This window comes from Patella vulgata, chromosome 9 (assembly GCF_932274485.2).
Source record: "Patella vulgata chromosome 9, xgPatVulg1.2, whole genome shotgun sequence".
NCBI lineage: Eukaryota > Metazoa > Mollusca > Gastropoda > Patellidae > Patella > Patella vulgata.
In genome coordinates this window covers 27,343,805-27,454,516 of record NC_065887.2, presented here as the reverse complement: position 1 = coordinate 27,454,516, position 110,712 = coordinate 27,343,805, and the positions used below count along the sequence as shown (strand labels likewise).

The 110,712-nt window shown below is 35.9% G+C and overlaps 6 protein-coding genes and 4 long non-coding RNA genes across 18 annotated transcripts; 5 read left to right on the top strand and 5 right to left on the bottom strand.

Moving 5' to 3' along the window:
- The first annotated feature begins 14,911 nt into the window (after nucleotides 1-14,911).
- Nucleotides 14,912-16,679, top strand: LOC126832431 (uncharacterized). 2 transcript variants are annotated; one of them, XR_007684711.2, is made up of 2 exons: nucleotides 14,912-15,105; nucleotides 16,406-16,679. It is a non-coding gene; the product is annotated as an uncharacterized LOC126832431 (long non-coding RNA). The 2 variants fall into 2 exon arrangements; XR_007684712.2 differs by having other exon boundaries at nucleotides 14,912-15,109.
- A 5,500-nt stretch (nucleotides 16,680-22,179) lies between these two features.
- On the top strand, nucleotides 22,180-23,999 carry LOC126832428 (uncharacterized). The gene is made up of 3 exons (XR_007684709.2): nucleotides 22,180-22,348; nucleotides 23,135-23,233; nucleotides 23,864-23,999. It is a non-coding gene; the product is annotated as an uncharacterized LOC126832428 (long non-coding RNA).
- A 3,941-nt stretch (nucleotides 24,000-27,940) lies between these two features.
- Nucleotides 27,941-34,530, bottom strand: LOC130010310 (zinc finger protein OZF-like). 3 transcript variants are annotated; one of them, XM_050563172.2, is made up of 6 exons: nucleotides 34,147-34,515; nucleotides 33,173-33,299; nucleotides 32,796-32,908; nucleotides 30,542-30,677; nucleotides 30,115-30,238; nucleotides 27,941-29,562 (listed from the first exon to the last, which is right to left on the bottom strand). In XM_050563172.2, exons 1-6 carry the CDS (start codon nucleotides 34,205-34,207, stop codon nucleotides 27,991-27,993), a joined length of 2,133 nt encoding a protein of 710 aa, XP_050419129.1. In that variant the 5' UTR covers nucleotides 34,208-34,515; the 3' UTR covers nucleotides 27,941-27,990. The 3 variants fall into 3 exon arrangements, with proteins under 3 accessions (XP_050419129.1, XP_055959090.1, XP_055959091.1); XM_056103115.1 differs by having other exon boundaries at nucleotides 33,173-34,528; XM_056103116.1 differs by lacking the exon at nucleotides 30,115-30,238 and having other exon boundaries at nucleotides 33,173-34,530.
- Nucleotides 34,531-35,241: 711 nt separating this feature from the next.
- LOC126832419 (zinc finger protein 415) lies at nucleotides 35,242-46,772 on the bottom strand. 6 transcript variants are annotated; one of them, XM_050563177.1, is made up of 7 exons: nucleotides 46,531-46,772; nucleotides 45,748-45,806; nucleotides 44,444-44,612; nucleotides 42,076-42,188; nucleotides 41,436-41,571; nucleotides 40,807-40,930; nucleotides 35,242-37,129 (listed from the first exon to the last, which is right to left on the bottom strand). In XM_050563177.1, exons 3-7 carry the CDS (start codon nucleotides 44,524-44,526, stop codon nucleotides 35,459-35,461), a joined length of 2,127 nt encoding a protein of 708 aa, XP_050419134.1. In that variant the 5' UTR covers nucleotides 44,527-44,612; nucleotides 45,748-45,806; nucleotides 46,531-46,772; the 3' UTR covers nucleotides 35,242-35,458. The 6 variants fall into 6 exon arrangements, with proteins under 6 accessions (XP_050419134.1, XP_050419135.1, XP_050419130.1 ...); XM_050563178.1 differs by having other exon boundaries at nucleotides 45,748-45,803; XM_050563173.1 differs by having other exon boundaries at nucleotides 44,765-46,772.
- A 284-nt stretch (nucleotides 46,773-47,056) lies between these two features.
- On the top strand, nucleotides 47,057-54,550 carry LOC126832427 (uncharacterized). Its single transcript, XR_007684708.2, has 5 exons — nucleotides 47,057-47,259; nucleotides 48,411-48,598; nucleotides 49,356-50,581; nucleotides 51,376-51,505; nucleotides 53,868-54,550. It is a non-coding gene; the product is annotated as an uncharacterized LOC126832427 (long non-coding RNA).
- An 885-nt stretch (nucleotides 54,551-55,435) lies between these two features.
- LOC130014227 (uncharacterized) lies at nucleotides 55,436-58,402 on the bottom strand. The gene is made up of 3 exons (XR_008789183.1): nucleotides 58,117-58,402; nucleotides 55,940-55,979; nucleotides 55,436-55,758 (listed from the first exon to the last, which is right to left on the bottom strand). It is a non-coding gene; the product is annotated as an uncharacterized LOC130014227 (long non-coding RNA).
- On the top strand, nucleotides 58,401-63,243 carry LOC126832422 (transcription factor IIIB 50 kDa subunit). Its single transcript, XM_050563184.2, has 3 exons — nucleotides 58,401-58,516; nucleotides 60,406-60,504; nucleotides 62,027-63,243. The coding sequence occupies exon 3, from the start codon at nucleotides 62,081-62,083 to the stop codon at nucleotides 63,191-63,193; it is 1,113 nt and encodes a 370-aa protein (XP_050419141.1). The 5' UTR covers nucleotides 58,401-58,516; nucleotides 60,406-60,504; nucleotides 62,027-62,080; the 3' UTR covers nucleotides 63,194-63,243.
- A 284-nt stretch (nucleotides 63,244-63,527) lies between these two features.
- On the bottom strand, nucleotides 63,528-70,245 carry LOC126832426 (dnaJ homolog subfamily C member 27). Its single transcript, XM_050563187.2, has 6 exons — nucleotides 70,023-70,245; nucleotides 68,559-68,624; nucleotides 67,902-67,974; nucleotides 66,914-67,110; nucleotides 65,792-65,862; nucleotides 63,528-65,201 (listed from the first exon to the last, which is right to left on the bottom strand). The coding sequence occupies exons 1-6, from the start codon at nucleotides 70,089-70,091 to the stop codon at nucleotides 65,021-65,023; spliced, it is 657 nt and encodes a 218-aa protein (XP_050419144.1). The 5' UTR covers nucleotides 70,092-70,245; the 3' UTR covers nucleotides 63,528-65,020.
- Nucleotides 70,246-70,446: 201 nt separating this feature from the next.
- LOC126832423 (dnaJ homolog subfamily C member 22) lies at nucleotides 70,447-83,772 on the top strand. The gene is made up of 4 exons (XM_050563185.2): nucleotides 70,447-70,978; nucleotides 76,031-76,326; nucleotides 76,830-76,997; nucleotides 78,985-83,772. Exons 1-4 carry the CDS (start codon nucleotides 70,594-70,596, stop codon nucleotides 79,210-79,212), a joined length of 1,077 nt encoding a protein of 358 aa, XP_050419142.1. The 5' UTR covers nucleotides 70,447-70,593; the 3' UTR covers nucleotides 79,213-83,772.
- Nucleotides 83,773-91,315: 7,543 nt separating this feature from the next.
- On the bottom strand, nucleotides 91,316-102,346 carry LOC126832425 (E3 ubiquitin-protein ligase NRDP1). The gene is made up of 8 exons (XM_050563186.2): nucleotides 102,213-102,346; nucleotides 99,558-99,652; nucleotides 98,407-98,706; nucleotides 98,132-98,263; nucleotides 97,731-97,810; nucleotides 95,246-95,487; nucleotides 92,934-93,082; nucleotides 91,316-92,283 (listed from the first exon to the last, which is right to left on the bottom strand). The coding sequence occupies exons 2-7, from the start codon at nucleotides 99,645-99,647 to the stop codon at nucleotides 92,979-92,981; spliced, it is 948 nt and encodes a 315-aa protein (XP_050419143.1). The 5' UTR covers nucleotides 99,648-99,652; nucleotides 102,213-102,346; the 3' UTR covers nucleotides 91,316-92,283; nucleotides 92,934-92,978.
- Between the last annotated feature and the right edge of the window lie 8,366 nt (nucleotides 102,347-110,712).

Below are 110,712 nucleotides of genomic sequence, written 5' to 3'. Positions count from 1 at the left end.
TACAGTGTTGGTCATATGGGTAGATCTCATTTCTGAGAGAGAGAGAGAGAGAGAGAGAGAGAGAGAGAGAGAGAGAGGGATGGGGTTTAATGTCCACTCAACATAAACTAGGTCATTTCGGGAACTAACTATATGGTTAAATTTTATTTCAAGAATTCTCTTGCGCGTAGGGGTCTTTACACTGTAACCCAGGTATCGTTTAATCTTGTGTATCTAGCACTAATTTCTTTCACATTCGTTTAATATCCAATCTTTGTTCAAAAATTTGTAAAAACTTTTTAAAATCACCATAAATCGTTTAATTTGTACTTCTGTCCAGTTTAAAGCTGACCATTCAATTTGATAATGAGTGTCCAATTTACAAGTGTTTAATTTCTCAATCATTGTTAAAAAATAATCAACCCAATTGATTAATGATGTATAATGATTAATTTTTGAACAGTGATCAGGAAATTAAATACTTGTAAATTGGACACTCATTATCAAAATTAATCAGTCAGCTTTAAACTGGACACATGTACAAATTAGATGATTTTTGGTGATTTTAAACAATTTTTTTAAACAAAGATTTGATATTAAACGAATGTGAAAGAAATTATTGCTAGATTAAACGATACCTGGGTTACAGTGTTAGCAGTGGGAGGAAACCGGAAGACCCAGAGAGAACCCACAAGGTTGAACAGCTGACCCTACTCCTTGTCACGTACAACTGGCGATTCGAAACCATGCCAGTTGACTCAATGACAAACCTTATGATGCAATGCGGACATGCTAACCATTCGCCCTCCCCTCCCTCCCATTTCTGAACAGCATAATATAGTATTAGAAATAATAGACATAGTTGCACAACATTAAAATGTATCAGCATATTTGCAGCACTGATATGAAAGATAGGTTGCCATGCAATGAAACATATGTCCAAAGCAGCTAAATCGTCAGGGCAGTCAACAATAGTTGTCGCATATTTTTACTTTTGTCAGTAATTTTATAATACACTAAATTTGTTTGGTCCATGAAAACGTTTAGTATACAAAACATTTAATATCCTGGATTTAGCTGTTCAAGTTATCAAAAATCATTGAAAATCAATATACTTGTTCGTTTCAAAACCTTTAACTCTGTGTATCAATCTAAAGTTAATCGTTTCAATTATGTATATATAGGCATAAACACGGTGTATAAATATAAAATCAATCAGATGTTAACTATATGTAGTCATTCAGATCAAATCCTGAACATGTCATACAGTGGTTGAATCTGACTGAATAAACAATCTTATCTAAATTCATTATTCATAAATTGATTTTTCATCTTTATAAACAATGTCTTTGATTGATGAAAATGCCTACTGCCTACCAAAAATTGATTTAGTTTTATTTGTATCCTATTTATATCATCTTTGACCATTAAATGTATATAATTAATGTATTTTATTGCTATGCTGGTTGTATAAGAGACCTGACCTTGCCAATATAACTCACACAATCTGAGAAATTCCATCATGTTGAGATATCTAACAATAAGGAATGCAAAACATGCAGGCAAAAAAGTGTTTCTTATATTGGGAGCAGTAGTGGCTCAGTGAGTAAGGCTCTAGCTCACTAATCAGGAGGTCCAGGGTTCGATTCATTTCTTGTCATGTGTTTATTATTAGGCACATCATCTGGAAATGCAACTCTGAACATATTCTATGATATTCCAAGATTGTTGCATGTAGTCTATAGATGTGCAAGATCGTATCTCTGGAAGATACTAATAAAACAAACTAACATTACTAACCCAGATAATAAAAGCAGATAATCATTGTAAATTATATCTGGTATATAGAATGTAGATGAGGCATCTGTTTTATTCATGACTGTTTCTCCATTGTACTGTAGCTTTCTATTCTGATAAAATGGTATTTTGACTTTTAGGTTATAATGGAAGCACAGGTAGGCTGCACACATTTAGATCTGCAAAAAGGCCATGTTTTACGTCATTACCGCATGTCTACATGTTCTTACTTTTGTACTAAAGAGTAACTCGGCATTGTCCTTGAAGCCATGTTCAACAGATTAAGAAGATGGATACTTTATTAGAAAAGGTTTACCCCAAAAATATAAAGCATCTTTTAACATTTTATTGTGTATTTTTTTTACAAAAGTATGGTTGTCCCTCATGTTTGTATATAATGAAATATCTCATTGCCCCTCCAGAACCCATGTACATATGAACATCCTCAATTTTTCAAACACTTGGGTTTTTTATTTTTAGCAAAAGCATAACTACATTTTTCAAGTTCCGGCAAAAAAATTGTAGACCTTCTAACAGTTTAAATTCAAAACTCCTACTGGTCTAGTATTAATGGCTTGAAGAAAGTTAACAAATTTTATTATCTCAATACCTCTGGTTTTCTTTTAAAATCAGATCAAATAAAATCCAATAAATTTGCTTTGAAAATAAATTACTTAATTTGATCACTTTGATTTGTTTATTATTTGACTAGATTATAACTAATCAAAGTCATCTTAACGGATGAACAATTTTAAACTGAAATCAGTAAATCTAAAATAATCTATACCTCATCATATCACAGCAAACTTATTTGCTTCATGAAATACAAGATATGTATTTTTTATTTTTTTTAAACAGAGGCCATTACACCTGCCAGCCAGACAATTCATTTGTACTTTTGTAACCTACCAATAACCATAATTTAAAACTCTGACTTCTGCAGTTATAATTTGTATTTTTTTTTTCTTCAGACACTATTTATTCAATAAATATTTACATAATGTAAAGATATAACATATACTGATATGCAATTCTGACACTGCACTTTTCTAAATGGATGATTGTGAATCTTGTTTGAGAGCTACAGTTTAATCTTGCAATCCAGATCACAACAATAGGAGGTGAAAATAATATGGGTCGACAGTAGTCTGCACAACACGTAATTTTGTGGGAATGTTACTGACATAAATTTGAATACCGCACAAGAATTAAATAATATGAAAGATAACGAGGTGCACATATTTTTTTATTACGGACGAATTTGAATATCTTGTTGACGCATGATTTTTGTGTGTCATCTAACACTGCCTGCTTAAATAATAAGAGTTATGTCCCTATATTTACGGTAAAAATGTCTGACAAGAAAAATTTCGAAATCCCAACACTGCTATACATCCTCATTTTTGCCACATTTTGTTCTATGTGACTTACAGATATAAAGAAACGCGGAAGCTATTTCAGAAAAGTTATGACTTAATTCGAAACATGTCCCCGGAAAAGTTAAAAAGATTCCTCACTTGAATGCAGTGGAAATCATTCATAGATTTATTTATTTTATTCTGAATGCTTTTGGTTTTATAGGACTCATTTAAATAGAAAAGAAATGGTAGGCACTGTGCATTGATAGTGTAAGCTATATTTGTCAATTTTTAAACACCTGATACCATTTTTCAAAAGGGGATTTTTTCCCCCATTAGATACACATCGAAGCTCTACTTTAACTTACTATTGCCTTCAAACAACCAATTAGCAAGTGTCAACTCATGTATATAGACAGTCACTGTTCTGTGAAGAGGTCCAGTTGTGTTTCAATGTTATTAAAACTTGTAATAAATACAGAATGTTCAAGATTTTAACACAATTGATTAGGCATTTTTATCTAGTTTGGTTAAACATTATTTTCAAGCAATAAATCCATAGCATCAGTAAATGGAAAATCATCTTCAACAAAGAATGGACAGCCGACCCATACACAAGTTTGTCTTTCTCAACATTGTAAACTTACCTGTTGTTTAAAGTTTAATTATAATTTATTTTGGCACACAAACTGACCATCAACGGCAGTTCTCAGCCAGACAGCTGATAATATTTTGTAATTGTATATCTGCTTTAATAAAACATAAATATACATGTACATGATTTGACTGAACACTTTATAAAATATAACTTTTAAACCTAAAGGATTCAAGCAGTATAGGAAAACCAGCTTGTATACAACACCTTTTGTTTTTTTTAAAAGGTTAAATACAATTGTTATGTTATACAAAATAAAGGTTAATCTAGAAGTTAATTAGTGATTAAAATACTTCAACTTAAAATACAGCACACCTTTAATGTTACATCCCTTATCAAGTTTTTACTGTAGGTTTATTAGGTACAAACAAATACTCGACAATCTTATTTTCTTCACACATAGATCTACTTTGCTTTCTACATGTATATATTTAGCCGCAAAAAAGTATGGATAATGATTTTCAAAAAGAGAGAGATACAAATGGATTGGTTAACTTCCACTCTACAAGAGCCATTCATGAATAAAATACAGCATTATATGTATATGGAACTTAAAGTAGCTAAGTCTTAATTAATTCAATATCATCCACAGTCTTCAAAATTGAAAACACAAATAATTTGTCAATTAAAATCAACATTGATGTTGTAATCTTACCAGGACAAGATGGGCTTCTGATATCCAATATTTAAGACAAAATAAACATTTTACCATTGGTAATCGTGTACCAGAAAGCGTTTCTGCGCCATTTGTAACAAGGGACTCGAAGAGCGAGGCTAGACATATTACACAAGCCATGTCGAACAGTGACACCATATTCTTATCTGGAAAGCATGCGCAATAAATACTGCAGATATAGACTTGAATAACCAGACGCTAGAGATTGCCATTCGACTGACCCTTTCATGTATTTCGCTGAACATAATTGATTTGAAATTAGAGAAAAAACAGGAACGATTGAATGTAAATCAGTTTATATACATTCATTTGTGTCAATTTCTAGGTCCCAAATATTAGTGATTTAGCTCCCTTTAAGGTACCGTATTGGAAGTCAGCCAGCCCTAGTTTGGTGGTGGAGGATAGCTTTCAAAGTAAAAGAAGCCATTCGAATATACGGAGAGTGAACTTAAGTGAATTCACAAGTTAATTTTGACATAATCCAATTAAGCTAAGGGCAATAACTCTAAATAAATGATGAATCTGATTAAAATCTGCATTATAATATTGCGTGTTTGGCCCAAGATTAAGCACCACAGATTGTAAGCCAGTAGACCACAGACAAATGAGAAAATCCTCGACCAATCATCCTTACAAAAGTTACATTTATTAGTGAGAGGCAGAAACCTAATGGAAATTCAACAATTTCCATTAAAATACTCCTAGAGCTACTATGGCCTTTTCTAACTTGGTTGAATCTTGTGAGCATTCTGGAAATATATGCATAGAAAAGGATCTATCATGAACTTAATCCTATATCATATTAACTAGCTTAAAATATCAAAATTTTCCTGAATAGATAAATCTGCAAAATGCATTTACCAGCATATCATAGATCTCATACTATACTTAACAAATCATAAAACATGCTTTCTATCTAACTTACAGTATTGAAATATCTGGTCCGTAGTTTGAATATTTTAAAAGTAAATGGAGTAAATGAGGTTTGTCTTCATAATAAAACTTCAATCATTCTGAGATTAACACATTGTATCTCTAGGATTTGTGTGCAATGATGTGGCCTTAGAAAAGAATGTTGTTACGTCAGCAACTCACATCAACCATGCACCATCGCTGTGTACAAATATAACAGATTAAACAAGTCATTATTTCTACCTGTGAAAAAAAGCTCTACTGCATTAAAAAAATGGTTTTGGCACAGTGAACTTGTTTGGTTGTACATTAGGCAGGATCAAATCTAAAGACCGGTTGCCAGCTAATAAAACATAAGCCCACCAGTGAATTTTTCAGTTTTACAGTTCTAAATCTAAAGGGATATTGCCACAAATGCCAATTACTAGAAATGTGAATACATACAAATTGTGACAGTCAAAATTTCAAAAATAAATTGTACACAATGATATTGATAATGCATACATTTGGCGTGGATTTTAAATTTGAAAATAAAGGGTCGAAGTCTAAAGCTGAATATATGATCAATATAACTTGATCATAAATCCTGAAAAGGTTTATTTCTGTACTAGAATGAGTGACCTAATAAACATGATTATATGGTGCTGACCACATACCAAGTTAACATGCATGTACATATGTTGTGAGATGGTTTCCAACTGCATTTGCAAACTTATTATTTGTATTTCTCAAATAAATGTATGAAAGAGGAATAGACACTAGTAAATGTCAGGCATCTACAGATAACACAGGCCTAATAACCAGATTTATTCACTAAAAATATCTGGGATGTTTCCTTTAAAGCAAAAAAAACAAAAAAAAACAAACAAAACCAATAAAGTTTGCCTTCTTGTAACTCCTTGTAGAATATGTTGAGCTTAACACTTAAATTCATTGGAACATTTCAAAGAGAAGCTAAACTCTTTTTTGCAAGGGTTTAAATTTTGACCATGTTAACCTGTAGGTACATGGTAAGCTTATACCAAGTATTCATGTTTTAGGGATAAACCAATTTAAAAACATAACATGGGCAAGATTATCTTAACATGTACATTACATGTACATTGCAAGGGTGTAAATTTTGACCATGTTAACCTGTAGATACATGGTAAGCTTATATCAGGTATTCATGTTTTAGTGATAAACCAACTTAAAAACATAACATGGGCAAGATTATCTTAACAGGTACATTACATAAAAAAAAGAATTATCAAAAGAGTATCCCAGTTTTTTGGTCATCTCAACTGGTAATTGATGATAATGACTATAGTAAAGTTAAAACATACAGCCTACATTTACCCATCTTCAATAGAAGGCTTGATCTCAGCCCTTCACATAATACCCTGCATATTTGAGATTTCAGCACTAATTTTGATCGGCTACTAATCCAGCTGGGCAGAGAGAGAGAGAGAGAGAAAGAGAGAAAAGATACATACCAATATCGAAAGGAACCGAGATCTTTGTGAGTTAGACCTGTATTTTAAGTTTCGTTAAAATCGGATTAAACTTGTGACCTGTAGAGTGTCCACAAACAAATTGTGGACCGACGGATGTCCAGACATGTGGGCGTATAAAAATGGATAATCAAGACTTTGTTTATTATGTAACAACGGTATGTGACAATCAAGACTATATTGTGAAAGCTTCAACTGATAACTTCAGTCATAATAAGGTAATTTGATCGAAATTTTCAATATATTCATTTCTCATTATCTATTATTATCTAAATAGTACATAATGCATTTTAAAGAAGGTAATCTAATGCACCACCAAAAAACTCTTCATCTATAAATGTCATTCATGAATTCTTACTTTAAGAGCTACCAGCAAGGAATATGTGGAATTGGGTTGATTACCCGATTTTTCTAATAAAAGAGAAGATAAAAATGTGGACATAGATATCTTATCATTTTCTGGCCATAGTTATTGATTTATATATCATCTTATCATACTGACCAGTTATCTTTGAAGACCCACACCTTAATAACACATCATGTGAGATAATTTACGATAGGACCAATTCATTTGTCAAAGTCAAACTCAAAGACATATTTTATACCTTCTTGCTTTCATTTCATATCTACTTGCTTTTCTCACTTTTTCAATTAAAAACTTTATAAATTATGGTCCTCAATGTTTGTGTCTGTAGTTTAAAGTCTAAAATCAAAAACAAACAGAAATGATTTTCTGATTTACTCTTCTCGTCATAGAACAATTTTTTTTTTTACCCTAATAATATCATTTGCAAGTTTAAGGAGAAGTCCCAGTTGACATTGGGTGTCTGTAAATTATTTCATTTCTTTATCTAAGTAATCAAATTTTAAAATGTGAAGAAAATTTTATATTTACCTTTTCTGATATTTTCAGCTCAAAACATTAACTGAAAATTATTCTTTTATGTAATGTTTGATAAGTGATAATTAAAATGTAGCAATTAGTTCCAATGTATCTTCAGTTGTAAATGAATAGAATGAAATGGGGTTTAACGCTGTTCTGTTAAAAAAAAAACAGCTTGTGCCCCCACTTTTTAGGGCCAGCCCACCTGACTCGTGACGAACGCAAAAGGAAAACACGAGTTATCCTTCTATATAATTGACTAAAGTGAGGAGTGATAACAAATACACAGGCGAATTTCTTCAAATAATCACTAATAATTTCTTCAAAGACCAAAAGTTGTTGTGTCAGACTGAGAAAATATCTGACAATTCAAATAAGAAATTGACTGTCACTAGATAAGAGAAAACGAAAAAAAATAGAAAAAGTCTGTGCATTACCATGTTTTTATTAATGAATAGAATGAATAAAAAAATAAAAAAATGTATGGACTATTTCTATTTTTCTCATGTTCCCTTACCTAGTGACATTCAATTACTTTTTGAATGTCAAAAATCCTCTCACAGTCTCACATAACAATTTTTGGTCTTCGAAGAAATTATTAGTGAGCAGAAATTTGCCTGTGTATCTATTATCACGTGTCACAGTCAGTTATATAGAAGGATAACTTAGCAATGATCTAGCTCCGTGTTAAAATTATATTTGGAACGTGTTTAACCAGTTCTATCACATGTGATAATGACTGAGACCAATATTGTCCTTTAATTGTGATCACACGTCTACATCATTATTCCTTGACCCCAGAAATCTATACATTTAGGCACCAAAATTATACTAAATACTATGGATGGGAGTTATAGGGGATTACTGGAAATGGAAGTCATCTTAGACACCATCTTTAATTTCTCAAAAGCTCAAGGGTGACCGTGGTTCACCTGCAGATTCTGAAAGAGGATACCCTAGGCTACTAAAAACAATCACACAAAAAAAAACTTTGTATACACTTTCCGGAATACAAAGCATTAATTGTGATTCAAATATGTTTAAATCATTATTTCAAGCTTTGAGTGCTCATCCAGTCGATGATAAAAGACAAGGCACACGACCATGACACTCTTCTCGTAAAAAATGTTGTTTTACAATTTTTTTTATCCGCACCTGTGTAGACTATTGAATAGGGTACGAATCTATAGTAGGTAGAAGTCAGGTTTTTGGATGATCCAAGATGGTTACATGATGCATGTATGAAAAATATCAAAAGAAAACAACACCAATGAAAGAACAAAACAGTTAAAATTACAAGTATCATTAAAATGGCATCCGATGATCACGTTTTATTGGGAAATATTTGAAAAATGTTTTATCTGGGCTGAAAGTCAAAAGGCTATTAAACAACCATGACAGCTTTTGATCAGTATGTAACAGTGTGTTTGCATTTGTACTAACAGATAATATTAACTGCTTGATTGAACAGATTATAACATATACTAGTCTACTTAATGTTGACTTATCAGTTAACAGTTCTTTGTACATAGCTACTATCCTGTCATTGTATCGTTTACTTAAAACGACTCTTCGTTAGGTCTTTAAATACAATTTTGTTGATTTTTCACTTTACTTGTAGCTGTAAATCTCTTCAAACATTTGTTAACAAACAGATTGAGACTTTGTAAAAGCTGATAAATATCCTCCTTAGAGAGAGAGAGAGAGAGAGAGATGGGGTTTAATGTCCACTCGACACAAACTAGGTCATTTTGAGACTAACACATTTTTCAATTTTATTTCAATAATTTGCCTGCGCATAGCGGTGGGAGGAAACCGGAGATTGGACAAGTGACCCCACTCCTTGTCACGTACAACCACGGAATCGAAACCACGCTAGTTGACTCGATGACAGACCTTATGATACAGTGCGCACGTGCTAACCATTCGACCATCCAACCCCCCCATGCTCCTTAGAAGTATGTTTATAATATTACATGCTATACTATTCAAAAAAAGTAGGGGATATTTGATTTTTAAGTGTTATTAAAGTCACCTAATGAAACTGACGAAGAAACAAATGACAAAATGAAATGAAGTTCACATTCATCGATTTATTCCAAATGATCGTTAGACTAAGTAAGGCACAGACTGACCATTATAAGGGTAAAATGATACCCGGGGTCAAACAGCAAAGTTACCACAGCATCACAACCAAGTCAGTAACGGGTAAATCCTCCTCTGTTTGCCAAACAAGCATTGATCCGACGTGGCATACTCCTAATGAGACGTCTAAGGTTATTTTGGTCCAGATTGTCCCATTCCTGTTGCAACGCAGCAGCAAGTTCTTGGACATTGGCAGGACGTTGTTGACGTTGACGTAACCTCTGTCCAAGAATGTCCCAGACATGCTCGATGGGGGAGAGGTCGGGACTCAGTGCTGGCTAAGGTAATGTGGTGATGTTCTGTTGTTGGAGGTAACCTGTAATGATCCTGGCCCTGTGACATCTTGTGTTGTCATCCTGGAAGATGAAACGGCGGCCATGACGTCGTGCGAACGGCACAACATGGACTGCCAAGATGTTGTCCCGGTAGTACTGGCCTGTAACACGCCCTGCAACAACATGTAAAGCCGTTCTTCCAGCAACAGTGATGCCTCCCCACACCATAACAGAACCACCCCCAAATCGATCATGTCTGATGACGTTAACGTCTTGGAAGCGCTCGTTTCGACGACGCCACACCCTCCTACGTCTGTCCAAAAAATCAACAGTGAACCTCGACTCATCTGAAAACATCACATTGCTCCAGCGTCGATTATCCCAGTGTTGACGATCCCTACACCAACGACGTCTTGCCTGAATGTGATGATCTCTCAAACAAGGGATCACGCGAGGACGTCGGGCGCGAAGGTGACCCCTATGCAGTTGATTCCGAATCGTCTGGCCACTCACTCTCACACCAGTGTCTGTTTGAAGACGAGCGCTGATCTGATTTGCTGTGATGACACGATTTCTCAAGGCCAAGGTACGGATAAATCGATCCTGGGCTTGAGTTGTCGCCCTTGGTCGACCTGAGCGTGGTCTGTCCTGTACAGATTGTGTATCACGGTATCTGGACCATAGCCTGCTTATGACAGACTGAGAAACATTCATCGTCCACGCCACAACTGCCTGTGTTGTGCCGATCTGTAGCATGTCAAGGGCAGGTAACCTTTCATTTTGGGTAAGCCGACGCATATCAAAATTTGTTTTCTGGTCACTAAAACAATTAAACTGATGTTTCCACCCTGGAATTCAATGCCACAATGACTGTAACATTCAAAGTCAGAGTTGTGCAAATCTTGGGTTGGACCCCCATGCGGTAGCTATTGGTGCGTTTGGGCGTCACATGTAACTGGAAATGTTTCTTCTGTTAGGTTCTATAGTGACTTTTTTCGTAGTCATTTGCATATTTTAGTATTATGCCCCCAAAATCAAATATCCCCTACTTTTTTTGAATAGTATAAACATGAGAGGTTTTTCTTTTGGTATAATACCATTAAAATTTTCTTGAATGAATAATCACAGCTTTTCCTTTTTATGTCATGTAAAACTTTAGTATGAATGTGCAACAATTGTGGGTTGTTCAGCATAAGTTTTAAGAGACAATTGTAAAATAGGGAAGAGAACATGTCTGAGGAGTGTAAAATGTAAAACTTGTGAATGATTGTAATTTATTTTGAAAATGGTTGTTGTTAAAGAATATTATTTTTACTTGAAACTTATTCACTTTTGTTCAGTGGCGTACAGGAGTAAAACAGCGCCCCTGTCTAAACATTTGACACTATTTGAGAAATGAAATGAAAAGGGGTTTTAATGTCCTACTGTTCTGCTCCGACTGGGTTAATAAAGACGGGCATACGCCATACAGCAACGCTACGGCCTACTCTTATATTGAATTCCAAATGCCAAGGGATCTTTTACATGCATTCTAATGTGTACACAGGACCTTGGTTTTTCATTCCATCCAAAAGACTAGACAGCTGTCCTTGTCAGGACCTCCGTCCTGCATCACTGACAAAGGGAAACTACACAGGAAAATCTCGATTACTTGCTCAGCCAAGAGCGGGAGCGAACCAGCGACCTGCAGGCTAGCGAGCCTGCGTCTTACCCACTTAGCCATCGTGGCTCCCACCATTTTAGAGAACTTTACCATAAGATCAGCTTAAAAATACAAGTCCATTTCGTTATTCTTTTAACTAAAAAATTGTGGCACAACACAAAAATTACAATTGCACCTTTCTTGGCTTGCTTTGACTGATGCAAATTGGTCTGTAATGTCAGACTTTGCACAAAATTCTAGACTTTTTAATTACCTAACTGACACAGGAGAAGAGTCTTACTGCCAGTACATCTCAGTGGCACCCTGTTAAGGTGATGCCTTGGAGATGTGTCCTACTTGCCATGCCATATATACGCCACAGCATGTATTTTTACAGTTTTATTGAAGAAGTATTGTGTTTGATTTTTAAAAAGATCTGACCAGTCTTGATGTAATATATATGTAGTTCAACAAGCCAAGAGTGAGGCTGATGTCCCCCGCCGAAATCCCGAAATAAATAGATGACACATATTAATTGCACGTTTATAATTTTCAAAAGTATCAGCAAACAAACTGATTATCAACTATACACTAAGTTTCATCACTCTCTATCAGACAGAATCAAAGTCAAAGAAATTGCTTAGCTCTGCTTAGCTTTAGCGGAAAATGTTAATCATTGAACTCAGTCAAGACATTCACCTAATGAACATCAACATCAAGTTTAAACATTCTACCTCGATTAAAAGCAGAGTTGATATGTTCCAAAACCAATCAAATTGCTTATCGCTCTTTAGCCTATGCAGAAAATTTTCATTAAACTTAGTCAAGGTAATGATATAATGAATCTATACTCAGAGTTTCACAGCTCTCACTTAATTATAACCAAAGTTATCTCTTTCCAAAGTCTCAACCAATCAAATTATTATTATCTGTGCTAAGCCTTAGTGGAAAATTTTAAACACAATGTAGTCAATATTGTTTTATCTAAAAATTAACAGAGAGAGAGAGAGAAATGGGGTTTAACGTCCACTCGACACAAACTAGGTCATTTCGGGACTAACACATGGTTCAATTTTATTTCAATAATTCGCATGGGCGTAGGGGTCTTTAGCAGTGGGAGGAAACCGGAGGACCCGGAGAAAACCCACGAGGTTGGACAGGCAACCCTACTCCTTGTCACGTACAACCGGGGAATCGAAACCCCGCCAGTTAACTCAATGACAGACCGTATGATACAGCGCGCGCGTGCTAACCATTCGGTCACCCACCCCCCCTCTAAAAATTAACAGACACAACTCAACTCATACACAAATTGTCTTAAAATTGTCTTGTGGGTTTTTTTTGCGTTTTGTGGACGTTTAATTTCTTTGCCTTGCATGGTAGTATTGGTACTGAATAATCAATCCCACAGTGTAACTTTAGTGGTATCATCAGCATTACTTTTTGTATGTCAATTAGGGCCAGTAAGAAAATTTTGAAAATAAACGCTACCCTTTTTTTTAGTTTTTTCTCGGAATATCGACAAGCGATTGCCATGCAAGATACGCCCATATTATGCAACAGATGGACAAAGACCAAACTCAAAAAAAGGAAGCAATGGTCCAATATGCATGAATATCTACAGGAACCGAGACCTTTGGGATATAAACATATATTTGGAGTTTCATAAAATCAGATAAAGATAGCTTGCCAGTTAACAAAACATACGCCCACAGCAGCTAAGTCGTCCAGGCCGTCAACACATTTTATCTTTTGTCAGTAATGAAAACATTTGATTGTAAATGTGTAATAACCCATTAAGTAGTTATCAGAAATCAATAGAATTGTTTCGATTGTTTGTATAATGACCTTAAAAAATCTATATTAACTTTAGCCTCTAGAGTATCCACAAGATTTTTCAAAGTGATCAAGGGTCATAACTCTGGCAGTAATTATATGTAATCGATGAAAATGAATAGGATTCGTGGTCTCATGACCTTAACCACTGTGTGTGCATAAATCTAAAATCAATCGGATATTAACTTTAGCCTCTAGAGGTTTCAAAGATTTTTCAAAGAAGTCAAGGGCCATAACTCTGACAGTAGTAATCGGAAATAAAAGAAAATAGGCTTCTTCGTCTCATGACCTTAAACAGTGTGTATAAATTTAAGGTCAATCTGATATTAACTTTAGCCTCTAGAGTGTCCACAATATATTTCAAAGTCATCAAGGGCCATAACTTCCTCTCATGACCTTGTGTATAAATTTAAAGTCAATCTGATATTAACTTTAGCCTCTGAGTGCCAACAAGATATTTCAAAGTCATCAAGGGCTATTTATCCAGCAGTAATTATCGGAAATTATTGAAAACGACTAGATTCCTTCGTCTCATGAGCTTGATCACTGTATATAATTTTAAGTCAATCAGATATTAAACTTTAGCCACGAGAGCGTCCACAAGATGTTTTAACGAAGTCAAGGGCCATAACTCTGGCAGTAATTATTGGAAATTGCTGTAAAATGCCTAGGATCCTCCATCTCATGACCTTAAACACACATCCACAAGATATTTCAAAATGATCAAGAGACATCTAGGGGATATGTTTATTCAAAATACCGGTACCTGTTGTTTTGGATAATTAATGTTGTTTTGGGTACATCTATGAACCATCAATTTCAATTTACTTTATTCTGAGTGAAGTTATGAATTGGAAATAGATACTTTTATCTGGTTTCAGACAGGGGATGCATTTAAATTTATGATGAACTTTACACATCACCTATGTATGACAACAGTGTTGTTGGTGCTGTATTTGTTGATTTATGAATTTGATCAATTGGACAATTGAAAACAGTTGTATGATTTGTAATTTTAGAGTACAAAAACGAAATTTTGTTGTGTCACTAATCGTGTGTTCGGCATGGCCTAAGAGACCCATGAGAAGTTCGATCTCTCACCAGTCCCCCCTCTCTACTTTCCCTTTCTCTTTTTATTGACTTATTGAAAATGGATCATTTCACCTTCCACGACTTTGCTTTTCACGTGTTCAGTGCCTGAGAATTTCTTATGATAAAAATCCACCTCTGTCTTATTTTTAACCAATGATAAAACAGGTCGATAGTGTACACGACTGATATTATTATTCTCGTGCCAAATATACGGCCTTGACTTTGGGATAATCATCACGTCTTCGCCAATGCCATGAACATGAAGAGCAAGCAGGATGAGCTTAAATGCCGTAGTAAAATTTGTGACAGGAGAAATATCTCAACAATCTTAGAAATAATTTGTTCAATATATCATATCCTCAGTCAGTAATGAAACTATCCATTCATTTATTCTTTTAGAAAAGACGCGTTGTAAAATAAATCGACCATAACAACAGGTCAAAGCAAAGCAACTTACCTCACATTTTATGCCACACACGCTTGATAGTGAGTATGCGCGTGCGCAAGTGGCCAATTCGTGTTATCGGATAATGGAAAAATTAATGGATTAGGCCCAACGGACATTGCTAATTCGAAAAAATGATGTTGTTCCTTAATCTCTTATTTTCTGGCATATGTTCCACATTATTGAACGCGTAAGGAAAGTGACAGGTGGCCAAACGGGTAATTGTGCTACTTTCGGTTTGTTTGAATAATGACGTAACAAACAGTACTACTAGTACTATCACTGTGAAGGAAAGCCGAAGGTAGCACGATTAACCCAAATCTAGCCAAATTCACTCAAATCCACCATTATGTCAACTCATATAATAGAGAGAGAGAAATGGGGTTTAACGTCCACTCTACACAATTCTAGGTCATTTCGGGGCTAACACATGGTTTAATTTTATTTCAATAATTCGCTTGCGCGTAGGGGTCTATAGCAGTGGGAGGAAACCGCGAGGACCCGGAGAAAACCCACGAAGTTGGACAGGCGACCCTACTCCAACTCATAGTCATATAATAATAATTTATATCTATCTTTAATAATATACTGTTTATGCGAAATTGTCATTTTTGATTTAAAATTTGAACAAAATCTCTTAATTTATTGAAACCTGTAGAGAATTTTTATAGACAAAAAAATAACAAAAAAGTGGGTGTGGTACCACACCCCTGGGGGCCGTGACATGCCCCAATATAAATAGTTATTATCCTTACAATTGAGTGGACATCAGACTCTTTCTCTCTATTGCCCCCTTTCTTCCAACTCTCTCAGACCAATTCCTTGATTGTAGGCTATGCCAACAAGACTAAAGTATAGGACATAGTACTGATCAGTTTTGAAATGTGAGAAAGGGAGATATTTTAAATGTCCAAAACAAATATAATTTCAAATTTCGAACACACATTTAAAATTAAAATGTAATTTCAGTATTTGATTGAACCATCATGTCAGTTCCGAAATTACCTCCTCTCTCTCTCTCTCTCTCTCTCTCATCTATCTTCTCTTTTCTGTTTCCTCTCTATCCTCATTCATCTCCCTTTCTCTTCTCTATTACCCCGCCCCCAGCTGCTCCCCCACTTTCAACTCCAGGCTCAATTGTCATGGTTAAATAAATTATTTGAAGTAATCAAGCCTAAGTATCCTAGTGTCAATAGCCACTATTATTATTATTTCAGTGAATATGAAAACATGGTCGGGAGCAGCAAGAGCACGGCAAGAAATATTGAATGTGAAATGTGCATCTGAAATTATACTGTTTTAAATTGATGGAATTGGACCCCATGTGAACAGAGGAATGAACATATACATGTATTTCAACCAATAATCGAATTTTTAAAAAATGATTCAAAAATATTTTATTTACCCCAAGTTGTCACAAATGTTGTTAGACTCCAGTGAAATTGCTTTCATGTTAAAATCATAAAGAATAAAAAACGTGATTTACAAACATTTTGTTTTACCCAAAACCAGTTTTTACTGCATTTTGAAATTGGGGGCCCCCGACTGTGAAACACCCAATATTACATATAGACTAGTGTGCTACTGTTTCACGAATTTAAACGAGAGGTCAAACAAATCCCAATCCATAACACAACTGTAAACCACTTGTCAGTCTGTCACACAGTCAACAGTGACTTTTACCTTATATCAAGGTACATTTACCAGTTAGACTGATCAGCTATGTTTCCATATTGAGAGAAAGTGAAATGGGGTTTAACGTCCACTCGACACAAACTAGGTCATTTCGGGACTAACATATGGTTTTTAATTTTATTTCAATAATTAGCTTGCGCGTAAGGGTCTTTAGCAGTGGGAGGAAACCGGAGGACCCGGAGAAAACCCACGAGATTAGACAGGCGACCCTACTCCTTGTCACGTACAACCGGGGATTCGAAACAGCACGCACGTGCTAACCATTCTGCCATCCAATCCCCCGTTTCCATATTGATTTACATGGTTAATTATTAGTAATATTTACTGCTGATAATTATCTGTCTTTGTCCGGATGGGGGGGGGGGGGGCCGAATGGTTAGCACGTGCGTGCTGTATCATAAGACATGTCATTGAGTCAACTGGCGTGGTTTCGAATCCCCGGTTGTACGTGACAAGGAGTAGGGTCGCCTGTCCAGCCTCGTGGGTTTTCTCCGGGTCCTCCAGTTTCCTCCCACTGCTAAAGACCCCTACGCGCTAGCGAATTATTGAAATAAAATTTTAAAAAACATGTTAGACCCGAAATGACCTAGTTTTTGTCGAGTGAACGTTAAACCTCTCTCTCTTGTCCGGATACGGTGGAGGTCTAGTTGTTTAATGTGTAACGCTTCGAGTTCTTGCAGGTCCGTCACCTCTTGCTTGGGGGCAACGAGTTGATCCCAGGTAAGGGTGTATGAGGCTTTGCGATAGGCACCCCTTCGCAACATCGTGGGTTTCCTCCTGGTTTCCACTACAGCAAAGACCCTTGCCCAGAATTTAATAAAAAAAAAAGGTACCATATAGAATTGTCCCAAAATGACACGGTTGGTGCTAAGTGGACATAAAACCCATTTGATTTTATTTCGGTTGTAGTCCTACTTACTGAAATGTATATACTATAGGATCAGGTTCTGTCGCTCGGTGTCTTGTGTTTTATTCTCTTTTTCACCATGAGCCCCCTGCATGGTCCGTCATAATTTGAACATTATGAAAGTTAACTGTACTGTTATTAACTGGCTTCTGTTCCTTCACACTTTCGTCGAATTGGACCGAGTAGTGATACAATGACTGAGGCTGTGTCCAGATTTTTTAGTCAAATTAAATTTATATTTGTCTTAAAGGGAAACAAATTTTAGCGTACTGTAATGTAGGCTAATTGCAGCCCTGTCACACTTCAAACTTAATTTAGCTTGAACTAGAAATGGTTCCACTACTGATGTCTTCCGCCTTACTCCAGCCACAGTAGTAGCTCGTCCTACGGAGTTCCTTTGCGCAAGTTTTTTAGTCAAATGACTACAAAAAGTTTACTAGCCTATAGCCCCCTTAATTTACACATAAACTGACCCCAAACTGTTCTGCATATAGCTTAACATATAATAAACCAATTCCCATTGAAATAAAGGTGAAGTCTTACCGCATAATTATATGATTTGATGAAACCCAACTGTTACGCGAAATTTGGAAAGATTTCATTTGGCTGGCGGCTTACATTAAAATAAATGTCGCTTTGAAAATGTAGAACGCATATTACAATTATCACAAAGAAAAACTGTTCAATAACTATTTTAGTGGTTCAGTCTTCACTATTTGTGATAGAATTACTTATTTCAATACAAACTGTAATGATATGTGTTGACAATCGTGCGTTTGAATCTATTTGTACTTGCGTAAGGAGTGTTAGACTGTATCAATTGTAGCGTTAAACACAGTTTAATGGTACGACATTGTAGCTAAGCTTGAACGTGCTCAGGGGGGGGGGGGGCTAGTGGTCTAGAGTGCCGCGCTTCGACCTCTGGCTGGCCGGCCACCTCTGGCTTGCGGCTGTGGTTTCGAGCCCTGGTGTGAGCGTATGTGGCATGGAGATAGGGAGGCTTCTCAACCACGTGGGTTTCCTCCGGGCACTCCGGTTTCCTCCCACTGCTAAAAACCTCTACGCGCAAGCGAATTATTGAAATAAAATTAAACCATATGTTAGTCCCGAAATGACCTAGTTGTGTCGAGTGGACGTTAAACCCCATTTCTCTCTCTCTCTGAACGTGCTCAGTTCCAACAGTGTGTGTGAATTAGTTATGTACTTCGTTATGAGGAAACCTTCGGTGCCAACAGTTTATTAAATTCTGTGGTGTGTGAACTGAATATACGTCTTTATCGGGACCGTCCTGACAACCATATGTACGTCGTTATACGCACGCCCCAATAGTCCATAAAACATAGGTGTGTAAAGTGTGTAAAATTAAATAAAAGTAATTATCAGGACGCCCCAGAAGTTCATTAACTCCTGGGTGTGTAATGAGTTTATAATAATTGTAACAATGCGTCTTTGCCGGTACGTCTGTTTAAGAGCCAATAAACAAGATTTATTACACAGGGTCCCAATCTCAATTGCTACTGTTTAATATTAAAGGGGGGGGGGGGGCGAATGGTTAGCACGTGCGCGCTGTATCAGAAAGTCTGTCATTGAGTCAACTGGCGTGGTTTCGAATCCCCGGTTGTACGTGACAAGGAGTATGGTCGCCTGTCCAACCTCGTGGGTTTTCTGTGGGTCCTCCACATTCCTCCTACTGCTAAGGACCCTTACGCGCAAGCGAATTATTGAAATGAAATTGAACCATGTGTTAGTCCCGAAATGAGCTAGTTTGTGTCGAGTGGGCGTTTAACCCCATTTCACAGATCATATCCTGTAATTACGAAATGACAAGATATCTCTCTTTACATTGAGAGTTCCTCCAACACCATTCCCGGCTTCCTTCCACCGCTAAAGACACCTGCGTGCAAGTGAATTATTGATATAAAATTGAACCATCATGTCAGTTCCGAAATGACCTCTTAATGCCCCCCCCCTCTCTCTCTACGTCAGGTTGGTATGTTACTCTGAATAGACGCATTGCATGAAACTTGCCAAATGTTTTATTGTATATTTGTGACCACATCTCCAACTTTACTCGAGCAATAAGGCTCCTTTCCAAACACAGAATTGAACCCAGGAAATGTTCTCAAAAACGCAACCTGACTTCTGAGATGGTAATGTGTTCTCCATGTAACTCATGCTGCACGTGCTGTTCACCGGGACCAGCCCTATAAAATGCACCCCCATACCTGGTTGAATCATTCACACTACAACGTCAGCAGTATGCCACAACTCACGACAGCTCAGAGGCACCAGGAGCCTGGAAGACTCGACGCTGGCCACACTGCCCATGCCGTTGCCAATCACTTCCAGGTCAATGTTCGGGCCATCAACAGGCTTCGGCAACGCTTTCGGGCCACCAACACCACGGATGATCGCCGCCGAACTGGTAGACCAAGAGTTACAGCAAGGCGACAAGACCGCCATGTTGTGCGACAGCACGTGCAGAATCCCTTCACACAGGCATCTGAGACAGCACGTCATACAGTGGGAACTCACGGAAGACCCATCAGTACCGATACAGTGCGCCGACGTCTCACCAGAGAGAACATCCATTGTCATAGACCTTACCGTGGACTTATCCTCACCCCTCGCCATCGACGTGAACGTCTACAGTTTGCCCAACAACACCAGAACTGGCGACACAGGCGATGGAACACTGTTCCGTTCACAGATGAGAGTCGGTATTGCGTATCAACTGCAGATGGCAGGACCAGAATATGGCGGCGACGTGGCCAGCGTTATTCTGACCAATGTGTCATGGAACGATACTCATGGGGAGGTCCAAGCATAATGGTTTGGGGTGGAATCGGCCTGAACCAGAGAGTGGGACCTGCGGTGTTCCAAAATCTTGATCCAGGGAGAGGAGGCGGCATCACAGCAGTGCTCTACATCGATCAAGCTCTCAGATCTCACGTCATACCACATTTCGCACGTCGTCGAAACAACGTTTTCCAGCATGACAACGCCCGTACCCATACCGCCAGAGTTACTCGGGACTTTCTACAGCAGAACGGTGTCAACGTTATGCACGGGCCAGCCCTTAGTCCGGATTTAAACCCGATTGAACATCTTTGGGGTGAAATTCAGACGAGACTTAACGTCGTACCGAGACCAAACACAGCCGATGGATTGTGCCAGGCTTTTCTGAGAGTGTGGTTCCAGGTGCCAATGGCGATCATCAATCGTTTGGTTCACTCCATGTACAGACGCTGCGCTGCTGTTATTGACACTCGCGTTGGACACACCAGATACTGATGTATAGACTGTGCACAGACTCTAAACCTTCTCGTAATGTCTTAGAATTGTGATGACTTAATATCTAATGTGTCAACATACTGTTCACAAAAAATTGCTTTGATCCATTTAGTAAGACGTTTTCTAGAATGATTTGATTAAAGTGCCCCTCTGATTTTGAAATCGTGCTGATGTGGTTTTTTTTTTGGGGGGGGGGGGGCTGGTTAGTATATATAATACTGCCAGGCAGAATACGTCCGCATTTTGCAAGAGATGGATAGAGAACAAGCTAGAAACAAAAACGATTTTTTGAACAATCAGGGGCAATAGTCCAGAAAGTTATGGTCTGAAATGAGCAAATATCAAAAGGGACTCAGATTTTAGGAATATAAAGATATGTTTTAAGTTTTATCAAAATCGGATAAAAATTGTGACCTCTAGAGGATCCATAACCTTTCTATTACATACTTATACACAATTTGCGTACAAAGCGTACTCTAAATCCAGTGGACGCCAGACGCGTCCGAGCGCGTTAGATTGTAAACACATGAAGTTTTCATCTGCCCACATAATGATTTTTATTTAACACAGCCATTAAAAAGGGAATAAAGAGCGTCCTTTATATGATTTGGAATTATGACGCCGAGTGTTCATTGTGATTTAGTAAACACAGACTGTTCGATTGTGAACACATTTAGGTTTAAACATTAATAACAGAACACATGACGTTGTTTGAGATGTTTTTAAGAATGGACACCTTGCGTCAACCATTCAACGTCAAATTTTCTCTATGAACAAGCTATTCATAGAAAATTCTTAAAACTGCCAACTTGCACTTAAAAGTACAAGTAGGCAGTTTTAATATTTGATTAAGAAAACCAGATATAGTTTTATTTGTTTTTTAAATAAAAGATTATTTTTTTTAATTTTTTTTTACAAAAGGTAGCCCAAATGACGTTAATATACGTCCATTGGGGTAGCCTATCAACAGAATCTCCGTCGAAGCAATACCATTAAAACCTTTCGAATGTGCGTTGCGAACACACTGCTAAAGGTCATGTTTGTGTGAACGTTGTATTTGTTCGCCCCAACGCCTGGCGTTCAGACAAACACACACACCGTTCACACAAACATGCCCTTATGAGCATGCGTTAAGAGTCACGTGAACACTTTCAAAGACGACCTAGGATGCCATTGTACGTATTTTGATGTAAGAAATTAAATACAGCTCTGAATCACTAATCAGTGTACATTGATGAATTTCAGCATAGACACTTTGTTAACGGTAAGTTTTGGAATAGAAAATAAAGTTTTATTTTCCTCCTTGAGTATTTTGATTTACTGTTAATCATTTCAACCGTTACCGCTCTCTTGGACCTTGGCGTCTCAAAGACAAAGAGTAATACGTCTGTAACTGAAGGCAAATTTCTTTAGTTATGTATTTTATTGTTATGAATACAGGAAAGCGGACATTTTTAAGAGTGTTAGAACAAGTGGGTCTTATTTCAAAATATCCTTAAAGAAACGGAGAAGCTGTAGGCTATAACTTATAAGGCTGGACATAGTTGTCTCCCTTCTAGTTATACGTCACGCGAGTTCTGTTTCGAACACCACGTGTTCAGAATTAGAACACCTCGCGTTCAGAAGAAGACCACAAACTGTTGTTTCAGCTTTTTATTTTTACCCCCCTTCTTCCCCTCAACAAACACACACACACGTTATTTACAGTTATCAGTAACGAGTATTTAGTATTGATGCATTTGGTCATTTTTATAGCGGTAGGGGCCTACTATAACAGTATTAGGTCTAGCCTGTTCCATCACCGCCCATGAAGAAAATTAACATCGAAGAATTTTATAAGGAGTGGATGAAAAGAAACAACTCAATTTCCGAATACGGTGCACTTTAAGCTTCTGCTAAATAAAACTGGTAAAGTATTTCTGTACATCAGTGATACTATGCCTGCAGAAAATTTCGTTTACAGCTTTTAGTTCAATGTACTGATTCAATGAAACTTTGTTTTCAATTTTTAAAAAGTATTTACATTTAAATTTACAATCACGTTTTTCAGATGTAAGGTGAATGACGGGCCTTTTTGTCATCAACTTTATTGAGAGCGAAACTCAAAACGGTGCGATGAAAAAAAGAATCTATTGTACAAGTAATTGATGTAAGTTTAATTCTTGATGTACTGACAAAATTTATTTTCCGTACAATATTTTCAAATTACTGTTTGGCCAGCAATTCGGAACGGATATTGTCATTGTGTTGCGGTACAAACTATGAAATGCAGGGCCTTGAGAGTCCAAGGAACTTCTGGCTTAGACAGCATTAAAATACTCGGACAAAAGAAGGTAAAAGAAAAAAAAAATAGAACATTTGAAAAAAAAGAGACCCGTTTGTTTAAGAATACTTATCCAAGAACTTAATAATAACAAATAAATTTGTGATCGTGGTTAATGGCTCCCTTTGCCCCCCCCCCCCCTCTAAATAGAAGTAGTATTGGAGCCACATTGATATTCATCTAAGTTGCGTTTCATCAATAATTAATCTGATCTAAACCACGCGAAAATCATTGTTGCAACGTACCTCATACAAAATATCACCAATGGTCAGTGTTCGCTGTGTGGGACAACTACACAGAGCTGGGCACTCTATTGGTTATGACATGCCGTTCTAACGTGCACAGCTTCATTTGGTTGTTGCTGTTGCTATGAGTGGATACCTACCATAACTGTCAGCCACAGTGAAGTGTATTTTTGTTTTTTTATTTAGACTTTCCTTTTTCCTATAATTTCAGGAATATGACAGTTCAGAAATTGAGAGGTCACTCATAAGGGGGAACAGCTACATTTATAAGTACCAAGAACAGAAAATACCGTCCGTTGGATTTTTATTTAAAATCATGATAAAATATAAACTGTTTTGGAACTAAATAAAACCTTTAAATTCATATCTTTATTTTTCTCTTTTTGCCCAGAACATTTTGTAAATGTGGAAATCGACTAATTTTCTTGTGTTCATTGCAGTTTATATAACAGTTAATCCAGTACAATGAAACTGAACACTTAGTGTTAGCAAACAGCAAATGAACGCGTTCTAGTGTTCAAAATCTGTTTCATTTTTGTGTTCATTACGGAACGCGTCCGGTGTTCGGATCTGAACGCTTAGTATTACTTTGTTAGGAACATTATGTTTTCTGTGCTGAACGGCAGACGTATACATCAGTTCGAATTTGAACGTTTAGTATTACTTTGTTAAGAACATTGTGTTCTGTGCTGAATGCCAGACGTATAAATCTGAATACTCATCCTAGCTGTTGGACGCGTTCAAAATCTGTTTCATTTTAGCGTTCTGTAAAGGCGTCCGTGGGTTTAGAGTGGCGGCCATTTTGTCAGTTAGTTTCATTTCGATTTTCCCGAAATTCAAATTCAACCTTCATTATGATGGAACGGGGATATATCTAAACGGTTTTTAAAATCAGAAAAAAAATTGTGACCTCTAGAAAATCCACAAGCTAAAAATGCGATTTTCGACCAATCAGGGGCCATAATCCAGGAAGTTGCGTTCGGATATGTGTGATTATCAAAAGGAACCAAGATCTTTATGATAAAAACATATATTTAAAGTTTCATCCAAACCGGATAAAAACTGTGGCCTCTAGAGGGCCCACAACCTTGATATACCATATTTTTTTTACACTATTTGCGTACAAAAGGCGGCCATTAAGTCCGTCAGTTTTTTCTGATTTTCAAGAAATTCAAACTCAGTCATCATTAGTGTATAACCGTGATATATTCACACGTTTTTTTTTTAAATTGGATAAAAATTGTGACCTCTATAGGTGTATTAATATTGTAGCAATTTTGCTCATTAATTAATATCTTTAGTAGATTCACATATGTAGTATGTACTTAAAGGAGCTAAATTGCTAACATTTGGGACCTACAAATTGACACAAGTGGGTCGGAACTCATATAATACTGTAATATGAATGTATATAAACTGATATACATTCAATGGTTTCCGTTTTTACTCTAATTTCAAATCAGTTATGTTCCGCGAAATAAGCCAACAGTCTCAATCGAATGCAAATTTCTAGCGCCTGGTTATTCCAGTCTACATACGCCGTTTGGTTTGGTGCAATATGTCTAACCTCGTTCCTGGAGTCTCTTGCTAGAACTGGGGCTGAAACGCATTATGGTACACGATTCGTGTACCAATGGTAAAATGTTTATTTTGTCTTAAATATTGGGTATCAGAGGCCCATCTTTTTCCGGTAAGATCACAGCATCAATGTTGATTTAAATTGACAAATAATTAATTTGTGTTTTCAATGTTGAAGATTTTTGATGATATTGAGTTAGAGACTTAGCTACTTTAAATCAACTTAGTGAATGAATGACAGGTTGACACATAAAAAGAGTTATAGAACCAAAACATAGCTGGTTCCATGTGTCAATAAAATACCACGAGATTACACGTGCTTGGCAATGTACTAATTGCATCATTTGGCTAAAGTAAACAATCATAATCAGTAATTGCACAGTTTTAGGGTCACGAGTAGCTTATTCTGCGCGTGATATCCATGGGTCCTATAAAAGAAATCGTGGTAAACTTTTAAGACAGATTTTCTTTAGATTCCGGAGAGATTACGTTCTGAGTTCCTGGACAACAGCTTGATTCCAGAAGGGGAAAGATTTAACAGTTTCTACCAGCAGACTCGCCCAGTCTGCCTGGCTATTGTTTGAAAATGACTTTATTATTGTAATCTATACTATGCTTGTATCCATATGTAAGCAGCTATGATATATAAAACGTAAAAATGAACTGAGAAGGCAAACGTCTTAAGGAAAACAGTAAGAAGTAAATACACAACATGAAGCAGAAGCAATGACAGCTATGGGTCATACGTAGGATGTGGCGACCGGTTTATTCAACGTCCGACCTCCCCGTCTGACAGAAGGCTCATGGTACTACATAGGGACTACAAGCTCAAAACGCGATTTTTTTACATCCGATACGCGCAAATATCGTAAGGAACCAAGATCTTCGGGTTATAAACATGCATTTCAAAATTGTGACCTCTAGAGTGTCCACAAGCTAAAAACGTGATTTTCCGTACAATCAGAGGCCATAATCCATGAAGTTATGGTCCGATACATGCCAATATCGAAAGGAACCGGGATCTTTAGGAGACCTATTTCAAGCTTCGTCAAAATCGGATAAAAATTGTGGCCTGTAGACTGTCCACAAACAAATTGTGTCCGGACGGACCGACGGCAATATACATATAAATAACAGGAAAGAAAGTGGTTCCTACAAGTGTGGTTCCTATCAAGGACACGACAAACACTTATATACTATGGAAGGGTATCGCTGCCAATATTAAATGCTCTGCTAAAATGTCTTTCCATTGATTATATGTAAAAAGTACACTGTACAATGTCCTAAAACCGGTAATGATGAAGTCAAAATACTACTAAGGCCAAAGTTAAATGTAAAACGTCAAATGTAATGTGTCAAATGACAAATGTTTGATTGGAAAACGCTGTTTTTGGCGTGTCTACATTTTACATTTCCCAGATTACATTTTACATTTGCGTTCTGCCGCATTTCATTTGATCTTCACGCTTTCTACATAGCATCTTACGCAGAGCACTAACTATGATATGCAAATGTAGGATATCACGTCAATTATTAACATATACGGAAACGGGGCCGAGATCAACCCGACACACTATAAGCCAGCACACGATAAGGGGAAATCAACCTGGCACACTATAAGAAATTTACTTACCTTGAAAAAAACGACCAAATTTGGATGGTACTAAACTATATTACCATGATTACCGATGGGGTGGGTGGGTATGCAATGTCAAAATACGGGTCTTAATACGATATTCACGATATCATGTTACATATCAGTGAAAAGCACGTTAATGTACACTCTTTCCTCTCCTTAAGTAGCCTACATGTATATTCATTATTTGTTAGGCACAATGATTATACTTTTTTTTCTTTTTTTTTTTTTTTAAAAAATGGATTAAAGTTAATTAGCTGGTACTAAAATTTCGAAAGAGGATGTGGGGGCGGTGGCGATGGTTTAAAATGTCAAAAATACGGGTCTTAATACGAAATTCCAGTTATCGTGTTATACGGCACTGGAAAGTATTTTTCTATGGCTCTTTGAATCTATCAGTTATTTCCTGGCACATTCATAATTAGGTACTTTAGAGAAAGAAAAGTCCTCCTTGTTTTGTAGAAAGAAATGTGTCGCTTTCCGACAGTAACCTAATTGCTAAATATAGACTATATTTTCAATTTATGTTATTTGTCAATGGCTCGGATTAACCATACCAATCACATGATTGTATTGCAGGCACGGTCGTCCCGTGAATTTCTTATAGGTTGCCATGTTGATTGCCTCAATATCGTGGGGTAAATATCTTGTGCGTGTGAAATAGCTTTATTTAACGTCCGATTCCACCGATATGATACCGCAGACATGTAAATATCTTATAGTGTGCCAGGTTGATCTCGGCCTCGTTTCCGTATATGTTAAGTCACGTGGTATCCTACATTTGCATATCAAACTTGGTGCTCTGCGTAAGATGTTATGTAGAAAGCGCGAAAGCCAAGAAATGCGGCCTCGGTTTTTCTTTTTCTCAGGTTATTTTCTTCAGTCTTTCTTTCCCCAGCATAACCTGTCTCGTGCTCTATCCTACACAGATGGGACACATTGGTCACTCTCTTAACACACATCCCACACTCCTGCCCCTTAAAACCATTCTATATTTAGTTTCATTGATCACTATTATATATATAGGGATCATCCTTGAGACCCGCTTCAAACAGTATTCTAATTTATTCTAAGGATATTTAACATAAATTTATTCCATATTGAAATTCCTGTGACAGTGAACATTATAGCGGATTTGTGCTAAATGTTTGTTGCATATACACTCCTCTATCAGCCAATTTATCACCAAGAACACGGATAACAGCAGTACCGGGGTCAAACTCATCAATAATTGTATCGTTATCTGTAAGATGTATTTCATACGATTCACTCTCCTTTTTTACCACATCACTTTTCTTATTGAAGTTCCTAGATCTCATCTTGCCACATGCAAACTCATAATGTCTCTTAAGATATTTCTCAACTCTAAAACCTTTATTACAGACTTCACATTTATATGGTCTGCCTTCTGTATGAATTCTACAATGTTCCAGAAGATTAGTGTTATATTTAAAAGAACGTCCACATTTATCACATATGTAGGGTCTTTCGTCAGAATGACTTCGGATGTGCTTTGATAAGATGTGTTTGGTTAAAAATGACTTATCACACTGGTCACACTGGAAAGATCTAATGTTTTCGTGACACTGAATATGATAATTTAAGCCTGAATATGTTCTGTATGTTTTCCCACATATATGGCAAGACCAGTTTTTCTCCTCACAGTGAACTTTCATATGGTTTCTTAAGTCGCATGCAAATAAGAAACATTTTTCACAAACTGTACATTTATGCTTGCGTTCACCTATGTGATATTTAACATGCTTATTTAAGAACTTAAGGGTAGTGTACTTTTTGTCGCATAGGTGACAAGAGTACATTTTCTCTGGAATGTGTATTCTAAGATGACGAATCAGACTGGACTTGTCTCGAAAGCTTTTACCACAATGTTCACATATATTCGGTCGCTCTCCAGTGTGAATATTTTCATGTTCCTTTCTTGTACGATCAAAGCGGAAGCAATCTTCACAAAAAGAACATTTATACGGTTTTCTTGAATTAGTTATACCCTTTTCTAAATTCTTGAGAAGAACCTCTTGTCTCCTTCTTAATTTCCTACGCTCATCTTTCAAAAGTTTCTTTTGTAATAAATCAAAGGTCTTTTTAGATGTCACATCATTTCTCTTCTTTTCCAAACTTATAGCTGCCTTCTCAACAATAACATTTTTAGCTTTTTTCTTAAATGCATTGTCTGTAGTAGTCAGAACAATTTTTAACAGACTTTTTTTCTCTTCATCTGCTGTTTGATCTTTGGCAGCTTTGCTTTTCATTTCTACATGTATATTGTCTTGATACGAATCGTCTGCATCTTCACTTTGCAAATCTTCGTTAGATGTAATTAGAAAGTCTTCTATTTCTTCAGAAGTGCCATGAACAGTATCCATGATATCAGCAACGTCATTTTCTAGGGTTTCATTAGTTTCTTGTCTTTTCCAAACGGCATCATGGACAGATTTCTGTTTAAGTTTTTCTTTAATTTCATCTGTAGTTGGTTTTGATTCTTCACTTGAATCTACTGTTATAGAATCATTCTGTGGTAGGTGGGTGGATCTTTTAGACTTTCTAGTTCCTGTTAGTGTTATAATATGTGCAGCATCATTAGTGTCTGTTTTTGAATGTGTTTTGCACAGTTTAACTTCATCTGGTTTATCAGTCTTCTCAGTCATGTCACAACTTGATATATCACTATTCTGAAACTAACATAATTATGATATTATGCAAAACATTAAAATCTTGTTCTCATTAAATGAAATCAGGTTAAATGAAATCAGGTTAAAAAGTCTACTTTTCTGCACCTGTCAGGCTAATATACATGTACACATGCATACGCCATGCAGTCTGCTGTGAGAGAAAGTTTAATCAATTATGATCCATTTGCTTGCTGATTCTAAAACATAAATTGCGAAATAAACATACCAAAATGATCTCACTAATGGTGTAGCCTATTATTTAGCATAGCTGCACACTATTACAGGCCAACTCATTCATACTACATAGTTATAAGTATTGCATTTAATGCTAATTAAAATTAGATTGTGAGGAATCTATAAACAATTATTGTCCTGTAAGTCTTAAGGGGGATATTGATGCCAGACAGAATTATATCATAATATGACATTATATAGAATCATATGACTTTACATTATCATTTTCAACAATGATTCTGAACATTCTGTGGCCAATTTCATCAACTGCAGTATTAAAGTAATGAATATATTACAGAGAATTCTATGACTTGGAATGCTTACTAATATATCAGCATTGAATTTCTGACAAATATCTGTAAGTGTCTGATCATCTATTTCTTTAGAAATTTTCTGTATTTTTCTTACATTGTCAGCCTTTATTGATGTTACGAGAGCATCTCGACATCTACAAAATGAATTAGTTATTACAGACAGATAAATCTAAAGTCATTTCATAATTTCAAGAATAGAATGAACAAATTTAGTTCTATGTGATGAAATGAATTAACAGAACTAAAAAGGCAAGGCTCTTTCAGTTAAACTCTGCTTATTTTGCACTGAAATTAGTCAAAATTTTATCAATCTATGCACATCATTCTACAACTTAAAGTATCACAAACTTCTTATGTCAAAATCTGAGCATCCACAGAAGAATTGCCTGAGAACCAGAATATATTTTTAATTGCCTAAAGTTTCTACTTTTGTTTACCTTTTATGTAGATATTCTAATTTAAATCTAACCGCAACCTTCAAGAGATCAAGAAAGAAATTGACATCCATCTTAACTTTAATTTCATCAGTATAAATCCACCTTATCATAGTATAGGCCACTTGAAATTTTATATCTGCAAAAACAAAATGTACACTGTACAACTATACTAGATCTTTGTTGCTAATGAAATCAAACAAGATCCTATGCCATGATTTAATGGAACACTTTATAACAAAGAAAGCTTACGTTGCTTGAAATTGAAAATGCAATGGGGTCCTGCTGCCCTGCTTGTAATATCAACAGTTGCCAGGCAAGATACTCCCATATTTTGCAAGAGATGGACAGAGAACAGGCTAAAAAAACAATGTGATTTTTTGTACAATCAGGGCCATAATCCTGGAAGTTACGGTCCGATATGCATGTACATCGAAAGGAAGCGAGATCTTTTGGATATAAAATTATATTTTAAGTTTCAACATGATCGAATAAGAATAACAAGCGGTTGCCAACCAAGATACGCCCACATTTTACAAGAGATGGACAGAGAGCAAGCTAAAAAAAGTAGTGATTTTTCGTACAATCAGGGACTATAATCCAGGAAGTTACAGTCTGATAGCGAAATGAATCAAGATCTTTGAGACACAAACATACATTTCAAGTTTCATCAAAATCAGATAAAAATTGTTACTTCTAGAGTGTCTACAACATTGGTGTTACATACTTTTACAATATTTGGGTACAAGATGCATCCATTTTGTCTGGCAGTTTTGGTCAGATTTTATGAAATTTTAACTCAACCTTCACTGATGTGTTTGTAACAGTGATATATTTAAACATTTTTTTTAAAACTGAATACAAATTGTGACTTCTAGCGGCTCCACAAGCTAAAAATGTGATTTTTCGAACAAACAGGGACCATAATCCAGGAAGTTACATTTGGATATGAGTAATTATCGAAAGGAACCAAGATAAATTTAAAGTTTCATCAAAATCGGATCAAAATTGTGGCATCTAGAGGGTCTACAACCTTGATATCCCATTTTAACCAGCAGTTTTGGTCCGATTTTCATGAAATTCGATCTCAAACCATCATTAGGGTGTATTTGTGCTATATTCAAACATTCTTTCAAATTGGATAAAAATTGTGACCTCTAGAGGAACCACAAGCTAAAAATTCAGGAAGTTACAATCCGATATGTGCGAATATCGAAAGGAACCAAGATCTTTGGGTTATAAACATGTATTTCAAGTTTCATCAAAATCGGATCAAAATTGTGACCTCTAGAGGGTCCACAACCTTGATATACTGTACCATATTTAACACTATTAGCGTACGAGCGGAGGCCATTTTGTCCGGCAGTTTTGGTACAATTTTCACAAAATTTTAACTTAACCATCATTAGGGTTGGACAGGGACTGATGATAATATACGTCCACATGAAAATGTGGGCGTATAAAAACTATATGCTTAAATGTTTTTTTGAAATAAAAATGAATTTTGAAATTAATTTTTTTTGTCTCAAACAAAGCATATGCTATCGTATCAGACTATATACTGTATACATTTTTATGTATTCTATGTTGTAATATTTTCTTAACTTAAAATAAACACAACAGTTCTATGGAAAGCAATTACTGTATTTTAATTGGATCCACTTTTCCACAATGATTCTTGTATCGTTTTCAAGCACAATACTGATACACGATACAGTCTAAAAGAACGAAATATATACTATGTACAATCATAACATCAGGGAAACCACTAATAAGAAATGTTCACACTTGCATATATTTACATTTTAACCCATCTCATTGAAATTTTCTTAACTGTTCAATGTATACTATTTTATTCTGTTCTTGGAAACACTGACGTTGTTGACTATGTGTAAAGAGAAAGACTGTCATACATAATTTTGTCTAATATTCATCAGACATTTTGAAATAAAAATGGTTCACTGACACATGGAATTTTTTTTTCGAATATTACTTGAGTGAGCTCTACATGCAGCAACTATTTATTATACATTTTTTTTAACGTACATGTACATCAGCGTAGTTTTAAACTATGATAACATTCCTGTCAATCAAGACAGGATTGTGATTGAGTTGGACATATTGTCTTATATTATTATACTTACTATACACCACTTGTCACTTATCTATGAATGGAAAAAAATCGGACAATATGATGATTTGACTTTATACTTCAATTTTAATATATCCCATAAAATAAATATAGTACATTGTTTACCTGTTAAATCTAGAACTTTTAACTGACTGAGGTTCTTCCATTCATCACTTTGAGCGGCAAGGATTATCTTATGACAAGGCATTTTACGCCCTTGTAACAATATTACTACATCACTGAAACAAAAATCAAAAGACACTTATAATTACGCTTAATATCAGTGACACAATGAATAAAAATTAGTATTAAAAATTACAATTTTATAAACAGAGCAAATTTCCAAATAAATTAAAACAGCATGTGATTTATCAAACTGAACATCAGTAAATATTTGCTTGATCGCTACTATCACTGAGAGGTTACTACATCTGATGTCAACTCAACACTGCAACACGCCTTCAGTCGTCAGTGTGGAAGAATTCAAAGTTTAAGAAACAAACCTGTATTTAACATTATTAAAGAGATCAGCTGTAAAACTTTTTAGTCTTTCAGTATGCATGTCATCTTCTACCTTCCTTATGTCTGCTAATTCTTTATTCAGCTGTTTATAATTATGTTTTAAATCTTCTTTACATGTAACAAAATAGAGTATAATAAATAACCGTATCTTCAAAGTTTAAAGATACATTATGGAAGATTAGATAAAGACCTGGCAGTTCTCAATATAGTAAAAGCTCAATAATGTAAAGGGAATATGTAAAGTCGGTACGATAACAATCATAGTCTTCATTATCCATTTTTGGATTAAATCATAAATAAGCGTTGAGCAGCAAATCAGATTCAAATCCGACACATAAATGGCACAGAGAGTTGATTAAGGTCTTTTCAGGTAAATAAATGTATAATTATTAGTTTATATAACATTTCAAGCCCAAAGAAAGACCTACAATAGGTAGATTTAGCCACATGCCCATGCACATGGTTGTTTAATAAAATGCTCTGAACCGGGCTAATGAAGACGAGCATAAGCGCCATACATACAGTGTGCTATGAGGGAAATTTTGCACTACGAAAGTACGGCCTACTCTTATAATATATATCGAATTCCAACGGTCAAGGGATCTTTTATGTGCACGCCTACACAGGACCTTGGTTTTTCGTACCATCCGAACGACTAGACAGCTGTCCTGCATCACTAACAAGGGGGAACCACGCTGGAAAATCTGGATGAACTTTCCTGATCAGGCAAGCGAGCCAGCGTCTTATCCACTTAGCAACGTGACCCCCCAATGTCCTGCTTATGGTTGTTTGTTTTCTTTTTAAGGTCCCATGTCTTGACTCCACTCTGACTATCAGATCCCAAATTAGCTATATCATAAAGCATAGTAATACTACGAATAAACCAGAAATTTAATCCTCAAAATCATGACAGCAGAGAATATCTATGACACTGACAGTAAAAAATAATCCCGACCTTCCGCCATCTTGTTTTTTTTTTGCCAGGAACTACTCGACTGGACTCGTCGAAAGCACATTGACAGGAACACTCTTGATGTTATTCAAATGAAAAATTTGTAAATGTTTAAAGATTTAAAATAATGTCTGCATGTTGCAAAAATGCGGTGTATTTATTTGCCTTGATTTATTTTTATATGTGGACTGTTCAAGTCCAAAAATGAAAAAAATAATTGTACAAACAAGATTTGTCTCCCTTGCACCCACCAAAATCAAATTCGACCCTACACCTATTCATTGAGTGACAGCGGTTCCATCAAGGTTTAAACCTTAGAATGTCTGAGCTACAAAAAGCTGGAAGTCGCATTCTAATTATATGTTGACTCTCTTATCTCTGATTTCTAAGGGGAGTCAGCAATCTGACATTTTCATTAAATTGATAAAACTTGAAAAGTCCAGGGGTAATTATGTATATAATTTAAAAATAAGGTCCATGATTAAACTATATATTTAAAATACTGATGTGACGTCATCCTTTAATGTTAGCGTACCATTAGCAACTTGCCAATCGTACATTATCTATACTAGATGAAATATTGGACTCGCATGACATATTTCATTGAAAAGCACATGCGAGATAGTGTCTGTGTTTTAAGTTGTTTAATGGTCTCGAGCTAAAGACATTGCGTATATTGAAACAACACTTGGCTAACGCCCCGTGCAGTATCAATATTTTACTTAATGTCTAGCTCTCAACCATTAAACCATAAATAATGCACTGCAGTCAGTGGGCTGAACGACACTTGAGTTCAATTCATGACATGACAAATTGACATCTACTAATTATAATACGATTGAACATATTGACAGAAAACTAACAGACCCTCTAAAATATTGTCCCATTTATCATAAAGCTGCACAGGTGTTGTTTCCTGGGCTGTAACTAGCTCAGAGCAATGAGGGGTGCTGTAAAATTGACGGACAATGTATATCTTTTTTATGGTCCATAATTTTTTCACAGCTCCCCCCCCCCTCCAGTTATGGGCCTGGTTGTTTCTGGTTTCGCAAAGGCTTTATATAACATTCCGGTTTGATTGAACTAATAAACTGGTAGTTTGTTTATAATGTTTACTTTAATTTCTAATCATTTAAATTGATCAAATCTATAATAAATTATTAAAGAACACTAGTTTTATTACTACTTCTATGTTCTTGTGGAACGCCAAATTAACACGATATATTCCAAAATTCATTACGAGTATACATGTTGCAAAACAAGAAAACTCACAAGCAAATTTGGTTTCAGTTTATTATGTACAAAATTGTGGAGATCATAGAGGATTTGTGGTGAAAGTTTGTTCCGTATACATTGCTTCATCAGCCAATTTACCATCAATAACATGAATAATAGTACCAGGATCTAACACACCCATATCTGTATCATTGTCTGCTATATGTATTTCATATGATTCATTTTCTGTTTCCAGCTTTTGACTTTCCTTATTTCCATTCCCTGACCTTAACTTACCACATGCGAACTCATAATGTCTCTTAAGATATTTCTTTACATTGAAACCTTTATTACAGACTTCACATTTATATGGTCTGCCTTCTGTATGAGTTCTACAATGTTCAAAAAGATTAGTTTGATATTTAAAAGAACTTCCACATTTGTCACATATGTAAGGTCTTTCATCAGAATGACTTTGTAGGTGCAATGCCAAACCACGTTTAGTTAAAAATGATTTATCACACTGATCGCAATGGAAAGGTCTAATATTTGCATGACTTTGCAGATGGTAATTTAAGCCTGAGACTCTTCTGTAAGATTTTCCACATATATGGCAAGACCAGTTTCTATCCCCGGTATGAATTGCCATATGAGTTTCCAATCCTCTTGGATACAAGAAACCTTTATCACAAACTGTACATTTATGTTTGCGTTCACCTATATGATATTTTATATGTTTATTTAAGAAACTTTCCCTAGAGTATTTTTTATCACACATGTGACAAGAATACTTTTTATCGGTATTGTGTATTCTACAATGACGAACCAGACTGGCCTTCTCTCGAAAGCTTTTACCACAATGTTCACATACATTCGGTCGCTCTCCAGTGTGAATATTTTCATGTTCCTTCCGTGTGTGATCAAAGCGGAAGCATACGTCACAAAATGAACATTTATACGGTTTTCTTGCATTAGTTATACCCTTTTCTAAATTCTTGATAAGAACCTCTTTTCTTCTCTTTAATTTTCTACGTTCTTCTTTTAATTTTCTCTTTGTTAATGGATCAAGGTTCTTTTTATTTATGATGGTTGATTGTTCTGCTATAACAATTTGCTTTTCATTAAATTTTGTACTTGCATCGATGATTTTTTGGATGGCAACAGAATCTTTTTTAGCTCTTTTGTTTAACACAAGAAGAATTGGTTTGCCTTTAAGCTTTGTACTTGTACGCAGAGATTTACGTGCCACATTGTCATTTCCCTCCCCATCCAATTTTTTCAAAAGAGTAGCCTTCTCTTCATTTGCTGTTTTATCTTTAGCAGTCTCACTTCTCATTTCTACATTTTTATGACATGGACCTTCTACATCTTCACTTTCTATAGCTTTGTTTGGTGTGATTAGAACCCCTTCTATTTCTTCACACGAGTCATGAACAGCATTATTGACATTGGCTGGACCCGAAACTTCAGCAACTACATTTTCTACAGATTCATTAGATGTAACCAAAGTCACTTCTCTTTCCAGAGGAGCATCATTTACAGTATTTAAGGGCATTAGGTTTACTTTAATTGCATTTGTAGTTACTTCTGTTTCATTGTTTGAACCAACGGCTTTGGGATTATTAGGACTATGTGTGAAGGTACTAGATCTTTTAGATGATCTCAATGGTCGTGTAATATGGTCAGCCATATTGTCTGTTTTAGATTTAGATTTTACTCCATATGGTATAACGTTCTTCTTATTACTCTTATTACTTGAAATAGAACTAGTCTGAAAGATATAAAATAATGTACATAAATAAAGTTATTTAGGGCTTATATTGTGAGTCTATATAATTTGATTAAATTTCATGACCATTAGAAAGACTATACTTTCAAATAATTTTTCACTTAGATGACCCAATCTAATTATGCGATAATGCTTACTAAACAAGTATGAGAGAGAGAGAGAGAAATGGGGTTTAACGTCCACTCGACACAAACTAGGTCATTTCGGGACTAACATACGGTTTAATTTTTTTATTTCAATAATTCGCTTGCGCATAGGGGTCTTTAGCAGTGGGAGGAAACCGGAGGACCCGGTGAAAACCCACAAGGTTGGACAGGCACCCTACTCCTTGTCATGTACAACAGGGGAATCGAAACCCTGCCAGTTGACTCAATGACAGACTGTATGATACAGCGCGCGTGTGCCAACCATTCGGCCATCCACCCCGCCTAACAAGTATGAGTACTTGATGTTGAGTACAGCGTCTTGAAGATTGATAATCGATACAGTTTTAAAATATTGATTATCGCACAATTATAGGTACTTCATTTGTACATTGTAAGAAGAAGTCCATAAAAAATAATCCTTATCACTATATTCTTTGCAATGCGTGCTTGGGCTTAGAAATTTAACTATTACAGAATAGTCATAATTAAACACACACGTTTTTTTTATTTTACACAAAACACCACCGCTGAGAAATGTCGGCCACTTGTGTTGAGAGCCTGGCATGCCATGTTGTTGCGCAACGTATTGTGAAATATTGAAATTATATGGATCTCACAGTGACCAAGAGTCAAAAACATGAATTAAGCCACTGTATAAGGAAATAAACTGTTATGCCTATTGGATGTAGAATCTGTTTCATGTGATCAAAGGTATGCATTTTACTCATTATTATTCAGGTCATAAGAAACAAAACTATGGCAAGCCTTGGCAGTTCTGATTTCCATACGCAATGGATTGAGTTTTTACACCTTGGTTTTGCTATGGAATGATTATTACTTTATTGTCAAATCAATGAAACAAATTCTACATGTATGCAGAATGACATCACAACATATAATTCGTTATTCATGTACAAATTATGATTGTTTTCAAAACAATTGTAAGTCAAAATATTATAGGCCGCATTCTCGGGGTGAAAATCTTGTCACCTTCGCTCCCGCTAAACCGGTCTACAAATCGTACTATCAATAATCGTGCAATCAATATGTCAACAAAGTTCTCCAATAAAATTTGCCAATTTAATAGTTCAAGCTCGAGAGAGGCTAGAAATCGATGACTTATTTCTTTATAGTGCGGAGCCATATTTGCGTAGATGTGAGTTGGATCCTGCGCAGCTATTTAAAATTTGGCCAATCAGCGGTCGCGCTTGCGGGGTTGCGGTCAAAAATTCTGGGGTCAAGTGCCAGGTCATAGCATTTGTAAACAAAGCCATGTTCACGATTTACCTTGCAAATTGCTCGCGGTCGGGACGAACAGAGATCAAATGAACCCCAAAAACATCCCACCCGTGTAGAGAAGTTGTGTATGAGAGCCACAAAAGGTATTTTGATCACACTGACATAAAATGTGGCAGTCAGTCAGGTTTTTTCGACACTGATTAAGGATATTGGACCGTTGATTTCACTAGAAAAATGCCTTAATATCAAGGGAGATTACAAGGTCACTGCTTCTATAAGTGTAATTCTAATGAAATCATTCATTTTACATAACAACACACTTAAAACCTGTCTAGCCTGCTGTCTTAATAACGATCATGGATAGGATAGTGTATAGCTAAGATTAAGAATGAAAAAAACATATTTTGAAATAAAGGTTGAGAACTTAAAAACTTGCAGAAATATTAAGAATAATGCTAAAAAATAATTTGAACTAGCTCAGAATTGTCAGGGAAAAGCCCATATGGACGAAATAAAATTTTGCATCTACAATGTATAAGCTTACAATAGATATATGAATTCAAATAACACTTGACTGTAATTAAAAGCTGTCAAAATTTCATTCTCATAGAAAAATGGGTTTTGTCTGCAACTGCCAATGAACCAGATGGCACCCCCCCCCCCCCCATCAATATGGGGCTCACCTACGACAGTGTACATGTAATCATCGATAAAAGTGCCACACACACTTTCAATGTTCAAATCTTGCTTCTAATTAATAAATATTCTGATTTCTTTAAACAATTATAACAGATACTGTACATGTAGTCGATCAAATCCAATACTAATTACATTTGATTTACCCGTCTTCATTAGCCCAGTTTAGGAGCAGAACAGTAGTACGTCAAACCCCATTTCATTTCTTGATTCGAAAAATATTTTTGATCACCTAAGATAAATAAAATACAATTTAATGGAGGATTTACACTAAGAGTAAGACACTAACTCATTTAGTAGTTAGAATAAGGCTACCGGTATTTGTTTCACTGGACTTATCAAAACAGCAAAAGTGTTATTGGGGCTTTAAATAAAATAATAAAAATGCTATTTTTATTTCGCATGGGACTAAATTGTCCCTCTTTTGTGTGGCCCCTGCTCAAACATACTTGGATTTTTTCTTGCAAATTATACAGATCTCTGATAAAACTGACTTCTTTAACTCTGATGAAGTAGTAACAGCATGCAATGTTCTGGGTTGACTTGGATGGTTATATTCAAAATTCTTTCATTCACAAATTTTTCTGGACTTATGGTCTGTAGCCTATATATGATGCACCTTTATTTCGTTTATTTATTACTTCTACTAGTTGGAATAGAAGTGGTCATATCTTGTTGAAGGTTTGGTGAAACCGTTTTTAAAAATATTATGTTATGAGTGAATTGTTATTTTTGTCGAATGATTAATATACTAATAGTAATAGTCAGTTGTTAAATAATGTTTGGTAAAATTCTGAATGTTGTGACAGTTTTAGTCGATTGGACTGAACGTAGACGCTGCCTTCTCACTCTCTTTCTTTCTCGCATCCTTTAACTGTTTTGTTCTTAAAACATCTATAAAACGTTGGGTGAAATCCAAAACCACTGCTGACTGTATCTTCAATATAATATCCTTCGTAATAAATCCATTTGTATTGAAAAATGCTGCAATAGATTGGTCATTTCCATCCAATTGAAACCAGTCTATAGCCACCTCACGACATTTGTCTCACCTTGCGTTTGTAAAGGGTTCTGAAACCTCCCTTATTAACACTGTCTAAGTGAACAATACAAGTTAATTGAGCCTTTGTCACCATTTCGTGTAGCTTCTACATGTATAACTGCAATGTGTTCCTCGTGAAGCACGCCATTTTGTGTTTACCAACAACACACGTGAATGGTCGATTGTGGAAAATACGATCACGTGACGCGGCGAACAACGCTGAATTCTGTCCAGTGACCTCGCGCACTATGAATTTTACTATCAATAAATAGTCCGGATTTCAAAGAAGAATATCACCGAAGAACTATGAAATTTTTTGGAGAACATTACAACAAACTAATATCTCTATATGAACTATACACTGACAAAATTTCTTCTAGACCGGATTTGTAGGAACGAAAATATTTTTGCAACGACAATTTGTGCCCATGGAATGCGGCCTATTATCAATTATTGATTGGTGGATGGTCGGCGATAATCGATACTTGAAACCAGTATCAATTGTCAGCCCTAATTACATAGGCTTGAATACTTACCAATATATCAGCATTGAATTTCTTACAAATATCTGCAAGTGTCTGGTCACCTATCTCTTCAGAGATTTTCTGGATTTTTGTAATGTTATCAACTTTTATCATGGTAACTATAGCATCTCGGCATCTACAAATACGATAAAAATAATACATTGATTAAAATAGAGAAAATACTTTTACAGTAGATATATACTTTATTGCATACACAAACCTCTGTCAAAACCTAGGTATATAAATTAACACACCAGGAGGTAAAGATGCATTATATTGGAGCTGAATCTGCCCATTTAGACATTTATTCACATTATAACCTTAATCAACACTCTAGACCATTGAATGGTTAAGATATTTAGTGGATTAGACAATGTCTGCCATATCTTTGTCAAATGCTACTTTTGTAAATCAAGACCATGTTTATTATCGGAGCAGAGGTACTTCACAATTGAGAATATTTTTTTGCCTGGAGTATATCATTTATATGTTGCTAAATGTATATGTATTATATGGTAATGTTCAAGATGTGCGAGGTAGGGTAATGCTCATTCTTTCTGGGACAATTTAAAAAGCTTTTCTTTTGGTGAGTTTACATAGCCATTTCTGTTTTTTTGTACATAAGTTTCCCTTTAATTTACCTTTTATGTAGAGATTCTAATTTAAACCTAACTGCAACCTTCAAGAGATCAAGAAAGAAATCGACATCCATCTTAACTTTAATTTCATCAGTATAAATCCACCTTATCATAGTATAGGCCACTTGAAATTTTATATCTGCAAGAAAAAATTTACACTGTACAACTATACTAAATCTATGTTGTTAATGAAATCAAATTAAATTTCCTTTCTTTATAACAAAATCATTAGCCATGTTTTTAACTATAATGGTTAGACGAAGATGAAACATCATATAATTATCCATTGAGAAAAACAATCAGTGGAAACCGTATAAATAACAAAGGAAATTTAAAACCGGCTTGTGAGTGAAATTCAAAGGAATTTCAAATTACATTTCCTAACAAAATTCTATGCTATCATTCAAACTGTAGTTGTTGAAATCAAAAGGTATTTCCATTTTAATTCATTATTCTCAAATCTCTAAATAACCGGCCAAGCTTTTAAAATCAAGAAGGTTATGTGGTCTGCCTTATAATATCAAATGGGTTTGCCTCAAGTAACATTTAACTTTCAAATTCTGTGTTCCAGCCCTTTGGAGCTCCTGGATAAAAAGATGGTTGATAAAGATTAAATGAGCCAATCAATTCACATGCTACTTACCTGTTAAATCTAGAACACTTAATTGACTGATATTCTTCCATTCATCACTTTGAGCAGCAAGGATTATTTTATGACAGGGCATTTTACGCCCTTGTAATAAAATTACTACATCACTGAAATAAAAAGTAAAGCACTGTTTGAAATTATAAACCATAGACCAGAGGAAGTTCCATTTGTTAAATTTTATTACCGATCATTAAATGTTTTAATAAGCGAGCACAGTTTTAAAGGCTCAATACCACTCTTGTTGTCCCAATCTTTATTCTGGTCAACAAATTGTACTATTATACAATATTCCAATTAATTGATGATACAAATTTCATCTTAACACACCTAATTTAAAAAAATTGGAAAAATTCAACTAAATGATCTTAAAAGCCTGACGTAAAGCTTTTCAAATGTGACTTGGATTTAAAAATATTTTTGAACCCTCTGGACAAGTAAAATAGGATTTAATGGATAATTTACACAACAGGTAGGACACTAACACATCTAGTACTTAGAATAAGGCTATTTTTTATTTTCTGGAGCTGTCAAGCCAGCAAGAGTGTTATTGTCCCTTTAAGGGACAGCAAGCCATTATAAACACTAACATAAGAGTTTGATGACATCTTGTACATACAAGTGTATACATGTACAAAGCAATAATAATTCTGCTATCTTTTCCATACAAGTCATGGGAAATGCTGGAAGTTTTACAGTAAAGTAGTACATACATATTTTACTTCTGAGATATTTATGAACTTTCTGGTTATTTCCAATGTGCTGAACAAATTATGTTTAGGACAATATTGTAGCAGTCAAGTCCTCCCAGAGTGACTTGTTATTCAAGACTGTCTTTGCGAGTCTACCTCATAAATTATTCCCCCACAACCTTTTTATATTCTAATATTCGATATTTAAAATTGTATAATTGTAATTGAATATTATATCATATTTTGTTATGAAAGTTATTTACAATTTTTGATATGATATTAAACAGACGAAACATTACATTACAACCATTCAACTGATGTCGTTCTCTCATTTAAGATTAATTTAATGTATCCAGACAGTGAGGTATAAACAACCTTCACAATATTAGTAGTCCCAGATTTGATACTCTTAATAACTCTGATCTAAAAAAAATTGAAGATAGGTTGCCAGGCAACGAAACATACGCCCACAGCAGTCAGCAGCTAAATCATTCGGGCAGTCAACAAGATTTTTACTTTTGTCGGGAATGAAACATTTATAATACACTCAAATCTGATTAAGAGTAAGAACTCATTAAGTAATTATCAGAAAATCATTAGAATTTCTTTGGCCTGTGCTAATGTTTAGTATACAAAACATTTAATATCATGGATTTAGCTGTTCAAATTATCAAAAATCAATGAAAATCAATATATTTGTTCGTCTCAAGACCTTAAACTCTGTGTATCAATCTAAAGTCAATCGAAACAATTATATATAGGTGTAAACACAGTGTATAAATTTAAAATCAATCAGATGATAACTCTGGTCGCTAAGCGTCCACAAGATTTTTCAAAGTGATCACGGGCCAAAACTCTGGCAGTAATTATTAGAAGTCGTTAGAAATCAATAGGATTCTTCGTCTGATGACCTTAAACACTGTGTATAAAGTCAATCGGATATTAACAGTGGTTCTCAACCTTTTTTTGCCAACTACACACCTTGGAACACATAAAAAAAAATAATAGCGGAACACCTGGCTAAATAAATAAAAAAAATATTTGAATTTTGCAAAATAAAAACATGGTAAGTCCGACGGAATACAACCGTAGACAGAGACTAGTCATAAACACATAGAATGTCTCAAACTAAATAAAGAGAAACACAGCTATAAACTTATCAGTAGACACCAGTGAATGCTTAATTGGGATCACATGGTTTTTCACATTTTCTTAGTGTGCTGTTCAAAATATCGCCGCACTCAGGTTGAGAATCACTGCTCTAGAGCGTCGTCTACAAGATTTTTCAAAGTGATCAAGGGCCATAACAATTGCAGTAATTATCGGAAATCGTTGAAAATCAATAGGCTTCTTCATCTGATGAAGGATATTAACTTTAGCCTCTAGAGCGTCCATAAGCAATTGTGGATGCCGGATGGGGGTAAACGACAATATACAACCACATTTCAATGTGGGCGTACAAAAATGCAATTTGGTGACTATTGCGCATAACCAATTGATATTCAACAAAGCCTTCTGTCACTGTATCATCTACAATAATCACAGTACTACCATATATGTGACATTTTCACAAAATTCATGTGCAGACTGATTACTGGAGAACACTCTGGTAATAATACAAGTCACAGTTTTAGAAAAGATTTGTATCACTGTACAGTGATGATGGTACAAACCTGTATTTAACATTATTAAAGAGACCTGCTGCAAAAGTTTTAAGTCTTTTAGTGTAAATATCATGTCCTATTTTTTGATCCATTGGTAATACATCTAATGAAACACATGTATTCTGTTGTTTGTTCAGTTTATTCGACTTTTTACAACCTTGTCTACCATCTCCTTTACCTGTACAAAGATATGAACATTTGAATTTCAAACAGAACTGGGATAACAATTATAGCATGTTTTCAATGCTCCCTCTGGGAATACATTCATCAAAATATAGATGTTCAAGCAAGTGTATTTCACATTTACAAAAAAAACATGTGTCTCAATACTTATCCTGGTAGTAGCCTTCTTGGTAAGTTGTAGACATGCAATCTCTTGACTTACAAATGAAAGGAATTATGCAAAATTAATGTCTAAATGGAGGAATTTTCTCATCTTGAACATGCCTTCTAGAGAACAGTGTGAAGCCATGTGTCTTGACAAACAAGAGCATCGCTATCGCTGCAATTATACGTCCACATTATACGTTCATTAGGGTATAATGAATTTAAAGTATACCAAGTTCCAAGATAATCCTTTCAGAATTTTGACCTTCGGGCGCTAAACACAAAAAATAGGGTGGGTGTGCCCCTGGGTTTGGGACATTCACCAAAATTAATAGTGCCTCCGTTAGGCTATAACGAATACATATGCCAATTTTGAAGATGATCCATTCAAAATTGTGGCCAGTATACTAAAACAGAAAAATTTGGCGTGACTCTGCCCCTAGGAGTCGGAACATGCATCAAAATCAATAGTTGCTGTCTTTAGGCTATAAGAAATACTTAATATCAAGTTCCATTAAAAATTGTGGCTTGTTGGCTACACACAAGAAAAAATGGGTGTGGCTCAGCCCCTGGGGGTCAGGCATTCACCAAAAATGAAATGAAATGGGGTTTAACGTCCTACTGTTCTGCTCCAACTGGGCTAATGAAGACAGGCATACGCCATACAGTGTGGTTTGAGGGAAATTTTGCCCGGACAGTGGCACTATGACCTACTCTTATATCGAATTCAAACTACTAAGGGATCTTTTAAGTGCATGCCAATGTATACATGGGGCCTCGGTTTTTCATTCAAATCGAACGACCAGCCAGCTATCCTTGTCAGGCCCTCTGTCCTGTACCACTGTCAAGTTTAAATCACGTCGGAAAATGCTTAATTGGGATCACATGGTTTTGATATTATTAGAGTTTTGAGTACTTTAAAAGTTAAAGGCTACAAAAATGTATACCGTACATATTTTGTGTAAATAATTTTATTTTTGTCTCACCAGTTTATGCATTAATTATATATAACCTTGGTCTACATTTACAATACTCAATAGGTCTACTTAAAGAGAAAAAAAAAAACAGTTTAAAAAGATTGTTCATAATCATAGGAACCGGAATCACATTTTTCTCTTCGATGAAAAATAGGGCTGCACATATCATCTCAAGACTTCAAAAGGTGTTGGAGGGGTCATCGTATTCCGCTGGCAATTTTATTCTACCACAGACACGGGAGTCGCGGTTTAATTTAGGACACAATTTCATGGAATATCAATAGCCTCAATAGACCTAATAATACAGACAGGTACGTGACCGGAAGTGAAATGAAATGAAATGGGGTTTAACGTCCTACTGTTCTGCGCCTAACCTTGGCTAATGAAGACGGGCATACGCCATACAGTGTGCTATGAGGGAAATTTTGCCCGGGCAGCGGCACTATCGCCTACTCTTATATCGAATTCCAACTGCCAAGGGATCTTTTACGTGCATTCCAATGTATAAACGGGACCTCGGTTTTTCGTCTCATCTGAAGGACTAGACAGCTGTCCTTGTCAGGCCCTCCGTCCTGCATCACTGACAAGGGGGAACCACGCCGGAAAACGTGACCGGAAGACAGTGAAAATTGTTGAATTAGAAACGTGCTTAGGCTTCGAATCCTATCTAATAGACATATCCATAAATAATATCGCCTTCGTTTCAAATGAACGAATATAACTTGTAATTGTATTTGTATGAACTAGCCTATGAATTCCAGCACAATGTCAAATGGGAAAAAATATTAGAACCTGATAGCGCCATTTTGTTTGACACGGTGTGTCAAATCAAATTTTTTTCGAGAGAATCTTTTGCTGTTGATCTAATTTCAAAATGGTGACACGGAAACCAATTTCAATTTAAACCGAAGAGTGGTGTTTTGTGTATCTAAATTGGCAATAATTCCTTTCCGTTTTAAAAATATGTCGACTGTCTAAGTTCAAAAATTAGATTATGTTGGTTGAAAACAGAGTTCCCTCCCTTACACCCCAATGTTACCCTAACACACAAAACATTTTATTATGCCTTATGAGCTATCTATAGCTATCATATTTCTCTATAATACTTCCTCACTGTTCATATTTTGGAGTCAGGTTTCATAACCTTGGTTTGTCGTTTTCAATCTTAGAAAAAAAAAGTGAAAAAAAAAACCCCAAAAACAAACCACATAAATATTTTTGATCAATGGGAGATAACTCTACCCCACCCCTCCCTCTTTTCCGCTTCGCTTCCTGAACGTTGGTAACTTCCGTCCTTGACTTACAGGAGAGTGCACAATACTGGATCTTCAATGAGTTACTTTCTATTTTTCACTCGGCAACCGGCTGCAGATTTCACTCGGCCAACTTCGGTTACTCCTCTACACCAAACCATGTTTCCAAACAGAGTTATCTTTCCGTGACCCGCAAATTATATTTTTAACAATGAGTTGAATTCTATAGGAGGTGTTGGAACTCCCGCAAACAGTGCCGGTGGTGCAAGTAAGTTATAAAAATAAATACAACTGACAAAAGGTTAAGGACCACCTTAAAGTAAAACAAGACAGGAATATTTGGTCATTTAAGTAATAGATATTTTTTAATTGAGGATTTCGAAAAATATAGGAGTCCATTAGATGATCTGGTCAGGAAAAGGATGAGGATTACAGACAAGAGTAGTGATAACCATCGTCATGTGTATCCCTCTCTCACTTGGAGAGAGAGAGAGAAATGGGGTTTAACGTCCACTCGACTAACATATGGTTCAATTTTATTTCCATAATTCGCTTGCGCGTAGGGATCTTTAGCTGTGGGAGGAAACCGGAGGACCCGGAGGAAACCCACGAGGTTGGACAGTCGACCCTACTCCTTGTCACGTACAACCGGGGATTCGAAACCACGCCAGTTGACTCAATGACAGACTTTATGATACAGCGCGCGCACGCTAACCATTCAGCCATCCAACCCCCCCCCCTCTCTCACTTGGATCACGTCCTCAACACCTCTTGTTTGATTAGTACCATGGTACCAAAGGAACCTGACACTATTCTTCTTGGAGTGGCAAGACTTATGCTGGAAGTATTTTGTGATGGATATTACATGGTTCCAAATAAAAACCATCTGAGTTTATTGTTGATGGTTAAATATCAAACAGACCTCATTTTAAACGGTGGTGCTTATCTTTTTGACACACATAATTTTTACCGTACTACTGCTCAAAAGCTTTTAATTTTGTTTTAAAATTCTGTTAATTCGTTGATAAATCACGTTATTCTATTCTCTAGTCATGGTAGTCAGTTAAACTTGAAACCTGTATGTTTAAGTTGTAACCACTGTAAAAAGGATGGCTGTAGAAGAATCATGTTCGTTCTGAATCTAAATGTAAAACCTATTCCCCCCCCCCTCCCCAGCCGCTGATCAACAGAAATGAGCAAAGTGAACCTGGGCACTAAACAATATTCAGAATACAAGTTATTTAGAAGTTTATTTTGTTTGTGGCTTGATAAATACAAGAGAACACTTTTCAAGACGTCGTCAGAAATGAACTGTGAAAAAACTTGTATTTAATACACCGGTATATTAGTCATGGTTTATTCAATACAGTTACTAAATGCAGCTTTAACAAACTACATTTTTTAATGGTTTATTTACAGAGAAGAAATGGGAAACATTACCAGACTGCCAGACACGCCCCATTGATAACAAAGGTCTGCCTGCTGCCGCTGTACACAAAACACCCAACCCAGAACCAATCGATGCCACAAAATTGCCGCTAGCAGAAAAAATTCGACGACTTTCAATGTTTTTACGAAGTGAAAAAAAAGTAATCAATGAAATTATGGTGAGGTTTTATTTATTAAAGATACATTATGGGAGATGGAGATAAGATAACGAGTTAGCAGTTCTCACTATAATAGTTAAAAACTACATAATGTAAAGGGAATTTGCTAAAAATGTCAGTCAAATTGGTCCACTATGAACCGAAAACTAAGTGGATGAAAGTTTCGCCTAGCCTCGAAACTAATAGTCTCGATTGTCTATTGTTGTGATTTAAGTATCAATGAGCGATAGCATCATATAGAATTGTAATCCAGTCGACATCGAAGGCTAGCCTTGACATCGGGAGTTTATTATGGTCTGGATAAGTTAATTAATGTCTAATTAATAATTTAGATAAGATTTCAGGCCTAAAGAAAGACCTGAAATTGACAGGTTTAGCTCTTGCATAATGCATGTTTAATATTTTTCACAATAATCTCATTAAAAACACAGATTCTGCTTTATTTTTATTTTTATTTTTATTCAAGCATGTATTACGTATAAAATTCTTTTATTTGCCCATCTACATAAGACCAGTTGGGCGAGTTTGGGTGGTCGAAGCGTTAATGCGTCATTACCCGCTTGTACGTGACAAGGAGTAGGGTCGTCTGTTCAACCTCGTGCGTTTTCTCCATGTCCTCAGGGTTTCCTTCCACTGCTAAAGACCCCTAATGAAATAAAATGAACTATATGTTAGTCCCGAAATGACCTAGTGTCGAGTGAACAATAAAGCCCATTTTCCTCTCTTTCCCATTAAATCCTATTTTATTTCATTTTAGTTGTTTGAGAATTCTCTGATGAGTTGTAAAGTTGGAATTAGACCAGATTTTTTGATGTGGTGTGTTCCTAGCCAGAGCTATCGGCATCAACAAGAAAGAAATCAAACTGTCATGTTTCAAGAAGGCGGTGGAACTTTATCGTACCCTTCCTGTCACTGAAATTTTGAACCAGAATGATATGACCCCAAAAGTTATCAAGGAGAAACTGGAGAATTTTAACTCGACCGTTGCTAAGATGGAGAAAGAAACAATTGCAGAGTTACCCCCACCATCTATTTTGAAACAGATCCAAGATATTCTAACCAATCCTAAATATGCTTCAACCAATTCAGTCAGCAAAATGGAGTTGGCGGCCTCTGTGGCTAAATGTCGAGTCCGTTGTCGATATGATGTAGAGAGTTGTAAAGCTGAATCAGGGAAAGTTTATCATAAGGGAATGTACTTTATTGACAACATACTACAAGGTGCAGGTGTTTCAGTTTCCAAAAAAACTGCTAAGTCATTGTGTTATAATATGGTGGTTGAACGACTGACCACCATGAATGTTGAACATGGCAACATCTTAGATGGTGTCGAACAGTCTGTCATAACAGAAGCAGAAGCACAGGTTCAGAGCACTTTGGTAAAGGCAGCACCAAATCCTAGGGCATTTGATCTCCGTGAACAGTTTGTCAAAATGAACGAACTTAGCAGTGCCACGCATCCTGCATCCATCATTACTGTCTTGGATGGAATTTTCAACGATGTAAAATTGACGCCCATTTGTCTGTACCGTCGTAGCATGAACACAGAAATAGAAAAGGAGAAAATTTTCTGTAACCTCTATCTAGCTGGTCATCTCATCATGATTGGTGAAGCAGAGAACCGAACAGATGCCCAAGCAGACGCTTACTCTAAAGCCCGATAAGTTTCACGAACTGTGACCCCGAGTTCATCCTCCCCCAACACAGTAAACTTCAACCACACGACCAAGCAGCAACAGATGTTATCGACTTTCGTGTCAAGGGCAACTGCATTTTGGAAGATAACTGTTCGAATCTTCATCGCTTACAATGGACCCGAAAACCTATATCAACACTACCAGCCAAGGATATCGTTGTCTTTGAGGACGTCAGTTGGATAGTAGATCGTAAAGTTCAAGGTTTCTATATTTTACAACATTCATGTTTTGTCAACAATATGTTGTTGGAATGGGAGTTTTTTGACAATGATGATCGTGTATTCAGGTAAGTTGCCTTAAGGCCTAGTCTGGTCTCCCGGCCATAATCTTAAGGCCTAGTCTTGTGTCTTCCGGTCTCAACTGTAAGGCTTAGTCTTGTATCTTCTGGCCTCAACTGTAAGGCCTAGTCTTGTGTCTCTTAAGACCTAGTCTTGAATCTCTTAAGACCTACTGTAGTCTTGCGTCTTCCGGCCTTAACTGTAAGACCTAGGCTCTGTTTCCTGGCCTTAGCCTTCAAGCCAGAATTTCATATTTTCTATGAAAGTCAAAACATAATTATTTCTATGTCTTTTGCTCAATAGGTTATCAACTCACTATTATACGACTATGGTCATTATTTCCCACCCTTAAAAATCATTGACACAGGAAATAATAACACAATTACCTCCCTTGTTTTCCTATTGCCTCCATGCATTAGCTATCTTCAAATGTTGGAATTCGAAAATGATAATTTTGCCAATTTCGCAGCTGGCAATAGTGAATTATAGGATTAATAGGATTATTCTTTAACAAGGTAGGACTGTGTATGGATACCATCTATTTTAAGGCTTTATTTTAATAAATTTTAAAAATATAACTTAACAAATATGAAATTGTAGCTTTAAGATCTAGTCTTGTCCCATTGATCAAAATTTTGAAATGTTCAGTTTGCTTGTTACTCTTCTTTTGTTTTTAGGGGTGGTTGAGTGGTCCAAGCTCATAAGATCTTTCATTGAGTCAAACCTCCTGGGTGTCAGTCCAAAAATGTTGGTTTGTTTTGTGTGAGTGTTAATCCCCATTTCTCTCTTTTTTTACTTTAAGATGTCAGATGAAGATACAGAAGGAAGATGTTGGAACCGAACCTGCAGTGTCTCTTAGTAAGACAGGCTCTAGAAATTTTGCAGCAGCTGATATCTTGTTTAAGCTCTACGAAACACAACCAGTCATAGAGGTAAGTTATTCTATTGAATACTTGAATTAGCTTTAGGGCTATGGATTCCTGAGCTAAATAGGGCCTACATTATATAAAGATAGGTTGCCAGGCAACTAAACATACGCCCACAGCAGCTAAATCGTCCGAGCGGTCGACAAGAGTTGTCGTATATTTGTTCTTTTGTAGGTAATTAGGGGGCATTTAATAGACAACTTCATACAGATGACATTATAATTTTCGTCGTTTGAGGGTTCACAAGGTTCTAAAAACTAAAACAAGGGCTGTAACTCAGGAAGTAATCTACAGAAATTATTGAAATTCGACAGACTTTTTCGTTTTACTAATTCAAATAATACATATCAATTTCATACAGATCGGATGATAACTTTTGTCGTTCGAACGTTCACAAGATTCAACAAAGTAGAACAAGGGCCATAACTCTAGAAGTAATTGACAGAAATTGCTGACATTCAATAGGCTTCTTCATTTCACTAATTTAAATGATGCATATGAATTTCATACAGATTGGGTGATAACTTTTGTCGTTCAAGCGTTCACAAGATTCAACAATGTGAAACAAGGGCCATAACTCTAGATGTAATTAACGGAAATTTGCTGAAACTCAATAGGCTTGTTTGTTTTACTAATTTAAACGATACCTTTAAATTTCATACAGATAGTATAATAACTTTTGTCGTTAAAGCAACCACAAGGTACAACAAAGTGAAACAAGGGCCATAACTCATGGCGTAATTAAAGGAAATTGCTGAACTTCAATAGGATTCTTCGTTTCACTAATTTAAATCATGCATATCAATTTCAAACAGATCGGATGATAACTGTTGTCATTAGAGCATTCACAAGATTCAACAAAGTGAAACAAGGGCCATAACTCTAGATGATTAACGGAAATTGCTGAAATTCAATAGGCTTCTTTGTTTTACTAATTTAAATGATGCATATAAATTTCATACAGATCGGTTGATAACTTTTGTCGTTTGAGCGTTCACAAGGTTCAATAACATGAAACAAGGGCCATAACTCTAGACGTAATAAACGGAAATTGCTGAAATTCAATAGGCTTCTTCGTTTCACTAATTTAAATAATGCATGTAAATTTCAGAAAGATCGGATGATAACTGTTGGAGTTAGAGCGTTCACAAGGTTCAATAAAGTGAAACAAGAGCCATAACTCTAGACGTAAAAAAACGGAAATCGCTGAAATTCAATAGGCTTCTTCGTTTCACTAATTTAAATAATGCATGTAAATTTCAGAAAGATCGGATGATAACTTTTGGAGTTAGAGCGTTCACAAGGTTCAATAAAGTGAAACAAGGGCCATAACTCTAGACATAATAAACAGAAATTGTTGAAATTCAATAGGCTTCTTCGTTTCACTAACATAAATATTGCATATAAATTTCACAAAGATCGTATGTTAACTTTTGGCATTAGAGCGTTCACAAGGTTCAACAAAGTGAAACAAGGGCCATAACTCTAGACGTAATAAACAGAAGTTATTGAAATTAAATAGGCTTCTTCATCTCACTAATGAAAACAACATATATCAATTTTAAAACAATTGGATGATAACTTTTGGCGTTAGAGCGTTCACAAGAAATTGTGGACGATGGACCGACGGACGTACCGACAGACGGACGGACGGGGGCGACGGCAATATACGTCCACATTTCAGTGTGGGCGTATAAAAACCAATTTAGCCAAGCATTGCATTTCTACACCCTTTCACTGAAGCAACGTTCCTGTCCCTTGAGCAGGGTTATCCTGTGACAACACCAGAAGATTGATATATGGGTGGGCTGGTCTAGTGGTCTAATGCATGTCCTTTAGATCATAAGATATGTCCTTGAATCAATTTGAGCCAAGCTTGTATGTGACAAGGAGTAGAATCTCATGTCCAGTATCGTGCATTTTTTTCCCGTTCCGTCAACATGCTGCCAATGGCTATACAAGGGACCTTTTTTCTTGTCCAGTCCATCTTGCCCTTGCAACAAGACGAAAAAAGGCTGGAAAAACCTGAGGAACTTCATTGGCCAGATTAAAAACAGATTCTTATCAATGAGCCAGTGTCCTACACACCGAGTCAGAACCCACCGAGCCAGCGGTTTACCCACAGAGGTGGGTCTTTACCCACTGAGACATTGTCTTACCAACTGAGCTGGTGGCTTAACCCCTGAGCCGATGGCTTATCCACAGAGCTGGCACCTCATGTACTGAGCCACTTTCGTTTTCGTTCTGCTCTTGTATTGCACATAAAAATGCCTTCCTGGCTAGGCACAGATTTGACCTTTAATTGATGAATGCCATTATTTAAAGTTAACCTAGATATCATGTCTTAGTAAATCGTTTTTCATTCCAGGTTTCTGCTTACACTAAACCTGATCAAGCGATAGAATCTGTCAGTTTTGATACGTTGCTTAAAGAAGCGGAGGTGTTGAAGAAAGCTGCCGAGGATGCAGGAGAAAACGTTACAGCTACTACAGCTGAGGGAACTGATTCAGAAACTGAGACCAGTGACACAGATGTTGAAATGAAGGAAGAAGTAACAGATTCACAGGCTAAGAAGAAATATCCTAGAAAACCACATTACCGTCATGCTGATAGATTTATTTTAAAAGCTGCCCAGGCACGACTAGACGAATTCATAAAAGTTAAAATGCTAAAAGATCTACTGTTTGGACCTGCTTTCCCTCATCATATCACACGCCAGATTAACGGCTTACTGTATAACCTCCCCGTTCCAGTTCGCTTTATAAATCATTCCACTAGAAATCAGATGTACACCATTGTAACGCAAAGTATGTCACCGATCAAAATTGTCGCATTTCTCAAAGCCAACGGTGGACAGTCTGGTCGCTTTCGTTTAGTCGACAAATCAGAACTTCCGACACATAAGGACATTTTACCAGAACTTAAAAGTAGGGAAATTTTAACTAAGATCAAATCCAAATTTTAGTAGAAATTTCAATTTTGATTGGCTAAGCACTAAAACCAATCAAATTGTTGGCTTTTTTTTGCTAATAAATATAAGTGCTAGTCTAATGTCTTGTCTCAATTACATCTTCAACAGTATGGTTTTGTTTCTAATTTAAAATCCAAATATTTGTCTAAAGTCTTTACCAGTTGTGTGGTTGAGTGGTCTGATGTATGCTTTAGATCATAAGGTCTGTCATTGATTCAAGTGCCATGGTTTGTTTTGAAGGTACTTCCAACCTTATTTGTCTTATTTTCGCCAGTCATGTTTGGCCGTTTTGACTGACTTGCAGTGAAATTGACCAACTGGAGAATACTAGTAGATCATAAGGTCTGTCTAAAGTTTAGACAAATATTTGGATTTTAAACTAGATTTATAAGGGGCATTTTAAAGGGGCATTGGCGCCATTGGGTAAGATTAGATAAGAGCTGACAGTTCTCGCTATAATAGTTCAACAATAAATAATAGAAACAGAAAATGCTGAAATTTCAGTCAGATTGCTTTGCTCTGAACCGAGATATAGGTGATTCAGTTTTAGGCTACAGAGCCAATTTTCTGAAAGGTAACCTTTTCTGTGGTTCAAGTATCTGATGTGAGAATCTGGGCCCTGTTTCTCGAAATCTTAACAGTGGGAATGCAGTCGACCCTACTCTTGGAAACGAAGCTAAGCCTCTTCACTAAATGACAGACCTTATTATCCAACACGAATGCATTATCATTTGACTCCACCCCCTCCCCTGCAGTGACACATGAATGTTGTGACCAATAACCACTTTCCTGTCTTAAGGCCTTTGAAAACAGTATTCCTCATTATTAATTTGTCCCAACTAATCATGGTTCATGAATGCGTGTTCTCGATATGTTGACACTTCTACGATGGTGGGTGACTACGAGTCATGAGTGAAATAATCTTATTTCGTTAAATCTGTTATACTAATATAGAGAAAATACAATTTACATTTTATGGATATAACTTTTATGGATATAACTGTTACAACAAATAACACATCTACACAAATTTTTAAGTTGACCTCATTTCAATCAAAGTAAATACATGTATATTCGCGTTACGTTTGGTAGTGGAACCGTGACACTGACATATTGTACATCGTTGACTTCAGGGTTAGGCTTGTTGTCTACCAAAGTTAGGTTAACATCTTCCACTACACTGCAGTAACATCATCAAGCTAACCTTTGCTAAAAGGTTAATGTTAATAACATCCACCAATTAGTCTATACACTAAACACAAGACCTGCAGCATTCAATCTCTGTGATCTGTAAATAATTAATAAAAAAACATATGAACTTACTTCAAATTTACACACTATAACTTATTACATAAACTTTATGTAGATAAGGAAAGTGAATTTTGAGATGCACTCCAATGACAAGTAGTTGATTTACATAAAAATTTACAAAAATAAGAACTGTTAATGAAAATAATAAACTGATTTACCTCAAGATAGATAATTGGAAATATTTTCTATACTTTTCTTCTGAAAAATGAAAGGGCGTAGTTTTATTATAAAACAAGGAACATGTACTACAAAAACATATAATTATTAATGTACCCCCTCGCCAACACGTACATTTGGAATTCATTTAATATAGTTAACTAAAAAAAATGTTAAAATCACAATTAATTATGATACCACAATTACAGGCTGGTAAAATCAACACAAAGTTCATACATTAGATTATAATAACCAGAATCGACTTTAAACTGATGTCTCTCACATATCAATGCCATAACTCTTGCAGTAATCATCAGATCTCGCTGAAAATCAATAGGTGTCTTGTCTCATGACCTTAAACACTGTGTATAAATTTAAAGTCAATTGGATTTTAACTTTAGCCTCTAGAGTGTTCACAAGATTTTTCAAAGTGATCAAGGGCCATAACTCTGGTAGTAATTATCGGATATCGCTGAAAATCATTAGGCTTCTTCGTCTCATGACCTTACACACTGTGTAACAATTTGGAGTCCATTGGATATTAACTTTAGCCTCTAGAGCGTTCACAAGATTTATCAAAGTGATCAAGGGCTATAACTCTGGCAGTAAATATCAGATATTAACTTTAGTCTCTAGAGCGTTCACAAGAAATTGTGGACGACGGACGTATAAAAATAAAAACAAAGTTTAAAAGAATCAACTTAATTAACAAAAACAATAATTAAACAATCAAAAACTAAACAGATAAATCAAATTCAAACGGAACAAATAAAGCAAAGAAAAGGAAAAAAGCAGTTCATTACCATTCTACATTAAAAAAATAAAGGAAATCAACTTGCGAAAAAAACTTTCATAAAATAAGAGTAAAGTAACACTAATGTTAATACTTTTTTAACGACACTACTTGGGCTCCCGGCACCCCTACACCCAAGCCTATCCACACCACAACAAAGGTCCATTTCATTGATTTTTTTCAATTTAATGGTCAAAGCCATCAAAAAAAAAACCAACCCATTTAAAACACTGAGAAAATAATTTCAAATTCTACCTTTATAATCAAGAAATATAAACTTTAAATATGTAATATGTAATTCAGATCTAATTTTCCATCAAAATCAATGTAAATGGACCTTTGTTGACCAGATAAGCAAATTACATTGATACTAACTTCAGACTTTACAATTTTGTATAGAATTCGAACATTAAATGATCATGCGACCGAACCTCCAGCATGAGGTCCCTAACAATATCTATTTAAGAATAACAGAAACCATAAATTAAAGGCGTTTTTAGGACCTGAGCTTCGACCATATTAGATAGTAAAAGCTTAATTGATTCTATTAGTTAAGTATAATATTTGAAATTAGATCTATAATATATAATTATGATTTTAATAAATCTTAGCTGACAATAACGTGCGGATTTCATTCAGTTTTAAAATTGGTACTATATAGAGCCTAGCCAGTATAGCGATTCTGAAGGGAAAATACCGCTTATGACTCATGACATCACTCAAATATGACAGAAAAGCACTTATTTTGGTGCCATCCCACGCATTGACTGGTATATAGAGCGTTTTGATCATTTGAAACTTGGAGTTTGACCTGAAACCCTATTAATTAATAAATAGGTAATATTAATAAAACAATACTACTAGGCCTATTTATTAGTATTTAGAATATATATCATATGTAGGCCTACATACACTGTCATACAGTGCCTTTATTTACAAGTTACATCTGATTTATTAACTGATTATCAGACTTATCCATTTGTGTGTATCTCATTGATCATTCTCAGGCTCAAGTTATACTCCTGACAAGTCCATGAGTCACGATACTGTGACCCCCTGTTGGTTGCTGTTGTACTTACTTGTAGTTAAACTGTCACTACTACAACTTAAGGGGTATAAATAAAATGCTTGAAATGAAGTCGGACTAGGTATCTAGGCCTAATTATAATGTATAATATCGATTACCCGACGCCAAGACCACTTTTACTGTACTAGCACTAATTTCAATGTAGGCTACTTAGTTAGTAGTCTTACCCCAAAAGTTAGAAAAGACTTCGTCAGCAAAAAAAATTATTTACAATCGGTACATCTATGATTAAGATTTGATTTATGCAGTTTTAGTCAAATACTAGCCTACTATAAAGTAACAAACTTCATTTACATTACCCAGGTCAGAAAATCTCCTCAGAAAATAAAAGACAACTGTTTAGTGTTTGTAGCCCAATAAATATAAGAAGCTGACGCCGTTAAAAACAGTGTTAGCCTAAACATCAGAATATTGCGCCAAAAGCAAACCAGTTAAAAATATAATTTGCGGGTCACGGAAAGATAATTCTGTTTGGAAACATGGTTTGGTGTAGAGGAGTAACCGAAGTTGGCCGAGTGAAATCTGCAGCCGGTTGCCGAGTGAAAAATAGAAAGTAACTCATTGAAGATCCAGTATTCTGCCAGGAGAGTAGTCGTATTACGGACGATAGTCCCAATCTATCAAATAATGAAGAGAAGCCCCCCACTTTCAGCAAGACTTTTGTCATCCTCGGCAAAACTGTCCCAGTGTACATATGAGGTAGATGTTATGTAGGCCTACACAACATATGATTAGTATTATTAGTGACTATTACTAGGCTATCAGTTCCAATGAAGCGCTATATAAATCGAACAATAATAATAATACCGGTATGAATGAAGAGTAGGCTTTTCTTCTGAGTTCTGGTGAACTATGCCAGTCTGTGAAAACACATACAAAACATTATTTTAGTAAACAATCAACGTTTCATTCATAAATGCACATTGGGAATATTGCCTTGTCTGGTGCGCCAGGACAAAGAGAACTGGAAAAGGAATTTTCAAGTTTTCAGATGGGGTAGTAATATGTCCCATGGACCGTGTAGTACGTCATTTCGGTCCCGCGTCATTTCAGACTCAACACAGACAACCTTTCTGATTCAGTTTGACGACGGTTCAGTTGGTTCAGACTTACTCGACTACTTTTCAGACTCGATCTGGCGGCCTTTTGGACTCAGATGAATAATTAAAAGACTGTTGAAAATTTGTGTGATATATATTTGTAACAGTCCGATAGTTGTTTTGTTTCATTTAATCGATCGGCGATTCTTGAGGCAGCGAATAAAAAGATAACACTCATTTTACACTGCTTGTTCTATTTTGTTTTGTTTCTTCGGCGAGTATTGAACTTGACAATAAAGTATTGTTGAAAATTTGTGTACCGATATATTTACTAATACTGCTAATGTTTTTATAATTCTGAAAGCCTAAATGTCTTTTATGCGAGTCGGAATAATTGAATCAACACGGGCGCACCATTATTGCCGATTGACAACTCACATTTTTCCTCGTCCACTAAAGAACTGTAAGGTTTCTTTGCGCATACTACAATAACATAGGGATTATCGGTTAATCAGCTTTAATTATCCCACTTTGATCGTTGCCATTTCTAATATTTTCAAAAAAGAGTTTTCTTTGTACGCACAAATTTATTGATTGGTACTGCTATTTTTACTTCCAACTTATTCCCAAGTCCGAAACGTCACCTACCCCAGTCCAAATCCTTGAGACCATATTTTTTTGAGTCCGAAATGACGCGAGACCAAAATGACATGTAATCAGTACATGTTGGCGTTCACTATCAGAATAACCCTTGACAGTTGGAATTCAAAATAAGAATAGGCTGTAGACCTGTAGTGCTTATGTCCAGGCAAAATTTCCCTTAAAGGAGCTTTAAATTGCTATTCTTTGGCACCTAGAAATGGGCACCAAAGAGTTGCTACCATACACGAATGTAATATGAATGTGTATAAACTGATTTACATTCAATCGTTTCTGTTTTTGCTGTAATTTCTAACCAGTTATGGCATTGAATGGCAGTCTTTTGCGTTGCGTCTAGTTATTCCAGTCTACACTGGTAGTATTCTCCTACATGGGATATGTTTAGCCTTGTTCATCGAGTCGCTTCATACAACTGGCGCTCGAAAGCATTCTGACGCACAATCCATGTGTAAATTTTTCGTTTTGTCTTTAATATTGTCCAACTTTTCACGGTAAGATAACAACATCATTGTTGATTTTAAATGACGTTTGCAATGTCAAAGACTATGGTTGATATTGACTTGACTCCTTTGAAGGCCACTGCATTGTGTATGCAAAAAAGTAGGACATTAAACCCTATTCCATTGCATTTCACTTTAAATTTTGTCATTCTTAATCCTGTTAATTTATAATACAGTGCATGATTCAGGTAATGTGACGAATGGTAAATTTTACCTGAATGTTATATGGGGAATATCACTTTTTCCTGGGAATCAGGAAATTCTGGGAATCAGAAGGGGTGCTTGTGTTAATAAATGGTATCATTTTATATATGAGTGTTTACATAATGGTATATATATAAGGTTATATATATTTATACAATAATCTAATATTTTTTGTATTTTTCAGGCGACATTGTATGGTAAATGTGTTGTAAGTAGAGAAGTTGTGCAGAAAAATGATTGTTTAAAAGAATTTGAGGCATTACGAAATTGTATAAAGAAGGCTGTAAGTTTGTCTAGTAATTCTGATATATTTTATACATGTAGAATAATTTAAAGATGGGTAGATGCACTCGAGTTTATCAGGGTAAAAATCGAGCCTACGTCTTATACTCTGCATTGACTTATTATAGATGACATCCAGAAAAATGTTTTCCCAGAAGCCAATCTGATTAAAATACAGATCTATATTTCGTTTCGTTTTTTTATACTTTCGTTGGCCTCTACTACACAAAGATCTGACCAGTTGTAGTGGAAGATTGTGTCACGGGTCATACGAGCGCCCTTTGACTCTATGATGTCAGACATTGATTAATTAATCAGCATTGACGTTTCTAGTGTTTTACCCACAGTTCCGTGCACAGCGCACCTAGAACAGACCATTTCATTGGCTGATTCCTCACATCAACCAGAAAGCCTGTATAACAACTCTTCCAGATCCTAGTGTTGTGAAGACAAGTAAAACGAAATTTTCAACTATAAAACACGAAATGAAATAGGATCTGTGTTTTAACAAATTGCTCAGAAACTGTCCCTTAATGCAGCGTCCGCTAAGTAATAGCATTCGCACAGCAAAGTCAAAGCACATTGTTCAGATTTTTGCAAATATTATGGCACATTTTTTGACATAGGCCTACATCATCACAGTAGTATATAAAGATAACACTAGGATACAAATATTGGGGGCATTCATAATATTTTACTAATATTCAAGTGACTGAGATTTAATAGATGTATACTACATTATGTACTATCATTGGACTGTGACAGCAGTATAAATGTATTGGGAGAGGTGTTTCAAATATCTTGCTTGTTGTAATCTGTTAATATAGGGGGATTGGGTGGCCAAATTGTCTAAGGTGTGCACTTTAGATCATAAGGTGTGTCATTGAGTCAAGTGGCATGGTTTCGATTACCCACTTGTACTTGACATGGAATAGGATCTCCTGTCAACTTCGGGTGGTCGTTAAACCCCATTTCCCCCTCTCTCTCTTTAATTAATATATGATGAGTTTATGTAAAGGAAAAGACTTTAGTTTCAAGATTTGTGGCACATCCTATTGTCATTTAACAATAAAATATGGTTAAACTCTCAGCATAGTATTAGACCAGGATAACACTCTCATACTTATCGAGTTGCAAAAACATTTATCCTATACATCACTTTGACTTCTATATGGATATTGTTTTGAAAAACAGTAAAATATGACAATGTGACTTACTCTGTAAAATATGGTAATTGACAGAAGAATATGATTAAACATTGCAGTTTGGTTAGAACTAACCACATTACCATTGCACATAACTAAACATATGAAATCTCAAGACAGTCTGGTTTACAGTAAGAATTATGCTACCTGGCATCTTTCCATAATATTTCAAATTTGCAAAAAATATGCATGTCAGGTCTTTATTTAGTAAAGTATCAGGATTTGTTCTCCAGTGACATTTATTGCTGCCAAAAATATAAGAGTAAGATAAAAATTGTTACCATGGCATTGCTTTAAAATCAGTATTCTGTTTTTCAGGCCAAAAAGAGCAAGTAGTGAGTGATATTATTAAACCGAGACCAAAGCAATACAATGATTTGCCGTGTTTGTAAATTTGATTCAATCGTAGAAGATGAAGGAACATTAGTGTGTAGTAATTGTGGAACTATAGTTGATGCTCAGGTTCTGCAATTAAAACATCGCGTAGATGAGGAGGGTGGCAATAATTATATAGATTTTCATGTTAAATTATCAGGGAAGCGAAAATACACTGCAGAACCAGAATGTTTACACAAAGGTCGTCTTCGTACTGAAAATCTTTGTGAACGGCTAAAACTACCCAAACATCTGACAGAAGAAGCTTTGCAATATTTTGTAAAGTTGTTTTATATGGATACATTTAAAGGTAAAAGGTCTGAATCAAAATTATGTTTGGCCAGTGTGACCGCTTATATTGTGGCACGAATGCACAATTATCCTGTTTTGATTAAAGACATGCTTTCCCTTCTAGAAAATGACACAGAAAGAGATGTATTTCATATGATTTTACAAAGGGCGAAGTTAGGACTTAATATATTTTTCCCTAGTCTTTCTGCAGAAGAATCAACGATAAGTATTTTGGAAAAATCAAGATTTCCTGCATCGCTCATAGATCAAACTATTGAACTAGTCAAAATGTCTTCTGAATTATGGAAACAACACTGTCTTAGGCCAGAAACAGTTGTCGTTGCTTGTGCTCACATAAGTTGGTTAGGTTCAAACCTCTGTGATAATCTTAAATTACCTATCCCTAAATTCTGTGAGAGATTTTTTCTTAATAAACACAACAACTCAAGAATAATCAGCATCCAATTGAAAAGCAAGTTATGTAAAATGGCCGAGTGCATCCCTTGGGTAGGCAAGGTAACAGAGAAAAAGGTAGCCATGTATTTACCTGATATCATTTCCTATCAGCGAACTCTTTTCAGTAAAGCATTTGATAATGCAGAATTTCTTGAAGAGTTATTTCCCAAACGATCTAAACCTGACACTCGCATAGAAGAAGAAGAAATCAACAAAATAGATGAAAAAATCCGCCGAGAAAATCCAAAACTTCACTATACTGAGCTTGGTGAAGATGAATTTCAAAATGAAATGGACGAATACATAAAAACTGATGCTGAAAGACAATTTTTTGAAGAAATGCAAACTATGAACAAACTGTAACCTTCTCGATATATATATTGTTTAGATTAAATTATTGTTTTTATAGTTTCCCCAAGTATTGTTCTTATTGCTGATGAATGGAAAACATTCAAAGGATATTTAAACAAACAAGTAATAATAGCAGTCATTTTCATATAATTTTATATAAAACTAGCGGATGACCCGTCACTACACAGGTTGTGCTTATAACTCTGAAAGCGGAAGCGGTAGGCCAACACCACCAGGCCTATGTTATTCCCAGGTCTGAGCTACCCCTATACACCAAATTTCAGCCTCAGGAGAGCCATAGTGTAGCTACAACTCTGAAAAAGCACACAAACCACAGTCACAAATATTAGTATAGATTGCACTTTATTTTCTGTTTCATTAATTTTACATGTAGTTACATGTGTACTTACATTTTTATGTTCGTTAGTTAAGACATTTATCTTAATTGCAATTTTTGAACAGTGCCTAAACTTATTATACACTAAAATGCTAGTTTAACATTTAATTAAGAAATCAACACATTGATAGTCTTCCGGTTATAATTCAGTCAGATTTCAAAGAGGCTCATCAAAATCTTTTAGCAAAGATTGTAGGTGGTGCTGTCATGTTTTTATCATATCTCTTTATATCATCAGCAGGATGCTTAATTAAGACATATTTTTAATTTATATCTTTGTAAATACTGAACAGAATTGAATCATTATACATGGAAATGTGGTCGTATATTGCCGTCGCCCCCGTCCGTCCGTTGCCCACAATTTCTTGTGAACACTCTACAGACTACATTTATCATCTGATTGTTCTGAAATTGATATATGTTGTTTGCATTAGTGTGATGAAGAAGCCTATTTAATTTCAATAACTTCTGTTAATTTCGTCTGGAGTTATGGCCCTTGTTTTACTTTTTTGAACCTTGTGAACGTTCGAACGACAAAAGTTATCATCTGATCTGTATGAAATTGATATGTATTATTTGAAATTGTAAAACGAAAAAGTCTGTCGAATTTCAACAATTTCTGTAGATTACTTCGAGTTACAGCCCTTGTTTTAGTTTTTAGAACCTTGTGAACCCTCAAACGACAAAAATTATAATGTCATCTGTATGAAATTGTCTATTAAATGCCCCCTAATTACCTACAAAAGAACAAATATACGACAACTCTTGTCGACCGCTCGGACGATTTAGCTGCTGTGGGTGTATGTTTAGTTGCCTGGCAACCTATCTTTTTTGTACTGATATTCTAGAGATCAAACATCTCTCAAAAGACAAACACTTTAAATATATATTTCCTCAAAATACATAATTACATGTTTAAGAAGATATCAAAAATACCAGTAAAAATATATTTGTTATAAAAATACATTATATCTTTCGAAATATTCAATAAAATCAAAAGACACTACCATTATGTAGTACATGTATATATTATTATTATTATTATTGTTCGATTTATATAGCGCTTCATTACACGTGAAGTGTTTCTAAGCGCATATCACAAACATATACTTAAAACACACAAAAACAATCAAAATCAGGAGAACATAATTAAACACTATGCAAGATGATGAGTGGTCAAGCAAATGTGTTACTAGGTAAAGTGTGAGTAACGTTTTTTGGCAGGAGTACTTTTTATACATAATTACATATCAAAGTGTTTTGTAAGAATTATTAAATTTTGTGTAAAAGTCATACACATATTTAAAAATTACTTTTTATTGTGTCTGGTATAATGAGAGTCTGTATTCATGAATATTCGTCATCTATATTCAAACAGCTGCATTCAAATAACATCTGTTATTCTTTGTTCAATTTTCAACAGAATTTATTAATTTACAAAACTATTTCCTTTTTGCTGATTTTTGTCTATACATATTTGTATCTATTACAGAGTTCACTTGTGCAGATTCACCACTTAAACTTATCGGATATTGCGGTTTACGTCGTGCCAAAACACTTGACAAAAAATCATTCATCATTTTAGTTATTCCTTCACCAGTTGCTGCTGAGGTTTCATAATATCTGAAATAAAAATGAAAATTGTATGTATAGGATTTATTTAAAGCTTGTTAAAATAATATGGGCTTTATGTACAGAACCAAATTAGCTGATGAAAGTCATTATTTATAGAAATATTTATCTATGAGTATCATGTTCAAATATTTAAATTGTAAAATATTGATAATTAGGAATACAAGATAGTGTTCAAGCTAACATTAAGGTGTTGAATGTGGCCAAGGGTGATAGTTAGCTGAGCTTCTAGACTGGAACACCAAATGAATATATGATTCATGAATGCACCTATTCATAAGTAATCGTCTAAGTTCCATGCATTCACATCACTCTAAAACAAACAGTAACTTAGACTCCTTGCAAGCATTTGATTTTCTACCAGTGCCTTAAGATGAGAACATTAAGGTGAAATGCACCATATAAATTCAGTAGGTTTTTTTTTCCAATGTTTTTCTTTTAATGTTTTAATTTGGACCTTGATAAGGTTAATTTTGTTTAATCTTTTTGTCATTAATACACAGATATGTTGTCGACATTTTTGTTTGTTTTATTATACATAAACCAGTCTAATATGAAAAAATGGTTCTGAATATAATTACTTGAATCTGTGCTGACTTGCAAATTTTTTAGCCTCTGTGACAGAGATTACTCTGTTTTGTTTTACATCAATCTGAAATATAAATTTAGAAATATTTATTACAATTTACAATTTGTTTTACATCAATCTGAAATAAATTTAGAAATATTTATTACAATTTCACTTATTAGTAATATTTTAAATAATCAGATTTTAAGAATATATTTTATATTTTGCCAGAAATGAACTTGCATTAATTGGTGCTTTCGTTTGATGAAAGATCTGACCGTTTGTTGTGGACAGTCGCGGCTTTTGACCCTATGACATCAGACATTTGATGAACCAATCAGCGTTGAGGTTTCTAATGGGTTGCAGGGGGGGGGGGAATGGCTGAATGGTTAGCACGTGCGTGCTGTAACATAAAGTCTGTCATTGAGTCAACTGGCGGGGTTTTAATTCCCCGGTTGTACGTGACAAGTAGGGTCGCCTGTCCAGCCTCATGGGTTTTCTCCGGGACCTCCGGTTTTCTCCCACTGCTAAAGACCCCTACGCACAGCGAATTATGGAAATAAAATTGAACCATATGTTAGTCCCAAAATGACCTAGTTTGTGTGGAGTGGACGTTAAACCCTCTCTCTTTCTCTCTCTCTCTCTCTTTCTCTAATGGGTTGCCCACAGTTCCTTGCACAGGCCTAAAACTTGCCATAACAGACCGTTTCATTGGCTATTCCTTCACATCATTCAGAATGCGGGTTATATAACAACTCTTCCAGATCCTAGTGTAGTGAAGACAAGTAAAACGAAATTTTCAACTATAAAAAACGAAACGAAATAGGATCTGTGTTTTAATCAGATTGGAATACATGTGGAGTTTAAATCTGTATTAACTTTTGGTGCACATTTACATGGAGTTCCTTCAGATATGTATGTTAAAATATGAAGTTTAAAGGCCAAAGAAATGATTAACAAAATCAGGTGCTTACATGTAATAAATGAGCTGATAAACGTGACAGCCACACTATGGCTATCCAGATTCTACCGTTTGTCAAAAAGATACTTGGTGACATCTTTGAATAGAATATGAATCTTTTCAAGATTATATGTCAACTACACATTAATTGATTTTGAAAATGAATAACTTTACCTTATTGCCAATCAGATAAATTTCCGGATTTCCTGATGCGAAGGACCGAATTTCTCTCAACCATGTTTCTAAACTGTCAAAAGATGACTGATTATGTACATCGAACATCAGAAAAATGGCATCTGTCAACCCATATAGTTCATTACGAACATCTACATAATCTGTACTACCTGATAAATCCCATAGATGAACTCGTACTGAAAGACATACAGAGATTGTTATTTTAAACAGCTTTACAATTGTTTTAAAACCCTGTAATGTATAAAGGTCCCCTGGGAGGGGGGGGGGGGTAAGTAGTGGTCGGGTACACCTCTTTAATTTAAGTCAAAATTTAATATGGAATGTGTTATTATGATGTGTTTTCCCATTAGGGATGTGTCAAGCTCTATACAATTGTTGTTTTGTTTTGAAACATTCAACAGCTTGTTTATTAATCTTTTAATCTTATTATATTTTTGCCTTATTGCATCGCTGGATGAAAAACGAATTACTATCTATAGACGTAAATAGAACATTTGACCATGTAACTTAAGTGTACGTAACTTGACCTACAATTCATGAGACAGACAGGCCCTGGTGAGTAGATGAAGAATATACCATATATAAACCACTCATGTATCGATCATCGCTGATTTTACATGTGGAACAAGATCCTGTGTGAGTACAAAAATCCAACATTTATATTGTGGAGGTGGGGGGGGGGGATTCTCTCTCTCTCAACACCAAGATATATTTTGCACTGTGTGGAACACGCTAGAGTGAATTTGTAGTATATCTGAGCCACTGGTTGAGGTATATGATTATGGAGTAATGAAGATTGGAATCTGAACATGAAAATCCAGAGGGGCACAAAGACTGGGCTGGTCCATATAGTCCAGAAACTGGTGTAATATGTACTGGAATTTAGGTGTGCCTGTTAGTGGTGTGGATTTAAGAGCATTGAAGAGGTCCATATTATCATTACATTATGTAATCTACATTTACCTACCTTCAGCACCATTTACATTCTGTATTTTAAAACCATAATCAACACCAACTGTAGGTTGATATCCTGATACAAACTACAATCAAAATTTAATCAAAAACATACAGAATCAATTGCCAACATTAGATATGAGATCATATATATATATAGCCCTAATATAGTTCTTTCGATAGTATGAAATAAATTAAATACATTTTCTGGGTAATATATACATGTAGCTTCTTGTTTTACTTAGAAGTTTTATAGAAAATAGAGCGAGAGATAAATGGGGTTTAACGTCCACTCGACACAAACTAGGTCATTTCAGGACTAACATATGCTTAATTCTATTTCAATAATTCGCTTGCGCGTAGGGGTCTTTGGCAGTGGGAGGAAACCGGAGGACCTGGAGAAAACCCATGAGGTTGGACAGGCGACCCTACACCTTGTCACATACAACCGGGGATTCGAAACCACGCCTGTTGACTCAATGACAGGCCTTGTGATACAGCACGCACGTGCTAACCATTCGACCATCCAACCCCCCTTTATAGAAAATATACTTGTGTGTAGATTGGTATAAGTATATGATATTCATATTTTGTATTAATTTATAGAGAATTGGCATAGATATTTCTTAAATCTTTGGTAAAATATGTAGATGTAATAGATAATTATTACCTTGCTCTCACAGAAATGTTTGACTAGAGATGTTTTACCGACACCAGCATTTCCAACACCAACCATCTACAATACATAAAAATATTCACATTTCTAAAAAAAGATAGCAATGAAATGAAATAGGGTTTAATCTTCTACTTTTCTGTATCAACTAGACTAAAGAAGACTGGCATGTCATGCAGTGCATGTTCTGTGAGAGAAGTTTTGCATGGACAGTGGTTTTTTTGCTTAATTTTCATCGACTTCTAAGAACTATCCAGGGTTCTTTACTTTCATGCCAACAAGTACATGCAGTGGCAGTGGCTGTCAATGGTTGGAGGGGCAAAGTTCAAGTTTAAGGGGGCCAAGGTGCGAGTTTCAATCAGGGGTATGGTGGGGGGGTGGGCCTCACACAGAAATGTTTGAAAAAGTGACTTTTGGAAATGCAGTCTGGCAGCATTTCGGGCACTGATCTTTCAGATAAATAGATCTCTACAGATACCACATGTCAAACGAATCTCGACAAAGCCTCCTCATGAGAGCCCAAGTAGCAAGCCTTTACAGAAGGTATGAGGGACCTCCCTCAGAAAATTTTGAAAAATAGACTGCCGGAAATGCTGTCTGACAGTATTCTGGCACCGATTGTCGAGATAAATAGAGTTGACCACTAGCCTGATCACTAGTTTATCCGACCAGGGAGGAAATTGTCAAATGAACGGACTTGCGAACCTCAACGAAGCCCCCGGAAATTTGAAAAATAGACTACTGGATATACAGTCTGGCAGTATTTCAGGCACTGATCGTCGAGATAAATAGAGCTTACCAAATACCACCTAAGCTGTCACCAAATCACTAGTTTATCCGAAACGAGAGGGAGGTGTCAAACGAAAGGAGTAAGTGAATCAAAGTGAATTAATATTCTTTCCGCATTGAAACTATGTCCAAACACTTTAAGGATCGTAAAATGCCCTTCTCAAGTGGTTTACGAGTTATTGTTTATAGTTAAAGCAGGATGGGTTTGCTAAGAAATCAGCCGGACTCTACAACATGCAAGGATTACCGAAATACATGTATATTACAGATATTTTGTTATTTAAAGATACATTATGGGAGATTCGCTAACGAGTTGGCAGTTCTCACTATAATAGTTAAAAACTAGATAATGTAAAGGCAATTTGGTGAAAATTTCATTCAAATTGATCCACTATGACCCGTGAACTAAGCGACTGAAATTCCCATAAGCCTTGGTCATCATTACTCAAGTCAGTACAATAAACAGCATAGTCTCGATTATCCATTTAATCGTTTAATCGAGAAGGAAAGTTATGCTGTAAATCAGCGCTGCCATCTAGAGTTGATTATGGCCTGGATAGGTTAATTAATGTCTAATTAATAATTTAGATAACATTTCAGGCCTAAAGAAAGACCTGAGATAGGCAGATTTAGCTCTTGCATAATGTATGTTTAATTGGATAGTGTACTTACTTTTACCCATATTAATGATGAGACTGCATTAGTAACATCCTTAGTTAAATGTCCAGGTTTTCTATCCATTTTGCACAGAAACAAAATTTACATCGTAGTCGGGACTTACGCGTTATCTTGTAAATGGACGCTTCCTTAGAGACTGTAAACAAAATAGTGCATTTTGGGATATGGGAAAAACCCATCTAGGACCAATTATTTCCTGGAAATCTCCTATGACCTCATTAGGTAGGTTCACAAGAAAGCGTAAAATGAAACACCTTATCAAAGTTTTGATCGTCTGAAACGTGTCCATGTAAATAATTATAGAACATGACTAAAATGCGATAAGTGAGGAGTGTGGGAAAAGACATATTTCAAATCTAGATAGAGATACAATCGCCGGATGGACACGTCGCCTAACGTTATTTTTAGTAACAGTACATTCTGCGCATGCTTCCTTCAGATGGGTTATATCTACATCCGATACAAAGTTGAGGAAACTGAAACAATGTTATTCTTGCGAACAGGTCTGGTTCTACGAAAATGACGTGAATGAAAGATCGAAGCATTTTGTGAGTAAACGACCAAAATGGCTTGGTTGACAGTTAGCTATGTTCTCTGGCTTTTCGGCGGCTGGTTTGGGCTGCATCATTTATACTTGAGAAGGGACAAACAGGCATTTGTATGGCTTTGTACATTTGGAGGATGTTTTGGTTTAGGATGGTTAAGAGATTTGTGGAGGATACCAGAATATGTCGACGACTGTAAAGAAACAGAGAGCAACCGGTTAGAATTTCACCAGAGAGTAATGCGAAATCCCAAACCCCCTTTCTCTATAGTGAGATACGGCGGAGAACTTATCATGGGCAATTTATTTGGTTATTTAGTATTAATGACTATGCCTGCAGATTTTGTTAAAGAAGGTTTGGGTAATATATTATCAGTATATTTACCGCCACTAGCAGTAGCTCTAGGTAAGATTTGTACAAATTGAGATAGAATACTTGATCAAATGCAACAATCCCTTAATTTTAGGAAAATCATCACTGAATATATAATTTACCAGATACATGTATACTACCATACTCCTCGCAGTGTTTCGTTTGACTCGAGCTAATGCCACTTAACACTGCTGTAATGTAAGCAAATTTCTGTTCAAAATTATGACTGGTCAATAGTCCGCTTAACAACCAATAGCTTACTGCGTAACAATATCATTACGCTTTAAACATAGCTTTCACCGTTTTTAATAGCTTAAATCACTGTCCAAATTTTTTGGGAACACCCCAGCTTAAACTAAGGGGTTGCTGTACTTGGGATAGATTTGATTGAACGGGAAGAATAGACACACTCCCTCAATAGCTCACGTATCGAAAGCCAATCCAGCAATGGCAGAGAGGGATTTATCGGGCCACTGCTTCAGGAATATGGTATACTACTAGTTGCAGTATTTGTAGCAGTGGTACTTGTCTTGTGCACTGCTACAATTGATACACTCTTCAAGGCTTTGCGCAAGTAAAAATAGCATCAATTGCAAAATTTTTAACACATATCATCACAGTTTGCATGGAAATACGTAATTATGTTACAAACAGTGAAGAGTGGAACTACTGAAATCTTAATCTTACCTAACTGAACAGTTTTTCTATGTTTTTGAGGTGACCTGAAATCACGTGCATGTTCTAATCCTGGTTTGGTGTCCATTTTAAAAATGAAAAAAATGTCGTGTAGCCGTTTGATTTTATTAAATTGATGAATTTATGTGGTAAGGTTTCATCTTTATGGCAATTAGTTTATTATACGTTAAGCCATGTACAGTACAGTTTGAGGTTGGTGTAACTTGTTTGTAGTCAAATAACTACAAAATTTGCTCAAAGGAAGTCCTTAGAACAATCCACTATTGTGATTGGAGCAAGACGGAAGACTTAGTGGAACCATTTCTAGTATACTATGTCACAGTAAAATGATCTGCTTAACTGCATTTTTGTATTGTCACTTCCGCTTAAAGTTCAAACACTGCCTTTAGATCTGAGAAGAGAAAATTAATACAACAAAAATGGCATATAACTGCAGTTGTAACAAAGTATGTAACTCTTCAAATAAAATTTAGTATGTATGCCAACTGTCTGATAAGGGCATATACATGTATATATAGTTCATTGCCACATTAAAGCAAATAAATGTTTTCATGTCGGGCAGATGCGATGCCGCTATGATCTTTGGGGGACATTTTGTGTGTGCATGTGCATGACACATTTTATCTTGGATGAAGCTTACTCTTTTTATTTTCAATATGATACACATTTGTTGCAATACACTGACTAAAACACTGTTTAAAAAACCTGTTATAGAAACATCTGTTACAGAGATTATATATCAGGCCTGATTGCTTAAACTCCAGTATTGTGATTGTTAGAGCTTATTATAACAGTGATTTATTACATGCATGATTAAAGAAATTTATGTATGAGAATATTTAATTTGTATAAATTAATAACTACATCTATTCTAGTTTATTTATTACATGCATGATTTATTAAATATTTAAATGATAATTTGTATGATTTAATAAGTATTCTAGAGTACTGTTAATTGATACTGAAAAATTATTAATTAACCTATAGGTGTAAGTACTGGGAGATTTAATAATAATCATAAATCTTAAGAAGTCCCTAAGGCTAGGATATGATTGATTGATTGATTTCTTGTTCTGGGCATAATTAGATCATTATCCAATTTATCCGACCCGGATGGCCGAATGGTTAGCACATGCAAGTTGTATCATAATATTTGTCATTGAGTCAATTGGTGTGGTTTCTATTCCCCAGTTGTACGTGACAAGGAGTAGGGTTGTCTGTTCAACCTCATGTGTTTTCTCCGGGTCCTCTGGTTTCCTTGAACTTGAACATGAATGATTATAGTCACTTTGAGGGGATGTTACTATGTGTGCAAGTTTTCGTTCATTCATGAGGCTTAACATCCTCTTCCACTGAGGGTGATATCACAGACAAGAATGTGGGCAAGCTAATCCTCTTAAACCCTGTTAGTATTGAGGTTCATTAGGTCACATATTGCAACCTGAAAACTTATTTGAAACTAAGTATGATATTTCTGATGACCCAGATAACAAAAAAAACCCTAAAATAATAGGTGATTGGAAGTTCACATTAAATAGCATATGCAAGAAATTCTTAATTGTCAACTCAAGTTTGAAAGACAGCTGTTTGTTGTTGACATGTGAAGGGATATTGGCTGTAATGTATGCAGTATAGATAGTATATCCTAAACACATGCTTTGCTTATCACTAAATAGTCACTGTGCTAATAATGGCAGTATTTTTATATGCCCACATTTTCATGTAGACGCATTATGCCGTCGCCCCTGTCCGTCCGTCCACAATTGTTTGTGGACTCTCTACAGGTCACAATTCTTATCCGATTTCGATGAAACTTGAAATATAGGTTTATCCCCAAAAGCTTGAAATGTAAGTTTATAACCCAAAGATCTCAGTTCCTTTCTATATTTGCGCATATCGGACAGTAACTTCCTGAATTATGGCCCCTGATTGTACGAAAAATCACGTTTTTAGCTTGTGGACCCTATAGAAGTCATAATTTTTATCCGATTTAAAAAAAACGTTCTATCATATCACCGTTACACCCTAAGGATGACTGAGTTCGAATTTCGTGAAAATCGGCCCAAAATTGACAGACAAAATGGCCGCCGTTCATTCCCAAATAGCGAAAGAATATGGTATATCAAGGTTGTGGACCCTATAGGGGTCACAATTTTTATCCGATTTTGTTGAAACTTGAAATGTAAGTTTATAACCCAAAGATCTTGGTTCCTTTCGATATTCGTGCATATCGGACTGTAACTTTCTGAATTATGGCCCCTGATTGTACGAAAAATCACGTTTTTAGCTTGTGGACCCTATAGAAGTCATAATTTTTATCCGATTTAAAAAAACGTTCTATCATATCACCGTTACACCCTAAGGATGACTGAGTTCGAATTTCGTGAAAATCGGCCCAAAATTGACAGCGTAAGAATATGGTATATCAAGGTTGTGGACCCTATAGGGGTCACAATTTTTATCCGATTTTGTTGAAACTTGAAATGTAAGTTTATAACCCAAAGATCTCGGTTCCTTTTGATATTCGTGCATATCGGACCGTAACTTCCTGGATTATGGTCCCTGATTGTACGAAAAATCACGTTTTTAGCTTGTGGAACCTATAGAAGTCATAATTTTTATCCGATTTAAAAAAACGTTCTATTATGTCACCGTTACACCCTAAGGATGACTGAGTTTGAATTTCGTGATAATCGGCCCAAAATTGACAGACAAAATGGCCGCCATTCGTTCCCAAATAGCATAAGAATATGGTATATCAAGGTTGTGGATCCTATAGGGGTCACAATTTTTATCCGATTTTGTTGAAACTTGAAATGTAAGTTTATAACCCAAAGATCTTGGTTCCTTTCGATATTCGTGCATATCGGACCGTAATTTCCTGAATTATGACCCCTGATTGTACGAAAAATCACGTTTTTAGCTTGTGGACCCTATAGAAGTCATAATTTTTACCCGATTTAAAAAAACGTATTATTATATCACCGTTACACCCTAGGGACGACTGAATTCGAATTTCGTGAAAATCGGCCCAAAATTGACAGACAAAATGGCCGCCGTTCGTTCTCAAATAGCGTAAGAAAATGGTATATCAAGGTTGTGGACCCTATAGAGGTCACAATTTTTATCCGATTTTGTTGAAACTTCCCAAAGATCTCGGTTCCTTTCAATATTTGCCCATATCGGACCGTAACTTCCTGAATTATAGCCCCTGATTGTACGAAAAATCATGTTTTTAGCTTGTAGACCCATTAGAGGTCATAATTTTTATCCGATTTAAAAAACCGTATTATTATATTACCGTTCCACCCTAAGGACAGTTGAGTTTGAATTTTGTGAAAATCGCCCCAAAATTGACAGACAAAATGGCCGCGGTTCGTTCTCAAATAGCGTAAAAATATGGTATATCAAGGTTGTGGACCCTATAGAGGTCACAATTTTTATCCGATTTTGTTGAAACTTGAAATGTAAGTTTATAACACAAAGATCTCAGTTCCTTTCGATATATGCGCATATCGAATTGTAATTTCCTGAATTATGGCCCTTGATTGTAGGAAAAATCACTTTCTTGTTAGCTTGTTCTCTATCCATCTCTCGAAAATGTGGGCGTATCCTGCCTGGCAGCCGCTGGTTAGACTTGTAATTGAATAGTGTTTCTCATTCATAGCTATTAAGATGCTGTATTCCCTGTAGTTTGGTAGAAATGATTCCACTACTGATGTCTTACTCTTGCTCCAGCCACAGTAGTGGATCATTCTAAGGACATCCTTTGAGCAAGTTTTGTAATCATTTGATTACAAAGGTTACTAGCCTATAATTTCCAATCAAACTGAACCCAAACTGTACTGCACATAGCTTAACATATAATAAACCAATTCTCATTGAAATAAAGGTAAAACATTACCACATAAATTCGTGATTTAATAAAACAAATCCAATGGCTGCACAATATTTTTAAAATGGCCACCAAATAAGAATTAGAACACATGTCATTAAATGTCACCTCGAAAATGTAGAAAAACTGTTTGGTAACTATTTTCAGTGCTCCATTCTATTTGTAACATGAATACTTATTTGCATGCAAACTGTGATTATATGTGATGTGAACTTTGCATTTGAAGCTATTTTTGCTTGCACAAAACTTTGAAAAGAGTGTATCCATTGTAGAGGCCCACTAAACAATATAATATTTGGATATGGTCTTAACGCATATATTTTTAACAGTCAACTCTGTAGTTAAATTTCCATTTATTCTTGGCTAACCCCTGATTGGTGTACATGCTTATACCTCAGTATATAATCTCTATTGTTCATATATCTTGCACATAATGTTCTTCAATCCTTTATTTCTGTTTAGTTTATTGTAAAAACATTGAATTCCTATTTCAGGTGTTTATTTAGTGGGAAATATAGGAAGAGAAAAGGTGACCTTCAAGTCCTGTGTTATTGGTGCTTTTTGTGGAGTACCATGGCTTATTAAAGACAGTAATAATATTGCAGTGGTACCACTTCTTTCTGCATTTGCAGCCAGATGGAAGGGAGTATCATGGCGAATACATAGAGAGAAACAACAGAGATTAACATGGCGGTTGTTTAAATTTGGAGTTTTAGCAGGACTTTATTATTCTCTATGGATTAGTGCCATTTATTTTAATGGTACAATCACGACTAAAGATGAAGAAACTGTAAGTGAAATTTGAGTTCAAAATTGTTGAAATACATGTATACCACGTTACAGTATTAGAATGAATGTGAATATTCTCATAAAAAATAATCTCTCTTCTGAGCTGTATTGTACTGATTTTCAAACCACACTGAACAAATGAATAATATATGTCATTAGGAGTAGCAGTCAAAAATTATACAGTATCGCTGATTTGAAAAACAATAATTTGGCAAAATTTTCCAAAAATAAATGCCATGGTTTCACAAATTGAAATCAATTATCATTGTGAAGAGTATTTTATTTTTTAAAACCTGGATTTTACAGGATATACCATCTCTTTGTATTATAAATAAGGCACTTGGCATAGTGCACTTAAAAGTAGCTGAAGTTCCAGGGTATCTGACCTATTGGGATGAAGGCATCGTACATATTTACAGCTGTAACACACATGTTCATAGAGGTGCCCACCTGGTTTTAAAATGTTTGATGCATAAGCAATCTTTTTAAAATCTTTTGTTCCAGGTCTTAATAAGAGATGCAGTAAATAATTTCTTTAAGTCTCCAGCTTGGGCAGAAACTAAAGATTCACTTTGGAAATTATATGAATTTTATAACATTCATGGGTGGCATAAATTGTGGGAAGAATTGGTGGAAATATTTGATCCTGTTGGAGAGAAAAATGCATACAAGGTGAGAATATATATATCCATTATATTGATTTCTGTATAAAACTAGCTTACGGCAAACAAAATGATGCTATTAAGCCAACTTTTAGAATAAGATACATAGTAGTAGCACTGTGCAACTGATACTGTTCACTTATGAACCAATAAGGCATTTTACTAATGAACACTTTTGCCATTAAATCATATATCATTACCAAAACTAATGTTTAGTGTGTATAGATAGAAAGTTGTTAGAAATTATACAGTACCGGCTGGTAGTCATTAATTAGTAGGTAACTAACTAACAGTAAAAAAAGCCACTTCTAATGTAAAAGTGATTAGACTAATTCTATTGAATACACAAACCTAATTGTAGTGGTTATCATTTATTATTAACCATTTTAACTAACAAGTGAAGATTACACATACAAAAGGATGACTAAGATCTCTTTGTGGCAGATATTTTGATTAATAAAAGTCACATGTTCACACATGTGAACAGTATTAACTTTTAAGTTGTACCGCATATACATGTACCAATCTGATAAAAACACAGAGCCTATTTTATTTCGTTTTTTATAGTTCAAAATTTCGATTAACTTGTCTTTACTATACAAGGATCAAAAAAGTTGTTATAACCTGCGTTTTAATCTGATTAAAACACAGATCCTATTTCGTTTCGTTTTTTATAGTTCAAAATTTCGTTTTACTTGTCTTTACTACACTAGGATCTGGAAGAGTTGTTATATAACCCGCATTCTGGTTGATGTGAGGGATTAGCCAATGAAACGGTCTGTTACAGGGAGTTCTTAGCATGTGGTGTATCCCACTAGAAACATCGACACTGATTGGTTAATTAAATGTCTGACATCATAGGGCGAAAAGTCGTTTGTATGACCCCTGACACTACCTTCCACTATAACCAGTCAGATCTTCATGTAGTGCAGGCCATCGAAAGTATAAAAAAAAAAAAAAACGAAATATAGATCTGTATTTTAACCAGATTGTACATGTACCATGTAACAAGACTTTGATATGTTAAATGTTTGAAAAGCTAATTCCCTTTGACATTTGCCCACTACTGCCCTCCACTGCCTACCACTCTTCAATGCCTTCCAATGTCGTCCCCTGCTCATCATCCCTGCCTTTTCCTCTTATGTCCTCCCATACTGTCCACTGTTCATTGCAACCATCTCAGACCCATCCCCGCCCACCTTTGCCATTATCTGCTCAGCACTGTTGACCAACTGCCCTCTCCTGCCCTCCAGTATTCTCCACTGCCCTCCTTTACCAACTACCATCCCCCACTGCCCTCCCCAGCCATCTTCTGTCAATCCCTGACCTGTACTGGTAACCACTGCCCTACAGTCCAATGTAAGGAAGTAGATCATCAAAAGTCTAAATGAACTGGAAGCTAAGAAGACTTTTTATATGCCCACATTTTACTGTGGATGTATATTATCATTGCTTCTGTCCATCTGGACTTCAGTCCATTTACATTTTGTTGGCAGACACTGTACAGGACACAATTTTTATCCAATTTTGATGAAAATTAAAAATATAGGTTTATGGTTTATATCCCTAAGCCCTTGATTCCTTTTAGTATTGGCATGAATCGGATTGTAACTTCATGGATTATGGGATTATGGCCCCAGATTTTATGAAAAGATCATGTTTTTACCGGTAGCTTGTGGACTTTTTATGGGTCACAATTCTTAACCAATTTTCACAAAACTTAAAATGTATTTTTTTAACCGAATGATTTCGGTTCCTGTCGATGTTAGCGCATATTGGACATTGACTTCCTGGCTTATGGCCCCTGATTGTATGAAAATCATGGGTTTTTTTTAGCTTATTCTCAGTATATCTATTTCAAAATGTGGACGTATCTTGCAATGCAACTGCTTGTTACACTAACCGTTAAGTTCTACAGCATTCTACTGTTCCATGATCCAGCCTTTCCCACTCAAATTTTCTTGTATTTAAATAGTATTTTTTTTGTTAAATTTCAGGTTCTGGGGGTGACATCTGAAATGAGCCAAGAGGAGATAACTTCTAAATACCGCAAACTAGCCAAACAGTGGCACCCTGACAAACATAAAGATCCTGCCAAGAAAGCAGAGGCACAAGAAAAATTTATAGAGATTCAAACTTCTTATGATGTCCTCTCCAAACTTAAGACAAGAAGAGCCCGAAAAAATAAAAAATCGGCTGAAAATCCAAATCAAACAGAATTATAATGTTTACATCCCAGTTTACATCCCACTTCTACTCGTTGCCACTGGTAACCTTTGATAAAACTGTCCGGTTTTATCGCAATACATGCTTAAAAGTATCCTTGTATCAGTAATGTACAGAAAGAGTAAAGTTCATTTCTGATACAAGGATACTTTTAAACCGTTTTAGATACCTATCAAGCAATCAATACATGCTTAAAAGTATCCTTGTATCAGTAATGTACAGAAAGAGTAAAGTTCATTTCTGATACAAGGATACTTTTAAACCGTTTTAGATACCTATCAAGCAATCAGTAGCGGACGTTTAGACGTTTAGTCCGATCCAGATCGCAAATGAAGATGATGGCTCTAACCAATGTACATGAAACAACTAGTCAAAATCATAGTAACAAAACAAAATGGGGGGAACTACATGGCAGTTCAAAAACATATACAATGACATTAAATTAACATAACAACATATTACAAAAATCAATTATTATACATATCAATTGGCATCTATTTTATAATTTGGTTTGATTTATATTAATATGCAAAATATATATATTAGAATATTGAATAATTATTTTAATTAATTGTGATGATAGAAGGCGCAGTTCTCTTGCTGGACACTTCACTGGCATTGATAATAAGCAGGATGAAAAAAACGCCTAGAAAGTCATAAACTTTATTACAAATAAATTTCAACGGAAGAACCATCCGCCGATGCATACTTTCACCAGGAATGACCCACGTTTCGCATTTCCTTTACACTACATTTAATAATATCGCAGTCCTCTACGCCATAGATAAGATGTTTTGACGGTGTGGTCTTAACAAACACGTGATTGTTTTACGCTCAGAGTATCATACTACTCAGGTCGTCTCTCCACAGCGAAATCATTCTACCATGAAATGTAACGTGAGGCTCAGAAAGGGATAAATAATGAAAGAGCAGAAAGTATTTGTCACTTTTCGGTTGAAACGACTCGATGATAAATACTATTTTTCACATGTTGGTTCACAATACTCGATAGAAATGTGATGTAAGTAACTTATTAGCACCTTTCCTCGGTGTATCGGTGAAGGGTGCTAATAACTACTACATACATCTGATATTGTCTTATAATGAGACAGCTAATTAACCATACAGGTAGAACAATGTAATATGCATGGGGCAATTTAATGTCAATTATAGATATAGATCACTAATATGGCAACTTCCTGTGTGTTTAATTCCTTGTTAAAGATATTGCCTTCTATCATAATTGGGTGTGTGTTCGTTCGACCCTCCTTTATATCTGACAAAACATTATCATATGTGTAATAGTCATTGTCATTGTCTCTTTTAGAATTCTGTAATGAAACATCAATGGGGAAGTAGTCTCCCCTTGCAATGATTTTAAATTAGGAAAAGTATATATATATATATATATATATATTATATACATATTATATTTTATATATAATTATATATCAAATTGTTTTGTACGAATTATTCAAATCTCTGTGTAAAAGCCTTATAAAACATCTCATTGTTATCTAAATATAGCAACATCTAATTTTTATTCTTAATTAAATATTCAAAAAGTGATATTTATGAATGATATAATATATAATACTGCCTACTATACTGTTTATAGTCTGTATTGATCTTTAGAAAAATTTACCTTTCTGTCAGTTTAATTTTGGAAAATCAAATCACAAACACTACGAAATTTCTTTGTAACAAAAATTTCAAAATATCATCAAAGAATGAAAAAATTGTTATATTATATACTTTAAAAACTTTTCTGATAAAGTTTTGGTTAATAAAATAAGTTACAAATTGTCCAGTGAGAGCCTGTGTTTATAATGGAAAATTATGTATTATCTTGCCAATATTAAGGCTCCTGATTAGCTCTTGTTATCTGTTTTGATATTATCGTTTTCAAAGAAGTAATTGTTCTTAATTCTGTGTGTTAAGAATTGATTTATTGAATACTCTTAGCAATTATATTTTTTATTTAATATCGGATGCATAGGAAATTTAGTTATACATTCCCTCTGACCTATTATTCGAATTCAGTGGTGTAATGCATTCAATTTTAATTGAAGTAGCTATCAAAATCAAAAGGATGGTATTACAAATAATCTTATCAACAATATATCAGTCCAAAATTGACCAGTATCCTAACGGTTATATGTCACTTTGATGTTTACATTATTTTGTATTGATTTAACACCGTCATCTGTATTCCTCTCATTTCTCATATTTGTATCTTGATTTGTTAACCTGCCTTTTTCAATTTAAACTTCGAAATAACTACGGTATCTAAATATCACATTTCAATCTGTATCTTTGTTATATTAAATTACTGAATTTGTTATACGCCTTATGACCTGTTTTAATGATAATTGTTAATGATATTTTCATGAATTGATTTTTGTCAATTAAGAAATTTAAATATCTGTTTAAAAATCAGGACATTATTGTTTTTGAAAAGTATCATCAGCTTTATGGAGCATATTATTATTATTGGAAATTTTATTAGAACTCATATTTATTATTTTATTTTATTATATTTAGGAAGTTTGTTGTTATAATAGTCATAGACATTATGTGTGCTTTATATCTGTCTCATATTAATGTACCATGAGATATTTCTAACCTGTTTTGCCCTAAACAAAATGTCAGATGCCAGTTGTCAGATAATGACATCCTTTTTATGTTATCAATGATAATTAATAATAGCTGATTATTTTATTGTTTTGAGGATGTTGTGTATAACAATTAGAAAAAGCAAGTCTACTTGATGAGACACTGAAGATTAGTATATGTTATTAGTGTAATATATAGAAATAATAAAGAGAGAGGTGTGTGTTTGTTTGGGGGGGGGGGGGTGCTATGAATTAGATTGTATATTGTTTAGTTTGATCCATATGAGAATTGTCACAGTACATGTATATGTGAAATACATGTAGAGGGTCATTATGTTTTACAATACTGCTGATTTATGGGGTATCTATGCCATACATTATTTTGTTTGAAAGGCATATTGAAATTAATTAATATTTTTTAAATTGATAAGGAATATTTTAAATTACTTTAATATCAGTCGTAAATGTAATAACTTTTATGCTGTTCAAGTGAAATACAAGTGTATATGAAATGTCACCCAGAAGTAAATGTAGCATGTTCTATAGGCCATAATTTCCCAGGACCTGTGCTAAATTGCTGGCAAGCGTTTACTGCCAATTCAGTGAGTCTGTACATGCTCTATCAGTATAATACTATATACAGCCTTCAACCTTAAGGAACTACTGGTTTAGCAATTTCTAAAATATCAACGGTAGACAATCTCCATTTTTGAATTCCATCGGATTTAAATGAGGCCCATCAAAAGAGTCTGCCAATCATGTATAGCCTGTTTATATCATCTGCAGAAAACAGCAATTGTTGCAAACTTTTCAATTATGGTAGTCATAAATATTGAATGGTTTTCAATCATTTTTGGACTTATAATCCATTTAGAGATTCAACTTCCATAATAGCGTAGTTCACAAGGAATTTATAATATCTCAAATGGTGACCATATTTAGGGCCCTTTTACAACAAATTCTACAAGCTAATTCCAGCTCTGATGTTCTGCATTTTTTTTTTATATATATATTATATATATATTGTAAATTAAGACTTTTAGTCAAGTCAGATCTAATTATGACATTTCACTTGTTATATAAGGCTGTCTAGATCTATATAGAGAGGGTTTGAAATCACAATGTGTGTGATAGTAAATGTAGTTTCTTGTCAATATCGAGGTCATTGATGTTTTGTAATAGATATTAATCTTTGTGTTTTGATAATCTATGCAATTATATTCCATCCATACCATCCACGGGGTAAAATATAGATGATATGATATATAGAATTAATTATGAAATATCCATTTCATTCCTACAAATGGAAACCACTATTTTAATTTCAAAAATTTCATACTTTAGGAACTTTTGAAAATGAAAGAAAATTTGATATTGTATTTTAAACATATCAAAATATGTGTGTGTGTGTAATATTGCATATTGTTTATTTATGTGAATATTTAGGCCCCTCTGTTTAATCTGTTTTGTTTTAGAAATATACTTTTTTCTTCTATGCAATTATATTCCATCCATAGGGTAAAATATAGAATCCAACGAAAATTCACTATAACATATTTTTTTCAAACCTAAAAACAGCAACCACTATTTTTTCAAAAAGTATTATGCTTTAGTAACTTTTAAAAATAAATAAAAATTTATATATTGATATTGTTTTTTATCCAAACGACTTGACAGCTGTCCTTGTCAGGAACTCTGTCCTGCATCACTGACATGGGGAAACCATGTCGGAAAATCACAAATTTTTATTGTACTGACCCCAAACTCCAAATATATTAAATAATTGTGACGTTTTTGTTAAAATTACCCATAAATAAGTTATATCATAGAACTAGAATACATGTAGTATAATGTCTTGCATATCAAAAACCCATTCAAAATACATGCCATGATCCAACAACAGGAGAGAGAAATGGGGTTGAATGTCCAAACAACTCAAACAAGGTTGATTTGGGACAAGCACTGTATCTATATTTCAATAATTTTATTGCATGCAAGGGTCTTTAGCAGTGAGAGGAACTGGAGAACCCATGAGGTTAGGCCTTAAATCAAAACCACAACTCAATATAGTAGCAGGCATGTTAGACCACTCTGCTTTTCCTTACCCTATGATTTGAAGTCGTTATTACTATGGTCATGGGATAAGGAAAAGCAGAGTGGTATTACAATCACTATGATATTTTAGTAAATATATGGTGGCCCATAAAGGCCACAGTGTTGTTTTGTTTTTTTTAAGCAGCCAACATTTTCATCATACACATCAGAACGCAACTTCTTGGGTTATGGGTCTATCCTGATGCAATATGTGAAATATGTACCAATTAAAGATGCTCACTAAAGACATTTATTCGCATGCTAAGCCAATACCAACTCTCTTGTCCATCAGTGGGCTTAGATATTGATACGATTACAAGGGCGGATCTAGTGTCTGTGTGTGTGTGGGGGGGAGGGGGGGCACCCAGCACATGCCCCCCTCCCCCAATCTGGATGTTTGACAGAAAAAGTCCAGTTATAATTCATTATTTTATTCCTTGTCAAAACATCAACCACTCATAAGTTTATAATTTTTCTCAGAATAAAGTAATTTGACAGAAATTTTCAAAGTATTGATCATATTTCATTATCTATTGTTTGAACTATACTATTCAAAAAAAGTAGGGGATATTTGATTTTTAAGTGTTATTAAAGTCACCTAATGAAACTGACGAAGAAACAAATGACAAAATTAAATGAAGTTCACATTCATCGATTTATTCCAAATGATCGTTAGACTAAGTAAGGCACAGACTGACCATTATAAGGGTAAAATGATACCCGGGGTCAAACAGCAAAGTTACCACAGCATCACAACCAAGTCAGTAACGGGTAAATCCTCCTCTGTTTGCCAAACAAGCATTGATCCGACGTGGCATACTCCTAATGAGACGTCTAAGGTCATTTTGGTCCAGATTGTCCCATTCCTGTTGCAACGCAGCAGCAAGTTCTTGGACATTGGCAGGACGTTGTTGACGTTGACGTAACCTCTGTCCAAGCATGTCCCAGACATGCTCGATGGGGGAGAGGTCGGGACTCAGTGCTGGCCAAGGTAATGTGGTGATGTTCTGTTGTTGGAGGTAACCTGTAACGATCCTGGCCCTGTGACATCTTGCGTTGTCATCCTGGAAGATGAAACGGCGGCCATGACGTCGTGCGAACGGCACAACATGGACTGCCAAGATGTTGTCCCGGTAGTACTGGCCTGTAACACGCCCTGCAACAACATGTAAAGCCGTTCTTCCAGCAACAGTGATGCCTCCCCACACCATAACAGAACCACCCCCAAATCGATCATGTCTGATGACGTTAACGTCTTGGAAGCGCTCGTTTCGACGACGCCACACCCTCCTACGTCGGTCCAAAAAATCAACAGTGAACCTTGACTCATCTGAAAACATCACATTGCTCCAGCGTCGATTATCCCAGTGTTGACGATCCCTACACCAACGACGTCTTGCCTGAATGTGATGATCTCTCAAACAAGGGATCACGCGAGGACGTCGGGCGCGAAGGTGACCCCTATGCAGTCGATTCCGAATCGTCTGGCCACTCACTCTCACACCAGTGTCTGTTTGAAGACGAGCGCTGATCTGATTTGCTGTGATGACACGATTTCTCAAGGCCAAGGTACGGATAAATCGATCCTGGGCTTGAGTTGTCGCCCTTGGTCGACCTGAGCGTGGTCTGTCCTGTACAGATTGTGTATCACGTTATCTGGACCATAGCCTGCTTATGACAGACTGAGAAACATTCATCGTCCGCGCCACAACCGCCTGTGTTGTGCCGATCTGTAGCATGCCAAGGGCACGTAACCTTTCATTTTGGGTAAGCCGACGCATATCAAAATTTGTTTTCTGGTCACTAAAACAATTAAACTGATGTTTCCACCCTGGAATTCAATGCCACAATGACTGTAACATTCAAAGTCAGAGTCGTGCAAATCTTGGGTTGGACCCCCATGATGATCCCAAGCATCACCTGCATTCCATGCGGTAGCTATTGGTGCGTTTGGGCGTCACATGTAACTGGAAATGTTTCTTCTGTTAGGTTCTATAGTGACTTTTTTCGTAGTCATTTGCATATTTTAGTATTATGCCCCCAAAATCAAATATCCCCTACTTTTTTTGAATAGTATATTATAGAAAGAACGACCAGCTCTTTATCTAAATCTTACATAATGCATCATTAAATGCATTCACACAATTAGTTAAAAATAACTGAAAACAAAACCATGATGGACAGGATGGAGCCTAGTTCTATATACCTCTCCGTGTATGAAAATAAATCTACAGAAATAAAAAACACATGTGCATTTATGAGGGAATCTACGAAAATTAGTCATTCATTTACCAAAGTATTATATACTCTTTTAAAAAAAAGTAGGGGATATTGAAATGCAAATACCTATGCAGGTTATGATATGATAAATAGTCATGGACACTTGACATGCTTTGAGAGTATGTTCACAGATGAAGAACTTATCGCCCCAACAGAACCACTGAGCTGCATGTGCGACACACAATAGCGCCATACACGTCTGAGGGGTTCATTGTCAAATTTGAAATTTCAAGGAAGGGTTGATAAAAACTGCCACTTGCTGGTTTATCCTATTCATGTTTGCTTTCCTATTGATTCTTGCATAAGATTTACTGTTTAGCGTATCTTTGCTTTAGTGTGTTACTTTTAATTTGATCGCGAGGCGTGTTCTTCGACGTCAACGTCAACCGACAACACTGCCAGAATTGTGTGTCAGATTGCCCCAAATCATGATTGGACGGTTGATTAGGAGCATGCCACGACGAATTGCTGAAGGTCTGAGGATTGGTGGAACAATTACTCATTAAGACAAAAATCAAAAATGTTCATTTTCACTTTTGACAGTGTATCTCTTTGCGAGTGAAATGGGGCCGTCAGATAAGCCGCCCATATGAACTGTTTATGTTCATGTGTAGGCAATTGGCCTGTTATTAACATACACTGGTTACCTCTAATAAAACAGCAGTGCATTACCACAGTTTTGTATTGTTTCTGAATATCCCCTACTTTTTTGAAGAGTATATACTAGTTTTTCGACTAATCGTCAAAATGGGAATTAAAATATCAGTCGAGTAGCTTTGTGTCTAATTGTAGAAAGACAGCCGACACAAGTTTCACATGAATCAAATCACTATCACATCCTAAATTCACTTGCTTTGCTAGTTTGCTAGTAGAGCATTTAAACGTGCAATAAAGTGAAACAAAGGCCATAACTTAAGAAGAAATTAATGGAAATAGGCTTAAATAGGATTCTTCATCTCAATAATGTAAACAACATGTATCAATTTCAAAACAATCAGATGATAAAAGTAGTATGTCGAGTTACTAACGGACGGAGCGACGACAATATACGACCACATTTCCATGGGTGTATAAAAACGCATATTTTGACTAATTTAAATGACGCATATAAATTTCGTACATATCAGATGATAACTTTCGTCATGCGAATGGTCACAAGGTTCCACAAAGTTAAATAACTCTAGACGTAATTATTGGAAATTGCTGAAATGGTTAGAGTATTTACACAGTTCAACAAACTGAAACAAGGGCCATGTATGGAAATTGCTGAAATTTAATAGGCTTCTTCGTTTCACTAATCTAAGTGATGCATACAAATTTCATACAGATAGGATGATAACTTTTGTTGTTAGAGCGATCACAAAGTGAAACAGGGGCCATAACTTTAGGCATAATTAACGAAAATTGCCTTCGTTCACGAAATTAAATGATGCATATAAATTTCATACAGATCAGATAACTTTTGCCTTTCGAGTGTTCACAAGGTTCAACAAAGTGAAACAAGGGCCATAACTCTAGATGTAATTAACGGAAACTGCTGTAATTCAATAAGCTTCTTCGATTCACCAATATAAATGATGCATATAAATTTCATATAAATAGGCTTCCTCATCTCACTGATGTAAACAACATATATCAATTTCAAAACAATCAGATGATAAATGTAGTCTGTAGAATGTTAACAAGAAATTATGGACGACGGATGTGAGAGAGAGAGAAATGGGGTTTAACGTCCACTCGACACAAACTAGGTCATTTCGGGACTAACATATGGTTTAATTTTATTTCAATAATTCGCTTGCGCGTAGGAGTCTTTAGCAGTGGGAGGAAACCGGAGGACCCGGAGAAAACCCATGAGGTTGGGATGACGGATGTAAGAGTATAAAAAAAACCAAACACATTGAATGTTATAAATATTTTTTTTATATCAATGAATGATTATTATTGGAGAAGACACCAACAGAAAGATGAAAGGCATATAGCATTCTAATAATTTAATTTATCATACAAAATATATAACATATAAACAATGAACATTTACACATCAAAATACCACCAAATATACACACTCAGTATTGATATAAGTATTCTGGAACAATTAAAAAAAATATATATAATATATATCTTTTTATAACATACAGTAAACAATATAATCCTTGATACAGACTATTAGAGCTTTTCTCGGTTACAGTCAATTTATTTTTGAATAAAGTAAATCATAAAAAGGTGTTGATACTAATTAACTTAGCTTGCATCAAATAATGACTAGTACTTATATAACAAAGGAAGAGTTAAAATTTCTCCCAGTAGACCCATATAAAAGCATTTTTGGTGTTGTTAAATCTACAAAATATTAATATCATCCCAGCAGACGACCCTCTGGGACAAAATGGACCAACAAACCATGCAATAATAAGTTTTGAAAGTTCTTAAATAATAATTTGGATTTCAAATCCATGTTATGTTTTTTAAAAATTAAAGGTCATAATTGGCCCCTCGACTTCTACCTACTTACTCATAAAATGTAGATTATATCAAGATAATAAGAGTGACTGATATTTATTAATATTTATGTTCACTAGATTATATGAAGATGTCATCTGTATTGCCACACACACTTATTCACTTTACTGATATTTGTTATTTATTTCTTGCAATGTCTGTTCAAATTGTCTTGTCCGCAGGTTTGTCTTATTAGGTTTGGTTTTGTGTTTAGTGCAGTCCTCCTGCACTTAGTATTAGCACTATATTGATAATGAATGACTGATATAAACTTGATATAACAATGGTTACATCATAAAGCATGAATAATAATATGCATGTAAGAAACGGGCAAATGATATCAAACTAAAACTATTGGAAACTGCATGCAATTAACAAATTGAGTTTCTAGTAAATACAGGAAACAAATTAGTTTGCTATATTGAGACCACCAATTTTTCTCTCATTTGTATTCCCAGAAATAATATTACTGTAATATAAAATTATGTCAACTTTCACATGGAGATGTTTCAGGCCTGATACTTATAATTAGATACAACTCTTCTAAGCTCATCAATTAATATTCCTTGATAAGAAATATGGTTTCTTGGGTACTCAATAATATATTTTAAGCAGTGATTTCTAGTGATAAAGTTTCTAGACAATAGTTTTATAATGTGACCATAAATATTTCCCACACTGGTGTAGGATTGAAATAGCAAACTACACACAAAACCTACAAACTATACAATATTTAATGTATTACAATATTTTCATAAAGAACCACAACAGTTTTCATTGCTTTCAAAATTTCACGCATGCCATTACAAATTTTGGTTTTTATAATAATTGCTATAAAATAATAGATGTTTTTTTTAGATAATATTCAGGTTACTTTGAGTTTGTTCTTTGTTCCCCATATACAAACATAGTTTGAGTTAAAACTTCTTGAATTTTCTTATATCTTTCAACAAAAATATCATTTGTTCAGCTCAGCAGATTACATGAACCGAAGTCAATTTGTTTAAAAACAAAAACATTGTCACTGTGATCAAGTAATGTTTCTTATAGAATTATTTTTATTAAAACATAGTTTATAAATTGGTTTTTGATAAACAAATGCCTTTTTATAGTAAGTAAATGCCTTTACAGCACATTATTTGGTTATATGTGTTTAAACTGTACAATATACAACCTTTACAGACACAGTAAATTCAACATCTATACATTATATACAATTAGTACATTTACAATATCCTGAAAAATTCATCAATGTTTACTGATGATAAATCTTTCTAGATCAGATTCAGTACAACCTAATGAGTGTAAGCAATATACTGTATATTGCCAATTAAGTAACAGAGCTATCAAGAAAGGTTTGGTTGCAACAAACTGTTATAGATCCCAGAAATAGTTACAACCTATATCAAGTTTATATCATGATCGCAAATAAATATCCAAACTTTCAATAACAAGCCAACAGTGAGGCTGATGTCCCCTGCCGAAATCCCAAAATAAATAGATGACACATATTAATTAATTGCACATTTATCTTTTTCAAAAGTATCGAGCAATCAAACTGATGATCAACTATACACTAAGTTCATCAATCTCTATCAGATATAATATGAAATTGCTTAGCTCTGCTTAGCTTTAATGGGAAATGTTATTCATTGAACTCAGTCAAGATGTTCACTTAATGAACATCTACATCAAGTTTAAACATTCTATCTCAATTAAAAGCAGAGTTGTTATGTTCCACAGTCTTGACCAATCAAATTACTTATCGCACCTTAGCCTAAGCAGAAAATTCTCATAATCGACTTAGTCAGGGTAATTATATAATGAATCTATACTGAAGAGTTTCGTTGGTCACACTTAATTATAACCAAAGTTATTGTGCCCCAAAGGATAAACCAATCAAATTGTTTCCCTCTGCTTACCATAAGCAGACAATGTTCATCTTTGGACTCCATCAAGGCATTCTACTAATACACACCTATACCAAGTGTGAACATTCTAGCTCAATTAGAAGTAGAGTTATTGAGTTCCAAAGTCTCGACCAAGGTATTGATGTGATAAAACTATACACAAAGTTTCATCACTTTCACTCAATTAGAACTAAAGTTTTTGTGTCCCAAAGCATCAACAAATCAAATTGCTTATCTCTGCTTACCCTAAGCAGAAAATTCTCATCTTCAAACTCCATCAAGGCATTGACCTAATAAACACCTAGACCAAGACTGAACATTCTATCTCAATTAAAAGGAGAGTTATTGTGTCCCGAAAAGTGTAACGGACGGACAGACCCATTTTAATAGTCCCCAATTAAAACAACAATAAATTTGTTACCAAAAACATTACATCTTTAAACATACAGCAAGAAAAATATTATTGGTCAATCAGCAAATGTTTACACACATGCCATTATATGTAGAACAATGATAAATGAATAAGTACTAGTGATAGCTGGTGTTACCAATTCAAATTTTACTTCTTAGAGATCATTTATGAAAATGTTGCTTCCTATTTTTTTGAAGATTGTTTTCTTTTTTTAAATTTTAAAGAAATTAATCCAACATTGCTCAGATCCAACCAGTAGACTAATTATAAATCTGAGCTAAAAGTCAAAATGGTTTAGTCTACTGGGTGAGTTATGCATAAGATTTCTATGCCATGATCAGTAGTAGATACTTTTGGGGCATTTCTTTGTGTAATTTGATTTTTACTGGTCATTAGAAATATAGTAAGTTTAGAGGATTGCACAATATGAACTAATTGTGCCTGAGAAAGGTATACTATAGATGTTTCATCTAATACACTTTTGTTTAAAAATATTGAATGTTCAAAATTAATTAAAATGTCTAATTATGCAATCAAACAACAATCCTTCAAACCAAATTTTATATAAAATCCCATACCATTTATTACAAATATGTGCTCGAATCACAAAGCCATTATTTTAACAAAGATATGAGAAATAAGCAACTTGTTACAAGAATTAAAATATATATTTGAAGCCCTTGATTGTCACACATAATGCTTTTTATCTTAAAAACCAAAATGAAATATATATTTGAGCAAAGTTTTTTCGTTCAAGTATTACGGATTACTTTTCAACAGACAAATCAGCAAGGTTTTTTTGTTGGTGAAAATTATCTTACTCTTAAGTCAGCAATTGTATATTTCAATGCAATATTTAAATTTAAATATAACTGCTTTGACAGTGAGTTTATTACTATATTTCTTTACCCTTTAAGATTTCACCTCCTTTTAAATGATTCCACTATTTAAGTTATGTGTCCCATTTTGAACAATCTGTTAGAAATAAACAAATCTGACTTATATACAAGGTTTACAACAACTAATTTTTTTATCTTTCTAGGTTTACAACCTTTTAGGTTTGTTAATTTCTTTTTTCAGTTTAAATTCCATACCCCTTTTGACAAAGAACAAGGTTTAAAAAAACAACTGAACAACACAATTGAGTAAACAACAGTAATTAAAACAATAATCAATTATCATTGGTTTCATTACTTTAATTAAGTACCATTCTGTCCAATCAAAGATGAATTCACGTAAATTAACATTGGAAAATTTCTGAAAAGAAAGCAGAAACAGGAATATGAGAAAAATTGAAACCTTAATACAGTTAAAATTAATCTTTGAAATCAAGGATCAGATTTAATTATCAGAAGTATGGAAATAATATCTAGATTTAATAATTCACCAATTTGATTATAACACAGATCCTATTTCATTTCGTTTTTTTATAGTTCAAAATTTTGTTTTACTTGTCTTTACTACACTAGGATCGGGAAGAGTTGTTATATTACCGGCATTTTGGTTGAAGTGAGAGATTAACCAATGAAACGGTCTGTTACGGCGAGCTCTTGGCTTTTTGATGCTCGGAACTGTGGCTAAACCACTAGAAACGTCAACGCTGATTGATTAATCAATGTCTGACGTCGTAGGGTCAAAAGCCGCTCGTTTGACCCACTAAAACCAGTCAGATCTTCATGTAGTGGAGGCCATCGAAAGTGTATAAAAAAACGAAATATAGATCTGTATTTTAATCAGATTGATAATTTACTTGTGTGTAGGGGAATTTGGCAGTGAAATGAAACCAGAGGATGCAGAGAAAACCCTAATGTTAGACAGGTGACTCTACTACTTGTAGACTCAACGACAGACCATGTGATTAAAAGCAATGGGTTAGGGAAACGATGCAATAGTGAAATCGTACTTACTATTTTCTCAAGAACAACAAGGACTGATTTTATGTTGTTTGAGATTCACTCCACACCATGAGCAAATATCATCACCAGACCAGGTTCCATTATGAGATCTTCAGGCATATGTTGGTTTTCACAATACATGATGGCCACTGCTTGCTTTCCTGCAAAACAGAGCAGAAGACATTAGACATTTGAATAGGTCACATTTGTATCTGCTATAATTCCTGTAAATCTTCAATTTCAGATGACACAATGCATCATGTAAAATACTTGAATAGCTTTTTAAGATACTGTATATGTGAAGTAAAACAGAGTCTACCAACTATTCATTGAGTGGGTGATACAAATGCCTCAACTAAAATGAGTGAGGATATGTTCCAACATGTGACTGTTATATTTTGATTTTGAATGAGGGCTTTCTCATTCATTGAAATTTACTACTGGCAAGTGGAATACAAGATCTAAATGTAGACCTGTATCCAGGTAATAACCTTAGTCTTATCAGAATTTGTTGAATATCAATAGGCCTCATCTAATGAACATAACCAGCGGCTGCCAGGCAGGATACGCCCACATTTTCGAGAGATGGATAGAGAACAAGCTAACAAGAAAGTGATTTTTCCTACAATCAAGGGCCATAATTCAGGAAATTACAATTCGATATGCGCAAATATCGAAAGGAACTGAATGAACGGCAGCCAATTTGTCTGTCAATTTTGGGCCGATTTTCACGAAATTCGAACTCAGTCGTCCTCAGGGTGTAACGGTGATATAATAATACGTTTTTTTAAATCGGATAAAAATAATTCAGGAAGTTACGGTCCGATATGTGCGAATATCGAAAGGAACCAAGATCTTTGGGTTATAAACTTATATTTCAAGTTTCAACAAAATCGGATAAAAATTGTGACCTCTATAGGGTCCACAACCATGATATAACATATTCTTATGCTATTCCAGAACGAACGGCGGCCATTTTGTCTGGCAATTTTGGGCCGATTTTCACGAAATTCAAAACTCAGTCGTCCTTAGGGTGTAACGGTGATATAATAATACGGTTTTTTAAATCGGATAAAAATTATGACCTCTATAGGGTCCACAAGCTAAAAACGCGATTTTTCGTACAATCAGGGGGCCATAATTCAGGAAATTACGGTCCGATATGCGCGAGATCTTTGGGTTATAAACATACATTTCAAGTTTCAACAAAATCGGATAAAAATTGTGACCTCTATAGGGTCCACAACCTTGATATACCATTTTCTTACGCTATTTGAGAACGAACGGCGGCCATTTTGTCTGTCAATTTTGGGCCGATTTTCACGAAATTTGAATTCAGTCGCGTACCTAGGGTGTAACGGTGATATAATAATACGTTTTTTAAATCGGGTAAGAATTATGACTTCTATAAGGTCCACAAGCTAAAAACGTGATTTTTCGTACAATCAGGGGCCATAATTCAGGAAGTTACGGTCCGATATGCACGAATATCGAAAGGAACCGAGATCTTTGGGTTATAAACTTACATTTCAAGTTTCAACAAAATCGGATAAAAATTGTGACCCCTATAGGGTCCACAACCTTGATATACCATATTCTTACGCTATTTGGAGGGTCTAGAGCACAAGTGATCTAACTACCAACCATTTTAGTTGGTTGTTAGATCACTTGTGCTCTAGACCCTCCATTTGTGAACGAACAGCGGCCATTTTGTCTGTCAATTTTGGGCCGATTTTCACGAAATTCAAACTCAGTCATCCTTAGGGTGTAACGGTGACATAATAGAACGTTTTTTAAATCGGATAAAAATTATGACTTCTATAGGGTCCACAAGCTAAAAACGTGATTTTTCGTACAATCAGGGGCCATAATTCAGGAAGTTACTGTCCGATATGCGCGAATATCGAAAGGAACTGAGATCTTTGGGTTATAAACTTACATTTCAAGTTTCAACAAAATCGGATCAAAATTGTGACCTCTATAGGGTCCACAAGCTAAAACCTGATTTTTCGTACAAACAGGGGCCATAATCCATGAAGTTTCGATCCGATACATGCCAATATCGAAAGCAGCCGAGATCTTTTGGGGACACATCTATATTTCAAGTTTCGTCGAAATCGGATAAGAATTGTGACCTGTAGAGAGTCCACAAACAATTGTGGACGGACGGACGGACAGGGGCGACGGCATAATACGTCCACATGAAAATGTGGGCGTATAAAAATTGTGTATGGATTCTGACACAACAGTATACAACCACACTTCGATGTGGATGCATAAAAATGTCTGACTATACTTTTCCACAAAGTCAGTTATAATTGTACCTGGTATTCTTTTTGTAACATAATTTTCATACTGTCTTCGGTTTAATTGTCTGGTTTCAAGGGTACTCAATCCACTTGGCCATCGTCTTTCATGAGCATTTTCCATTAATTCTGTTACAATATGAGCTGGTGAACCACTGTCAAGTAATGCTCGTTTAATCACAGCCTGTAAGACAGCATCTGGTGTTGATATCATACCACCCCATCTTGTTACTCTAGCCGTCTGTAAATTACTCACCCACCTAAAATAAAAAGAAAATAATTATAGGGTATAATATACTATAAAAAAAAAGTAGGGGATATTTGATTTTTAAGTGTTATTAAAGTCACCTAATGAAACTGACCAAGAAACAAATGACAAAATGAAATGAAGTTCACATTCATCGATTTATTCCAAATGATTGTTAGACTAAGTAAGGCACAGACTGACCATTATAAGGGTAAAATGATACCCGGGGTCAAACAGCAAAGTTACCACAGCATCACAACCAAGTCAGTAACGGGTAAATCCTCCTCTGTTTGCCAAACAAGCATTGATCCGACGTGGCATACTCCTAATGAGACGTCTAAGGTCATTTTGGTCCAGATTGTCCCATTCCTGTTGCAACGCAGCAGCAAGTTCTTGGACATTGGCAGGACGTTGTTGATGTTGACGTAACCTCTGTCCAAGCATGTCCCAGACATGCTCGATGGGGGAGAGGTCGGGACTCAGTGCTGGCCAAGGTAATGTGGTGATGTTCTGTTGTTGGAGGTAACCTGTAACGATCCTGGCCCTGTGACATCTTGCGTTGTCATCCTGGAAGATGAAACGGCGGCCATGACGTCGTGCGAACGGCACAACATGGACTGCCAAGATGTTGTCCCGGTAGAACTGGCCTGTAACACGCCCTGCAACAACATGTAAAGCCGTTCTTCCAGCAACAGTGATGCCTCCCCACACCATAACAGAACCACCCCCAAATCGATCATGTCTGATGACGTTAACGTCTTGGAAGCGCTCGTTTCGACGACGCCACACACTCCTACGTCTGTCCAAAAAATCAACAGTGAACCTTGACTCATCTGAAAACATCACATTGCTCCAGCGTCGATTATCCCAGTGTTGACGATCCCTACACCAACGACGTCTTGCATGAATGTGATGATCTCTAAACAAGGGATCACGCGAGGACGTCGGGCGCGAAGGTGACCTTGTGCAGTCGATTCCGAATCGTCTGGCCACTCACTCTCACACCAGTGTCTGTTTGAAGACGAGCGCTGATCTGATTTGCTGTGATGACACGATTTCTCAAGGCCAAGGTACGGATAAATCGATCCTGGGCTTGAGTTGTCGCCCTTGGTCGACCTGAGCGTGGTCTGTCCTGTACAGATTGTGTATCACAGTATCTGGACCATAGCCTGCTTATGACAGACTGAGAAACATTCATCGTCCGCGCCACAACCGCCTGTGTTGTGCCGATCTGTAGCATGCCAAGGGCACGTAACCTTTCATTTTGGGTAAGTCGACGCATATCAAAATTTGTTTTCTGGTCACTAAAACAATTAAACTGATGTTTCCACCCTGGAATTCAATGCCACAATGACTGTAACATTCAAAGTCAGAGTCGTGCAAATCTTGGGTTGGACCCCCATGATGATCCCAAGCATCACCTGCATTCCATGCGGTAGCTATTGGTGCGTTTGGGCGTCACATGTAACTGGAAATGTTTCTTCTGTTAGGTTCTATAGTGACTTTTTTCGTAGTCATTTGCATATTTTAGTATTATGCCCCCAAAATCAAATATCCCCTACTTTTTTTTGAATAGTATATATCACTGTTTCCGTTGACTTTATTTCAATATCATGGATCTTCTACCTGCTCAACAAACCGGATGACTAAAAAAAAAACTGTTTAATTGTCGGTGGTCTTTTATTATTAGACTGCTTTATAAATGAGGTTTTTTATGACAAAGCAAGTCAACATTGTTTGCTAATTAAAACCAAACAAACTGATGAGATGTTCAAAGCTACTTTATACGGCAAGACACCTAATAAAATGTTCATCTAAATTTGATTTCAGGCCAGTCTAAAGCCTAGGACTCATGAGCGTATTTTTTCGGCAATAGCACCAATTTTTAAAATCGTCCCAAAAAATTGCCTGTGTGGCCGTGTATGGCACCTTCAGCTCAGCGAAACCATTCACCCGATCGAACGCCCGTATCTAGCATGTTAAAATATTTACAGTCGAATATTTTACACTGGCGGCTAATTCGCCGGAAAATCCACTCGTCTGTCTGTAAAAAATCGCTGGCCAATTCCAATCGGCGCGATCAAGTGAAAAAATACGCTCATTTGCTCTTAGCATAAGAAGATGAGGTATCTATAAATTCCCTCTTTAACAATTTCTCAATAGCATATGTCAAGGAGTTCAAAGCTTACCGCAACACGATTCTCTGAATTATCAGGAACTCAATCTGCCGTTACCTTATACAAAAAGAAAACTCACCGAACGACATCTTCATTTTCCATTGTCGTCTGTATTTCACGTATCCTAGGATTGGATACTCTCATCGATCTTAAATATTCCTGATAATATAAAAAAAATATGATTAATGTAGAAATTCAAAGACAATAGGTATAAAGTTTATACTGACACTATGTTAATAGCACAAGTGTTAAAAAAAACTCTTATAGCAAATACAAGGATTTGACATCCAACATGAATGAAGACAGAACACCAACTATTTGTTTACACTGTTACAGATCTATTACTTGCCAACTACTGTGTTGCTTACCTACCTTAGTTTGGTCAAATATTTTTGGAAATACGATTTGAATATTTTGAGAGACCGCCTTCGAATATTGTAGGCAAATGTCACGTGAAGGTTATTTTATGTAAATAATTACTTTCACAAGCTGTATTTCTCTCTTCTGCTCGTTTAATTGTAACTTCTGTTCTGCCATTTCACTGTGCATATCTTGCATTTTATGTTGCATCTGTGTCATGGCACTTCTTAATTCTCTTACACAGTTATGGTCCTACAAAGAATATAATAATAGTTATTCTGCTTGTTCTAGTTCAAACAATGAAACTAAAATAGCTCAATATGATTTTCTTTTCTCAATATCTGTATTCAGTTGGGATTAACAATTTCTTTATTGAGTAAATAACATTTACTTACTTTTAATTCATCTTTTGGTATTATCAATCCACACCCACTTTCACACTGTACAGGTTTTTTCGGATTGTGTTCACACTCTTGTATGTGTGTCTGTAACATGTCGAGTTTAACTACTGATGTACAACCATAATTAGCGTTATCGCACGCTATCATAAGACGGGATAACAGATTACGTAAAATTCTTGGAACAGGTTTTAACTGGTTGGGCATAATAGGACTTCTATCTACAGGACATGTTGGTTGTCGCGTCAACCACTCGTGAATACAAGCTGCGCAAAAAGCGTGTTCACACTGAGGAGACTGGAAGATAAAACCAAATATCATATTAAACTAAAGTATGGACTATAAAATCAGAAAATCTTTTCCCCGCATTTAGGAAGTACATGTAAGTACTTTATTTGTCTGAAGCAGTGGTAGTGAGCTTTATCCGTTTATTACCCACTGCTACATCACTGCATCAAATATAGCTATTCTGTTTGAACATTTCTATTGGTTTGTATACCAAGTCTGCTTGTTGACTAATAAAACAAAATGAGAGAGAGAGAGAAAGAGAGAGAAAGAGAGAGAGAGAGAGAGATGGGGTTTAACATCCAATCGACACAAACTAGGTCATTCTGGGACTAACACATGGTTCAATTTTATTTCTATAATTCGCATGCGCGTGTAGGGGTCTTTAGCAGCAGAAGGAAACCGGAGTACATAGAAAATCCACGAGGTTGGACAGGCGGAAACAAAATGGTGACAGTCAAAATCAAGTACAGAAATATCTGTGATAATTTAATTTAATGATGACAGTCAAAATCTGCAAAAATTTGATTTGTCAAGTACAGAAATATCAGTGATAATTGGAATTGACAAGAACAGAAATATCAGAACTTTGAAAGATCTACAGGTACTAAACAACAATTTTTGATAAATAAACTTCTTAAGTATGGTAGTTGATGAGCATGATTGAAATTTTGACTTGTAATCCATGTGCTGAATACTATACATTGTGTAAATGATTCTTGTTATGAGGGAGAAAATCAAGATAAATTTTCTTGGACAACAACGCCATTGACTCCAAACACCCCAGGTTAGTGAGCCAGCATCTTATTCAGCAGTGAGGCAAGATTTGAATAAAATTGATAATATTGAAAATCCACTAATACCTGAAGCGGATCTTCTAAAACACAAGAGCATATGGGACATATTAGCTCTTCATCAACTTCACCTTGAAATCGGTGTACCTCATACCCCATACCACCTAAAAAAAAAGATAATGGAAATTATAATGTACATGTGTGTTTACACTCTCTCTGTGGGAAAAACAAAGAATTTACAGTGTAAATGTCTGATTACAGTAATGCAGTATGCCAAAGCTGGTAATCTCAAATGCTTGGCATTACCGTTAAATCAACAGTACCGTAATTGTATCCATAGAATTGTTTCTTCTGTATTACAGGTCTACAGTATGTTCGATGACGATATCTAACTAAACCATTTCACCCTATGATCTAATACATAACAAAATTTTGGTAAAGTAACATGATTTGATTATGGTCATTTTGAGACTAACATATGGTTCAGTTTTATTTCAATAATTTGCTTGTGCATAGGGGTATTTAGCAGTGTGAGGAAACCAACGAGGTTGGACAGGGGAATCAAAACCAAGCCACTTGACTCAACAGGTTGCAATTATTAACCGATTTTGTTCAAAATCAGCATATCAATCATTTTAATAATAGAGTTGTTCTTATTTATATTGTTCCAACCCCCAGGAGCAGAGCCAGGTCCAATATTTTTGTGTTTTATCCCTTATATCGCAAAGACAGCATCTATTTATTTTGGTGCATGCATGAGATTAAGTATTTATGACTTAATTTTAACCCCCCAGTACTGTCCCCATTTATATATTAAAAAAAATTTGGGTCCACTTCACTAAATCCCTATATCTAAAAAGTAAGGCAACTTAGTAAGCTAGTTGATCGACTTATCAACGCGTTGCCATTAGTAATAGATCGTGGATTTAAGTAAACGTCCTTAAATTACTGTTCGTACATGTATACCTTATAAGTACTCTTCCAAGCATAGCACGTAGCATGAGATACTCATACTCATATGTACCAACTGGTTGACAAACAGTAAGCTCACTTATTAGCCTCGTCACTCTAGTCTCAAAAGGAAATAGAATAGTCTGATGTGGTAAGTAAAATTGTTTATATTATCACCACAGTATTGGGGGAGGGGGGGGGGGTATTTTTAAATCAACCTGATTGCAACTGGTCTATACCATCTTTCAAAATACCTGATCTGTCAAAGTACCATGTAAGATGGAGAAACGAAACGGAAAGAATGAATGGAGTTTGTACTGACTATTAATTTGAAAGCTATATAATACTAATAATTTAGACCTGTGTCAAAAAGTCTTCCTGTATAAAAATTTATTAAATGTGAATAAATTTGTTGATGAAATTTGTAAACGTAACTGATATTTCAATTTGTGTAGTCAGGAAATTGGTCGACATTCAGGTGAGCGGCAGGACTAAATGTCATTTCGGTCCTGCGACGTTTCGGACTCGGACAGGTGATGTTTCGGACTCGGGAATAAGTTGAAAACAAAGGTTAAACTGAACAAAACTGTCAAATCAATCTATAATAAACCAAAAGTGATTTTATAAAAAAATAGCATGCAGGTAAAATATACTGCTTGCAATCAAGTACAGCATGTGGGATGGTGGATCACACACGGTATAGATCTCTCAGGGAACTGCGAAATGTTGTTCCGTTTATGAAAAGAAGCTGATGAATTTATTAGAAATAGGCCAATTAAAAACACGAAAGAAAATATTAACATGAAACACGTGGTTATTAAAAGACACTACCAAACGATAAAACGTAGCACTATTCGGTAAATTAGTGAGTACAAAGAAAACTCTTTTTAGAAAATATTAGAATTGCAACGATCAAAGTGGGATAATTAAAGCTGATTAACCGATAATCCCTATGTTATTGTAGTATGCGCAAAGGAAAAATGTGAGTTGTCAATCAGCTATAATGACGCCGGCCGTGTGTTGATTCGATTATTTCGACTCACGTTACTAAAAGATATTTAGGCTTTCACAATTATAAAAACATTAGCAGTATTACTAAATATACACTCGCTCATGAAACAAAACAAAATTGAACAAGCAGTGTAAAATCAGTGTTATCTTTTAATTATTCATCAGAGTCCGAAATATGTCACCAGATAGAGTCTCAAAAGTGGTCAAGTAAGTCTGAAAAGTCTTCAAGTAAGTCTGAACTGTCGTCAAACTGAGTCCGAAAGGTCGTCTGTGTTGAGTCCGAAATGACGTGCTACAAGTGGCAGGCGCTCGTGAGCGATCGCTCGCTATATAAAACAATGACCGTTGTCCTGGTGGTAATTATGGAATTATTGCATAAATCGATCTAATGATGAATTGGAAATAGACTATTTTTCAGATTCATAATCAATAAATGAATAAGACAAGTACTACTTCAGTACCGTCTACCGAGTTGTGGGTACTGTACAAAGCATAAATTCCAGTTTGAGGATGTCATATTCGCTTGATTTGGAAAATCATATCGCATTTCTTAAAATTGGTACAAAATAAAGTTATTTATTATGACATCAAAAGATAACCTCTTGTTTATCTATTTATTTTATCTGATCTTTTATCAGCTCTATTTTTGGAATACAAACGAGGCCTAAGAAGGGTCGTTGTCTCTTGTTAACCCAAATTCCAGTTCAATTTGGCAAGCATTTCATTGTGTATTTTCTACCGCAAGGCTTCTCTCATACTTACAAATTAAATGTATCCTCCAAACGTACGTTAATGTGAGAACAACAGGTTTTCAAACCAAATATTTCTCGCATTTGTCAGTTCTTTTCAGAAACTTCCGCCGTAATGATAGGTAATGCGCCGAATCAGTGCTCGGTCGTCCCTTATCGACAATTTTCAATTACCCCTAAGTACCACTAGAATTTCCAGTCAACAAACTCGGTCGATGGTTGGGCTAAAATTTGGGAATAGTTTGTTTGACTGAAATAAAAAACGCACTAACTCAAATATGATAACATCGTTTTTTGTCTATTTTGATTATTTTCCCCCAAGTTCAAATCTGACAGTTGAAGTCACAACTTTATTGAGATTTTCCTTCCAATAGCAATCCCCTAAACAACGTGTTGACCTCTCTTTGCGAGTAAGGTCGTCATCTAGGGTTAAGGGTCAACGACTGACGTCATCAACTGAAAACAATGGCCGTACTAATATAAACAACTTGAATTAAGTCTGTGTCCGATGCATAAAACTGATGACAGCATAGTATCTAGTCGCTTCGGAATAAAAACAACCGTGTGGAGGGATTTATAGAGGAGTAGGCTACATGTTGTTATGTTAGTTACTGCCACCACTGCTTAATAAAGTCAAGCTTTACGTTTTTCCTCGTCATATTGAGCGACTGGATTATTCGACTGGATTATTCGACTGAATTATCTGCTTGATTTTTTTTTCGACCGGATTATTTGACTGTTTTTTTCGGCTATCCCCGGCCCTAAATACCTAATTATCAGACTACTTTTGCCCCATAAATTGAACTTGAAACTATTTGGCAGGGGAGGGAGGTGCAAGCCCCCGGCTCTTTTACAGCTATGGCTATGGGTATGACTGAACTACTCGGTATTATCTTAGTTCACTGCAATTCCTGCTTATTATTGAACGGCTGTTTTTAACTTCTCATCATATAACTGTCAAAAGCACATTTTGTCAACTTGATCTGGTATGAAGACCCAACTTGATCTGGGATGTGGATTTATCGACAGTGATATTCGTCTAGTTTTATTGACTGAGATATTCGACTTGTTTTATTGACTGTGATATTCGACTGGTTTTATCATGGTATTATAAGGTCCATGGTTTTATCGACTGAGCTATTTGACTTGTTTTATCGACTGAGATATTCGACTTATTTTATCGACTGAGATATTCGACTTATTTTATCGGACTGGTTTTATCGACTGAATTATTTGACTCGTTTTATTGACTGAGATATTTGACTGGCTTTATCGTCTGGATGAGGCCACAAGAAAATAGTTTTATTGACTGGGATATTTGACTTTTTTCGACAATAAAATCAGTCAAATAATTCAGTTGACAGAACCAGTCGAATAATTCAGTCAACAAAACCAGTCAAATAATCCAGTTGAAAAAAAAAAGTCAAATAATCTCGTCAATATCCCAGTCGATAAAACCAGTCGCTCAATATTAAGTACCGGTGGCAGTGAGCTAAGGTAATATAGAATAGCCCAATCATGGTCGTAGCCAGGGGCTTCACCCCCCGCCCCTCCCAACTACTTTAAAGTCAGATTTTTCGGGCAAAAGTCTTATGATCTAGGTATTTAGTTGATACATGTACTAAACGGAGAGTAATGTTTTTGGCCCGTCATCTAAGTGAATAGAATCCTACATAGGCCTGTAGTCAGGGGCTGGGGGTAATGGACGAGTCAGGGTTTTTTTTGTGACCTCGTCAAGTCGAATATTTCAGTGTATATTTCAGTCGAAAAAAAGCAGTCGCTTGACTTGATGGTGGAGGACCATACTTTATGAATCACTAATTGGAGTGAACTAAGATAACAATAAGTAGCCTGGAGCCATGGTGGCTAAGTGAGTAAGACACTGGCTCGCTAGCCTGGAGGTTTGTTCCTGGTATTGGCTGAAAAAGTTCCTCAGGATTTTCCGGGTGGTTTCCCCCTGTCAGTGGGGCAGTCGTTTGGATGGGATGAAAAACCAAGGTCCCATGTACACATTGGCATGCATGTAAAAGATCCCCTGTATGGCATATGCCTGACTTTATTAGCTCAATCGGTGCACAACAGTAGGACGTTAAAGCCCATTTTATTTCATTGAGTAGCCCTTTCATGCTCATAACACGGTTCCACTTTCAGGGAATGTATCTGGTCGAGTGTGTTCTCTAAGTATCGGAAATGAATACAGATTTTTCGAATAATCTTCAACACTTTATTTCAAGAGCAAATAAATAACAGCAACAAGTAAACAACTTATAACTTCCTATAAATTGGTCCTCCAACTGGTATATAGGTTCCCTCAGCTGGTCTCTCCAACTATAATTCATCTTACATACATTTTTCTTTTTATATAAATTAGTTACTATGAAAGTATTGACATAAACATATAATTATTGAAGGATTAAGTCATTTAAACAATAGTAAAAGAAACTTAACAGACCACCCACTTTAGTTATTTAAATCGACTAACAAATTAATTGCTGTCTGCTTCTAATGACTAACCAAGTGAACCAAGATCAATAAGTAGCCTGGAACAACAGTGACTAAGTGAGTAAGGCGCTGGTTCGCTAGCCTGGAGGTCGCGGGTTCGTTCTCGGTATTGGCGGAGACAGTTCCTCAGGATTTTATCCAGGTGGTTTCCCCTTGTCCATAGGGCAGGACGGAGGGTGTGACAAAAACTACAGCTGTCTAGTCTTTTGGGTGGCATGAAAAACCAAGGTCCCATGTACACATTGGCGTGCATGTAAAAGATCCCTTGGCAGTTGGAATTCAATATATAAGAGTAGGCTGTAGCGCTACTGTCGGGGCAAAATTTCCCTTGTAGCACACTGTATGGCATATGCCCATCTTCATTAGCCTAGTCGGTGCACAACAGAAGGATGTTAAACCCCATTTCACTTCATTATGTAGCGGGAGTGATTAAGTGGGTAAGACGCCGGCTCGCTAGTCTGGAGGTTACATGTAGGTGTTCGATCCCTGCATTGCCCGAAAGAATTCATCCAGATTGTCCGGTGTGATTCCCCTTTGTCAGTGATGCAGGACAGAGGGCCTGACAAGGTTAGCTGTGTAGTCATTTGGATGGGATGACAAAACGAGGTCCTGTGTACACATTGGAATAAACGTAAAAGATTCCTTGACAGGTGGAATTCGATATAAGAGTAGGCTGTAGTGCACTGTCCAGACAAAATTTCCCTCATGGCACACTGTATGGCGTATGCCCGTCTTCATTAGCCCAACAGTAGGATGTTAAATTTCATTTCATATTATTAAGTAGCCCTTTCATGCTCATAACATAGTTCGACTTTCAGGGAATGTATCGCGTGGAGTGTGTTTTCTAAGTATTGGAAATGACTACAGATTCTTTGAATAGATCTTCAACACTTTATTTCAGGAGCAAATAAATAACAGCAACAAGTAAACAACTTATAACTTATAACTTCCTATAAATCAGTCCTGCAACTAAGTTGGTCTCTCCAACTACTGTATAATTCATCCTACATACACTTGTCTTTTTATATAAATTAGTTACTATGAAAGTGTTGAAATAAGCATATAATTATTGAAGGATTAAGTCTTAAGCCATTTAAAACAATAGTTAAAGAAACTGAACAAATCAAACACTCTAGTTGCCAGCCTGTCATAATTTATATGGAGTGACAAATTAATTGTTGTCTGCTTCTAATGACTAACCAAGCATTAATGAATGTTAAAATATAGATTTGAAATTAAAAATAGAATTAAACAATAATAAAATAACATATGACCTATACATTAGTCATGTGTATCCACCTTAAAATTATTTCAAACAAAAACATGACCCCATGTTTTAATCATTAATACAATCAAAATCCTTATTTTTCCATTATTCAAAATAACATAATCTATAACTATTTTCACGATAATAATTTCTATTCCTGTACAAAGGATTCCTGCTGTAAGGCCTAACATGTCTAAATCTGTGATCTTGAGTCTTGACGGCTGGTGAATTTGGCACTAAAACTTGAAACATCTCGCATGGCTGCAAACTTTATCATGGCAATTGGCAGGATGACACCATTAACACAAGGTTATTAAAAAAAGATACATCGTTAGTATCCAGAACATTTTGAACACCCGCATCCTTTTTACTGGAGGTCACAGAAACCTGTACTTTTTGGGCACCCTTCTTTGCAAAAAATTCCAGCTGTCGCTGTCTATCCCTTTGTATTTGGACAAAAGAACGATATTTCTTTTCCGGACTGGGTAATTAATTTTCTGAGAAGTCCCTTTTAAAGCCCATTTAAACCCCTGTTTGAGACTCCAAGACACTGATAGTTGATCAAGATTTCTTATTGCTGCTACTGCTGCTGAAGGAAGAATAAAGTTGATATCCATGCCTTCTTCTTCAATATATTATGTACAATTTGACTAGCAGGGAATGTAGCTCTTCGACGTGTGTTCTCTTAGGATCAGAAATGAATACAGATTCTTGGACTGGATCTTCAACACTTTATTTCAGGAGCAAATAGTGCCCACATAACAGCAACAATTAAACAACTTATAACTTCCTATAAATCGGATCCCCAATTACATGTAGTATATAGGTTTCCTAGGTCTCTCCAAGTAATGATTCATCTTACATAAATCTGACATTTTAACGTGGCCTCGTCCAGACGATAAAATCCCACACATATCTCAGTCGATAAAATCAGTCAAATACTTCAGTCGATGAAACCAGTCGGAAAAACAGCCCATTGAGTAGCTCAATGTTCGTTGCCATAGCTGTAGGAGCCGAGGGCTTGGGCGGGGTTTGGTCCTCACCCGTCGCAGGAGATAATTGTACTTAAGTAGATACTAATATTGTCAGCCCCCACCTCGAAAAGAATAGTCCCTATATATGACCATAGAAACGGGGTGTTGGTGGAATGGGAGGGGCCCTGTGCGTGGGAGCGAAAATACTAGTATCTAAAGTACATGTATCACTTAAGACTTGAAACTAGTTGGGAAGCCCCCCGGCCCCTACCCAATGCCCCCGGATCCTTCAGTTATGGCTACGAGCATGATTTGCTAATGAAGACGGGCCTACGCCATACACTGTGCTATGAGGGAAATTTTGCCCGGACAGCGGCACTACGGCCTACTCTTATATCGAATTCCATCTGTCAAGGGATCTTTTACGTCCACGCCAATGTATACACGGGACCTCGGTTTTTCGTCCCATCCGAAAGACTAGACAGCTGTCCTTGTCTGCCTCGAAAAGAATAGAGTCCCTATATATGATATGAACGTAGAAAGGGGATGCGATGGGGCCGGGGGGTGTGAGGTATTTGACATTTTCATGTGGCCTCGTCCAGTCCATAAAATCAGTCAGTTAGTTCAGTCGAATAATCCAGTCGAAAAGTTCAGTCGAATAATTCAGTCGAATAAACAAGTTGCTCAATATTAAGCAGCGATGGCAGCGGGCTAAGATAATATAGTAGCAAATCATGCTCGTAGCCATAGCTGAAGGAGCCGGGGGCATGGGGTAGGGACCGGGGGGCTTCCCAACTAGTTTCAAGAAATGAAATGGGGTTTTAACGTCCTACTGTTCTGCTTGGAACTGGGTTCATAAAAACAGGCATACGCCATACACTGTGCGATGAGGGAAATTTTTCCCGGACAGCGGCACTACGGCCTACTCTTATATCGAATTCCATCTGTCAAAGGATCTTTTACGTCCACGCCAATGTATACACGGGACATCGGTTTTTCGTCCCATCCGAAAGACTAGACAGCTGTCCTTGTCCGCCTCGAAAAGAATAGAGTCCCTATATATGATATGAACGAAGAAAGGGGATGGGGTGGGGCGGCGGGGGGGGGGGGGCGTGTCTAGATGTGGTATTTGACATTTTCATGTGGCCTCATCCAGTCGATAAACTCAGTCAGTTAGTTCAGTCGAATAATCCAGTCGAATAAACCAGTCGAATAATTCAGTCGAAAAGTTCAGTCGAATAATCCAGTCGAATAATTCAGTCGAATAAACAAGTCGCTCAATATTAAGCAGCGGTGGCAGCGGGCTAAGATAATTAGTAGCAAGTCATGCTCGTAGCCATAGCTGAAGGAGCCGAGGGCATGGGGTAGGGACCGGGGGGCTTCCCAACTAGTTTCAAGAAATGAAAAGAAATGAAATGGGGTTTTAACGTCCTACTGTTCTGCTTGGAACTGGGCTAATGAAGACGGGCATACGCCATACACTGTGCTATGAGGGAAATTTTTCCCGGACAGCGGCACTACGGCCTACTCTTATATCGAATTCCATCTGTCAAAGGATCTTTTACGTCCACGCGAATGTGTACACGGGACCTCGGTTTTCATCCCATCCGAACGACTAGACAGCTGTCCTTGTCCGCCTCGAAAAGAATAGAGCCCCTATATATGATATGAACGAAGAAAGGGGATGGGGTGGGGCGGGGGGGGGGGGGGGGGTGAGGTATTTGACATTTTCATGTGGCCTCGTCCAGTCGATAAAATCAGTCAGTTAGTTCAGTCGAATAATCCAGTCGAATAAACCAGTCGAATAATTCAGTCGAATAAACAAGTCGCTAAATATTAAGCAGCGGTGGCAGCGGGCTAAGATAATATAGTAGCAAATCATGCTCGTAGACATAGCTGAAGGAGCCGAGGCATGGGGTAGGGACCGGGGGGCTTCTCAACTAGTTTCAAGAAATGAAAAGAAATGAAATGGGGTTTTAACGTCCTACTGTTCTGCTTGGAACTGGGCTTATGAAGTCGGGCATACGCCATACACTATGCGATTAGGGAAATTTTGCCCGGACAGCGGCACTACGGCATACTCTTATATCGAATTCCATCTGTCAAGGGATCTTTTACGTCCACGCCAATGTATACACGGGACCTCGGTTTTTCGTCCCATCCGAAAGACTAGACAGCTGTCCTTGTCCGCCTCGAAAAGAATAGAGTCCCTATATATGATATGAACGAAGAAAGGGGATGGGGTGGGGCGGGGGGGGGGGGGGGTGTTGTGAGATATTTGACATTTTCATGTGGCCTCGTCCAGTCGATAAAATCAGTCAGTTAGTTCAGTCGAATAATCCAGTCGAATAAACCAGTCGAAAAGTTCAGTCGAATACTTCAGTCGAATAATTCAGTCGAATAAACAAGTCGCTCAATATTAAGCAGCGGTGGCAGCGGGCTAAGATAATTAGTAGCAAGTCATGCTCGTAAGCATAGCTGAAGGAGCCGAGGGCATGGGGTAGGGACCGGGGGGCTTCCCAACTAGTTTCAAGAAATGAAAAGAAATGAAATGGGGTTTTAACGTCCTACTGTTCTGCTTGGAACTGGGCTAATGAAGACGGGCATACGCCATACACTGTGCTATGAGGGAAATTTTGCCCGGACAGCGGCACTACGGCCTACTCTTATATCGAATTCCATCTGTCAAAGGATCTTTTACGTCCACGCGAATGTGTACACGGGACCTCGGTTTTTCATCCCATCCGAACGACTAGACAGCTGTCCTTGTCCGCCTCGAAAAGAATAGAATCCCTATATATGATATGAACGAAGGAAGGGGGTGGGGTGGGGCGTGGGGGGGGGGTGTGTGTGAGGTATTTGACATTTTCATGTGGCCTCGTCCAGTCGATAAAATCAGTCAGTTAGTTCAGTCGAATAATCCAGTCGAATAAACCAGTCGAATAATTCAGTCGAAAAGTTCAGTCGAATACTTCAGTCGAATAATCCAGTCGAATAAACAAGTCGCTCAATATTAAGCAGCGGTGGCAGCGGGCTAAGATAATTAGTAGCAAGTCATGCTCGTAGCCATAGCTGAAGGAGCCGAGGGCATGGGGTAGGGACCGGGGGGCTTCCCAACTAGTTTCAAGAAATGAAAAGAAATGAAATGGGGTTTTAACGTCCTACTGTTCTGCTTGGAACTGGGCTAATGAAGACGGGCATTCGCCATACACTGTGCTATGAGGGAAATTTTGCCCGGACAGCGGCACTACGGCCTACTCTTATATCGAATTCCATCTGTCAAAGGATCTTTTACGTCCACGCCAATGTGTACACGGGACCTCGGTTTTTCATCCCATCCGAACGACTAGACAGCTGTCCTTGTCCGCCTCGAAAAGAATAGAATCCCTATATATGATATGAACGAAGAAAGGGGATGGGGTGGGGCGGGGGGTGGGGTGTGTGGTATTTGACATTTTCATGTGGCCTCGTCCAGTCGATAAAATCAGTCAGTTAGTTCAGTCGAATAATCCAGTCGAATAAACCAGTCGAATAATTCAGTCGAAAAGTTCAGTCGAATACTTCAGTCGAATAGTTCAGTCGAATAATTCAGTCGAATAAACAAGTCGCTCAATATTAAGCAGCGGTGGCAGCGGGCTAAGATAATATAGTAGCAAATCATGCTCGTAGCCATAGCTGAAGGAGCCGGGGGCATGGGGTAGGGACCTGGGGGCTTCCCAACGAGTTTCAAGAATTGAAACGAAATGAAATGGGTTTTTAACGTCCTACTA

What these genes read in the sequence shown, in the direction of transcription:
- LOC126832425 (XM_050563186.2), bottom strand. Translation starts at nt 99,647, where the DNA reads ATGGGGTATGAGGTACACCGATTTCAAGGTGAAGTTGATGAAGAGCTA. An exon ending in GAGAAATACAGCTTGTGAAA is followed by an intron (nt 97,811 to 98,131) that starts GTAATTATTTAC and finishes TTATATTATCAG; the next exon opens with GAATATTTAAGATCGATGAG. An exon ending in GAAAATGAAGATGTCGTTCG is followed by an intron (nt 95,488 to 97,730) that starts GTGAGTTTTCTT and finishes TTTTTATTTTAG; the next exon opens with GTGGGTGAGTAATTTACAGA.
- LOC126832423 (XM_050563185.2), top strand. Translation starts at nt 70,594, where the DNA reads ATGGCTTGGTTGACAGTTAGCTATGTTCTCTGGCTTTTCGGCGGCTGG. An exon ending in CGACTAAAGATGAAGAAACT is followed by an intron (nt 76,327 to 76,829) that starts GTAAGTGAAATT and finishes CTTTTGTTCCAG; the next exon opens with GTCTTAATAAGAGATGCAGT. An exon ending in GAGAGAAAAATGCATACAAG is followed by an intron (nt 76,998 to 78,984) that starts GTGAGAATATAT and finishes GTTAAATTTCAG; the next exon opens with GTTCTGGGGGTGACATCTGA.
- LOC126832419 (XM_050563171.1), bottom strand. An exon ending in AAGTGTTCTAGATTTAACAG is followed by an intron (nt 41,572 to 42,075) that starts GTAAGTAGCATG and finishes TTTTTCTTGCAG; the next exon opens with ATATAAAATTTCAAGTGGCC. An exon ending in AATTCAATGCTGATATATTG is followed by an intron (nt 37,130 to 40,806) that starts GTAAGTATTCAA and finishes TATATCTTTCAG; the next exon opens with ACTAGTTCTATTTCAAGTAA.
- LOC130010310 (XM_050563172.2), bottom strand. Translation starts at nt 34,207, where the DNA reads ATGTGCTTTCGACGAGTCCAGTCGAGTAGTTCCTGGCAAAAAAAAAAC. An exon ending in AAAAAACAAGATGGCGGAAG is followed by an intron (nt 33,300 to 34,146) that starts GTCGGGATTATT and finishes TTACATGTAAAG; the next exon opens with AAGATTTAAAACATAATTAT. An exon ending in AAAAGTTCTAGATTTAACAG is followed by an intron (nt 30,678 to 32,795) that starts GTAAACAATGTA and finishes TTGTTTTTGCAG; the next exon opens with ATATAAAATTTCAAGTGGCC.
- LOC126832422 (XM_050563184.2), top strand. Translation starts at nt 62,081, where the DNA reads ATGATTTGCCGTGTTTGTAAATTTGATTCAATCGTAGAAGATGAAGGA.
- LOC126832426 (XM_050563187.2), bottom strand. Translation starts at nt 70,091, where the DNA reads ATGGATAGAAAACCTGGACATTTAACTAAGGATGTTACTAATGCAGTC. An exon ending in CATCATTAATATGGGTAAAA is followed by an intron (nt 68,625 to 70,022) that starts GTAAGTACACTA and finishes TATGTATTGTAG; the next exon opens with ATGGTTGGTGTTGGAAATGC. An exon ending in AACATTTCTGTGAGAGCAAG is followed by an intron (nt 67,975 to 68,558) that starts GTAATAATTATC and finishes TTTTGATTGTAG; the next exon opens with TTTGTATCAGGATATCAACC.